We start from the raw sequence: 134344 nt of genomic DNA, 5'->3' as shown, positions 1-134344 counted from the left end.
CATACTTGATGGGTTTTTGTACCAACCCTTTATTAATGACTTAGGGACATTTATAGTTACAGATCACTTACTAACGTTTGCTGTTGGCTCATTAAAATGTCATGATGACCCTTTATTAATGACTTTAGAGAGAGAGATTTTTCACAACCTCAAAACCAAAAATGTGTTCTTATTAATGGCTTTTAACTCAGTTTAACTAAAGTATGGTAAATTATTTATCATTACTAATAAAGCCATAAGTTACAACTTTAACCCTTTCATGCATGAATTATGACAGCCTCAGTCAGGACTTTGACGAAGTGTTTTTATTTCTCTTTAGGCATGAAAAAAAAATTTTAACTTAATTTTTTTCAAATGTTCATTTCACACAAAGTTCTTCACATGCATGGACAGCATGCGTTTGAGTTTTCAACTGAAGAAATATGTATTTAACACACCAATGAATAAAATGGAAATTTTAACAATTGTATTACTCCTTAATTGTTACTTGATGTTACCAAAATTTTATTTACCTGCAAGGGTCTCCTACTATAGAAGGATTGGCAAGGTATTCCTGAGCTGCTCAGCGTTTCTGGCCTTCCGTTGGCCATCTTGGTTTTGAGACATTTGTGTTGCGCTTACAATGGCTGGCCAGTGGGTGGCAGTGTATGGGATGACGCACTAGCGTCCACTGTGGTGGTTGATGTGCAACTACACCATTAAAACCCATGCATATACAAGAAAACAGCTTTTGAATAGCTGTCCACTGTAGTGACCACTATGCGTGAAAGCGTTAAAAGCCTTCATAATGTTGTGTTGCAGTGGTAACAATGGTTTGTTGCCATATATCAAATTAAACGTATTAAATATTAAAATAACAATAAAGGATAAGGGTTCTGGTCCATACTTGTAATCTACAGCCCACGTTAGTTGTTGCTGCCAAAACGACTTTTAATGATTCTGTCAGCAAAACTGTAGTCTCGCGATCTCTCGCGATGATTCCCGCACTTTACTGCTAAACCACTAATGGACGCTGAAGCTGCTTGAGTTCGGCAGGTGGTGGACGTGGACCGCAACAAGCAGAAACAAGGTCAGCAAACTGTTTCTAACCAGTTTAGATACATTTTAGGATTCAAGTCCATGAACTTCAAGTATTATTAAGTATCCGCCCACCTCGTGCTGCAGAGTTTACCGCACGAGTTTTACTTCGCTCTTTGTAGATTAACGACTACCATGTTGCAGCTAATACTGATGTTTTGCAAAGCAAGCAAGTAACGTTAGCTAGGAAGGGAAGAAATAAACTCAACTCTCAATAGACAGACCCTAGTTTTAATATGGATCGGGTCTGTCACTGTGCAGTCCAAAGGTCCCTCTCCTGCCCGCACCGTCCCATTAACCTGGTCAATGAGTTGTCAGAGCCTCTTACAGTAAACACACTCTCCTGTCTGATCTGTAACCATGATGCACACACCTGCCAAAACGTCACCACGTCTGATATTTGTGTCATTTATACATAAATTAATAATATGTGTCCTTTCAGATTGCTGGAAATCCTGAACCTGAATCATGTCAGAGTTGAGAGGGAAGGTCCAGACCGTCCTGGGTCTGGTGGATCCGGACCAACTGGGCCGCACCATGACCCACGAGCACCTGACCATGAGCTTTGAGTGCTGCTACTTTCCCCCTCCTCCAGGTGACGAGGCGGTGGCGGAAAACCCGTTCCAGATGCAGCACATGCACTGGCTGAGACAAAACCCCTACAGCTGCCACGAGAACCTGCTGCTGCTGCAGGAGACCGCCGCCGTGCGGGACGAGCTGCTGGCCTACAGGAAGGCCGGCGGGGGCACGATAGTGGAGAACACCACCACGGGCATCGACCGTGACCTGCCCACCCTCAGGCAGCTGGCCAAGGACACCGGGGTCCACGTCGTCGCAGGAGCAGGGTACTATGTGGACTGCACCCACACTGAGGCCACCAAGAGAATGAGTGTGGAGAAGGTGTGGCCCAGTCTGAGAGCCAGTTTGGCCAAAATCTGGCACACACACTTCTGACAGAAAGTTTTAAGCAATTGTGGAAACTTGATCATTATGCGTGTGTCACTTTGCCACTGGTTCTGTAGCCTATGTCTCAGTCTTAAGACAGGCAGAACGTCCTGCACCAATTTGTTGTTGACAATGTGATATATCACCCACTCTCTCAGCACGTTCTGTGTTTATGTTCAAGGACTTCCTCTGTATCGTTTCATTGATTTGAATGGGTTTCTGGCTGGTCTTTGTGGTCCTTCAGCAGTGACGAACTGAGAATGTGCATGTTATCTTCATGGATATTTAGATATCGTCACTCAAACCTAACATGGTCAGTTCATGTGCATCAAGAGGGACAGAACTAAGAAATCAGAAAAGAGCTGTTTTAATGCTCTAATATGTCAATAACTAATTTTGAGTGAGAGTGATGTCGTCCTGCTGTTAACTAACTCCTCAGTCCTCCTCCCGCCAGCTCACGGACATCATCGTCAGCGAAGTGCTTCACGGCGCCGACGGCACGGACATCCGCTGCGGTGTGATCGGAGAGATCGGCACTGGCTGGCCCATCACAGAGAGCGAGACGAAGGTGCTGAGGGCCACGGCTCACGCTCAGGCCCAGCTCGGCTGCCCCGTCATCATCCACCCCGGTAGGAATCCCGCCGCTCCGGCTGAGGTCGTCCGGATTCTCCAGGAGGCCGGAGGTGACATCGGCAAAACTGTCATGTCACACCTTGACAGGTGAGAAGTCCCTGAAAGCAGTCAGTCAGGGGAAATAAAGTGATCACAGAGTTTTTTATGGCAGTGTAAACCTTTTAGATATCAACTTTTTATTGTTACAATACTTCCTTTCCACTACTTCCTGTCCCACATCCACTCCCTGACATTTGTTTTTCCCCTCGCTAAATACAAATACGTAATAAACGATTATTCCCTTATTTCACCATCCCCCACGTGAATATCTGTAGCTCTGTCTGTCCTGGAAGAACAACACTCCTCTTCCTGTTTGGTGTCATAAGATGATGGATCCTGATGGCACACAGTGTAGAGGCAGTTACAGCACTTACACTGTTGACTATACGCATAGTAATGTTTCACAGTTAATGTGTTAAAATATATTCATGTATTCTTCTAAAGTCACACTAGTAGCTAAAATGAGGCTGGTGATTCCTGAATCATAGATGAGTACCATTCAGCCCCATTCATTACATACAAGAGTAGCTCATCATTGATGATATTAAACCAAACCTCATTTATCAGTGTGTATTCAGATAATCAATAAATATGAAAAGTAGTACTTGTGTGAAAATCTAATTTTAAAATCTAATTTTGTAGTGCAAACACAACACTTTGTTTGTTTTTAGAAGCAGTGGGGTGCATAATCGGCTAATTTGCGCTTTCCAGTCATTTGTCTCTTCATTTTCTGAGCTGTGCTTGTTGCAAGGAAAACATGTTTACCGTGAACAGCAGCGATCAGTGTCCTCTTGCAGTAGGAAACATTGAATGGGCGTAAAATCTGTGTGTAAATCAGTTTAACCTGAGAAATCTGGTTATTTTTTTGTGAAAACTGAAAAGATTACCCTTATTTGTAGAGTGGTTTTATGTGGTTTTCATGAACTAGTGGTAATATTTATGCTATACCTTCAGTTTTAGAATGAAAAACAGTTCTTGACTGACAAACGTTTTCTTGGGAGCATATTTACTTGATCGCCTTCCTGTTCTCTTCCTGCAGGACTATCTTTGATGACGGTGAACTGCTGGAGTTTGCGAAGCTGGGCAGTTATCTGGAGTATGATCTGTTCGGAACAGAGATGCTGAACTACCCGTATAACCTGGAGGTGGACATGCCCAGTGACAGCCAGAGAGTGAAGGCGTGAGTAACACTGTTAAATGCGCTAAACTTGTCTTTTCAGTGCGTTTTTTTTTCCCCGTGATTAAACGTGTCAGGAGTGAACGCACGTGTGACCACGCTTGACATTTTAATTTGACCTCAGTGTTCAAATTTGAGATACATCTTTCTTTGAGAGAATCCCATTCATATTCATGCTCGTGGAGCGAGAGTCCACATCAGGTGTTTATCATTTGGAGCAAAATGCTGCTTTTTGTGTTGAGAAAAGAGCCTGTCCTCCTGCTTTTCCACAGAAACTGTGAGACACTAATCTCCCACTACAGCGGAGGGAGGAGTGTGTGTCAACAGGCAGAGTGACGAATGAGCGATGCTGCTCGCAGTATTCACATTCTGGTCAGATGTTTGTCCGCACATACGAAAGACGAGTTTAACAACACGTGAAGCCAAGATTGGCAGTTACAGTGCGTTCTGTAACTAAACATGTCAGTTGTGTTGTGTTCAAGGCGTTTCTTTGTTCACGCTCAGCTTGGCGTTCCTTGTGAAGGAGGGCTACGAGGACAAGATAGTGGTCGCGCACGACATCCACACCAAGAACCGCCTCACAAAGTACGGCGGCCACGGCTACTCTCACATCCTGAACAACATTGTGCCGAAGATGCTGATGAGGGGCATCTCGCAGCACCAGGTGGATAAGATCCTCATCGACAACCCGAAACGCTGGCTGACCTTCAAGTAAAGCTTTAAAAAGACCCAAAGGAAGGCGTCTTGACGTAGAGATTATTTTATCTTCAGATGATGAACACCCCACAATGAATACTCAGATCTTTGCAATAATCACAGTGTGCTTTTTGGAGCCTCAAACCAATGAGCTTGCAGTGTTTGTGCATGAATCAGTCTTTAATGTCAATGTTAAATTTTTCAGCATACAGTAGGAAAATGTTTTGTAACCTTGTCTTTCCAATGGAAAATAATTACAGGCTGTCGTTTCATCCAGCTCAAAGAGTTTTTGTAGAGGTCGTCATTAATCAAAACTCGATTTTATATTTGTGATTATACAGTATTCACTTTGAGCTAATTATATAAAGTGGATTTGCAGGATCACAGTGCCTCTCATTAGCAGTCTTGTTTTGGTCCCATTTATGTCACCAAAAAAATTTGCTTTTTCTTATCTGCAGAAGTGTGAATCTAAGACTAACGTCTTCTTTTCTCTGGAGGTGTGTTGTCTACAGTGGTGCTCACAAATATGGTGCTAATCAATTTTTTTCAATGTCAATGTCACAGATGTTTTCTTTGTATTTGTAAGTGACATTTCTGCAAACAGGTTTTTTACGGGATGAAAATAATGAGCTTGTTGGTAATCAGTATGCTGCTCTGCTCTCGACACAATGCGGCTTTGTTAGATGAGTTGTCCTGTTGCCCCTCAGTGGGTGTCTGGGTGTCTATGGGAGGCTGACTGGCTGGCAGGCCCAGATGAAGGACATGTTCTCCTCTCATCTGGGAACAGGTGGCCTCACAGGGTGACTTCACCACATGATCAATGGCATGATCGCCACAGTGCGCCGCGAACAACTATGTAGCCTAACTTTGATTAATCTTCTGAGAGGATTACAAAGTGAGCCCGAGGATTGAATTTTACATAATGTTTTGCACATTAGCCGACAGTCTTATTAGGAGGGGCTTAGCGACCAGCAGGCAGATCGATGTCCGTCGTCGAGCTCGAGGAAACATTTCCGTCAGTGTGACTGTCCAGTTTTGTGATGGTGACTAACCACCACACCACCCTGTTGCCCCAACCAGTTGTCATATTGAGACAAGAAAAATGAGTTACAGTGATCATTTGGTGACAGCGCTTCAATATGAACATCAGAATGGCCCTTTACAGACTTGTTTTCTCTTAAAAGTGTTTTTATGCTGCACAGAGTTGAAATGTCATTTTTTTTAATAATCATGCATCACTACGGCTTTTACATTTTTCACTCAAAATGCAACAACTATCAAATATTTCTGAAAAAATAAAGCACACATATGGACTAACAACATTGTGGACAGAGTGGTGATTATGTGAGTATAATTTTAGCAGCTATATTTGAGTGCTAAAGGTCAATACATTGAACTTTCAGTCTCTCGGTATGTGTTACCACAGCAGCTACAGTGTGTTTGACATATCAGCAAACTTAATTTGTAAAGCTAAACAGTTCATTCAGGGTGCAATAGCGACACTAATCAATGTGACAAGGGGACAATTCAGTGCTGTACACTTAAAATGTCATAATTATTATTCTGTAATTACACTGTAAGCTCTTCATTGCAAAGTGCAGTTCTTTTCTCTTTTTTTTCCGCATGACGTCGTCCTCCTCATCTTTTGGACTCTTTTGCAGTATGGAAATGTTGAGCTCTGTCTCTAATAATCCAACTGACTATTGAATTGAGCATGAGCAGTGAAGCAAGCTATATGCAGAGCAGATCTCTTCCACCCTCAGCTGATCTTTTCCGCGTTTCAGTCAGCGTACAGCATGAAGCCGGAGAAGGTGCTGTACTTGTTGTTGTTGCCTCCGTGCGCCTTCCCGCCGTCCAGCTTGATGTAGATCTCGTCCCCGGGCTCGAGGTGTAGGACAACACTGTTGCTGGCGTAGTCGTAGTTCTGGTCGGCGTCTTGGGCGATGGCACTGGCTCTCACCTGTAACGCAAATTTGACATTTCTGCTGATGAAACGTGTTTATTTTGAAATCAGAACCGCGGACAGCTCCATCAGCTGTACTGCGTGTTTTTCTGGGTAAAACCGTGCGTAAAACGTGTGCGTAAAAATGCAAAAAGTAAAACTTTGTTCATCAAATGACGTCTTCTCACTGTGTATTGTAAACAAAGACTAAAGAGTACAGCTCAAACAAATGAAAACATTGTTGCATAATATCATGAGGCGTCCTACCTGGTTGTTCTTACAGAGGTCAGCCCACATGCTGGTTCCGTCTCCGCCTCGCATCAGCACATGGTAAACAAAGAAGTAAATCCCCGGTATCGAGCAGGTGAATTTCCCTGAAGAGGGGTCATAGTGGTTGCCAAGATTTGTGACGACGTCGTCGAATTTCAACACTTCGTATCCCTCGTGCTGCTTCTTCAGTCCTGCATAAAACGCGATCTTTGGGACTGTGTTGTAAGTGGCAGCGCTGATGGCACCGGTGGGTCCATTTATTCCGGGTGGACCCGGTGGACCCGGTGCCCCTCTCTCTCCGGGCGGACCAGCAGGTCCAGGTGGCCCGGGCTCGCCACCCGGACCCCTCGGACCCATCCTCCCAACGCGCCCTGGCTCTCCTTGAGGACCTTGGATGAACGTCGGAAGCGACTGAACCAGGCGGTTGTCTTTGATCGGGTTGGTTGCCTTGGCCGTGGCCGTGGCCGCGGTCCCGTGAGAGTCGCACACCATTTGACAGGACCCGAGCATCTCGTAGCGGGCTGGAGTCCCGGCGGTGTTCACCATGACCGGGATCAGAACCACCAACACCAGCACCAGCGCGACACCACAAACACCAGTTGCGATCATCTGCGCTCTGCGGGTTCGCTGTGTTCTCCGGAGTGGATGGTCTTCCAGCCTGCTTGCGGGCGATATTTTTGCAGAGGGAAGAATTTCACGTGCTCTTGTATTACACTGCAACTTTTGGAGATAAAATAGTCCTTTAAATGTTGATGCGCAAAAGTAACCATCCACAACTTTTCACGCGCTGCAGTGTCCGTTCAACTGATGCATCTCCACTTTCTCACCGCATGAAAAAAACATCAAGGAAAGACTTTCTGAAAGGAAAAACTACACAATCTGCGTTATGTGGTGATGTAGCACAAAGTCCGCTGCACAAGTTTCTGCCCACCGCGGTGCCAGAGGAGAGAATGGGCTAGAAATGAACCGTTACCCGCTTCTGTGTGTGGAGAGTGAGGGGAGGGGTGGAGGTGATGGATGGGATAGACTCCATGCATTTCTTCAATCAAAAGAGAGAAAGTGAAAAACATACAAACACTGATGCAACTTTGAAGCTCTGAAACGTGACTGCTTTATTTTAAGCATTCGTTTGTATCATTTCAGCAGTGTTTTAACACAGCATGCATGCAAGCATTTTTCTATTGATTACTGTAACGTTACATCCCACAACACCTTATTAGAACGTATCCAAACAGCTCTAAAGGTCTTAAGCATAATTAGGCCCATTAAAGACAAAAAGCTATACTCCTTTGGCACCTGGTCACACCTCAGTGGCTCCCCTTGTCCAATTTATCATTTGGAGAAAATCTATAGAGCCACTGAAAGGAAGGAGGGAGTCACTAGGAGTTGGCAGTGAAGGATGACTTCACACAAATATACTGATGAAATGAGTGAATGTGGAGGGATTTTTAAGGAAAATGGGGTGAGATCACTTAATTAATTACCACTGGGAATTCACCATTCACCACGTAAGTTAAATAATCTAAATTGACTGGTTGTAATGTTGTGATATTAGCCTAAACCCGTGATTAAAATGCACAACTGAATACTTATTCATAAAATGATCCAAACAGTCCATGTTGATTTCTAAGATTTAAAACAAAATGTTGTGTCCAGGTAAAACTTCTGTAAGGTGTGAGTGATGAAGAGCTAAGTGTTGGTGAGGAGGGCAGATGATGATGTGCTCATGAATGCAGAGGCTGTCACTCGGTGTCGATGGCACCTCACTGCCAGGTGGAGAGATAGATGAACAGGAGGGGAAAACACAGATAGCCTTGTTTGTTTTGGGAGGAGGGAGGCTTTGATTGCAGCCCGAATGAGATTATATGAAAGTCACAAATGCAACAGTGTTTCTTGAATCATGATCTCCAAAAAGTGCCACACAGAACCGGTGACACTCTTAGAAAGATGTAGTCAAAAGGGATGTAACAATTAAGAAATAATGAGTTGTATTATTTTACAAATATTGAAGATCTTATTCTGTCAGAGAAGAAATTGTTAAAAAAGTAGGAACATTTATTTGCTTTAAGTAAAACACGCTCAAATCAAAGGTTTTATCTCTATGGATCTCATCTGGCTTCTCATACTCACCAAGTTTTGTTATAATTATTCTCCTCAGACTTTTTTTATAGATTTATCCTATTTCAAAAAGACAATATTGAGCACAAAAAAATACTGAGATAGGAGTATGCTGCAAAGGATTAAAGAATCAAGGCAAAACCAATGTACAAACAAAAAAAAGAAAAATAGAACGTATATGTTGTTGACACTTCAGACAGAGAGATTAAGATGTCTGCTCAAGAAGAACATTTGCAGTCAAGTTGCTAGAAGAGCTTCTCCACATAATCGATAAAGAGAGAAACGGAGTTTTATGATATTTTCAAGTGATACATCTAAAGACTTAAGTTTTAGTTTCTCATTTTGAAGACACATCATGGCCTCCTTAATCAGGACAAGCAGCCTTCCAAGCTAACAATGACAATTTTAATATTGAGGTCCAGAAATGATTTCCAGAGCATATGGCCTGTTGTTGCTGCTGACTGCTGAGTGAATGTGATTAATGACAGGATCCATCCTTGGCCTCAGGGACCTCAGGGGTAGTCAAGTCGAGGCCTGGTTCCCATGCAACTTTAGTATTTGTGATTGTTGGAGAATAGATGGGTTGAGTAATATCATGTAACCACGAGCTGTGACCTATAAAGCTGCTATAATCAATGATCAATGTGTAATGTGCAGGTTGTTGTTTGTAGTGATGAACCCAGTTCCCTCAGCCCTTCAAAGTGTTTTTAGGATCTTTTTTTCTCACCAGTGTCATATCCTGACACAGCAGGCAGCTGTTTTCAATGAAAAAGCAACAATAAATCCACTGTACTCTCCCTGCCCACCACTAAACTGCAGACAGACACAGTTAGTGACTAAGCTGATGAACACAAGGAAACATTTAGTAGCTAAGGAGCCAAGTTTTTCCCTCATGAGTTGGTGGAGACCAAAACAGAGCTAAAAGAAAAGTGAATATTGGACTTACATTCGTCTGGTGGCCAGAAACACGACTCCAAATGAATAATGATGATCCAAATCCGCTGGATGGATGACTGGTTGCTAACATGTTTGCCATACCAATTATAAGGTGATCATGCTGTATGTCAAGCTTGTTTCAGCTGCCACCAAATGGCCAAAAATTATTTCATGCAGGTTTAAAGTTTAAGTTTGAAGTAAATTTTTTTGAGTGTCGAGTGGAAAACATAGTTACCTTATGGAAGGTCAAGGTATTTAAATTTGGAGAAAATAACTTTTTTTTATCCCATTATAAAGATGCATGTAGTTTTATCCTGGGTGAAATTTGTCATGGGAGGCCACCAGAAAAAGATGTTTACACACTAGCGGCATGGCTGTATTGGATGAATTGCCATGAAATTTCATAAAGGCATTCGTGATCCCCTCACTTTTCCTCCGGTGTCGGCATGATGTTTGTGGGTTTGAGTCAAATCAATTGGACGGATTGCTATGAAATTCGGTGCACATGTTCCCCTCAGGATGAACTGCAATAACTTTATTGATCCCTTAACTTTTAACTAGCACCATCATCAGGTCAAATGTCAATACTACTTTCTGTTTGGTGCAAATTAGCAAAATGTTAGCATGCTAACATGCTAAAGGACGTTTTTCCTTGCCACTGTCGCCAAAGTGCTTGCTCATGGTGGGAACTGTTGGGTCTCTGTAATAAAATTATAAAGAGTCGGTCTAGACCTGTTCTATTTGTAAAGTGTCATGAGATGACTTTCTGTTGTGACTGAATTGAATTGGATTAAAGTAAGATGTTGAACATTATACCTGCTAAGCATCAGCATCAAGCATCAACCTCCAGGCCTGAAAAGTGAAGCCAATGCAGAAGTGCCTTAAACCTGCATTCTTTCTAGTGGCCAGCAGGTGGCGAATGCACTGGTTACAAAAAGAAGTCTGATTGTATAGAAGTCTATGAGAAAATGACCCTACTTCTCACTCGATTCATTACCACTAAACATTTTCCCGATGAGTTTATGGTCTCAATCTCTAGTTTCAAGTCTTCCGTTTTCTGTCAATCTGGAGGCATTTGGTTGTACTAAAAGACACTCTTAGGAATCAGCTGTTCTTTTTTCCACCAGCCGCCGTTTAAATTGTGCGTCAGTGATGCCGTTACTAACGATGCAGAGAAGATGATACCCGAGTCCGAAAGCGTTTTTTAAATTTTGCCGATGAGCTCACTGTATAGTCCTCTACATAGAACTCCCTAGATAGTGAGTCAGCAGTAGCGAATGAGTGAATGATTTTGGACACCGCCGCAGTCACTTCTGGCTCCGAAAAACCAAGATGCCGACAGCCAAAATGCTAAACTCGAGGCCTCAAAATGGTAGTCCACAAACCAATGGGTCAAGGTGGCAATGTCCACTTCTTTTATACAGTATATGATCAGCATGTTAGCATCACGGTTGTTTTAGCTCAAAGCATTGCTGTGCCTCAGCAGGTGTTGCTACAATTACAGTTTCAAGATAATACCCATGAATGTGAAATTAGCCCATAAGAACCCAGACCCATTTCCCCTTAAAGGAAAATTATGGGGAATACACCACAGACCAAGTGGACCACATTGAAGACATTTCTGATGGGTTTTTTTTATACTATCCCTTAATGTCAAAGATCTGCGATGGTACATATACGTTACGTTGGGCGTTTATGGTAAATTTACTTGTTTTATTGTTTTATATTAATTTGTTCAAGAAATATGGTCAAAAGAGGTTGACTGTATACAGGACACACATTAAAGTATTAGAATCGTTAAATGGGTTTTAACTTACCTTTAGTATCAAAATACAGGCTTTTTGAAATTAGTTGCTTCCTTCACTTGTGTTTACATGTTGAAAAGGTCCCGACCAGTCACAGTCACATGACTGTGACATGACCACCACACCAGGATGTTTCGTATATGTCGCTCAGGGACTTAATGAGTTGAGATCAAGCACAAAGCTGTATAAGGAAGATTCTGGGGCCTTTGAAGTGTGTGTTACACTGGTGTCACCATGGGTTCTTATGGGTTAAGGCTCATTCAGAGCACAGAACAGCTTTAAAGTGCGTCAAAAAAAACACAAGAATAGGGATTTTAATGGATGTTTTTTTTAGTGCAGTTCAAGTCAAATTGCAACAAATTATGAAATATTGTCTTGCAACAATGGATGCCAATTTAAAAATTTCGGAGTAAAATTCTAACAATTTCCTAAAGAAGAGAAAAAAAGTTTTTATTTTATCCATTCTGAGTTTTGGAGGGCACTGCATGTGAGCTAAAATACATTATCATTTCCAAAAGACCACACGTTTTCTGTGGGATGGGTGCAAAATGAGAAATAGAAAAGTATATAATAGAATAGTATATAAAGACACACATGCACACTCATACACACACACACACACAAACACAGTGGGACATACTGTGGCGGCTATGAGTCAGTGAGCACTTGTTAGTGGTCAGGCTCTTTCCCTCCAGTTGGCACGAGCCTCCAGTGACTCAGGGAGACTTGTGGACCGGGAGCCAGAGTGAACAGCAGTGTCAAAATACACCAAAAGCTGTGGGAAGAAGACACAACTTGTATTAGAAAGCATTTCACAGTATCACACCAACTGAATCAGAGTGCACATTTTTTATCTCTGTTATTTCTGACCTCAAGTCGTGTCTAACGTCGACTTTCATCACTCTTTCCCAGCACAAGATCTTAGTTACTCAGCTCACCTCCGCTTCTGTATTGAAAGATTCCTCCGGTCGTGGAGAGCTCTGACAGGTTGTTTTGAGTCTTGACTTTGGAGTTCATTTACAACCAGTCGGGCAGGAGTCCTGGGGGAGCCTGATGATTTTTGACATCCGGACAAGCAGATGTTCAGAGGACATGAATAAAACATACAGCCCATCTGACCGCAGACCGGAGGCTTTCCGAGTGTCTAATGAAATATGAGTCGTGATTTCAATTCACAAAAAAAAATCCCATTGTCAGATAACTGTGATGCTGCATGAAATATGTATGACATTTATGTAGCCTGACCTGGGTGGCTAAGCAGGGTTCAGTTGTGGTTATGACAATCAAAGCCCAGACAGGTTTGATTGTCTCAGAATTTACGTGGTGAATGGAAAGGAAACTGAATGGACGTCGTTACCAGCCAGGAATATAAACAGAAATATTATGTGACCATTGACACCCAAGTGTTTATCAACTGATAAAACACCATGTGTGCCAGGCAGCGATAAGATGTATGTCCCTCAGTACTTTTCACACCTTCTGCTCTTTCAGAATTTGAGTGTTTATTTTTCTTTTCCCACAGAAAAGGCAATGAAAAGGCTGGGCTGGGCTCAGCGGGGGGTGTGGGGGGGGATAACAGAATGCGTTACCACACCACCCACTCAAAGCTGGTCCTGTACTGTATTTAAGATGGAGAAGCAATCGCAATCATCCAGGGTGGGACTTTAGTTTCATACCGGAGAACAGTGCTTTTCATTCAAGTGAAAATCAAGGTGTGATTGGCGATTGTTTTGTTTGATTTCATTATTTGCTTCCAGTTGAGAAGCAAACAATTATTTTGAAACCTTTATTTTGATTTGTGTGTTAGTGTGCCGCTGTTCTTTTCATTCTTCATTGTGTGAGTGGAAGCGTTCTCACTGCACTCTGTTCTCGCACGGACGTATGAAGGAAAACACTTCTGATTCTGATTTGTAAATGAATAAAAGCAACGAGTACGCTCTCAAAAATACATATATAGTGAATTCTTTCCACATGAGGGAAAGTTAAGACAAGTAAAAATTCAAATACAACACAGATTATGCAGAGCTTCAAGTACATTTCAGGACACCTGTAAAGAAAAAATCATTAATCAGTAATAAAGGCTTTCAGAGTGGAAACACTTTTGGCTGTGGTTATTCTAGCGCCTCCTAGAGGGAAGTTTATGAATTTCATTAAAACAGGCCGTAAACAATTGCAATACTCCCCTGCTTTTTCATATTTTCATTTCAGATTGACATTAAATCTCTTTTTTCAAAGAGAATACATACAAACATAAACTGTGAAGTAAGAAAACTGTCTCCTACTACAAAAGAGTATAATATCTAGTTAAGATGCAGTCACACTTATCGCACAAATTGTAAAATGTCCTTCGACTCTATCAAGTAATGTCTGTCACCAAACTCATCTTTTTGAAACAAGTGACACAAAACTGACAACACCGTAAGAATGTTTCACTTGTTTTCCATGTACATCACCGTGTTTCAGGTATTTTTCTGAATATTGTGTCATTTTTCTCAAATCTAGTGCCGCAACCTGCCTATTTCTTTCATGTTACAAGTCATATTGCTATTAATTAGGCTTTTGTGGACAACTAATGTGTGACCTGGAGTTTCCTCAAGAGATGCAACCACTGCAGTTTGAGCCCTGCAACACACACCTGTCCCATAACATACTACAGTAAAATAAAAACATTTAAAATGCTCTTATTTCTCTTAGCTGTCCTTTTAGTTTTACAAGCTCACTGGGTTGAACAATGCTACTGATTGCTGTAGTTTACATATCAGTGTGTACAACCACAGCAGCGTTTCATGCTACTAATTCAATTAAAGTATCATGTTTTCCTCTCTGCGGCGTCCTCCTGTCCTCCAGCAGGAGCTCGAAGCCAAACACGTCATCACTCACATGCGGTCTGCGAATAATATGTTGAATCATGATCCTGTGAGAGGCTCAGTTACAATATAGAAAGTCATACACACACAGTTTGGAAGAAGTATGAGAAGAAAAAACTAAGATGGAGAACACATTATTAAAAAAATGTGATAAATGCATTGGATAACTTATGGTTTACATTGAGGACCTGTAACTGAGTACATTTACTAAAGTACTACATTTAAATACAATTTTGAGGTACTTTACCATTTAATGCTACTTTATACTTCTACTCCACTACATCTCAGAAGAAAATATTGTACTTTTTACTCCATTGCATTTAATTGACAGCCTTAGTGACTAGTTACTTTGCAGTTTAAGGTTTTATATACAACATATATGATCTTCTTAAAAAATATGATACGCTTTTATTTTATTGAACAACCAAATAGTAAATTCATTAGATAAAATCCACCTCGATCAACTAAAACATTGACTTCCTGCCTACGTTTTAAAGGGAATAATAAAAATATTGTTATAACACTCTGAAAGGGTCCATCTTAATGAGTAATTTTACCTTTAATACTTTATATTTTCCTCATAATACTTGTGTACTTTTTTAAAATTAAGATTTGATCACAGGACTCCTACCTAATAGAGTATATTGTACATTGTCGTGCCACTACTTTTACTTAAGTAAAGGATCTAAATACTTCTTCCACTGCTGGTTTAGGAGGCAATCTGAGAATCTGGCTGATTAATCATAATGTATTTAAAGGGTCAGTGCCACTGGTTATATTGCAAATTATAAAAATAGTTAAAATAGCCTCTTATATGGCTTTATACTTGTGAGAAAAAAGAAAATACTTGAGTAAAACAGTGTAGACGTGTGTGCAACTGTCTCAGGGGAAATGCTTGTCCCTGTATTCAAGGAGTGTTTTGATTGCTCACAATAAAACTTTATGTATTGCAACCTGGAATTCAGGATTACAATGAAGGATTATAACAAAACCAAATCCCCCATGCAACAAAAAAAATAAGTAGATTGATTTTCATCGAGATGTCAATCGATGCACCGTTTCGCTGATGGCATCAGAGGGTGGGGTGTCACATTTTCTGCCGATGAGATTGAGCGGCAGCGAGAGGCTTAGTGGCAAATACAATCGAGGAGTGTAAACATACCGAGGGCCGCAAGAGGCGGATCAATGCCTCCAGTCTGGGATTGATTAATTACCTCAAGAAAGAGACTGAGGTGTGAGGGCACCAGAGAAACATGATCAGAACAAGATTTATCACCCAATCTCTGTATCATCACTCCCTCCCTCTCACTGTTTTCTCTTAGTTTTTTTTATCTGCCCTTCTTCTGACTTGAGTGTGTCATGTGAAAGTGTGAATGACCTCTTAACATGTTGTAGAAGTTAGAAAAAGAAAAAGGACTAATAGTAACCTTAACCTACATTTCAGAAGGATAAAGTTTGCAAATATCAAATAAAAGACTTATGACCCCATTTAATTATTAATTTGTATACCAATATGGGTTATAATACCCATAGAGTTCAACAACATACCAGACAATAAGCCCGCTATTGAATCAACAACACATGATGATTTATTTTGTTAGTTGTGAGATCTTTTGAAAATACGACTCTTAAACTCCATGAATATGGGAATAAGCGTTACATAGTGCATTAAATAAGTTACATAATATTAATTTCAGATCTTAACTCAAGGTCCACTAAAACTTTCAACTGATTTGTTTGTTTTGGTAAAATTTCTGAGGTCAAGATGTGCAGCCTTCATAAAAACTAAATATATTATTATTTATGCATTGAATAAACTAAATATTTACATCAAGACTGCAACCTTTTTTGTGGTTTTGTTTTCAGAGGCACTTTAAAGGAATAGTTCAACATTTTGGGAAATCTGCTAAATTGCTTTCTCCTGGAGAGTAGACAAGAAGCTGAACACCACTCTCATATCTGTCTGAAGCTTGAAGGCATTTAGCTTAGCTTAGCACAAAGACTGGAAACAGGGGCAAACAGCTAGTCTGGGTCTCAGTCTGAAGGTAACAAAATTAGCATAGCAGCAAGCCTAAAGCTCACTAATTAATTACTGGTTTGTTTAATTCATACAAAACCAGAAATGTAGCGACGGTTATGAGCCAGACTATATCTGGGACTGGGATGATTTCTACGACTATTGGATGGGGCTGTGTTGGTTGTTTCTCCCTGTTTCCAGTCTTTATGCTAAGCTAAGCTAACTGGCTTCTGGTGGTATAGCCCTAAATTTAACAGACAGATGAGAACATTATCAACCTTTTCATCGAACGAAAGGTCAAAAAAGTGTATTTCCCAAAATGTCGATCAACTGCTTTTATATTCTGCAGGTTGGTGTTTCTCGACCACTTCTCTGGCTTCCATTTCCTCTTAACTCAACGTTGCCATTGTTGTAGTTTTTGATTTTAAGACTTTTGATTTCAATGTGATATGGAAAGATTAAATCTTGTATGGATATGAATCCGACGCACCTTCAGAAATAACTACAGCCAATCACATGACAGGGGAAGCAGAAATCTCTTTCCCTCCTCAGATCTGTAATTACACAGCAACTTAGTGTAAATCATTGTGTTCAACATGCTGATTGCAACAGAGTTTAGCTCAACCTTAGGTAGTAACCACACGTCATACCTTCAAGAAAACAATGCAGCTGCTGATTGGTGATGCACTTCCCACAATGCATCACTTCCTTTTCCACCACATTTTAGTTGCAGCATAATGATAACATGCAGGACAAACATAGAAACAGACCTGGATTATTTTGTATTTCTGCACACTTTTTATTTGTTGTTGCCAAATCGGTGAGGTTAGCCTCACTGAACAATAAGTGGTGAGTGCTTCCAGAAATGTAGGAAATCACAGACATATCTTACCTGACACTACTCCGTATGAATGACATGACAAACCCTCCAATTCATTCCAGCAAGAAATGAATAAAACAAAAAATGCAATCATGGAAAGATGATGGGAATTTGGGGTTTTTAGCAACCAAAGGGAGTTCCACATGGTGGGCATTTTATAAGCTGATTCAATTACTTGTAGACTCAGTTTGTTAAAATGTGATTACATTTTTAGGCTAATAAATTAGTAAAGTATTTCTCCATCTGTATGTTCCTGACATACCTTCATTAAAGGTGCTCCAGTCAAGATATTTACATTAACAATGAGTCACATGACTATGTCTAATGTGAAGGGGTCTCTTATAGTGAAGAACCCACAGAGAATTATCACCCGACTTCTGCAGCTTCCTTCAGCTGTACGGAGCATTTTAGCGTTCTGTTTTGGTTTTACTGCCCACAACTTTACTGGGTTGGTTCAATTTCCAGACAAGACAAGCAGCTGTTTTCAATAAAAACCTATAAAATCCAGCTCTACGCTATACCTGCCCAGCGTCAAAGGGCAGACAGACAAAGTTAGACTAGCCTGTGAACACAGTGGAGCCTTTAACAGCTAAAGAACCAGGGCCCGCATTCATAAAGCTTCCTAGTACAAAGAGTTGCTCCTTGTGACCATTTTCTAAGAAAATTCTTAGATTTATGACATTTTCTAAGAATTTCCCTTTACATTTAAGACTAGATAAAGGTAAAGATAAAAGTTATTCACAAAGCATCATTAGCCCTTCAGAGAGCTCCTATGTTTAGCCTATAAGTTTATACAATGTCAGTTTTTTGTGTGTAGTATCACTGCATGATAAGTATTTTTTTTGTTATCCTTTTTAATAATAAATTCCTGTTGAACAGTTTAAGTGAAAAGCATTAATTAAGAATTAAGATATCAAACTCCTTTAGTGAGCGTTATGTGACATTTTCTGTGGAGTCTGTGATGCTAAATTCCAGCCAAAGTTAAGACGTGGACCAGCTAAAAGACTCTTATGGTCATCACTGTCCACACATACAGAATAATGAACACAATATAATTGTCTTTTCACAAACGCTTCCGAGTCTCAATAAGCTGTTCTGATCAGTCAAATGAATCTCCTCATATAAGACTGTACACACAGTGAATATAGACTGGTCACTGTCTTAACCCGGACAGCCGCATGACAGCGCTGGCGTCTGATGCATGACTGTCTCTCTGTCGCCCTACATCCCCGCCCGAACTAATGATGACCTTTGATTCCCAAAAGATGTCAAGAGATGAGAGAAAAAACGCAAACGCACCCAATTAATTTAGGGTGAAGAGGACTGGAACGTGTGAGCACGTCATGCTGCCGGAGTGAATGGTGAGGAGCTCCAGGAAAGACAGAGCTCAGTATAATTAGGATTCAGGAGGCCCATTGTCAAAGATAATTAGAGCTGACAGCCACTGTGGAGTCGAGAGGAAGAGAGTGGAAAACACCGTCAAACTACATGCCTCACTTTAACACACAGTCTTTCAATCTCTATACCCTTCACACACGCACACACACACACACACACACATAACCTGCAGTACCATCCTTCATCCAGGCTTGCTCGGAAACTGCACACTTGGCAATAAAATAGATGACAGATTAATAGAGACGTACAGCCTTTTGAGCTCGAAATCAAGCCGAACAACATCATTATTAGAGGTGACAGTTTTCAGCAGTGTGCAGACAGCTGCCCGTCTCACAGACGTATGTGTGTGTGTGTGTGTGTGTGTGTGTGTGTGTGAGGTCTGAGGAGCAAACTCACTCTTTACTGCTGAAGTGGAAATTGTCCACATTTCATAGCTAATTTTGAGTTCAGCTTCTCCTGATGAGGACAAATCCTTAAGTTGGTTTAGCACACAGTCCTTAACTTCTATACCCTCCTGGTGCAAACAATAATGGCTTGCTTGTTAAATTTTTGTTTTTTGTTTTTATCTGTATCATGTGAAAGGTGTTGCTTTCTGTGACAAACCCACAGAGGATTATCACAAAGCAGTTTCCCGCAGCTCTACGGAGCTTTATAACTTGTTTTGGTTTTACAGCTTGCAGCTTTAATGTCTATCATCAACCTTGTTTTTCCAAAACAAAACAAACCCTTTAATAAACCCACTGTTTTCTACATGCACAGCACCAAACAGCAGACAAGGAACTAGCTGGTGAACATGGTGGAGCAGCTAAAGAGCCAGATACTTTCCTCAGGAGTTCCTCAGGACGTAAAAGAATGAATATTGGACTTACATCCATGAGGAGGCCTGAAACAAGACTCCAAACGAATACTAATGTTGCCCCAAGTTACAAAAAAGAAAGAAATGCAGCTCAAGTCGGTTGCCTTGAAGACATCGTGATTAGGCGGCCTGCGTTGACAGAACCTAAAATGGCCACAGTGTCAATTTCTTGACTTAACTTTTTATATTTTTATGAGCCATGCTAAAATGTGGTGTAACAGTAGCTCAAGTACACTATATGATATAAGAGTCATAATGTCAGTGACACAGCAAAATCAATAAAATTGCACATAAGCTACGGGTCATACCAGAACAAATATCTGTGTAATGACTTGAGCATTTGTTATTTTTACACAGTCTCACTTTAAATTTGACCCTCCTGTTCTCTTCAATGAGTAACATTTTGTGAGGGAAATATTCTCCTTTGTAATGAATACACTGATGGAAAATGACAAACCGCTGTATGTTTATGTTGCAGAATGAAAATGGAGGTTAGAAAGCAACAAAATATCTGTTTTAGACAGTTTGTTGCCTTATCCCTCGATTAATGAAAGCTGAAGATGTAAAGAAATAATGTCGGATGATGCATTTGTGATATTTTGTGACACCTTCCATGGCAAAAATGTGGTTTTAAGAAGAACCATAGTGCCATAACAGTCTTCCATAAATGTTCAGTCACAGGAAAATTACCTGTTTGTGTTACAATAAACTCTAAACACATGTGACAGCTCTTTCCAAAATAACGAGACATAATATACACCGTTACATTTATTTTGATTCTACAAAATCATCATGCAATTGAGACTTTTCTGCATATTCTCTCTGTCAAGTACTGCCTGCAGGAATGGAATATTTCAACCAGTTGTACACTCAAACTTTTAAGCAGCATCACTTTTCCTTTAGTTGTACCTTTTTGTTTAAGCTTGGCATTCACATAGACAATCTATCTCTCATATTCACAAATACACAGAACTACAGTACATACTGTACATCCTTCAAAGCTCAACGACAGGGTGAAACCACATTTTTTTGTACCAAACTGACACGTGTCTTAATTTCTTCATCTCCAGTTTTGTTTTGTTTTCTGACACAAAACAGTGCCTTGTTTACCGTCTGTGAATGTCCAAAGGAGATAGCGGTGGAGGCTGAAGTGCGTCATCATAGAGACCACCAGAGCCGCCGTAGGAAAGGCACTTATTAGTGACAGATGAATTCTGATTGGCTGAGTTCTTTTTGTCGTGGTTGGGGAGCTCCTCCCTTTGTGAACGGAGGATGGAGGTGTGGACATTTAAGAATACTGCTGTGTGAATTTCTGGTGGAACTCCTTGACTTTGTTCAGCAGGATCTTCAGCTTGTCTGTCGGTGGCAAGATGGTCATTCTGGGAGGGAGAAGGGGAAGACGAGACAGACAAAGATTAACTGGGAACTGAGTGATGTAACGGCAGCAGATGCCGTGGCTAAGAGTTAAAGATTAGTATGGATTTTGAAGAATCCCGTAATCATTATAGAAAGTAATTAAATAACTAGAGAGAGTGCAAAAGCTACATTAAGAAACGACAATCGTTCTCTTCCTTTAACATAGGAACAAGCTTACAATAAAGCTATTTTCAGACAGGTATTACGTAACACTGCTGGCTTCATCTATCTGTTAAAGTGAAGCCTTTTTGAAAATCAGACATGGGTGACTTTTACGTCGATGTTCCTTACAGCTTCATTCAGACACATCTGGAAATGTATTCATTAATTCATCCATACAGCTGGCATGAAAGAAAATTAAAAATATAGATAGAGACTCTTGGTCAGATTATTTTTGTGATGTCTTCTAATATCTTTGGACTGTTCAGACTTGGGCACGAGGACATTGTGATGCACATTTTGACTGTTTTCTGACGTTTTAAAGATCAAACAATGAATCAAAAAGTAATCGGTAGATGAATCAATAATGAAAATAAAAGCTAGTTGCAGCGCTTGAACAGAGACATGTTTTATAAAGTGTTCTTGTTCTGTACCTGAAGTGGTAGGTTCCATCCTTCTGGCCAAAGCCGCTTCCAGGTACGAGGCAGATCCCCGTCTCCTCCAGCATCTTCATGCAGTAGAACATGTCTGGCTGCTGATCGTTGTCCTAACAGAGAGGAGAAGAAACATTAGAGCACCATTCAAGGCTTAATATTCCAGTGGAATGAGACTATTTCAAGCAGCAGGTATTTGATCAGGAATTTAGCGACTCTTTGTTGGTTAAGTGCAGTTTTGCTGTGACTGTATGTTATATTTATAACAGAACACTGTGATTCAGTACTGCAGTCATACTAAAAGTAGTGTATATACTTTTTTTGCAGCATTCCCACTGAGCTGCTTTCTTCATTATATTTCTTCCACTACATTCTGTATTTGATTCATGGCTTAAATTTACTTTAATTTTTCAATTTCAATTTTCATTTAAAGCTGAATTGGACCAAATGAAAACATGCAGAAACAGCATCTCTTTGTAACCAACAGTCCACTCCTAACGTTCTAACATAAAAATGAGATAATTAATTCTACAGTGCAATATTTCTGGTAAAACTCCTCTAAACCTCTTCAAGTTACATTTCTACTGTGTTGTAACCAGTTATTTTAGCACAGGTGCCCTTCAGACTTGCACATGGCTTTGAGTAAGGACAAGACATTTTCTTCAGCAGTATAAAGATAACTGAAGGTTGGTGTAAATAAACAAAAACAGATGAGTACTACGTTGAGGTCAAATTAATCTGAAGTGCGTCTAATTTTCTCAGAATCAAACGCTTTTGTAAAACCTTTTTAAATATATATATATATATATATATATATATATATATATATATATATATATATATATATATATATATATATGTATATACACACGAATGTCTCAGCCTTAGAAGTAGCTGAGTATCGAGATCAAGAACAAGCTCAATGGACCGCACAGCAGCTCTATTCAAACTGCCAATGCTAATGCTTTGAAAAGAGCGTTGTTAAAGAAGCTCTGTCTTTCCGCATTGTTTTTAGAAAAAGCACAGCCAAAAACAAAGCAATACTACAACCGTGTGATCAACATGGTGAGCGGAGTCACTGGGATTGATGAGGCGTCAGCAGGTCAGCTTTACTCTGACTTTATCCTAATCAGATTCTCAGCTCATCCGCCCTCCCTAAAATTCCTAGTGAGCAGTCAACCTCGGGACAGAATTGAAACCACAAGCTATTGGAAATCATTTGTTCCCTTTAGCAAACAGGGCGGGGGATGCACAGTGTGCTGAACCTTGGTTAAATAGTTATTTAATCAGCACAGTGTAGAGTATGAGATGTTGGTCTTATGCACCGTTTCCTGCAAGTGTATTTAATGCCAGCTAGCGGAACATTATGTTGAGACCATGAAGAAAAATAAGTGAAATAATAATAAGTAGTAGAATAATGAGTGTTGAGTAAAACCTCTTATGTAACTGTATCTTCAATTTCATTCTTCTACTTTCTGATCAATGTGACGTCCTTGAAACAACAATGCGGTCAAACTTGAATTACTGAAACATTTATAAGAGTAAATTAAGGACTGACCGTGGCTTCTTTGACGGCCTTTTCAGGGATGGTTATGCAAGGGAAGGAGTACATAGCGCCCTGCACAGGATTGCAGCTGATGCCTTGCACAGTATTGAGAACCTGCTCTGTAAGCTTGGCCTTCTGTGCTAAGGCACTTAAGGTGGCTGTGCGCTCCTGGATGTGGGAGAGAGAGCGAGAGAGAGAGAATAGAAAATACAGAACGGAGTGAAAAGAAGGTTAACCAAAGAGAGATGTTACTAAACACCGGCAACAACATGTAGCAACCCCCTGTATTGTGAAGCTCATGGAGGTCTGGAAAAAATCTTTGAAAATCCTACAGCAGTGTTTAAAAATGACCAATTAGGGTTGTGTTTCAGCACCACTACGTCGTGCCCAGCCTTATTTTATTTGAAGCAAGTGAAATGATGGCCCACTGCGTCTCTGGGCTTTTCTAACAAAGTTTTCTGCTTGAATTTCTTGACTTCTTTGAGCTCCACGAGATACCAGATATTGTACAGTAAGTGTAAACACAGATCATATGAATGCAGTGAGGTAAACAACAAATCTTTTTGCACACAAGATTCCCCCCCGGGATCAATAGAGTATTTCTGATTCTGATTCATACCTATAAGAGGTCATGACTTTGAGGGGTTTTCATAAGTAACTTATGCTACTGTATAAAAATGTTCCAAAGCAGCTTCGTGCATGTTGTAACTCATGATACATTACTATTGTGGTACATTAACCATGGTAATGATTGTAGTAGGATTACTGTGACAAGGCAATCATCTACCATAATACATCAAGTTACTGAAAAAACATTTAAAATTAACCCCAGAAATGACTTATTTTTCATAAGACACATTTATAATGGGATATAACAGGATACAATGCATAGTAACTGTATTATGAAGTGATTTCAGTTTCACAGAGATTTGATATAAAACAGTGTGCAACAAAGTGCATACAGTGGAGGCCATTTTAACACAGCAACATGTACTGTCCGAAAGCAGTGGAGTTCCACAGTTTATGTGTCTAAATATCATATTATGTCAGATGTTTTCAGTGTTTTAAAACTAGTTTAAGAGAAAACTCAAAATAAAAATAAAGCAAAAAAAGTACAAGGTAAAATCCATAATAAATAGCAGTGTACTGATAGCATTTTGCAAAGAGAAAGTATAATGATACTAGTGTCAGTGTATTGATAGTGTAAACCAGGAGATTATCTTGCAATATATTGGTGTATTGCTTAATTTCTTCCTTCCCTACTGCATATAAATGAGGGTTGTGGGACATAGACTGTGTACCTTGATAAAGTTGTCATATGAGGGTTCCCCGGGCTGCGGAGGGTTGACCACCAGGTCCATTAGAGCCTGTCCAGGAACAGGAGGACAGAGGCGGACAGACACCAGCTTGGTCAGCTGGGCCTTCACCTCATCGTCCATGTTGATGATCTCCATGTAACCTCCGCGGAAGCCACACCTAACAGGGAGAGAAAACATGACCTTGTAGTACACGAACATTATGTAAGAAAGACAACAAAAACAGACAAAAAGACAGCAAGTCACAGCAAACACAAACAACTAGCTGTCAACATTCTTGGGCCTGACAGATTTATCCCAGCATGAAAGCAAATGACTTACTCTCCCATGTAACATTTGGAGGTGGAGTGGAAAGATGCCAGTTCCACTGTATTCGAGTACTCCGGCCCCATGTCAAACAGAACCTTCTTAAAAGAGTGGAACTGGCAACCATCAGCATACACATTATCCTGATACACCTGGAAGATGGAGACAGAAAGACAGATGTCTCAGGGTACAGAAAACAATACGGCAGGTAAGGTGTTAAAAGAGATGCAGAGACCATACCTCATCAGCCATGAGGAACAGACGTTCCTTTGCTGCAAATTGGATTACATCCTCAATGCACTGTCTGCTCTGAACCTGACCTGTGAGCGAGAAGGAGGCTCATTACGGAGAGAGGTTTGAAATGGTGATTGGGCAGGCAGTTTTGTTCACATGCTGCCATCTAGTGGCTCTTCTCTGAGCCGTGGATGAAATGTGTGGTTATAGAACTGATGCGGAAGAGACAAGATGATGTGTACACCTCATGCAGAAAGGATTTAATTAATAAGTAACTTAATACCTGGGCATTCTGGTTTCCTTCCTTTGTAGACCGTCTAAAAATGGCCCCAAAATAATTTATTAAAATTAAGGCCAATCCATCTGTGACTATAATTAAAAGATGCACCAGTAAAATAACTGCTAAATTGACAAAACAAAAATTTTGATTCAAGGTCCACTTTTTTTTTTCTGGGAGTTTCACATCTTTTGGTCTTCCTCAGTGGATGGAGTTTGCTCAGTTGCCATGGAGATAGCTCAGTTGTCATCATGTCAGGACAACTGACAACCATTCTTAGGCCCTGTGCTGACAATTGAGCTATCTCCATGACAACTGTGCAAACACCTTCCACTGAGGAAGGCCACAAGATGCAGTTGAAAGCCCGGATAAAGCTAGTAAGTGGACATTGAGTTAAGATTTTCTTTTTGTCAAACTACTGTTTACCTCGTCAAAAATTTCATGCTCAACTGCTAAATAATTTCAAGGGGAACAATATTAAAAATCATAACAACACAAACATAAACTGGACGAACAAAATGGAGTTCAGATTTACCAGCAGAAAAACATACAGTTCATACATTAAATACTGCAAATAGACCTGAAATCTAATTTGACACTTTCTCTTTCTTTGTCACGTAAAAATCAAAGTCCTTTTTCATGAGATTCCTGTATTCTTTTGTCAGTCCCTAAAAACGGACGCAACTTGTGCTGAACGGGATGATTTAATATGTGAAAATACAGACACTTTGACCAAAACAATGAAGGAAACGTTACCGGTGGGGTTTCCAGGGTTGATGATGCACAGGGCTCGTGGGTTGCAGTAGCGCCGGGCCTCATCCAGGGCACGCTGCAGCTCGCTGATGTCCATACTCCAGCACTTTTCCTCATTAAGGTAATAGTTTATCTGCACGGCACCCAGTTCGGCCAGCGCAGCAGAGTACAGGGGATATTGAGGTATGGAGATCATGACGCCTGTACGGGTCGCACCCTCACCACACACCAGCAGCTTCAGCATGGTCTACAAGTGCAGGATAGGCAGGTCAAGAAAGATATGTCAGCTAAACATATGTACCTACATACAAGTAATCACATTTTAGAACCATACACACACACACACACACACACACACACACGGCAGTCCCCTCAGTGGGAGAAAGAAAAAGAAAAACGTTACTGCTGCTATACAACATTTTGCAAGTTACTTGTCAGGACTGTCAGAATATTTGAAATGAAACACTGAAAAGCTTTTAAAAAGGGTCATGAGCCAAAATGTTTGGGCATCAGCACTTTTTCTAATTTCAGTTTTGACTTTTTTGATCTTGTTGATCTTGAATAGATGCTACTTTTTGTTCTCACCATTTATTTTCCTGCTAGTTGATCAGAGAACTCACTGATGACGGGTTCACTCCAAAATAAACTACTACTACTAAATTTGCCGCAAAATGATCAAAACATCAGGTAACGTTTAACTCATTACTACTGGAGGGCCAAATTTTATTTCTAATTTCTTTTGGGGGGGACAACAACATACACGATTACAAAGTGAGTTTAACAAATGAGAGGTGATTTGTACCACGATGCCGTCGCTGGCCCCCGTGGTGAGATAAATGTCGTCTGGGTCACAGGGCACGCCGCCATCCCTTCGCTCAATGTAGCGAGCCACATCCTGACGCACAGAGTCTATGCCCTGACTGGCACTGTAGGAGCCTGAGGGAGATTCATAGGGACACAATACAAGTTGACAACTTCAAAGCGTTATCACAACAAAGCACCACCAGAAACCATGCTTTAACACAGGAAGCGTATAAAAGAGACTGAAGGTGATAAACCAACACACTCATACACACCCATACTGTTCCCTCCACAGGACTGCAGAATGCGGCGTGCTCTACTTTTAGCATCCTCTGGGAATGTGCTGTCATTCAGCAGTTCAGGGTAGGAGCACAGTGCCAAGACCTTGAAACAAAGAGAGGTGTGAGGATAAAAGGTGGAAGGGACATTATGCAAAATCCTGCACGGATTACTGCATAAGACAGGGAAAAAGATGATTGACACCAACTTAGTTAAGGAGGAAGAAATCAGGTTTTTAAACATTGAGAAGTCAGAGGGAAGGTGCTATATTTAGATGAGGTCAGGGGAAGGGCTTAGGAGCAGACCTGTCGAAAGAAAGTGATTGGCTGCTGGCCCATAGCGTGCGCGTCACCAATGTTTGCCTTGATGACCTCCGCAAAGGGCTTCTTCATTCCCTGCGGAACATAAACACAACATACAGAAATTATTATATATCTGAAGAATGGAAAAGATTTAGAACAATGAGAGCATTTCTTCACATTGCACACAAGAAACAATGTCATTCTCTTTTCTGAAATTTACAGTGATTTCCCGTTAACAAAGTTGACTCGAACTGTCAAGAAGAACGGGGTTGGCTGAGAACCCCCACTGCACCTAAACGCCGTTGCCACAGCACACTACACACAGGCTTAAACACGTACGTAACTTTTCCATAAACATTTAGAGAGACCAGCAGCTGCTGAGTGCACAGCGGGTTCGGTGGTTTACTCAAAACCACTTCCAGAGATGGATTATATTGGCTGTGATTGCAGTGACTCTTCTGCACTGGAGTTTATAAAGAAATGGTAGAAATTAAAATATCCACCCAGTTTAATTAACTATTATAACTATTATGGCTATACTGTCCCTTCTGCATCGTGTTGCCTGTCCCAAATGTTAGCCTTTCTGGACAAATTTTTGGGTACAACAGACTCTCGCTACTCCAGGACTACATGCAGGCCTAAAGCAAAGTGCCTCCAAAGAGGCAGATTCACCATTAGATTTTGCTGGTGAGAAAATAGACCTTACAACTACATTATGAAACCTATACAGGCAAAAAACTCTACAGGTACATTACAGCCCATTTTAAATGTAAACAAAGAAGCCATTTCAAAATCAGATTTTTTGAGTAACAATATAAACCCCAGAAGTAATTTAACTCAGTTTCTTGAATATTCAGGAAAGCCATGTAAGGGGTCAACAATTCATTCTTTATGCAAACCTTTTTCTATTCCTCTCATATACACCTGCTGATGCTCACTGACATTATAAAGTGAAATACAATTCTTTACTGACAGAAATTGGGAAATGTTATGCAAGAGTACATCTATTCTACATGGAGACCTTGATTAGTAAGGAAGGTTACACTGCAGCAGTGTAGCATGAGAGAAACCATTTAGTAAAAATGATTTAGTGTATTTGAAACAACCTTATAGTGTGTGCAAATATGGGAACAAAGTTTCAACCTGTGCAAACTACCTTATCGCACGGATACTGTTAAACCTCTGACACACAAACACAGAGACATACATTACAAAAAGGCTTTTAACCTCCTTAGTGTGGACTGAGAAAGAACAGGATGTCTGACAGCAAAGCAGCAGTAGGCTTCTCGTCAAAAATAATGAGGAGAATATATTACCAAAATAAAGTATTAATTTACCGTCTTCCAGGTCAATAATATAAGGTTTCTGAAAGACAATCTCTTGAGCAGCTGAGACCACTGACAGAGCACAAACAGCAATGCAGGCAGACACGTGCACATACACACGCACGCATGCTGCTAACACCAGATGTTAGGAACAGCGTGACACTGTAGAAAGACCACAAGTGGAAGCTCACACTGACAACCTGCAGGAATCAAAACAGCCTGTTTGTTTGATTTGCTCAATCCAGTTCAGATTTTAGGAAGCTTGAGTCTCTGGCTCTCTCATTGGTCGCATATGAGAGGCGTCTCTCTGTCTGGACCAATAGCATTACATGGGGTGAATAACACCCCTAGGTCAAAAGCACCGCCCATTCATGATGAGGGTCTTTTAGAAACACACTGACCTCTGCTCCTGAGAACCGACTCGAAAGGCCGGTGCTTTTTGTCCTCCATCCCTGATAAACAGTCCAGCAAACAATGCTGAAGTTCCAACAGCAGGTGAAACTGTGCTCTTGATGCAAAGCTCAGGCAGCATTTCTTTTTACCTCCAAGGTTTTACAAAGAAAACGTTTTAGTAATGGCGTAAAACAATGAAAGCTCTTGTAAATAACGTTGTTACTTAAGCTGATAAAGTAAAGATAATAAACGAAGACAAGAAAGTTCACTTTGCGTAATTTGACTGTCATTTGTGGTTTGCATGTTGCTTTTCATTCTGGCAGAATATGTGGAAAAGAATTTCACAAAAACTAGCCCTGTGTGTCTATGCTCTGTCCCCATAGCGACTCTCTCAAAAGGTCCCCATTCACTATCAGCTAGCAGCTCATTAGGACAAACAAAGACCACAATGTAATAACGGCATGTGAAGCCTTTACTTGAACACTTGTTAACTGGTACAGTAAGTTGGCTCGAAGTCCGTCTTGTTTCTATTCCCTGTTCGGAAAATCTACGAGCAACTAACACAGCTTCAGTTTTAGGGAAAATAACAAGAACAACAAGTACTTCATTGTACTGTAAATGAAGAGCAAAGATCTCAGTTCCAAAAAAACAAGGTGTGTAGGAAACTGGAGTAGGGGATCACAGTGTGCATTCATGTGTTTGTGTATAATTCACAGACAAAAGCGAGAACACCACTGTGTTCCCAAAGTAATCAAACACCATCCAAACCGCAGTCTGTCCTAGATGGAAATGTGTTGAATAAAAACTTCATTATTAGTTGTAAGAGGAAGAGTTCTCTTATTTATATACTCCCATCCCTTGATATCTTGACAGGCTTTTACCAGCTGAATCCAACTGCAATTTCTTCTGCTTTTTGAACATCTGAATACCAATTTGATAACGCCTGATCACACTCTTGTACAGGCGAGAATAAAATAAATAACCTATGCTGATAAGCATTGGTCAGAGCAAACAGAAGATAAAATCTATGGTGCCAGTGAGCCATCTGGTTAAAAAGGTCACCACTGTCATTACAGTTCCCGCTGGCACACATTGCTGCACCTTTCACCTGTGCTAGAACCTGTTCGCATGCTCATCCCTTCCTGAGCAAAGCACTCAAGAGAGGACAGTTTTCACACCAGACTGCACTCGGTACACTAACAGCTGGTTGCCACATCACCATAAACTGTGCAAGAGGAAGAGATTGGACAGAGTTTTTCAAAAAAAGAGAAATGCACAAATGGTCTGTATCTATAATGTCAATAAGCTGGAAAGGACCAAAAATATCTTGGATGATAGAAAAAAACAAACAAAATCAATTTATACTATGGATTAAAGTAATGACTTAAAATGCTGGACACGAGCGCTGAAAGCCTAATTAAGATATTCCTACTGAGTGGACCATTCGCTCCAAAAATAACAGTGTATGTTTGTCTACAGCTGTTAAACTCAAAAAGGTCATTTTGGACTGTAGGAGGTAAAGTGAGGCAACAGATATGTACATCACTAGTGAGAGACAGATAAAAAACAGGTCAGGAAAACACTCTGGTTTAGACTATGGACTTTCACCACTCACTGAGGATCTCTCCATAACAAAGTGTGGTTTAAAAACAGATTAGATGAAGCAACAAAGAGAAATATCTGGATCATACCAGCCTAAACATTTTGTGACATGATAAATCTCCTCAGGAATTACTGACTAACTGATGGACTTTGATAAGAGGGTGTGTAGGCAGCACAGCAAACACACACAGAGTTTACTTCTGGGATAATGTTTAGATGGTAATAGTTAGAACATGACCTGGAGTGGAAATCTGCTGATCTGCAATTATGTCTAATGATTCATACTCAGCCAAAAAAACACAAAGCGTTCATCAGCAGCAAATAAGCATGCAGAGCCCCCTTTAAACTGGATCAAATCTACCATGTGTCATAGGGACTTTTTGAAACACCAATTAACATTTAAAGTTCAAAGAGATTCAACGGATAAACTGTTCATTATGGCAAGTCATGACTGACATGAACACCAATTTTCCAGTCTTCTGCTTCAAATACAGTAACAGTAAAATGGCTCTTTCAACCTGTTAGGTGGAGTACTACATCTCCTCTGATATAAAATATGTTGGTCTACAAAAGGTGCACAGCTTTTTTTGTCACAGTCTGACCAATAGAGGAACTATAAAGGGCTGATGAAATAAAAGACAGACAACACAAGATGCATTTCACACGCGCAAATGATGAATATGGTGCATGGAGGATGCAGGTGGTGTATGAACACTGATATCAGACGGCCTGTTGTACGAACCTCAGAGAGCTCCCTCTCCAGCTCCACAGCACGCTGCACGATGGGCCCCCGCACCGCGTATTCCACCTTCTTCACCGTGGGGTTCATGGTGTCGATGGTCAACACCTTGGCCCGGGACGACACTCCGTTCTCGGACATTTTCTCTTTGGGGAGCCCACGCCGCGTCGCACTCAGACTCGATAAAGCTCTGCCGGGAGAGGAGGAGGACAGAGGGGGAGAGGTCAGTGAGCGGACCCTGGGACCACCGCCGGCCCGCTGCGCTCCACTGCTACCGGCTAACAACTCGTTTCGCCCCCGGCTTAAAACCTGGACGTTTCTGAGCGACAGCAACTGCATCCGCGCGGCTGACATGTTACACGGCCTTTCTTTACAACAAGTTGGGTAACTTTTAAAGCCTCTGCGGTGCACAGTGAACTGCCGCTTCACTCGAGAGGAGTACACTGAAAAGTTGCGCAAGTGGAGCCACCTAGCTCCTAAAAAACGACTCCGACCTTTGGACCTGTCCGAGATTAAAGTACAAACGGGGCTTCGACAAAGTTGTGATAAAAATAAAACCACAGGGTGTTTCTCAAGGCCCTGGCTGCATCCACATACACTGACTAGGGCTTTTCACTCTGAAATGTTGGGGTCTGCTGCACACATGGCAACAGTCCGGCCAGCGCGCGTATCCCTCCCCTTTGTGTGGCTTCATGACCACCGTTATCCCACCCCTCTCCTTAGTTATCCTACGCACAGTGAGGCTGTCTGTCAATCAAGGTCGGTTCTCCGGTTACTGAGCCGAGACAGCTTTGGACGACTGACGTGGCTCAGAAAGATATAACCTGCGAACTGGGTGCAACTTCCAGCTTTAGTCCCGAGCTCACCGCACCAAGCCCCACTTTTTGTTCTGAGAGCTCCATGCGGTTTGGTTTGGGAGGAGACTTTGAATTCTACTTGGTGAACAAAATGCTTATGAATGCTCCTCCTATCTCGACTGGAGCCCACTTGACTTTCCTCTATCCGCTGAGGTGGTTTCATGCAAAATCCTCTGACTAAATCTGTATTAACTTGTGCAATAAGAGTAATATGGAAAATGCTATAATCACAATAGAAATCTACACATAGTGCCTTCAATGAAAAAAATCACTATTCCTGCAATATTTCTAATGGTATATAGTTCAGTGTTTTGTGTCTCTGTTGCTCAACAGTGTTTATAGTCCCAAGATGGTATAGTGTCAGACAGAAGGAACAAGGTCAGGTCAAATTTCCCATATCTCAGGTTAACCTGGGATGCTCCTGTATGGAAATGAAACAAATGTCTTGCTCTTGGACAGACACTCCTCCCTCACAGGAACTTAAGTACATAAAAGGAACATGCAAAGCAGAAGATCATGCACTGGGATGTTACTGATCCTCACTGTGACTTTCAGTAAAATTGAAGAGTTGGACTGCAATAAGTTTCCTGGAATTATCAGTGCAGTTATAAACACAAAGCACTGCAGTTACCATGCCACAAAGTTTTCATTTAACAGATTCATTCAACAATGGTGTGTGTGTATTTTGTCAATAGTCACTGCCACTATTATTATAGCGTTATGTGTAGCGGAATTTAATTAATTCACAGAAAGAAATGGTTGTTTTTTTGCATATGCAAATATGCAAGCTTTCATTGGTGGGCAGTTTAACTAGGACTTGCTTCTTTTTTGGCAAGTGGTTTATAGGTCGTTAAGTTTTGCAATGAAGCATTCAACCCAAATAGCGCAAACATTATTAGTGGAAGAAAAATGTGAATAAACCACTCAGTGATACAAAAACCCACAGACAGAAACCGACTATATTTAGGATCAAAACTAGCACAAACAAATAATAATTTCAACATGTCAAAACAGTTGGCACTTACTTATCCCAGAGTAACATTTTCACAATATTCTCTAATACATTTGAAATACAGCGCAATCCTAGTGGTAATGTTAGTGTACAGTACATCTAACCAGCTATCATTACTCTGACAGGGACAGCCTTGAAGCCAAGTTAGACACAATTATGCAACAGTGACTTATCTCTTGAACGCAAAACAAAGCTCAAAGCAGCTCACTTTAGCACGATGATTGTTCAGCATTAAATTCTTGAGCAGTAGTTTAGTAAAAATACCTGGTGAGACCATTAACAGTGATATCCTTTAATATTGTACATCTCTTAACAGTGGTCTGTTAATCGACGGACAGATAGAAGCTAACATGTAGTTGTATATGTTTGCAGTCATCAATAAAGATATAAGAACAATCAAACATATCAGCGACTAATTCACAATACAGGTGAATAGCTATTTGCCCTGTAAATCAATGTATTATGAAAGGTGCAGCAACATGTGCCAATTCTTTTGTTACAGAAAAAGAAGATGCTGTAAATTCTTTGATTAAAACCCAGTGGCTGCAACTATATCAGAGAGTGTCTGTGTGGCCACCGTACGCAGTGCAAAAGTGGGCACTGACAGTGGGACAAGCAGGAAGAGCTGGTGCTGTGGTGTTTGAAGTCCATAGCTTTTGCATTCTTCTGTAACTAGATAGCACTGCAGCGGCTGGTGGGATAATCCAAGGACAAAGTCTTCAGTGTTGCCTCTCTGAGCCCTCTCCTCTGGGGAGACACACAAAGTCTCCTCCTGGGTGAAGTAGTGTGTCGTGCTAAAGATGTAGAAGAGCTTCAGTAGCTCCCAGCAGCGGGCCTTGGCTGGCAATGGAGAGTCACCGAGTGGATGATTAATAGAGGTCCGCACACAGGAGACTGAGCGACGTGTTTCACGGTTGATGAGAAGAAGTGCCAGGACATCAGGGCGCAGGGATACAGATCCTGGTAAGCAGCGCTCTCCAACAGCCAGGCAGCCTCTCAGGGTCTCCACCAGGGGTGTCCAGAAACGACCCACCAGCCCACTCTCGGCTCTGTGCAGGGAAGGGGTTGGGCCGCACAGAACGCATACATCTGCCCCAGGGAGCAGCTGGAAGCGGAGCAGGCGGTGGGCCACGGTGGGACTGCCCTGAGGAAGGAAAACTGGGTAATCACAAGACGCTGATCCAGATGCTGAGAGGGACCTCATCAAAGCAGAGAGCAGCACGACTTCCTGCGGTGCTAGGCGCCACCACTTGTCCGTTGCTGCAGCTATCCGCCCATGGATGATGAGGCAGCAAAATTCACTATCTGCTGCCTGAGCAAAGCCATCCACGGCCTCCTGAAGAAGAGTGGGGTTTGGGGGCAGCAGTGAATCAGCGCAGTGTGTCAGGTTGCCCAGGATGCCCTCTTGCCTCTCCTCCAACAGCTGATCAATGAGGCTGAAGCAGGACCGCAAGTCCCTCTTCAGCCTCTCAACATTCCTGACATTGACCAGCTCATCCTGCCCCAACACCAGCACCATGCAGTTCCACACATTCTCCAGGAGGCGTTCTAAACGGACCTCCTCCTCTTTGCTGCTGCTACTGCATGCACCACCTTGTCCACCTCCACTCACAGTGATGAGCATGACACTGTCCTGGAAAACTCTCCACACCACCTTACCCCCGCCCTCAGTCTCACAGCAGGACAACACCACTCCCTGACCACCTCCGAACATGTGAACGCCATTCAGGGAGCCGATGACAGAGAAGGGCAGCTGTTTGGAGGCTCCTCTTGTGAAAAGAGGAACCCCACTGCTAGCTGTGAGGCAGAGGAGCTGTGTTGACCCATCCTGGAGCATCATCATGGGCTTTAGCTAGTTAGCTGCGGTTCACTCTCACATGCACAATCAACAGACTCGTTTGTCAGGTGCAGCTTATTATTGAACCAGCCAACTAACGGTCTTCCTTGGGCTGACTGTATACTGACAACCATTAAGTCAAACACCGACCTGCTAGCGTTAACGGTTATAACTCTGGTTCTAGCGTTACATCAGCGAGGGTGGGCACCTTGGGGGAGCCGTTAGCATCACGTAACGTTAGAGCATTCCCCTGCAGATGGCTGAACCGGGTACAGTCAACGACAAGACAAGAGATATCATGCAGCAAACCTATCTACCATGCCTGGAATAGACACACATATCCACGCGCTTTTGTTAGCTAACTGTATTTAACATGCTAGGTGAACAAAAGAAGTTACCGTCGTTTCCACAGTAACGATGCCCCATGATTCATTCTTCAAACTGGTGAGAGCGGTTTCATTCGGCTGGTCGAGCTGCAGTTAATATTTACGAGCCCTGTTGTAACCGCTGAAGGAGCGGGATAAGAACACCGACCTGGGTTCAGTCCCTGGACTTCACGGAAGCGTCGTTCACTTGGAGCCGTTAGTTCACTTCTCGCGAGAGCCGGACCTATCGCTTTCGGATGATGACACGCTCATTAGCGGATGGCGATACAGCTTTCTCAATATGATTACTTGATTTCTAATATTTTATCAATAATTGATGATTGTTGTAGGTCTGGTGCCTCATCTTAGTATTACAGATACATTACTATACCGCCTAAATCTATGATTGATATTGATCTAAATCTATGATTAATTAATGTTTTTGTTTTGATCATCACGATTAAGTAATCAAATACATTTACTCAACATAACTGTACTTTAGATTAGATTTTATGCTACTTTATAGTTCTACTCTATGGATCCTCACTTGTCTAACATTAAATAAATGACTATTCATCATGAATAAATAGAATATACACAGTAATAGAATTGATATAGTGTAGAAAAATAATTGGATTGATTTTTCACATCAGTTTTACTCAAAATGCTCTTTTTGAAGTCTGTTTTCAATTTTTCAATAACACCTTTATTCAGGTCAATTCAATTCATTCAGTCACTGTATCCCATAATTTCACTTTAGGTGATAATATTTTTACTTTTTAATTTAGAACGCAATGCTTGTAAAGGAGTGTATTTTACTCCTTCCACCACTGGTCATGATGAAACATTTATTTCACTGGCTTTCTAGCAGTGGAACATAAACTGATTAGACAGGTGGGCCCAAAAATTGTTTTTGCTGGTATGTTTTTTAACCCTCGTTTTTTCTTGGTTTTGTATTGAAATATAAAACTTGGAAATGCAACATCATCAGAGCTAACTGCTTCCTTTTTGTCTATTTCATGATCTAAACATCAGCTGCTTCTATTATTTGATCTAACAAATGCTGTCAAAAAAAAACAAACAGAAAATGCCACTCAATAAAACATTGGAGTAGTAAAGAATGTTTTTTTTATTCATTAAATACAAAAAAGTCCAGAACAGTGATGACTAAAATAGAACAATAGAAAAGGCACAATAATTCACTCGAAAATCATACTGTGCCATGAAAAATAAAACTGTCTCCTTTCTTCTACTGTGGCTGAAAATAGATGGTCATCTTCCTGACATGATTCCAATGTGTTCTACACTCAAGAGATCCCGTGGCAGTATAATGGCTTGGCATGAGGAGCAGTGTTGAGGTCAACTTTTCCCTGTAGCATCAAAATGAAGGCCTGCAGAACAAGAAAATATAACCAGAGACAGAGAAGAGAAGGATGATTTGATTCAAAAGAATTTAAGTGGGTTTGTTTTTGTGAAGAAATTTCATAGGTGTCAACTTTTATTAGAATGATGTGGGTAAAATAGGGTAAAAATAGTTGGAGTGTAGATTTTACTTTTTAAAATGTAACTATATTTGAACAAGAAAACTTACACTGTGATTTCTCAACAGTACAATAAGGGAGCAAATCTTAAAAGAACACGTGGACAGTGTGACAAAAACTGCCTTTGCCTTATTATTTCAAACTTGTGCTCAATTATTACATGTAAATGTAATAAGTCTGATTAATCTATCAATGGTAGTTTATGGCCACATTGTATTCTACTATAATCTGTATTCTACAGCTGGATATATTATATATACACACTATTACATATAAGTCATTGCAACATTATGAAGTACAACCAAACATATATTTTTGGCAAACTATAGCAACTGACACTTTTTCATTGCTAAATGAGCAGCTAACTGAAGCGTGTTTTTCATAATCAGGAGAAAATATTAAGAGTTTGGAACATACTAAGCATACTGGTAGATAGCAAACATTTAACATCCACCTTTCAAATTAAAAGGCTTTTGTTACAGGGAAAGAGTTTCATTTCACAGAAAAGACTACATTTTAAGAGACACTTTAATTTCAGTCTCTTGTCACACTGAAAATGCGTTAAAGAAATTCTAACCAGTACTTCAGCTACTTGCTTGTACTGTATGTACAGTATGTATGAGTGTGTCGACAGGGTGGCGGACTGACCAATGAATACAGTGGTTTCACAAGAAGGAGCAGACTTTCTGCGGCCTGAAAGGGTTGGTGCTGGAGGACACACCGGTGAGCAGAGGGTCCTGCAAGGCGTTTTGCATGCAAAACTGTTGAAGGTCTGCCGCTGCCTGGGAGACCTGGTGACAAAAGAACCACCACAATGTAAACCATGATATGAGTTTTTCTTCAACAGACAGGTTAAAAGGGGCACTCCCCTGAATTTATCCCATTTACTCATCACAATTAGTACTAAATAGCCAGTGAAAACAGTTGTATAATGTCTTCTGTGGTTCTGGAGGGAGCTTTACAAAGTTTTTTTTAAAATATATAACCGTGATGACATCATCAGAAAAGATGGTACTGAACTGCATTTTTGAAATTGTTGGATCCAGTATTTTTTAAGCTTGACCCATACTAGAAATGAAAAGTCAGGATATCTTGGCCTCTGCAACTTCAATCGAATTCTGATCTTCCCTTCTTTAAATCCTTCATTTACAGGAAACCTGAACCATGTGGGGAAATAATGTGCTGTATGTTTTGCTTGGTACTGAATTTCATTGCAGAAAATACTGCTGAACATTTCAATGCTGAAAACCAACCCATTAGGCGGACCCCCTGGATTCATATAGCCACCCACATTACTTATGTTTAAATCATGGTTCATTTCATATAACTAGTCAATTAGTTCTTTAAAGTTGTCATGTTAGTTTGCTTTGTATCTTTATTTTAGTAAAACTGTTCATTATCTGTATTGCTAACAAAGCATTTGACGCCATGTTGGTAGTTACACTTTTACCTTTGATAACTAGCTAACGTTATAAGTCAGGTTACAACCCGGGTCTGGTAGTCTTGAGTTAATGGATAGTTGCTAGCGGCCAGTAGCTAAAAGTATCGAAAATATTTCTTCTTCGTCGGGATGTTAAGTGTTTAATTTAATCAGACTTGTTGAAATACTTCCCCTTCGGTCCTAACAACGCCCTGTTATGCCTGTTGACTAGCGGCTAACTTCACCTAACGTTGCTAGCCTCTGGCACCAGCTAGCGTCGTTAGCGGAGCAGGGTAACGGTTGAGATTTCACCCCCTTCAGTTATTTGGCAGAAGAAATAAAAACCAAAAGCACATAAATTACCTTCACTCTGTTTATGCTCGCCTCGAAACGGAGCTGCTGCACGACTTTTTTCATGGCTACGAGATTAGAGGAACCCGACATTCTCGATGTGTTTTCTGTGAAAAATAAACGCTGAGCGGTGGGGTGGGACTCTGGGCTGGATGCTGAGACAAAAGCAAAGATGATGACATCCGGATTCCGGTTGTTCACACTTGTGACTGCAACTCCCATTTAAAACACACTAGTGGGCGCCAAATGAAAGACCTTAAAAACCTTAAATTAAAAAAATGTCTTTATTGTGCTGATACACCAGCAGAGCAAATCATTATCAATCTAATGTCAATATATACTTTAATTAAAATTATACATCTAGAATGTGTAAACATTAAAGTTCAAACTAAAACTTAAGTGTTAAATATAATTGACATGTAAAAAAAAAGAAAAAGAAAAAGAAGACATTTCTAACTCAAATATGTTCAAATCACTACTTGGGAGATACCCTTCCTTGAATATAGCTTAAAATATGATTTGTCAGTGTTGATTGTAGAGAAAAGAAATGAACAATGGCAGAATCATTAAAGTGCTTTCTTGTTTGATCGGCTTTGGTGAACGATCTGTGCATGTCCTTAGAAAAGCAACATAACAACAATGCTGCTGCAAAAAAAAAAACCTTTAGTGTTCATCGGTGGTGATGGAATTCAGCCATGAATTGATGCTTAAGTCCACTGCGAAATCACATAAACATAAAAAAGGCACGGGAAGTTCTTTAAGTGAGGCTGTTTTCATCTTCACCCAAAGAGAAGATACTCAAGTCCCCACATCGAACTCTGTTTTTTGACTTGAACCGAGCATCTCCATCGTCAATGGTGCTGGACTCTTGCCAGCATCCTCGATTTGAATGTCTGGAGGAACTGGAATGAAAAGAAAACAAAAAAAACTTTGAAAATGAATTTCACGTTAAAATGTAATATTATACACTGACTCGCAGCATTCATAGTAAAACAACACTGCACAAATTAAATCCCAGCACTGCAAACATGAAAAAGAAACACAAAATACAGAATAGTGTAATAAGTGACTGAATAATACCTGCTGTCTGGGATCAGGCGGAGTGTGCGGTAAAGTTCGGTTGTGGATGGCACAGTAGCACTTTGTGTAGGTTTAGGAGTGGAGAACGTAGCGTAGGTTGAGGATTTGGCGATCTGAGCGTTCGTGGAAGACATCCTCATCTCTGGCTCACTTCCTGAAGTGCAGGGGATGTTCAAATAAAAGTCAATGAAAAGGCTTTTTTGCAATGTCATTGGTATTTACATGCAGTATCAATAGAAAACTACCGTTATTATTCTGTATTGTGAAGGTTTTTCAGTATATCATAACTAGTGTTCTTTATTCACTAACAACCGATGAAATGCATTTAAGCACGTAGTCACACCTAAATCATAGTGATTGTGGCATACTCTGCTGCTCCCATTTGTTATACTTTTCTGATAAATTCTGTATTCGCTAAATCATGTCGTCTGTAATTTGTGCCACAAATCATGCTCACTATCTGTTTAACCATTTAGAGGTTGAGTCTCTTAACTGCACATGTATCTATTTTTTAAATTACACAGACTTACTGATTGATAAAGCACTTTGACCGTCAGACGAGGAACATCTCCTACGGTCTGTAAAGGGAGTCATGTTCAAAAACTGATTCTTGAGCCAAGAAGCACGATCCTCCTGAAAGGCCTTTTTCTGTGGAATACAAAAAGATTAAAAGCTATGCAATTACAACACCCACAGTATATATGTTGAATAAAATCGAGGTACTACATCAGAAGACTTGAGTACCTCTCGCCCCAGGCGAATAGCAGCTTCTGTGAAGTTCTTTCTCTCCCTCTCAAAGTTCCTCTTCTGTTCCTCAAAGAGCCTCCATTCCTCTTTGAGGCGCTCTTTCTCTTCCAGTGTGTAGCAGTCATTAAGAAGAGCTGCTGTCTCATCGTCAAATGATGTGTTGAGTTGTTGCTGCATAGAGAGAAACAGACACACATTTATCATTTTAGACCAGATTATCCTTTAGAATTTCCAAATGACATTAAGTAATGTACAACAGACCAGGGCTCCTTTATCTGAACTGCATTGTCATCCATTAATTTGCAATCATAATGTGAAGCCTCTAATATATACACTGTATATTGGTATAAAACTCTGGAAAGCAAATGTTTAACCTGCAGAAACTGACCTGGAGGAGCTGTTGCTGTGCATGAATGAACTCTTTGCACTGCTGCACTTCTCGCCTCATCCTCTCCATCTCGTCCTCGTGGGTCTCCCTTGGTATCACCTCTTTATTAGACTCCAGCTGATTCTGCACTAGCGAGGCTGGCAGACAAATACATCAGCAGTTGAATCTCAGTTTCCTTCCGGGCATACTGTGTGTCTGTGAACGCTCGAGGAAACAGCTACACCATTTTTAGAATCCAACTTTTTAAATAACCTCACATTAAGTTGTCTGTCAAAAGAATACATTTTATAGATAAAAACATTTAATCTATAAACCTGGCACCACAAGAACTTCAGTTACTTCTGCAGTATTTCTGGGTATGTGACTGTGCTGCATGTACCTTGGCTGTCTAACTTCTCCATGTGGTTCCTTAGTTTCCTCCACTGCTGGCGGATGCTGTTGGTGAGCTGCTCCCTGGCGTGCTCGCAGGATTGGTCCAGAGTTTCCCTGCTAGAGTCACCTGCCTTCTCCTCTCCATCCGAATCCACCTGAGCAATAAGAGCAGAAACAAGCAGGGTGACTTTTCAACATGCTCACAGGTAAGGTTTAAATGTAGTGATTTATCAAATTATTTATATGGGTTGTTGGTTGCCTATCCATCAGAAAACCAGCACCCTGGATGTCACTCATTAGTCCTTTGTCAGAGCTTAAAGAAGGACTACACACTAAAATTAGTTTTTTGTGATGGCACATGAGAGAAAAGAAAAAAAAAAGAAAAAAAAGACACAAATACCTGCTCCTGACTATCATCGGCAGTGGCTCCTCTGGCAGAGGGCTGGCATGGACTCAGGATGTGTATCATCTCCTTCTTCATCTGCTGGAGGACTTTCTTAAGCTCAGCGTTCTCCAGCATCAAGGACCTCTGACTCGCCTCGTAGTCACTAAGCAAGGACTTGTACATTTCACCCTCATGGCTGCAGAGAGCAATTTACAAATTAGTTATCTAATTGATGATTGCACAGTCTACAAATATGGTCAACAGGCGACAAGATTGGCTTTCATGATACCTGGCTGTCGCTTTCGCAGTCTTCCAGTGGCTCCTTTTCCCATCTGACCGCCCCAAGCAATTCAGTACATCAATAGCTATTTGGGAAAAATAGGAGGCCAAAATTTCATTAACTTGTTCTGAAACTTGTTCAAAAATACATTTTTGCAAAAGACTAGCATATTTACCTAGTTTCTTATCCTTTCTGTCGACCAGCAGCTGGCTGAGGCGTTCCTTGAGCTTTGCAGCTTCTCTCTCTTTTCTCTTGGCGTCATGGCTGTATTGGGAGGCACGGCTGGCAATGATACTCTGCAGCTTCTGAACCTGTCCAGCATGATCGACTCATGAGTTTGGCAGGTTCATGCATTCTGTATGTAGTTGCACATTTTGTAAAATCAAAAACATGAGTCATTAGAAGATAAAGTAAAACTATACCTCATCTTTTTCTGTCTTCAAGCAGCTCTGCAAAGTCTTAATTTTGAGTTGTAGCTGCCTCTCTGTCTCATGTAGACCCGATTTCTCCCTTATGGATAGTTCCAACTGATCCTGGAAGGAAATACACGTAATTCTTATTATGAGCATATTAGAGTAATTAGTTCAGGGTTAAAGCTACAAGAGTGGATTCCTGAGCAAAATCCCACCCTAAAACTGGTATGTGCTATCTGAGGATTTCATAAGATAGACAGTAAACACACCAACAATATCCACATGTGGGCCAGATATTTGCCATTTTCAATTTTTTGTGAAAACATTGAAACTGTTAAGCAAACTAAAGCGCCCCTTGCACAACTCCTTCCTCTACACTTATTATTGTGACAAATATCTCTTGACTTTTTCACTGGTAGATTTAGATAGAAGCGGTATGTTTAGCCTTGCAAGCACAGACAACTGCTGAGATAAGGGAATGTGACCATCATTGTGCTACTCAAAATGATAGACAGTAGTGAGACTTCTGAGCACAGCACTTTGTCCTTGTTTGGTTTCTGTAGTATAGTAGTCATTAATTTCCTTTTTGGAAGAATGGAAAGGGAGAACATTTACTGTATACAGAATAGTATGTTTCTTTTCTGCCCTCTAGTGGTCAGCAATCTATTACTGCACCTTACAGACAACCAGATTAGTCTCTGGATACTCAGAATAACTGTCATACGTGCCTTGAGTCTGGAATTGTTCATCTGCACGTGCTCCAAGGAGCTGGATTTCTTCAGCTGCTCTTTCTCAAGCTCCTCTAAAGTGCACATATTACGTCTGTGAATCTGGAGCAGCTCATACATGGCATTCAGAGCTGGCACTGTGTTCAGGCTGGCTCCCCCCAGTGAGCTGGCCTCGATACATGTGGAAGAGAGGCCCAATGAGGCAAGCTCCTGTGAAAGAAAAGAGGACATGTGTCACTGTTGTGGTGAATGCTCTCTACAGAAATTAAAAGAAGGTCAAGTACAAAGAATATATTGCAAAAATGAGCACCATCAAATTTGATGTGAAGACTGTAACTAGATCAATGTATTTTATCTTTATACAAACAACAACTGAACCAGGCCATGTCCGTACCTGATTGATGTATGAAATGCACTGAGGAACATTATCCTCGGTGCAAAAGGCACTTATTACACTGTAGGAGGCTTTGGACAGGGGCAAAGAGGAGTACATTGACACAAGGTTGTTCTGTCTCGAGGGGGACATTGTCACATGCGATATGCTGGAGATCTCATAGTTTCCTAAAAACAGAACAGAAAGGGGGAAATTATGGCAAATTGTAGGTACATTACATCTACTGTGCTTTCTCACACTGAGAGGCTTAAATTAGGTTGCTGCTCTAAAATGAGAACAAAAATGTGGGTCACCTCTAGCAGATCCCAAAAAAGCAAAGCTGATGAGCCTTTCTATTATTGAAATATTCTACCAAATACACCCCATTAGCAGAGACATTTACCCATAGACGTCCCTATTGGCACAGTGGTCCACCACTCTCCCATATCACCGAATCATCAGGACACGAGGATGTGAGGTCATGAGTTACCAACCCGGGAGGTGGATTAGCAGCCAGGCGGTGGATCAGAGGCTGCTGCTGGAACTGAGCCCTGCAATGGAGCATCAAGCAATGAGATAGAACTGCAATAGATAATCTGGGCTGCTGCTTCACCCACACAGGATTAACTGTCCGATGTCTGCCAGTGGGGGTTAGATTGGGGTTTAAAAAAGACCCTCCTATTGGCCGCTGGCAACTAAATCGCAGGGCAGTAAGATGATCTCAGCCTCAAGCCAAAAGATTTACACAGAAAAAAATGAGAAACCCATTACAAAAAGGGGCTAAATCTGAGAGTGTATTTTATTTATTTTTTTTACTTTTGTGCCTCCAGGACAATATTATGATCTAGACATGCTCTGAAGAAACAAGCTGAACCAGATATCTAACTACCCCTGCCACTCCCACAACTTTAACTGTGTAGTGAAATGTTCTAACTTGTGTTCAGTGGCTGTCAACCACCTTGTGGTGATTTAACAAAAAGGAAAACCCAAAGCCTGAGAGCACCATGTTGGTGAGGACAGAACTACCAGTCAGCAAAAGTGCCTGCTTTTCAGTCTCTGCCAACGTGCAACCCAGCAAACTCTCACAAAATGTTCTTATCTAACAAACCAGAAAACACACCCAACTTTTCTCAAAAGTTACACTGACTGAGAGGGATATGAAGTCAAGAGTGCTTCGGCTTAATTTAGTGGGGTTAACAGCTACCTTAACGTTACATAATATTAGTTAAAGATGCCTTCATATATTGACAGTTACTGTTAGCTTGACGTATAGTACGTTAACGTAACGTTACATGGTAACGGCTGCAAGGTTCGCTAACGTTAACGTTAGCTAGTTTGCTAAACCATTGTTGGTCAAAGACGTGTTTTTATTACAAGGTTATAGTGAAACAATCTACAAACTTTAGCGTTAAGTAGTTGGCTAGTACACTTCGGCTTGGTAACTTAGCCAAATATTCCTGATTTGTACGATGAATTTGATATTAGCTAAGACGTTAAATCGGAATTTACAAACGCACCATTCACTATAACTGCTATCGTTACTGTTTGCTAACCTGGTTAATAGCTGTATGCTAAGTTAAACGTACTCACGGGTGCGGTGTGAAATGGGTCAACTCAATCCGACAGTTGCCAAGTTCGGTGATGTTGGCAAAATTAACTAAATGCTCCTTCATCGAAAACACCAACAACCTTGGTGCCGAGCTCAGTCGTCACCTTGACGGCAGCAAAAACAAGCACAAACAGCCTCACCTACTTTTAATGTGAACGCAGTGAAGCAGAGATGTCCCGACAGTAGGTAGGTAGGTAGGCTCACACTGCTGCTATTGCTGCTGCAGCAGCTGGCTGTGTGTGTGTGTTTTTTAAGTCTTGTCCTCCGCTGGCTTCAAACCAAACATCATTGTTATTGGAGGCAGCGTTGCTAGGCAACCAGTATCTGAGCCGTGCATTGGATATAAACATATGCAGTGGACGATTATGCAAATGAGAAATGCTGTCAGGTGTCATGAAGCATTGCAATGGTACCCCTGTGGCTGCAAGAGGTAAGTGTCACCTATGGAGCTGCATGGAGCTTATCTCACTTATATAGTCTTTCCACTTTATTAGCATCATAAACGACTTTTATTGGTTGTTACTGGAGCAGGCTATGGTAAAAAATAAAAAAATGCCCCACATATACTTTGTAGAGACACTAAAGAATACATTTTATTTTATTTTTTCATAGTTGTCAGTGAAAATATTATGTTGACCTAAAGACAAATATAGTATATTAGAAATGAATATAGAATGTAATCAGAAAGTGAAAAAAATACACGGAAATAGTACAAAAATACACAAAGTGAAACCACCAAGACAATCCATATAGTTCAGTTACATACAGAAAATATGCACAGTACACCAAGAAACTACAAAGCGTGAAAAGCAACCAACTACAATGAACTTCACTATAATTGAGTAGCATTGAGCATAAGTTAAATCAGTAAAACTACTTCCACTTTTTAAGTTGTATACTCAAGTGCTTGTAAAAAGACATGCATGGCCTATAGAGTTATGAGGAAATTTCTCATTAGGTGATCTCTGAGAAAGTTGTTGGTGCATATTCATATTGAAATTATTAACATCAGGCTATTTTACTAACTGGTCCTCTGAGGAGAGAGACGTTTTTCATTTTACTTCAGTAGTGTTCAGCAAGTCAAGTAAAAAAACAAGTTAAAGCAATATTCTGGCATTCTCATGACATAATCAAATGCTCCACGCAGACAATCAGCACTTTTGGTGGCCTTATTCAGTCTCATGCCAACTCTTTGTCCATACTTGGCAGAAGTAAAAGCCACATCTTCTCGCTTCATCCAAAGCAGCAGCATGGAGAGAGGCAGCAGGAAGCTGGCTCCTCGTCAGTCTGGTATCTTCCAGACTCGGGCTGGTCCCTGCACTCTGCTATGAAGGCCTGAAGCTGGGACACTGGCACCTTGTCTTGCTGGTGATGCTGGAAAAGAACCATTGTATAGTATTAAGTGCAAGGATAAATACAAATAATAATCATTAATATGACCTGAAAAACATCTACTGTGCTCTCCGCTGCAGGATCAAAGAATGTTTCTCTGTATGTGGATGCAGGGGACTCAGACTGACCTTGATGGTCTCATAGGTGTCAGTAATGACAGCGATGAACAGGCTGAGCACCATGTAGATGAAGAGGGAGATGAAGGAGTAGAGGTAAACTCTGCTGAAAAGCCACACCATGTAGCTCTTGTCTCTCATCTTCAGGAAGGTGGCGTACATGTCGTCCCCGTTGATGAGAGAGAAGAGGCACTCTGTCACCTTGTCCAGCGTTCGGAACTGGAAAACAAATGTTTTAATATTTCACTGTCACCAGAACAGAGCGTCTCCATTGGGATTGATTGAGCCACAGTGACACTTGTGATAGATTATGATTATGATGTTCATACTTTGTCATGGTAAGGCCCAAGGACGATCCAACCACAGAAACAGTACCCGAAGTAGATCATGGCCGCACAGCAGCAGAATCGGATCACGTTTGGGAATGCCGCCCTCAGGGTTAAGATTAATATCTAGAAAGGAATAAAGGGTTTTCAGTTCTTCTGGATGTGCATAACAGGTTGGCTGATACATTATGCAAAAACAAAAAGCAGTGTCACAGAAGCTCTCACATTGTATTTCTTGAAGAAACCAAGGTAACGAATCACGCCGACCCACACCAGCATTGTCGCTGTTCCCAGCAAGATACTGCAGACATCATAGTTTGTCAGGTACTGCAAGAGGAGAGAAAGTACAAAGAGATAAACTATATATCAAAGTTCAAGTTCATTTTAGCTATAATCATAGCTTTCCAGCTTTCCCTTCACCCCCAGCCCAACATGTCTACAGTGAATAATCTAATTAAAAATGTAGCCAAGAAAACAAACCTTTGTTTGTATTCCAATTTTGAGCACTGACCCAGCGATGGTCAGTGTGTCGCTCACTATGATCAGGATGTACCAGCCATTCACAAACTCCATGCGGTCTGACCAAGTCACAATTTTATTATAGTAGGCATGGAAGAATATGTTGAATTCCTGCATGAGAGAAACTCAAGATGTTGTAAAACACATCAATTAAACAGATACACAACAAACCAGGATCCATTCCTGTACATGGGAGTTGGATTGCTCAATTTCCACATTAAATGGTAACAAATAGTTTTTTACTTATAATGGCCCTGACTCATCAATAATACTGAGGTTATGTGCCCCCCCTCAAAAAACATTTGATCAGACAAAAAAAAACAACAAAAATTGATGTTTCTTTAGCTATTCAGTTACATTAGCTATAATTTTTTCTGAATATAAATGTTTGAATGCTCTTTAAAAGCTTTTTCGACACTGAAAAACTAAATCCTTTACTTATTATTAATTAATTAATTTATTGTTGGCTTAAAAGTAGTCACATTTAAATACATTATTTAAAAATACTGGAATTTATACCCACCCAATGTGTATGTTTTTAACTGTATAATGTAAACTCCCCCCACACATTCGCAGAACACACACAGAGGACCTCAGTGTCCTGCATCTGATACTGGGTTACATATTGTGTGCTCATATCAAATCAGTCATTTATTACTGAATGAATGACCTATTGGCCAAACTGTAATGGTAGCTAAATGTGACCAAAACCCTGTATTTTCATCAGAGGTGATGGTAATAATCAGTTCACTCGTTCCTCACATAACTTACAAACTGGAGTTGGATTCCATTGATGACGGATCGCGTGCAGAGGATGAGAGAGGTGAAGCAGGCGAGGATGACCACAGAATCAAACGACAAGAGGAGATAATCGTTCTTATCAGCTGGAAAACAGAGCCGCAGATTTCAGGTCAGTTGTTGCATTAAGTGCTTGTTTTTTGTTTGTTTTTTTGGTTGCTGCTGCTGCTTCTACAAAGCTGAGACATACAGTGTTGCCCTCTTGTAATTGTCAGATGATGAGTTGGATGATACAGGTGTCAAGGGTTACAGAATAATGTAACTGTGCCCCCTGCTGGCCTTTAAACTAACAACCAGTGTATTTCACAATATATCAATGGTTTGGGTAAAACTTACAAGTTCCTTCCACATTCCAGTCTCTGCATTCATAAATTCTTACATCATTTTCAACATCAACCTTTATCTTTCCACTGTGTGCACAGTTGTCAAACGTGATCTGTATAAAAAGAAAACAAAGATTTAGTGAGTGGCAAGTTATTTATGAGCATGTTTTCATCTTTTAAAATATCCTAACAGCTCAGATGAGGGCGCGGAATTATTCAGACTTTGTCACCAACCATTATATGGAAGTCATAACAGTCTGGTAGCTCGTGGTGCCGCACAGTCTGCAGATTGATGGTTTTCAGGGTAAGGTAGATGTTCACTGATAGCAGCCTGGACACACAGACTTACATTAGGAGACAGTACTCTTATCGCCTGGCATGAAACCAGTATTTTCAGTTTAGTCACCTTTTGAAATCCAAAGAGAAGTTCACGTGTGACGCCAAACTGCTGTTGCTGAACGACTGCACAGGATATATATAAACACAATCTGTGAGGGGGAAATACAGTCCAAAAGCAGTTAGATCAGTTAGTCAGTCACTAGTTCAGCAGAGGAATTATTCAGCATTCATTCCTCCGTACAAGCTTCCTCTTTTCATGGAGTCACAAGGAAATCCACATTGCGTTTATTTTCCATTCATGCCATGAATCAGCTTCCATAAATACATCCTGCACAAAAACAGAAATTCTGTGCTTTTGTACCTTTATCAATATGTGGATCAATGTCAAAGGTCTCATTTCCAGGATTGATGCTGCTGTTTCTGTAAAACTCCTGACAGACAGACAGAGGAGTGTACTGTCCATCAACCATCTCATATGCAAGGTTACCTACTGTCAGGTTTGGGAGACTGATGTACTGAAAAACATGGAAAGAAGAATGAAACACATTTTGTTTTTGTACAAAAAAATGACAAATGTTTGCCATGAACTCCCTGAGTGATATCATCGTTGTCACTCAAAACTTCCAGTACCCTGTTGATTATGTAGTAGATGTGATCATACACATCTGCTTTCGTGTAGAGCGCATAGCTTCCCGGCCGGTGATCCTTGTATCCTTTGAGAAACAGATGTCTGAACGTCATCAGGTTCTCGTCTTTGAAGGTGACCATCATTTCGTTGCTCAGGCCGAAAGAGACTAACTGAAGCAGAGAAGGGAGAAAACATTCATTTGAGACAAAAAGACATCCAGACAACACTAACCAAATAATTCTGTACAATACCTGGACTGTGGTGATGGCAATTTTTAATATCTGTAACGTCAGTTTCCACGGCTTGCGACCCCTGGCTCTGTATTTCTCACAGGGGTTCATGAAGAAGTACTTGAGCCTCCGTCTGAAGTCCTCCACCACCTTCGACTCCAGAGTGTGAGGGCTCCATCTGCAGTGGCCGTTGGGCCTCCTCTCCTCCGACCTCACGGCCAACAGCGGCTCAGAGTCCTCCATTAAACTGAAGTGCAGAGCAGAGTTTCACTACTTTTGATGAGCCCGTTTTGGCAACATTTTTCTTCCTGTTTCTTTTGTTAGAGGTAAAACACACATCAGAAACGTGCTGAAGATAAACTACAGTAAGGGTTCAACCATTCCAATCATTCTGATGTTTATCAAACTGGTTCTCCTGCATGTGCTCCCTGCTGTCACTCTCTCAACTCTTACTCTAATGTAATGCTGGAGTGCATACTAATTGTGCTAAAATAAGATCTACAAACACAGAAAAAAGTGTTTTGCAGCATAATTTTTCCATTTTTAGCTCACCAAGGGCTTATTGTGGCAGACCCGCCCGCTGCAGCAAATGCAGACTTCAACTATGTTGCAAATTACTTAACATATCATACCATTTAATTTAAAATGTTTGAAGAAAAAACAGTTAAAGGCACTTGCATTGCAGATATATTACCTGAATATAGATTCTTTTAGTGTAATTATGTATTTTTCAATCTCTTTCTGGAATATATATATATCTATATATATATATATATAAGCTCCAAATTATGAGCAAAAAGTCAACATATATATTACAATAATAATAACAATAATAAATGAATTACCTGCTGTGCACCAGCGAGCCTCAGAGCGACTGGTCCAACACTCGGGGCTTCTCTGCTGTCTGTGAAGATCAGGCAGTGCAGTCACCACCAGCCTTCACCACAGTGACTGTCACTCCTCTGCGTCATTTTAAGCTTTTCCAGTTTTTCCAAAACAAAAATGAGAGCTCCCAGTTACAGAATCTCTGCACGCACAGAAACTGATACTGTTTGTAGGCGTCTGCAATCTGTCAAAAACGTCGCCTGAGTTTGACTTGATGAATGAACAGTGTGTTGTCTTATAAGAGCAATCGAGAGGTATCAAGCTATCTCAAAGGTTGTAGGATTTCTTCATGGTACCTTAATAACATGTCCTGAAAAGAAAATAAACTACACCATTTTATATCTAAAGCACCAAAGGAGAAAGGAAACATGAGTTGAATTCATACAGAAAACCTTTAGTATGCAACAGTTATTGTACATGACAGTGACTGAAGTAATAAGCATGGTTTGTATTCCACAATGTTTTGGGATTAAAGACTTGTGTAGTGCAGAAAATGTAAAGCAACTTCTTTGTTGATGCAATACTGCAGGACAAACTGGAAGTCGTCTTTCGGAGCTATGTCGCTCTGGTCAGAGGCATGAGATCAGACTTACACACAAACACACACACACACAGTTTATTCTCAAGTGTATTCCAGTGTATAAAAACTTCCTCACCGCACTTAAACTGCAGCTGCCGTGTTTTCACACTGTTACAGTTTATCAGGAAATTACAGCTTTGACAAAAGGAGTAGAAAAGGATGAGTCAGACTTTCTTAGCTTGTGACATGGGCATCAAATCTCAATACTTCTTTGGGTAAAGACAGAAATGTGTACAGAAAGCTGGCATCAAAATGTTTGCTCAAATCCTAATTCTTCTAAATTCATTTATTGATCAGACAGTTTCTGATTTAAATCATAATTTTGCCTCTTTAAACAGTATTTTATTTAAGTTCTTGTACACCTGCTTATATTTAAACATTTAACATTTGAGAAGTGTGGCTTCTTTTGTTTAATAAAAATATGTAGATTCATGAAACTAAGGTATTATTTTGGCCTCATTTCAAAGCAATTGGCACCAGTATAAAAAACTTCAACTGATTAAAGTAAAGTGGTAGTATAGCATGCTGCAGGGATGATGTATTTTTGTAGGCCAACCTGGAAGTTAGCCAGTGAGATTTTTCCATTGGATTTTGGATTATTGCAGAAAATAAGCTCTGTGGCAAACAAAAGTTTATGATACTTGGACGTTTTGTTCAGCAAGATAATATTTGCTAATGAAAACCACTTTTATGATTTTTGAAGCGTAAATGGAATCGCTAGAATTAAAAAGCTTGTTAAGCTATAAACTACACCACAGTCGCATTACTTCAACGTCACCACCACTAAGATTCCAACTTCCAAGATAATATAGATATATATAACTAGATAGATAGATAGATAGATAGATCGATAGATATAGAGTATAAACACAACAAGGCTGTAAAGGCGGATTAGTTTCCGTGTTCGGCATGAAGATGTTTAATGTCCACGACAACCTCGGTAGTCTCACTTAGTCACTTGTTAGTAACTGTCTTTTTTCACACCTTCACCACCAAAATTCACAAGTGGGGTATCTACTGACCTACTTTGTAGAACAAAATGTGAAAATCTTTTAAGCTTGTGTTAACCACAGACCCTATTTTATATTTCAGGCATCTAACAAAAAACCCATAAAGAAACTCTACCAACGTCGAGACGAGGGAATTGAAAGTTGAAAAATGCTAACTAACTTCTGGGTTTTAGGACTCATTCCTACAGCACTCCATATCCCATGTACCAAGTGCCTAATCAAAGGCAAGAGCAACACCAAAAAGAATGTGAAACAACAATGAGAGAGTGTTTGTGTATATTGAGTTGACTGCTGGTTTGTCCCTTTAACTGCATGAAAACTGTCTTATTGAGATGTGAAACTAAAAGATGCTCCTATGTGATGTTGGAGTGAGCGAGCGCGACCGCAGCGGCTGGAAGTTCGGGTCCCCTCCGCTGCTGGTGCACCCCGGCACTCCTGCATCTATGTTGGAGGGGGATTCGACCATCACCTCCTCCGGCAGCGGAGGAGCTCCCGGGTCTCCGGGCCTCGGGAGGCTGGAGGAGGTTGTGGAGGAAGCTATGGCGATGCTGGCGCCAGCCCCAGAGGGGCTCTGTAAGGAGGGCAGATTGAGGGAGCCTGCTATGTCTGAGGTGGAAGGGCTTCGTTCTCCGTCTGGGTGGAAGAGCAGGGTGGAGTTGCTTGAAAACATCGCGGGGAGGTCGCTGGTTGTGCTTGGAGTGCTGAGGCAGCTGTCAGATGGGGAACTTGAAGCCCCTGCTGTGGAGTGACAGACGAAAGTGTAAAGGAAAGTTGAATTAGAGCATCAAGAACATATAACACATTTGAAACACAGATTTCATTATGCCATGGCCTATTAACCTCTGAGAGACTCGATCTTCTCGTTTTTGGCCTTTTGCACCTCATCAGTTATTCTGGTGATGATGAAGTTTTGTGCGCGCAACTCCCTGATGGAGTCAACCAAGGCATCCAGGCCCCGGGGGTTCTCGGCCAGCATGTCCAACAACATGGCCGTCCTCTTGGTCTGCGTGGTCCTGCAGCTGATTTCCTCCGCGTCGTCCCGTGTCAGGATCCTGCAGGCGCGCAGGTAGTCGAGGTGGCGCTCGGCCCTGATCTTTTCGCAGAGGTAGTGCCGCAGTCTGGTCAGCACCTGGAAATCCACAGAAGCCATGTGTGGCAGAGGCAAAAGGGGAACAAAGTGAGCTGTCAAGGCCCTGAACAGGAGGGGTAAATATTTGCATAGGGGTCTGGGAAGGACTACAGCAGGTAATATTCACAAAAGTCTACAGCAGGTGGTCTGAAATCACTCTATAACCTGGTCTGGTTCTGTTCTACACAGCACATAGCAGTCTATCCCTCTTTCAGCTTCTGGTTTTGATAAGGTGGACTGAGCAAACCCTGCTTGTATTTACAGAAAAGTGCACTCAAACTCAAGTCTGTGTGTTCAACACTGTGTTATTGTCAAATCCTACATAGGACTGGGTGTTGATGTGGGCACAGAGAAGGTGTGGTGGGGTATTTCCTCCTTTCACAGGCCTTTAACACCAAACAAGGTACAAGTGAAGAGTCAGCACAGCGAGAAATTGTCTGTATTTTCCACCATACCTTATCACAATGATTATTTACTAGCTTTAGATTTATGGCTGAATGATCGTACTCACGTCTTTTTTAATCTCTGCCATTTCATCTTCAGTGAGATGAGGAACATCCATCCCTCTCACACGCAAAGCCAAAAATCCAGGTGTTCCGGGTAACGTACGACGACTACGATAAGTTAGTAAGATAGTAACACTGACATATACTACGTCAATAAACTAACTGTACGCGTTAACAGGTGTGACTCGTCATTATCTGTCGTTAAAAGGTGGCGTATCCACCGTCCATTCAAGCTTTCTGCCTCAAAAATCCCCGGACTTCCTGATTCTGTCGAGGTTTACGAGAAGAAGAGAAGTACAGGCAGCAGAGTCGTTGGTTTCACACCCACAGCTGATTTATGTAGTTCAATATATGTTTTTAAAAAAGTCAAGAGCGATAAAAAGTCTCTTACAACAGCAAACTAGGCTTCAGATGTCCAACTGTCCTCGTGTTGATAGTTTTCATGCGCTATTCAATGTTTCTGATACAGGTGAAGTGCTGTTCCGAGCGAGTCCACTGGGTGGCGCTGCTGGATCTCCTCACACACGCTGCACAGTCATTTGTTTCCATATATTTAGAGATATACAGTGGTGATTAAGTAGATCTACACTTAAATTCAATTTTGAGGTACTTACATGTACTGTACTGTAGTATTTCCATTTAATGCTACTTTATTCTACTCTACAACATTTATCTGCAGTGGTGGAAAGTAATTAAGTAGATTTACTCAAGTAATGTACTTTTGAGTTACTCTACTTGAGTATTTCCGTTTTATATTACTTTGTATTTCTACTATTTCAGAGGGAAATACTTTACTTTTTTCTCCACTACATTTATTTGATAAAATAGTTATTAGTTACTCTTACAGATTATTGATACAAAATATTATCAACAAATAAATTATGAGCTACACAGTAGTATATACTTATGTGCGAGTGTTTCAAGTATATTTCAAGTATACTTTTGTACTTTTACTGAAGTAACATTTTGAATGCAGGACTTTTTTTGTTTTTTATTTTTACACTGCGGTATTGATACTTTTACTTAAGAAAATATTCTTCCATCTCTGTTTATCTGACAGCTACAGAGATAAGGTGTTTACATACAAAACATATTATGATCTTATGAGATATGGTGCAGCATTAAAGATTAAATTACCCAATAGTATATAAAATACTTGTCATATGTATTTTAAATAAAATAGCTAAAATCAGCTCGACATCAGTGAAATGCTACTTACACATACAGAATGAAATAATCTAATCCTGTAGATGGTCGAGGTGGATCTGATCTTAACTACTTTATATAAACTGTTGGGCCATTTATTCAAGAACATTGTATCATACTTCATGAACTAATTATATGTTTTATGTGTTAGATGTCTTAATCTGCAAAGTAACTAGTAACTATAACTGGAACTACAACTACCTCAAACTTGTACTTGAGTGATTGACTGCTATTTAAAATGCACTGTGATTTGTCAGCTAACATTGAATCAGCTCAAATGTGGTTTTAAAGTCTATTTTATTGACGTATCAGATATCTCACATTATTGATTTGTGTTGTATACTTCTACATTCATCGATCTACAAGTAAAGTCGAAAGCTCGCGGCACAAGACGGTATTAGATATTAGAAAGATAGCAGAAGTTGTGCAATTAGTAGTAACTTTAAACTGTTGTAGGGGATCGGCAAAGCATCCTCTTCATTGCACAGTGAACCGCAGTGCATGAGAAGAACCAAAGTAACACTCCAGTAAACATGAAATAAATTGCAAAACGGCAAAACACATGCAGTCAATATTTTCACTTCCCTCTAATCGTGATATAAGTGTTTGAGGACGGGTGCTCCCTGAGGAGATTGTTGTCAGACTTGTTTTGTCATGTTCTGCAATATAATATGTACTGTGTGCCTGGAAAACACCATCCCCAAGCTGCAAGCTATGCTAACTGTAAATCAGGCCACGGCCTTCTATTCTGCTCGCTTGTAGCCTTTTCTGTGTAATGATAATGATTTGAAATGGAGGGGAAACACAGGCTCCAATAACTACGTGGCTGCTGTTGAATCTCAGCAATTTCTGGAGGTGATTTGCAGCAGAAAGATGCCCTTTAAATGTCAGGCGTTACAAGGTCAAACTGTATGTGGACACAAGAAAAACAATATTTGTTAAATGGCAACAAAGCCTCCACAGAAACAATATGTGCCCACATTTCTCCAGAAAAGCCTCACGATGACTCACGTCAAAACAGCAGAGAGCAGTAGCCTGGAAATAATGTCAAATCAGCTGTGATTCAGACGAACACAGTGTACTGACTCGCGAGTGGCCCCTACAATGAATGAGACACAAAGAAAGGGAAGGTCATTTATAGCAATGATGTAATGAACTGGATTTGCAATCATAACTGCGCAGCCCCTACAGACATTCCTGTCTCTCGTCCAGTGTGTGACCCGCTCTCACATAACAGCCAATACAAGCTTGTCTCAGGCCCATTGTGGTTTTACACTGAGTACCACTGGGGAGGTGTTTCTGCCTTTCCATTCTCTGGAGCCAATCTTTATGCCACACAGGATTTGAATCCCATATTTTGTCTGTTTTTCTTTCTTCCTTTTTACTTTTTATGTTACAGTATCACCACCTGTCTGCCCACCCACCTTTCCCATTCGACTGCCCTCCGCATCCCATTAAATGTCAAGGACATAGGGACATGTAATGAACTAAAACTATTTGAAATGTGATGTGAGTGATTTAATGTCAGTAGGATGTTGCTCAGTAGCTTAAGTATCAGTTAAGTAAAGAGGGTAACAAAAATAAAATCCTTGTCTCCCTGATTGCATAATCTCCAGGATGGGTTGCATAATAAAATAGGTAAATCCGGCTTTATGGATGACCACTTGGCAGCAAGATGAAACAAAATGCTCCAAATATGGACTTTTTTTTCATTCTGTAAAATGTTTAATTTTCATGGCTGTTAATAGTTTGATGTTTTGGGAAATACGCTTATGTATTTGCTTTCTTTCCAAGAGTTAGATAAGAAGATTACCACTCTCATGTCTCTGTGTTAAGTACGGAGCTTGAGTCAGGAGGCGATTAGTTAGCTTAGCATAAAGACTGGAGGCAGGAACAAACAGCTAGCCTGACTCTGTCCAAAGTTCAAAAATACCTCTACCAACACCTCTAAAGCTGACTAATTAACAAGTTGTATCTTTGTTTAATCCGTACACAAACAGAAATGTAGAAACAAGGTGGTTGTATGGGGAGTTAGCTTACATGGTGTAACTATTCAACAGCTGCCTTTTTCACAGTGGAATGGTTTGCAGACAGTTAAGAGGCAGGAGTCGATGGTACAGATACTTCTCTTGAACACTTAAACTCATTGTACCATTAGTGATTGAGCTAAAGTTAACTGACAGAAGCTCAGGGAGCTGTGGTGACTGACTAGCGCTAGCATGTTCCCTTCTGGCTAGCATGTTAGCAGTTAGCTCTCCAGCTACAGTAGAACCATCACCAAGCCTCCAGTACCACAAATATTGTAAAGATGTGTGGTTGAATTTTTCTCAGCCTTGTGTAACTAGGCCAGTTGTAATTTCTTTATGCTTTTCAGACCATGAGGCTGCCAGAGAGAGCCAGGCTAGCCGTGTTTCCCTGCTACCAGTCTTTATGCTAAGCTAAGCTAACAGCTTTCTGAACAGAGTTATTGTTCTTACGAGTTTCCGACCTGTAAGCATTCATGTCAACATCCAAGTTATAATTACGGCTGGAAAAAAATCTAAATGATATATCCAGATTTATTTACACAGTACAGAAGTGCCTGAAAACCAAACAAATAGGTTATGACTCAAATCAGCCAAAGATTCATTGTAGGAGGTGCAGGAGGTTTTTTTTGTTTAAAATCTATATTGGCAAACTTCTGCTTTGCAAAGTGCCCTTGAGCACGGCACAGTGCAGCCCACTCACCCTGACTGATTGACTTTAAAAAATAATTTTTAAAAGTTTTATATTTACATTAATATTAGAGGTTATGCAGTTTAAGATGCATTCACATGCTGCGGGAGTGGGACATGTGTAGTTTCAGGAACAGACAGGGCAGGCTGAGTGTAACATCGTGAAACAGGTCAGTTTAACATGCAATCCTTTCCAAGTTCTCCAGCTGCCTGTTATATATCCGATGTTCCACTTACCCAACATGGTTCTGCAAATTCTTTATATTACAGCTTTGGAGGGAAAAAGTTTCCACTCCAAACCACAGCAGTCAGCAATTTCCAGGCATCGGTGAACGCACCAGGCTCACGCTTGTTCGCTCTTCATCTGCCTGAGCTGGCACTGATTCAAACTGGCCCTTGTAACCTCAGTTAGATAAGAAGGAGACTGTGCCAGTCTGCCCCGCTCAGCCTCTTGTTCTCACAGGTTATAATGAAAGGAAAGGCACCCCCCCCCCCCCCCCGATAACTTCCATTGTTCTTTGATGTGGATAGACGAGGATGCTTTTTATCCTGGCAGCTATTTCAAAGAAACCTTCAATGTTCATCCTGAGTGGAATGTTGCTTCAGGCATTGCTCAAGTTTTCTTTCTTCTTTCTTCTTCTTCTTCTTTTTTTTTTTTTTGGTGTGTTTCTCATTCTGGACGCTCTCATTCAGGCCGAACAAAGGATTCCTTGGGTTCAAGCATTCCAGGAGGCTCTCATCCCCTTTTTCTTTTTGCAATATTGAAGTCAAACAAACTTGAATCCGTCCACACCCTTGCAAGTGACTGACGGGATTTTAACTGTGACTTTTAACACTTAAAGGTCAGAAAATACAAACACTGATCACAGACAACGTGCAACAGTCTAAACACCGCTTCATCCGAGATAGAAGTTCAGTTGGTCATAGAAATATGTAGCTTTTCTTCAATATTTATGTCAGAACTTGTGGTGCCCCGATGTTGAATCCCTTGTGGGGGCTGCTCTCACATGATGAAAATATTTCAGGTATCAGGTTTAAATGTGCCTCATTTTTTTTTTGTCCTTTACATAACCATGTTATTTCACCAGTCTTTCTTTCTTTGTTTTTTCTTTATTTAACCAGTTAAAGTCTCATTGAGATTAAGAGAGACCTGACCAAGAAGGTAAAGTGGCATGAAAACACTGTTACAACAATAAATACAATACAAACAAACTTTCACAAGCCACAAAAGAGCACACACGTGTCGTGAGGATGCACATAGAGGTATGAAGTTTTAAAAGTATCCTAATACATTTAAAGCAAGAGTAGAATTAATATTTATCAAAATAATGCATAATGTATTTAGCAGCAAACAATGTTGTTTCAGTTTCCAGCACAGACCAGGTAATAAAGCCATAACCCACTTCACCACTTTGTATTTATGTTTTATTACATAGAAATAACAATTTCAGGAACTTCTTTACTTCATGATAGAAGAGTTACTTGTGGTTCCACTTCATGATTATAGAACAGACATAAAAATGATAATTAGAGAGAGTCCTGAAAGAATGGAGGTTAGACTGGGTGGTTCTTGGCTCGCTGAGCGGGAGGAGAGGAGGGGGGGGGCTTCTTATGGGCTTATGGGAGGACGCGTGGAGAAGCATTCCTCTCATAGTTTCAGGACACCTCTTCAGCCTGCGCACACGTCAGATCTCGCAGTGTATAAAAGAAGATGGGGACTCCAAAAGACTCACTGCCAGATCTGGTTGTTTGATAAAGAGACAGGCTTTTTTAACTCAGGAAAGAAAGACTTCTGACTTCTGAAGATGTGGAAAGTCTTTGTCGTTTTAAGCCTCTGCGCTACACTGGTGAGGAAATTACCACTGTTCATTCATAAGCTGCTTGTGTAGCTGTTACAAGAGGATCATTTTTCGAAGCAAACCTTTTGATTAGAAATGTCTGATGTCGTGTTTTATCTCAGGTGTCGGCCTCATGCCCGAGGGACTGTCGGTGTCCCCCTGACAGCCCCAGATGTGCAGCAGGAGTCAGTCTCATGCTGGATGGATGTGGATGCTGTAAAGTTTGCGCACGGCAGCTCTTCGAAGACTGCAGCAAGACACAGCCATGTGACCACACCAAGGGACTGGAGTGCAACTTTGGAGGGGGATATGGCTCTGCTAAGGGCATTTGTCGAGGTACAGTGACTTCTGTTCTGTTCTCTGTTTGTCAGGACTTCACTCACTCTTCTCATTTCAAACCTCACTACTTTCTCTGTTCCCCTTAAATCAGCCAAATCAGACGGAAGAACGTGCGAGTACAACAACAGGATTTACCAGAACGGGGAAATCTTCCGTCCAAACTGCAAACACCAGTGCACTTGCATGGACGGCTCTGTCGGATGTGTCTCCCTCTGCCCGCATGAGCTCACTCTGCCCAAACTGGGCTGTGCCAAGCCCAGGCGGGTCAAGGTGCCGGGACGGTGCTGTGAGCAATTCATCTGCCCCGAGGAAGCAAAGACAGGGAGCTCTGTGGCAAAGAAACACAGAAAGAAGCACAGAAAAGACGAAGACGACCTTACCCACAGGAATGAGTTGGCTCCTGTGTGGAGAGGAGAGTCTTTACCTGGTGAGCAGTTTCACACAATGTCCTTTCATTGTTAAAGTGTCTAAGAAGGAGCCAAATATAAGGAAATGTATGTGAAATTACAAACGTCTGAAGCTGGTTTTCTTCTCTGTGCAGCTTTCAGGAGTCACCCAATGGGCCACATGTCGGTCAGAGCAGTCAAGTGTGGGTCTCAAACCACAGCTTGGTCACCATGCTCCAAATCCTGTGGCACTGGAGTGTCCACCAGGGTGACAAACAGCAACACCCAGTGTAAAGTGGTGAAAGAGACTCGGATCTGTGAGGTCCGCCCATGCAACCAAATGGCCGTTACCAGATTGCAGGTACAGTCCACACTTTTAATTCTTAAGAAAGATGAATTGGGATTATTTCATCACATAGCGGTCTGTTTTTTTTTAGCATTATTTATCTGATGAGATCTTACATTTTGTGAGCTCTCAGGCTGCGCTTAACACATGCTTTTTGATGTCTTCTCTCTAACAGAAAGGCCAGAAATGTAACCTCACAGAAAAGGCCAGACGTCCGGTTAAACTGTCCTACGCAGGCTGCCGTAGCCTGAAGAAGTTCCAGCCGAGGTACTGCGGGTCCTGCTCGAATGGGCGGTGCTGCAGGCCTCACCGAACCCAGACGCTACCTGTCCGCTTCCGATGCAAAAACGGAGACATCATCAGCAGGATGGTGATGATGATTGAGTCTTGCAAGTGTAACGTAAACTGCTCCGACAACATCAAGAAGACAGCTGCCCACTACAGACTTTATAATGATGTCCACAAACTGAAAGTGTAAAGGGGAAAAGAAGACCCTTGAAGTGTTGACTGGCTCTGAGGTTGCAGACATTTGCAGGATGAATTCCTTGAACTATATCGTTCATGATTTTGCTTCGTAACATTGGAGCCTTGTGGTTTTGCTTCTTTTTTGAAGCTGTTTTTTTCTTTTACATTGTGAAAATTGTTATTTTTCTAGTTAAACCAAAATGTGTTCTACTTAACATATTTAAGCCTCTCTTGACAAGACATGTCACATGACAAGATGGAAATGACGTAAAAAAAACTATGGCAGCTACTTGATCAGTCATTCCACACATGTCGCCGTGTTTCTGTTGATTTACTGTTCTTAGTTATTTTATTTATAAGGATTCATATTTCATACTTCACTCAATGTATTGTTAGATTTAATCATTGGATATTGTACAATAATATTGGTTTGACAGCCTGTTCTCTACACTCGCTTGCCTTTGTAAAATGTTGGAATATGACTGAAGGCTGGAAATATTCTGTACTGTATGTAAGTTGGCCAATTAACTGCTAAATTGTCGATTTTATGTTTTAATTTTTCACAAATAAACACATAAAATGATGCAGTTTTTTTTGCAATTATTTTTTGGGCCTGCAACAATCTTTCTCAGGGTGTCTGTTGTAACAGTTTTCAGTAGGAATGAGTGTAATGTAAACCTCACAGTGGCTTTCCTGCTGTTGGACAGATGCTGGGCACAAGCCGCAAAATTTAGTTTTCTGAAAATGTTATAAAGGTATACAGAGAATAGGCTAAGCTCTCCACAGAGATATTACACGCAGAGCAGAGGACAATCCCTCACGTACAATCCTGACTTTAGATGATCCTGATATTGAATGCAACACAGTGAGTGTTAGATAAATATAATTTCCCTCCTTTCCCTCCTGAAGTTTCTTTCAAAAGTAAGCATGATGAACAGCTCATTCTAATCTGAAGTAGACTTTGCATGAATGCAAATACTCAGGGGTTATTTTCATCAGTTAGCCTTCTGTATGTGATCTTCAGGAAAAATTTTCTCTGTTTGTTTTCAATAATTGGTCCAGCAGCACAGAGTTTGGAAAAAAGAAAAAGAAAAGACAAATGGGTCACCCAACTAATTTGAGTCTAATAAAGTCATAAGCTCAGGGTGTGTCCATCATGCTGCTGAATCATGACACCAACCAAATTGCCAGAAGTCAGATGTAAGCTTATTTCCCAGCAAACTGCAGAGAAAAGCAAATTCCCAAAGCACGATCAATAGAATTACGTAAAGGGGCAAGACCAAGAGAGCGAGAACAAGAGCGAAGGAAAAAGAGGGGTACTGACGCACGCAGAGATGAAATGGTTCCATCCCCTGACGGAGAGCACAATAGAGCTTTGTCTCTGAGAACTTGAGAGGCGCACTGCTCACTCGGGGGAATACTTCCACTGCAAGAACACATCCGAGCCTGGACGCAGGTCTGGACCCATGGTAGTTCATTACCATAGATACAGTATGGGACCACAAGCAACAACAGCAGAACAAGAAGATAGATCCAAACAGCTTTTAGGTAAATCACACTGCAGCAGATACCTGTGTGTAATATAAAACCTTCCATTACAAAAGCACGAGAGTTTAAAGTGGTTTGGAAACATCCCAGTGTTGCATGTATGGCAGTAATTATGTTTGCAACCCTAAAGGCACGAGCTTCGCAACTGACAGCTGAACAGTTGATTTTCAGCATCACTCATCTCAGTCCAGCTGAGGAGCAAGAAACATAAACACATTCAATATACATCACACACTCTATGATCACCAGAAAAACAAGGCACAAGATGGTTTTCAGCATCAGCAGGATTTATGTTGGAGCATATCTCATGTTGAAATGGAGCACCATGGAAAACGTGGCGGGGACATATGCACCCCACATGATGTTTGGTTTCCTAATTAGGTGTATGTACAGCTTCAAAATGCAATATAATGAAAAAAAAGAAAAAACAAGTTTGATCTGGAGCCAGCTGCACAAAGACACTTACACTTGCAATAGACATTGAACTTTGTATGTTGCATAGAACTCACACAGTAGTGACTGACGACCAAGCACACCATGCATTGTGGGTAACATGAGACAAACTGAAGCGAAATGATGGCTAACAAAACAGTTCCATCTAGTGGCACATTACTGTTCTCCAGCTGGAAACCCTTTTTATTTTTTGGATGAATCATTTGTCTATGAAATATCAGAAAATGGTGAAAAATGCAGATTCCAGTATCTTCAGGTTGCTTGTTTTATCTGACCAAACAGTCCAAAACCCAAAAGGTATTCAATTTGTCTGTTTTCTTAAGGCTCTCACAACAACCCAAAGACTTGACACATGTTTATGTTTATGCAAGAGTAATGGTACATGTCTTACTCAATAATCTAAGATAAGTCTATAGTTCAGACTAATCTTAAACTAAACTAAATTTATGCAACTGGCTCCTTGTCGTATGGAAATAAGACACAGTAGCACCAAGAGTTCACAGTCCAAAATTTGCATACACGTAAAGAAATCATGTAACGTCTCCTGGGACATGAGCTAAAAACAGGTATCAAAGCCTCTCACAACCAAACAGTCCCAGATTGTCAGCTAAATGTAGAAGTAGATATCCAAAGACAGCCCAAATCTATAAAAAAAAAAGCTTTTACGTCCTCTAAAAGGTGATATAAATTCTTGCCACCATTCTCATTTTTAAATAGATCTTATAAATATTGTAGTGCACAAAAAACAAATAAATAAATACGCATTTTTAAATGCAAACAGATAAATCCTTAATCATTTTAGAAAATATGATGATCCAAAACTTGATGTTTGCAGTCCCTCATCAAACATGGTCTTATAAGAGTTTTTGAGAAAATCGACGTAGTTCTGAATGCTCTGCTTGTGGCTCTCTGATTGGTCCAGACTGAGCTGCAGGTCCTTCATACGCACGTCAAACTGTTTCTCTGCCTGCAGATTAAGATGCAGACACACAACAATCAGGCATATAACAATCTGAGCCCGCTACGTGACATTCATTTGATTTAGGTGCTCAAGAAAAAGCACGACACTCACAGTGAGCTTGCTCTGGCGAAGAAGCCTCAGCTCATTATCCCTTCTGCTCTTTTCGGCTTCCAGCTCCAGGATTTTGGTCTGAAGGGCCTTTTCTCTGGAAACAGCCTGGTGTTTTACCTTGTTGACCTGAACAAGTGGAAAGAAATTTTAAATTATCTGACAAAGTGAAACACGTTGCTTCCTGTGTGCTAGATCTTTATCTGGAAACACCCATAGTATCAAAGACTGGGTGTATAGAACAGAAAGCACAGACAATATTAATGTTTTCAGGACATATAGGGCCATCATCAGTGACAGAACAGATATATGAAACATTTTCACTGTTGTTTACACTCTTCACAATCTAATAAAGCTAATAAAATAAATGTTGATTTGATTGTTGGGCTGCACCATTATTGGTTGACGATGCTAAAAAAGTAATAGATTTTAATTCAAGCTACCTGGTCAATTGATGACATACAATTACAGCAATCTACTAGACAGGAGCATAGCAACATATACAAAGAGAGAAAATGTATTAGGCCAAACACTTGATGCTTTGTCATCTTTGTTGATGACCGTCGAAGCCGTCTCTGAGCTGCACCTGTTGTTTGACGTCTGATAGAGCTGCCTCCAGCTGCCGGCTGAGGGCCTGGGACTCTGACGAGCGGTGATCAAGCTGCCGGTTACTGTAGCTGAGAGCTTCCTCCTGAGCTGCGAGCCTCCGTACCAGCTCCAGATTCTCCTGCTGCAGCGTGTCCATCTGCCTACAAACACACACACACACACACAGTAAACAATTTCTATTTTTGAATCTGTACAAAGGAGACACGAACATCTGACATCTAGAAACAGACACGAGAGAAAGTCTTACTTTTGAAGAGAATTCACTTTCTCTTGTAGTTGTAAATTGGCCTCATGACTGGACTCTTTTATCTCCACAGATGATCTCAGCAATTTTGCCTGACTCTCCATCTGTATGTGTAAAATGTAAAATCAGAATCACCTGTACTTGTTACAAGTAAATGGAGCACAAACAGGGTTTCACATCACATGCAAAACTGGATAAAATAACAGACCATTTAATGCTATTTACCAAAGCAAACACAAAATGGGCAGTTTTTAAGATACAAATTCATCATTGCTGTTAGAGACAGGTGGGTGATTGAAAAGGACTCACAGCACGAAACACTCACAAATGGGTACGTAGGTAAGGATGGTTGCAACCTAACTGATTCCACTGCAATCAGAGAATCTTTTATCACAAACATCAAATCCAACTCACAGCAGGACCAAAAAAAAAAAAAAACATGCGTCACTGACACGTGGGGTTGTACTACTGCCTGGTGGTCAGACGTAGGAAAATGACTGCATTTTCCATCGTCAGACTGCCACAGCTCACGTTGCACACCTTAACCTGCAGTTGCCTAATGGACTCTGACTTTTCTGAGCACTTCCTCTCCGAGCGTCGCAGGTTCTCCTGGCACTCGAAGAGACTCTGCTCAGCTGCACTCAGTAACTCGGGGTAAGACTTCAGTTCGTCCACACGCCCCTGCAGCTCCTGCCTCACCTGGGCTCCAGAGGATGGCAGAAGGAGTGGGGTGTTGGGAATAGACAAAACATTAGCCTAAAGACTCGTCACACCTCTCAGAGAGACGCTCGCAGTTGCGTGTAATCCTTTAAGCGTGCAGAAAATGCCAAGATTCATCTTTAGACTAAGCTACTGCCAGTTGAAGTATTTTGCTGCCCAGAAAGTCTGTAGGAAGTTTGGTTGTTAGCAAGTTATGCAGGTGAAAGCAAAAGAAACTGAAACTGGCCAATCAAGAGCACTGCAGAGCTGAGCATACTAGAAAAAGCACAACAGTACTGTTAGAATTTGTTATAAAATAACCAAAAAAAAGACCTAAAATATTAACATATTGTTAAATATACTTAGTATTCATTAAGATTTTTGCACATTAAAAGAGTTCAAAACGTTCATGAAATATAGGGACAACTTTATGTGGAGAGGCGGGAGGTTACCTTCTCAACTTCTGTATCTTTTCCATCTCGTGTCTTCTCTGTCTCCCTTAAAAGATTTGCATATTTTATCCTCAGATCATCTATCTCAGCTTCAAGCTCTGCAACCTAGAAAAACACAGAACAGTATAATCAAACCTGCTGTGTCCTTCCCGAAAACTGCAAACTAGTATTATTGCTGACTCATTCATTCAGCAATGTCAACAGACCACATTCAGTGTTACTATTGATGTGGTTAAAAGGCTAGTTAGAATGAGCTGATCACTAAAATCACTAAAACACTGTTTTGTAACTGCTTCGAGAAGAATTGCATAAAGGATCAAACAACAGTGAAAATTGAAAACCATGTTGGGAAACATGAATAATTTATGGCGTAAGAAGAAAAAGGATAAAAAGTTGCTTGTTTGCATATTGGAGGTCTGTTGACTCTTCTTTATTTATCAAATTCAAATGCAAAAATCTGCTGAGGGAACCGTAATCCTCCAGGTTGGAGCTTTGAAAATAGATAAAAATAAAAAAGGTAAAGAGTAAAATTAATGAGCAGATGTCAACCTGATAACGGCACTGTTCGGCTTGATGTTTCCTCTCCTCAGACACAACCTTCTCCTCTACCAGGGCGGACTCACAATCAGCCAGCTGCTGCTCCAACTGAGCAACAGATGCCTGCAATCACACGGACACCAAAATCATTTTAGTGATAGCAAGAAAAATCAGAGAGATGTTTTCACCCTTCTTGCATGAATAATTACAGACAACATATCTATGCAGCAAGTGTTTTTTTTAATACCTTTTACAGTAATGATTTTCACGTGCAAGCTGTTTGTACCTTTAGTGTTGCATTATTGACACTGAAGTCGCCATTTTCAGCCCGGAGTTTTTCAACACGTTGCACCGCAGTTTCATTGGCTGCAGTGAGCTCGTCCTTCTCCTTCTGCCGCCGCGCTGTCAAGTCTGCAATTTGACTTCATTGAAAATACACATCAAAAATGAATGAGTGAAAATTGGTGGTTTCCATGTATGTGTATTGATTTCCACTATTCAAAGGGTGGTGTGTGGAAGAGAGAAAAGACCAACTTTTTCAACAACTCTACATGAGCTACAAGTTTGTCATTCGCATCTGTCATCTGCTCCTTTTGCCGTCTCCTGGAGTCTCTGTCTAAACGGGCGTTGGCCAACTGAACATCCTGTATGCCAACCAAGAAAAGAAAGTAAAAGTAATATCCAGAACGATGTGACTGTGTATAGAAAAGACACTATTTTTAAAATAGAGAAAATAACAGCCATTTTGACTTTATACCTTTTCCTTCAATTGCGCGTAGCATTTCTCAATAGCGGCTTCAAATCTCTCAGCCCTCAGTTTCTGTGCTCGGGTGGCTTTCTTAAGAGATTCTTTGTCCTGTGCTGCCTTCTCAGTCAGAGAGGTCATGGAGCCTTTCAGATCATCGATCTCCATCTTTTGCTCGGTCAGGGTTCTCTCCAAAGTCTGGAAAAGACAGCATACACATAATGACATGCTGTAATATTACACATTTTCTTTAAAACATTAAAGTTTGTCTAGAGAGTGGTGGGCTGATAAAGGCGTTTCTACCCGTAGCTGTACAGTCAGGCGATTGTTTTCGCCTTCCTTGTTGCGCAGCTGCCCCTGCAGGTGAGCACGAGTCGCCTCCGCAGTCTTGGTCATGTGAACTGCACTCTTAATGTTTTCCTGTGAAGACCATTATAGACAGATGCTTTAAAATGCGCTCTGCATCCTTTGCACTTTTAAGAGTCTGCAAGAACATCTAAATGACAGCTTCTGCTGTGCTTACCTGCTCTTCTCTCCGCAGATCCATCAGTTCCTCAACTCTTCTTTCCGTCTCACTCAAATCTCTTTTTAAATGCTTTAGGAGAAAAACAGCAGCAATCAGTACATGATCTGTGACTGGAATCTGCATAATTTTACACTTCTCATGTAATAAAAGTGCATTCAGTCTCATACAGTAGATGCCAGTCACATCTTTCAGTTAACCCATTAACTAAAATGTGGCTATGCTGGGTGACACTGCCTTGACATTAATTTGACCAGCTGTTACCAATTGAACCATTCAAACCAGTATACAGTACGTACGATTAACCCAGATCAACCCCTTTCACAGACTAAATCTTCAGCCAGGTTGCCACAAATAAAGCACACAGCTTAATATGCTCACACTTAAATTAAGTTCTTTCCTTCGAGTCATTGCATGAACGTAATGAAACACTCACCTCATTTTCAGTCTCAGCGCATGTGACCTTCTTCAATAAGATGTCAATTTGGTGGTCGGCATGCATTCGATCACCCTGTATGGAAAGACATGAGTTATTTAAAACAAATGAAAAACACATTTCTGATCTAGTCCCAAAACAAACTATCCTGAGCAATATTCAAGGTTGAAGTATTGTAACAAACCTCTGAATCTTGGAGCTGTTTCAGTTTCTGTCGAACAGACTTATTTATTCTTCTAAAATCCTCCAACTTCTCCAGCAAAAGCCCTCTCTGCCTTGTAATTCTGCGTTTATCAATTCCAGACTGTCTTGAGTCCTTAATAGCAAGAGAAAAAGCGGTTAGAATAACTGGTCGTGAATGTCAAAATGATGTTTATAGTAGGTTAATTGTTTTGGTCTCCAACATGTGTTTGAACCCAACATGATGTATGCAAACAAACATACAGCAAATTCATCTTCCATGGCATCTTTAAAAGACACAAGTTGTATGGCAGCAGAGTTGGCAGCTCCTTCTGCATCCATCAGTATTTTCAGGAAAGGGCTTTTTCCATCTGCATGACTAAACGAAAAACAGGAAGAAAATGCTTTAAATCAGTCAGGCTGTGGCCGGTGGTGAGTGGACGTTTACCCCCCACAGGTCAGGCTGTATGTTCACATGTTCATGCATCATAGGACCTCACCAATTGATGTCAGCCTCTGGGGTTCTTGTGTGGAGACTGCTGCGTCCTCTGCTCCTTCTCCCCAGCTCATGAGAGCTAGCTAGATCACCACAGCTCAGAGTGACATCCTCCCTGGTAGAGCTGAAACCAAGAGGGGGACTTTGGAGCTCATCCTCTGGAGACATACCTCTTACTACTAACAAAACAACATACGGCAGGAAGTTAGTTCACACTAACATGACTTTTAAAATTAGCTTAGGTACATTGCATAGCCTAGCTTGCACATTATTATGCAGGACAGGTTGTCAAGCAAGCTAACTAAGCTTACTCCATAGCAACTGTCGACAGTACAAGGTTAAGTGACTGCTACGCTTTACGTTACACTAAAGACAGCAAGCATTTTGTTAATTCTACCAAGCAAACTGACATCTACATTATGGCTATTCGAATTAAAACACAGTAATCCCTTACAAAACAATGCCACTGAAACTGTAAATATTACTTACGCTTTCGCCTTGTGTCGGTTGTGAACAACGTTACTCCAAACTGAAGAGCCCCCTCTTCAAAGGTCGAACCGGATTGGTTAGCTCTCATGTAACGTCATGACATCAATTTGTGTTCTCACTGCTGATTTGTTCCGCAAGGGCAAAGAGGGCGGGACTAAGTTTGATTAAAGTTGCGAACAGCCAATGAACAAAAGAAAGCAAAGCGACTGGTTGAAACCATAGAAACGGAAAGGAAGTTTATTGCCACGGTATCTCAAACATCGGGTAACAACAAGTTACGAAGATTATTAACATTTTGTACATTTCATTGCGTGAAACTCAAAACCCAGCATAGCATTGATGAGATATATACTCAGACTGAGTGTTATTTAACTTGTTTTGGTGGCGTAGTTTAGCATAGCCAGAGCTTCTTCAGTCTAAGTTAGCTAGCTAGCTAATGCTCGGCTTCTGTTGACTGGAAATGTTCAAAGCCAAAATACTCTTAATTGGTCCCAACGAGGTACGTAAATGTTTCGTCCACTGCAGCGTAGCCTATTTTACTGCCTGATGTCGATCGGTTAACTTAATTACCAAGATAATACATTGTGAACAGCCTGTGTAAGGTTTTCAAAGGTGACTAACTTTATATGTGCGTTTGTTTATGTTAACCGAGAAGCGTGCAGTGGTGGAATGTAACTAGGTTTAGCATAGTCATCTACAGTACAAATGTATGGTAGTTAATGCTACTTGTACATTATATTACAAGTATTTCCATGTTATGCTTTATACTTTTACTCAACTACATTTCAGAGGTAAATATTGTCATTCCACCGCATTTATATGACAGCTATAGTTAACAGGTGGATATTTCGACCTGTCACAGCAAGGGAAAGCACAGGTGTAATTGATAACATGAATGATGACTCCATACTACTTCAGTGTCCCAGTAAGTCATGCCAGCATAATTCCACAGCCCTGCATCTGAAATATATGAACAGAATGCATCCATTCATTGATATTAGTAACACTTTTACTGCTATGACAAGTCAAATGTCTGCTGTGAAAAGGTTCTATTAGCAGTAAAATTAACTTACATTATGAGTTTATTCATGTACTAATAAACGTCATCCTTCTCATATTGTAAGTGATATGTCTATTCTAAAAGAATCTGTCTGTTTTTCAGAGTGGGAAAACGGTTCTAGCTAATTTTCTCTCGGACACAACAGAAAATGTAGGAGGTGAATACAGACCCACTCAAGGAGTAAGGTACAAACCCTGTGTCAACTTTCCTGCTTTCCACATGGTACAGACAGTTTACCCAAACTCATTAAAAACCAGAGAAGATGGAAATCACATTTAACAGAATGTTTGGAGTCTCATTTTAATTTTGGTGTAAAATCACTTACCTCCATGATTAGATGATTGAAGCAAAATGAAAGCTTTTTTGCCTTGAGGGGTATCAGAAAAACTAGCAGCTCTTTTCTACTGTTTCAAGGATACTGGAATTTGAGTCACAACCTAAAGGCAGTGGTGACAACATAGCATGTGAAGTTGAACTTTGGGACTGTTCAGGAGAGTTTAAGTAAGTTAAACACATTTTCAATGAACAAAGGCATAGATATTACCCTGTCCCATCATGACATTCAAGAAAACTACTTCCCATAATTAGTTTCCTTTTTAGTACATAATACCCAGAGGCAGATATACAATAAAGTCTCTTCATACAGATTTGAATCATGCTGGCCTGCACTGATGAAGGACTCCAGCGGTGTGGTGATCATTTTTAATCCAGATGTTCCAAGTCACCTCAAGGAAATAGAGACGTGGCACTCGATGTTCATCTCCTCTCAAGGTCTGCAGGACAACCAGTGTCTACTCATAGCTCACCACAAGCCCGGCAGCGGAGTAGAAGACGGACGGCTGCCTTTAGGTATTTCCACTGCAGGCCTCCCAAAGCTGTTGTATGACTTATTATTGCTATTTCTGGGGCTAACGTGTTCATTCTTTTTGATGCAGCCTCACATCTGAGCAGACTGCCGCTTATTCACTCCAACCTGGAGGAGGAACCAGAGGAATTGAGGCGAGATTTCCGCAGATACTTGGAAAATGTTGTAAATACAATGTCGGAAAGTCGTGAGCGAGAGGAGATGTCTATCATTACATAGCACCAAACTGTATAAAATATTCAGCTCAATGAAGAAAAAAATGGTTGGCATCTGCAATCCCTGTTTAAGTGACCTTCATGAACACTTCCCATTTTTAAGTTATTAATTATACATCTTCGCTGTCATTCAGCTGTGCATAAAATCTTCCAAAACTATATTACTTTTCTACAGTTTAAAATTTTTGTTCTGTCTTTTTTTTTGTGAATAAAATATGACCCAACCCACTGTGGAAATGAATACTCAAGACACTAAATATACTTCTGACTATAGACATCTGTTTATTTGACAATTCAGTGCATGTTGTTGAGAATGTGACAATTAGAAGTGCAAAAGGAGAAAGAAAAGTACAATATTTAGACATCGTATCCAATAATGCCTCCTTTGCCAATGCACTCTCCAATGTAGAACCACATCAGCACCTCAGTGGTCACGAGTCCATTCCTCAAGGCATCCTACAAAAAAATATTTCATTCAAGAAAATTGCTCTAAAGACAGTTTGTAGAATTAGAGAACGAGATTTGACCTGAAGATATTCATTTCATAATCATATCAAACAGAGAAAAGCAGTACATCGAGTCAGTGAAGAAGCGGAGACCAACAAGTGATAGGTGACTGAAATGATTCTGGGCCTTAATGTTTCCTAACAGACCATTAATAAATAAAAAAATATATTCACGTATTGTTGAATTTTTCACACAGTGTACACACACATCAATGAAAGCCACGTAATTCTCTAACTTGTGAAGGACTCACCCTTACGGTGATTTGTCCCAGACGTCCTGACTGGAAGGTCTTGACGATGCCCGATGCGGCCCCAATGGCTTTGGGGATCTCAGCAGGGGACGGTGGGACGAGCTCCACCCGGGCATAGTGCCAGAAGGTCGCTAGTCGGGGTTTGGAGTAAGTGACAGCGGCTGCAGGTGATACAAACACAAACGTCTTTAACAATAGCACTAACTAAGAAGCAGCAACGTCAAAAGCCACTGAAACATTTCGCCTTTCTCTGACGGCTATCTCTTTCTAAAGAATACCTTTCGCAGTGGTTGATACGTGTACCGTCACCTGTGCTTACTGTACCAGAGGTCACACTGAAATCGTGCAGCTGCTAACAAGCTGGAACAACGTGACCAAGCTAGTGCTATACGTTTTAACGTTACTCCACTACCTCAACTTAGAACTGGTAAAAAAAGAACAAAGGCGAGTAAACTTACCACCGACTAACGTGGGTACCTTTGTAACAAGTTTCTGAATTGCCTGAGCCATGGTAAAGAGTGCCCAGGACACCAGAAGAAGAGGATAGAAGAAGAAAAGTGCCGTCAGAAGGTTTCCGGGTCGTTGATTTCAAAATAGAAGGGCTTAAGAGCTTGTTAAGAGAAAAAATGCGAGGAATATGTTGTAATTTCAAAATAAAAGCATAAAAGGATGTAAAAATAAATCAAATCTGTGTCATATATGAGGCACATAATTGATTTCGGCCAAGACGAACTGGACAACCATGTCTATTATTTCATAAAGCATAATTATTAAAGGAACAAAGCAAAGCACGTTTATATGTATAGCACCTTCACACACAATTTAAAGTGCTTTATATAATATATTATAAATATATTTTTAAAAATCAAAATAAAGGGGGAAAAGGGTGTTGATAGTTTCCCTGGAAATGAATTAAATGTGCCACATGTAAAGATGTTTGTTTGCACTGTTTCCCGTTAACCATCGTTTCAGAGGAAACCGGTATACAATCTGCATTTAAATTGCAGCACATTTAAGGGTTTTCAGAAGAACAGATTTGTTAAGTACACACACTAACATGCTTCTATGCTGTATTGTTTTTTAAAACACGATTGCCCTGAGGATGACATCCAATGTTGTGAAGATCCAAAAATGGACCAACAAAATGGGTTATTATGGAATCTGCATTTGTGTGTATGTCTTTTGTGTGAAAGTGAGAGAAAGAAAGCAGCAAAAGTGTGTAACTTTTGTATGTGTGCATGTGTGTGCGTGTACTTTGTGTGTATCACATGGATGACTAACACATTACTCTCTCTCCTCTGACTCACCCTGCAGCCCACATAAAACAAAAAAACTGGAAACAATGTACAAACAAGAATGCAGCTTAGACCTGCATTTCCCAGGCAAACACCCACGTAATGGTGCCATGTGTTTGATTCATGATTAGTTAGTGCAAGATATCCTTTATGTGTGAGAAGACACTGTATGGAATGCTTCCTTGTCTAACAAGAATATCTCAAAATTGGACATAAACAGCTTGCGGTTAGTTGTGAGTGTTAGGAAGGAGTTTTTCAAAGTTCTATGATAACTTCCAAAGATGTTCTCACCCCATGTTCCAAATCCATGCAGAGCACGAGGCAGGATGGAGAGCAGCTTGCCTGCTCTAGTCGACGTTTAGTGTAAAGGATGAATCACTAGAGGGTGCTCTCTAATAGGTTACAATACCAAATAGAGATAGAGAGATAAAGAACAGGGAACTGTCTTTGCTTAGAACTCCAGCAATACACGGATCGATGTTGTGTTCTGCAAGAGCAATAGTTGATCAGTAGTTGTACAATATTCCCTCACTCCTGTGGGATCATTGTGTGTTAATGTAAAGCACACTTAGTTTAAATGTAATGAAATGTGCTATATAAATTAAATTGCCTTGTCTGCCTCATCATCTCCTAAGGCCAATAGACCTTTGGTGGTTTCCCCATTACAAATGTTGCAAAGACAAACACAGTTAGAAACCACAGAACTTTATTTTGAGTTTTCAAAAATACCAAATATGTCAGCCTGAATTACAGGAAAATGTCATCAAAAGAAAAAAGGCCCCCATTTCAAGTAGCAATGGAAACTTCACCTTGGATTTCATTCAGTAAATGAGACAACCGTTCAAAGTATTTTGTGCACAGAAGCAGAAGCAAAATACAAACAGAGATGTGACAAACAATATCAGTGATTTACTGCATTTTTAGTACAAATCATGATAATGAAGGTACAACCAGCAGGTAGTTAGCTTAGCTTAGCATAAAGACTTGTAGCACAGGAAACAGCTAGCCTGGCCCCAGCATTGGAAGTCACAGAAATAGTCCAACACATAAACCCAAGTAAAATTTTGTTAACTTTGGCCAGGCCAGCCAGACCAATGAATATCTAGTTGCTGGCTTTTAGCTGACACATTTAACCAGAGTAACTTCCTGAAAAGTGATTCATGGGAATGAGCTTAATTTCTTTAATGACATAAAAAGATAAGAAACCAAGTTTTTACTTTTACCAAAAGCGTAAAAGTCAGAGACTTTGCGCCCTTCAGATATCCTTGAGACCCTACAGCACAATGTTCAATAGTGATGTGTTAGTTCCACACAGTGAAACAGAAGGACTGTGTGAGTCATAGAAACAGACCGAGACAGATAGAAATATACATAGACAGACAGGAAAGGAGACTCCAGTGACTGAGTAAATCTTGCCTTTCATGGTCTAAAACGGCAAGAACATGCAGATGAGATTAAAACAAATGACATCACTCACCTCAGCCTTGGCAATCAACACAAACACACACATTTGGAGCAGACCAGTAATCAGTCTTAGCCCTCTGGGGTATGAAGATGGATAAGGACAACATCCAGTTCTATGTATGGATCTGTGGGGAAGTGTCAAGTAGATTGCCAGGATTGAGGTGATGAAGTCATTTGTTTTAATCTCACATGTAACTACTTCAGAATATGAGACACCAAACAGACTATTTCATTAAATTCCTCTAATTATCATCTTTATTCTAATGAGTCTTTTTCTTCTCTCTCGTTTTCTTTCTGGCCCTGGTCAGTTTTAGTATCTCATATATTCAGCCTGTTTGAAGATAATCCATCAGAAACAGGCTGCAGTTCACAATTTGTATTAAAATTGATCTCATGCACACTCTAATTAGATTTCGCTTCCCCGCTTGCAGATTTTATCTGGTTTTACAGCTAGAGAAGAGGATTATTGTGTCCATTTGCATATTATATATTACATATATGCATATCACAGAAGTGACTAGGCAGTTCATCAATGCAGAAGTGGACATATTTCACTCTACATCACACAAGTGGACACATATACATTAGAAATGTGGTTGAATGTGTCTCTGACTGGCTACACAAGTGGCCTGATGATCACATCCCAAAGCAGGGGTGCGTTCACACCTGCAAGTTAATTTGTGATCTGATCACCCAGCACACATTTTGTGTGAACAGGGTCCCTTCTTTTTGTGTCCCTAATAGCAGATTCACATGTGTGTCAATGTACTGCTACATGTAAAAAGTGAAGCCTTGTGTCAGTCTGGTTTCCACTTGAAGCCTTGAAGCTGCTTTAATCAACATTTTTAATGTATTTTATATTACAAAGGATCAAGTGACTATATGTAATGCCAAAGGGGTGACGGACCCACAGAGAATCATCCCCCAGCTCTACAGTTCACTCAGCATCTTTCAGCTTATTGTTTTAGTTCTACTATCCACAACTTTACTGTTTTGCTTCACTCTCACTTCTCTCACCAGTGTCATTTCCAGCCACAGCAGGCAGCTATTTAACAAAAAGCCTCTAAAATCTGACTGTACACTACCAGCACCAAACAACAGACACAGTTATGGTGACTAGCTTGTGAACACGGTGAAGCATTTAGCAGCTAAAGAGCCAGATATTCAGACCAAAGCAGAGCTCAAAGGAGAGTGAATATTTGGCCAGATTATCATTTCAATATAGTGTTGGATCCTTCTCACCGACACTCATGAATATATTTGAGATACTGCACATGAACTCCTCCACTTAAAGCAGCTACTCCTCTTCTCACCTGAAAACCATCATCTTCGAGAGAGAGAGAGAACAATGTTTTCCGACTTGGAGGTAATGATTTCATCCTGAACGTTTCCCACTGAGCTGCAAACTGCTTCAGCACACATTGGTGATACTGCGTGATGGTGCCAGAGGCACTGCACCATCCGCAAACAGCAGATAATGTCAGCCAGACACTCTCCAAACCCAAACGAAACCCAAATCAAACTTGTCAATAAGTATCATAAAGAGAACAGGGAATATAATTTATTCTTATTGGAGTCTAAGCAGCCAGTTCTGGCAGGAATCCTAGCACCTCATTCTCTGTGGATGGTTGAGTGTGTTAGCAGCAGTAATGTGACCATTATGTCTGACCACAGAGGTAATAAGAGTTATAAACCTCACCGCGTAGGTCTTGATTTACAGATTGATCTTCACTCTGACTCTCAATTATAGCCAGAGGCGGCAGGTGAGACAAGCTGCTGAAATGAAGCCTCTCCACAGGGTGACTGGCCTCATTCTCTCTTAAGTGCTTCATAGTGAAGAGATCCAGGAGGCGTTAGGATTGTTGGTAAGAATATTACATGGTGAACTACTGTAGCTGGCAACCTAACCGCTGACGTGCTAGCCAGTCGGGACTATGCTAGCACTAGTCAGTCACGTTCTCCAAGACAGCTGGCAACCTAGCTAGCTTTGTCGCTAACAGGACAATTGCCAATAAAGAATGTTGTTGTTGTTGTTGTTGTTCCATTACGGTTAAATGGAGTAAAGTTGCAGACAACTCACGACACACGACAAACTCTACTCACTGCTACAGTCCATACCTTTTGGAAAATAAGACAGCCTCCGTTTTTCAAACACATTTTGAAGATGAGAAATATATCAGACTGTTGAGAAAGTTTGCCCACGAAACTACTGAAACATCCTTGAAGCCTTTTCTCTCCTAAAAGCGAAACATGAAATACTTCCATTACAGACTACACGTGTGTAGCTTGTGTGTATTCAAGTGCAGCTAATTCCTAATGTTTATTAGTCATGTGCATAGAGTACTCTCTCTCCTGCCAGACTCATGGATGCGGTCATATATATTTTCTGTGGCAGTTAGCATTTTTCTGTCCTTTTGAGCCGCTCACCATGATACTCTGCGGCTGTATGTCTTGGCTGCTTGGCAGATAATTAGTTCCCTGGCAGGTAAAGATGTCAGGAGAAACTTTAGACACTTTTCTCTGTGACAGCAAAACACAGAAGAGTAGAAGAAATGCACTAGCCTGGCAACATTAAAGCTACAAACAATAAACAAGTTGCTGTTGAACTGGTAACTTAAAAATTCTGCTGCACCTGCTTCAATCTTGCTGCTGCCAATGTTGTTGTTTGTACAGCATTTAATGATAATAACAATGTGGCTTCAGGATGTCTTTGGATAGTAATAATTGAGTTTGTCCTGCACTACTTGCCTTGGGTCATGTCAGCTGCGGGCCACAAACACTTTTGAAGCCTCAAACATGCATTTGCAGCTTCAGATGCAAGTGTTCCTGTCCTGCTGTCTGACTTTGTTTCAGACAATGGCGTCTCTTTCTTTTGGTGGTCCCTGCTTCACTGCTTAAGTAAGTGTTTCCTGTTTGTGCTAACGCGCACATCGTGAACTGATATCGTGGCTCAGTTCAGTCAGTGTTTGCGTGCTTGGTATTACCAGTAACTCACTGGGTTGCTGATCCTGCTGTCTGTTTCTGTTTCTGTTTTACGGCTCTCCCGCTGATCTGCTTATGGGTGATGTCATGGCGTCTGCCGGCTAATTTATGCTCGTATGCTGCTGTCAACAACCTGCATGTTGGCATGTGCATTAGTACTAATTGTGAAATACTTTCTTGTATAGTCAGTTTGCTCATTTTTCTTTTGATGCATGCAATATGATGTTTTCACGCTGTTGATGTAGATACGAATTCATATGTTAAGTATTTTGGTCCTATAATGGTTTTGCCTCTTGGTGGTTGCAGGTGTTTTGAGAAGAGGGTCCTATTGGCTCAGTATACACCTGGTCTCTTGTTGAAGGCACTAACCCATTCACATGATTATTTCCCTTGTTATAATAAGGAAAATCAACAAGGCTTTTGTTATTCTCTGTCACTTGCTGCTACAGTTGCTGCTGGTATTTATATATAACCTTCACCCAAGCACCCACCTGTAGGCTGAGTCCCCTGAGGTAAAACATTTTTTATCATCACTCCTCAGTTTCTGCTGTGCCAAGCTTGGTGTTTGCCCACCATCAGAGGATGATGAAGTCAGAGTCTAAAGCAATTGTGTGCACACTTTCCTAACGAAAGTGAACTTTGACTCTAAGATATCAGCATGACAACTAATCAAGCACCCAGCTAACAGAGCTAAGAAGACAAAGCATCTCACATACAGAACCACTCAGGTCAGAGAGCACAGCCATAATCTTCCTCTGACTTTTATGAAGCGTACTTTGCTCACTGGAACCAATTAAAGCGCATTAAATTGCCTCAGACTGTGTTTTGTTTATCTCATCTCTCATCCCGGCTGACTAAGAGAACACTCAAAAAAGGATTTCGAAATGCCAGAAATGCCCATATCTTACCTTATGCTGATTTATTCAAAATCAGCTGTTTAAAACTTTTTCAGTTTCACATTAAATACTGAGTTTGGACCCCTCTGTCATAGGTGACTGACTATATGGGTGGAGATGCCAATCTAAACCCAAAGATTGCTTCATTAGACATTCAAATGTTAAAATAATAGCCTCAATCTCATCAGGTTTGTCCTAATCTGTATTTATTAAATCTAAAAACAGTCACAGCATGTTTCATATTTGACAGTTTTGGCCCAGTTTAATTATATATTAGAGATGGTTTCTGAAATTAACCAAGTGTCATGTGTGGAAATGTGTGTCTACTCTAATTATTGAAAGTTGAGATGCCGGGTTTGGCTTTGAGGCTGTCACAAACAAGCTTGACACACACTTTTTAAATGATTTATTTTCATATTGAACACAGATTGCACTCAGTGCACATATTTAGACACACACACAGCTGTTGCTGTGGTTTCTCTCCGATATGGAAGATGAGCTGTTGTCACGCAAACTGGCTTCTCCTAACGTGTAACGTTACAGTTGTGTTGTTACTGTCTTACTAGCAAGAAAAACTCATACTGATGATGCATTAATTTTGTGATTTTATAAGGTCAGAGTGAAAATGGAGCCTATTGTATGCGGCTGGCATGCTGTTTGAGCTTGTGGGAGGGGGTATACTTTATGTACCTGTGAAAAACTGAGAGTTATGTAAGAGTGGAGTTTGTGTGGATGCGGGTGTGTATGCAAATGTGTGTGTGTGTGTGTGTGTGTGTGTGTGTGTGTGTGTGTGTATTAATGTGGAGATTTTCTTTCATATCTCCTTCTTTTGCGGGTAAGATGTAACAACAAAATAAACAGAAAATCACAGCTTTTAAACATCATATTTCTTTAATGTCACTTTTATTGTGCTTTCTCCTCCAAATGTTCACAGTTAAAATCACAAAACTCACAGTTACTTATGCACACATTTATTTCACCCAACAGTATATTTGGTGAATGAAATAAACTACAGTACGTGGTTTACTGAAGGAGGTGCAGTCTCTAGCATCAAGTGCTGTGCTGTCCAAAGAAGCTCTTACATAATGATTAGTGATGTTATAAATAATAAACAGGGCTCAGTTGGTATTCAGGTTGGAACAAATGCTTCAGGGTTATTTATAGAAACCTTGAAGTGGTGCTTGATTGTTTTATTAGAAAAGCAATTTATTATTAGGTGTGTAGATGGCAGAGACAAATCCAGCCAAAAATACCCTGAATATTAAAGACAGAAGCACCTTTTGAGCTAGATTAGATGTGGTCTTAATAGAAGTTAAATATACCACCAACCACTGAATATTCAATCAAGTGTTTTTCCAAATTGAATTTAGACTGAAGTTAGTATTTTTTTTTACCTTTACATGTTCAGAGGCAAACAGTTATAAGAAATGATTGGAGGCTAAATGAAACTCTCAGTCTCCAAAAAAGTCTGACATTGAACTGGGTATGTTTGCAATTACTGTCATCGGCAGCAATTTCTCATTAAACAGCAGCAGCAGCAGCAGCAGCACATTTCTTACTCAAGATTTCCTTTTTCTGTGTCCAACTGCTACCAGGGGTGAAAATAAATACTCATATGTGTTCAGCAGGATAATAATACTGATAGATCAACGCCACGTGCCTCATGTGTATTTATAGTTATAGTTGACACAAATATTACTCATAAATACATAACACTTATGAAGATAAGTTTTTATTATTTTTTTATTATATCGAGTGTTTAGGGCATTTGCCAAAAACTACCCATATAAAGCATCAGTAACTAGTGTATAAACCGTTAATGAAAGCTTAAAAACAAAATAACAGTTGTAATCTTAATCACGTCTTCATAAGTTTCATATAAGGAGTTGCGTGTAATTGTTGACAAATACATTAATAAACTCTTACAATGTCCTTATATTTTCTCACAATTACATTATAATGTGTCATAGTTTGTAATAAAAAGTAACAGATTTTCTGGTTAACACGTACAGCAGACAAATTGGGACTGAAATTGAAAACTCAATTGCACATCATCTAGTATTCAGCTCATTCCAAAGATACAGAAAAATGCTAAAAAATGTCTCAGTGTTTTCTGCGTTTGGTTTGACAGCCTTGTCCGTGTCCTCAGCCATATTAAGCCAATGAACTGTTGTGTTTCACTCGTGGTTTAACAAGCCCACCTTCCCCTCACCACTTCCCTGTGGGAGAATACCCATCACCATCTTCATCAACAAGAATTATTTAGATCCTTTACTTAACTAAAAGTACCAGTACTGCAAAAAATCCTGCATTCAAAATCGTACAGAAGTATTATCAGCAAAATGTGCTTAAAGTATCAAAAGTAAAATTACTCGTTCTGCAGAAAAAATGCCTCTTTGAGTGTATTATTGTATATACATGGTTAGATTGCATTAATAATTAATACTTGTTGGATTATTAATGAGGTTGGGAAAAAAGACAAAACAAAGTTCTGCAACACACATTTTTATTTTTTGGACATTGCACTAATTTCTCTTTATATTTATATATCTTTATAATCTCTTTATATTACATGATTTTACCTCTTTGGTCCTTGAACACTTCTTTAAATGAAACCATCTGAGAGGTTTAGAGGGGAAATCTGAAACGTGACCACAACTGTACACTGTGACAAGCCAAAATGGTTGGGAACCACTGGTTTAATCTTTAACAATGTATTGCATTTTACAAACGCATCAAATGTCATTTTATATAAAATCAAGTAACCAGTAACTGCAGATGTCAGATAAATGTAGTGAAATAAGAATTACAATATTTCCTTCTGAAATGTACTGGAGTTGAAGGATAAAGGAGCATTAAATACTCAAGTAACTGGAGTAAATGCACTTAGTTACTTTCCATCACTGGTTTTAAGTAAACAAACAGTTGCAATGTTTAAGGACTTCAAACTGTTATTGAAAAGCACCGCATGACTTAAATGACACCCAGAGGAGTCCTCCTGGAGTACGATGTGCAGTACGATGTAGAGAGTACAACTGGAAAAACTCTGTTCCTGTGATCTTTTAGAAATACCAAACCAACAGAAGCAGATTTCCTCCATCATGAGCTTTACAGTGAGAGGTGTAAATTCAAAGAGGATGTGTGGCTACGTGAGTTCTGTGGATGATACTCGGAGAATGACCTTGAGGGGGCTTTGTGGAGAAAATTGTAATGGCCTCTTAGAGCACTAAAGAAATAGTGACCTTCAGTAGGAGATAACACTTATAAACACATTTATAGCATTGTGGCAAACACAAAGTGTGTCATTTGACTGTTGAATGCACTGGGTGATCATCTCCGTCGCTGTAGAGGGCCTAACTCCGGTTCCTGCTGAACTGAGCCAGTGCTTTAACATGAAACTGTTATCAGCTCAGTAGGCACAGGAGGTTGAGCCCAGGCACCTGCACCACTTCACTTTCACCACAAGGGGAAGCAAACAACGGGTACACTGCCACAGGATGTCCGGACAATAAGGACAGACAATGCTGATCTGTGTCATACTCTTTCTTACCTAAACAGAAGATACTCCTTAAATGTATTTCACTCGTCTTTGATTGTTCAGTTACAGTTTCTAGTACAGCTAATACAAAACTTGTATAAGGGGACCTGTAAAATTCTATTGAAAGAGTCAATTCACCCAATTATGAAAAGATAGAAATGTCCCGTTACTCTTATTACTCTTGTTATGTTTATTTATATAGCACATTTCATCCCCAAAAGGAAACCCAAAGTGCTTTACAGGGTACACAGGCAAAAGCATAACAAACAAATGATAAAAACAAAAAGCAAGCAAGCAAACAATAGCACATAAACACAAAAACAATAAAACAGGCAGAAGCATGCAGAGTAAAAACAATAAAACAAACAATCAAAAAGCATAGTGAGATTACAACAATATGCAGTCAAAACGTACATAACAATAAGGACATAAAATCAATGCAGAAATAAAGTATAGGAAAGAAAAGAAAATATTGAAATACATAAAATGCATACAATTAAATAATTAAAAGCTGACTAAACATGTATGTTTTAAGATTTAAAATTCCATGTAAATGTAGCACATTACAGTCTGGCAGCTTCAGGAAACATTTAAAAATCCTTAAATCTCAAGATTCACACAAAGAACAATATTAGCATCAACACGTGAGCAAGCACCATTTACAAAAGTCTCTTTTTTCCCTACATACATGGGTAACTGCATGTTTACTTGTAGGACGCACATATACACATAGAAACACACACAATCAGTGATCTGCTTTCATGACCACCCAGACAGTAAATGAGCTCAGGAATCACAATTACATCGCTACTTGTTGTCCCGATGGGACATTTCCTGTGTTTCCTTCCTGTATGAGTAAGCCCTCCCTTCCCTCCTCCTGCCTCCTGCTCTCTCCTCGTACCATCTCTCTTTTTTCGGGATCCTTGTCTTAGAAGGGATGGTCAGAGAGAAAAGAATCCCTGAATGCCTTTGAGCCTATTGTGCTATCCAACATACCAGAGATAGGATTTTATATAAAAAAAAGGGAAACATTGTGAATCTCTGCTGTCAGTTACACAACCAATGTGTCTATTATACATCAGGTGTATAAATAGCTAAAGATGAACCACAAAACAATAAAAATATGTTCTATGTTCATCTCCTTGAAGTCTACAAGTCTGTGTAGTCTGTTGTAGAAGCACATAATTGCATGAAAACCTTTGATTCCATGTTGACTTCTTACAGCTGTTATAACAGTGGGCGTTAAAAGCTGGAAAAGGCTTGAGAGGAGCGGAACTTAGCCACTGTGAACACAGGCTTTTACTGATCTGTTCACGGAGCGAGCTAAGTCCTGCCCCTCTATCAAACTCATAAAAGGCATCCGGAGGGAACCGCCTCCACTTTGTCCACACATTTTCTAATGCGGACTCTGAGCAAGAATAGACATGAAAACTACTCCAGGTAATAGCTTAACATTTAGGAAATTTGCTTTCTTGCTGAGAGTTAGACGAGAAGATTGATACCACACTTCTCTGCGTCTGCGTGGTGAGTGTGAAGCTACCATGAGCGACCGGTTAGCTTACTTTAGAAGCTTAGCTTAGCACGACTGGAAGCAGGTAAACAGCTAGCTTGGCTCTGTTTAAATCTCACAAAATCCACCGAGGAGCACCTCTAAAGCTCACTAATTGTTTTACATTTTATATACAAAAAGAAAGGTGTAAAAACTTGGAGTCCTGTCGTCACCGTGAAGCTAGGCAACCAGCAAAGACTTTGAAGTTATAATGCACCTGGCCAAGAAGTAATACCAAAATGTAGTAGTTTTTACGCTTCAGTTTTTGTTTATTACAAACAATAAACAACAAACAATATATAACATGTTCATTTGAGATTTAGAGTTGCTAGTAGGTGAATTGTTTTACCTTTGGACAGAGCTAGGCTAGCTGTTTCCCCTTGTTTCCAGCCTTTATGCTAAGCTAAGCTAACAGCTTCCTGGCTTTTTGCTGCATCATAACAGAGTTTTTGACTTGTAAGCATTCATGTCAACATCCAAGTTGTAAAAAATATGCCTCAAATCAGCCAAAGATTGTTCAGTATAATACAATTCTACCCCCAAAATGTTAAAAGTTAAGCTAACCGGTTAACTATCTTCCCATCTAACTCTCGATAAGAAAGCGTACAAGTGTATTTCCCAAAATGTAAAACTATTCCTTTAAAACATAAGCCTGAATTTATGTTGCAAGGGATGCGTCAAAAATTTAGAAAAAGGATTTAGAGCGGTGACTTCTGCTAATGTGGGCGTTTGCCGAGCAGTCGTCAGGTGCTGCAGGCTGGTGTGGGTTTCAGCTGTAGCTGGTTGGAAATCCCTGGCAATGTGATTTATATTACATCACAACCAAATCACTCTGCCAGGAATCCCTCCAGCTAAACCAACCATTCAGTATCCTGTTTAGGAAGACGGGGGGGGGGGTGCAGTGAGAGAATGACAAGTAGAAATACCGAAAATGACTTGAAAAAAGCTACATGTTGTGGTGACAGAAGGCTGCAGGTGAGGACGCAGAGAGAAAGAGCGCAGACTGCAGGTGTCTATCTGAGCACACATCAGCGTGGCAGAGGACATTTACTCCCTCATCACTATGTAATTATGGGAAATACACACACTCCCTCACACACACTTTTAAATGTTAACACATGCACACGTCACGCATGCTTGTAAGGAGAGTTGGCTGAGTTTTCTGTCATTGACGCACCTGGACAAACAGAACTGTGTTTGAAATCTATATATATGCAGGTGTGGTGGTAAGTGTTGGTGAGATTGTGTGCGAGTGAGTGAGTGATTGATCAAGCTCATGCATACAGCTGTTTTGGAGCTGTGCAGCAACTGTGTTGGTTACAGGTTTGGTTGTCAGGGAGTTAAGCCTCACATTTTTTATAGTCTAACACAAGGCAAGCATGCAAACTTATATTGAAGCAGCTGGAGTGGTTTTACCCCAAATGACCAAAATGCCTTACAACACATTTTTAAAACTCACTCAAAATGTTTGGGAATGTGAATTTCTGCCCAGTTTGAGGTATACAGTATATAAGTATCAAACTATATGGACTTACAAAAAAGCAACAAGTCCTCCAAGGTTATGGAAAGAGCGTGGTCATGGCAAAAAACAAAACAAAACATATGCTCACTGTTAGGAGACGGGGAAACTATTAAAAATAACAACTGTGTTGACCCATCCATCCACCCCAACCTCCTCTTTACATTTTTTTTTTAAGTCCTTGTCAGATAATTATACACATATTGTAGGTTGTTTTATGCATTTCTCTAGTCATTAAAAAGTATATTTGTATTTTGAAACTTACTCTTACTATTGCCAACTTCTCTCTATGATGACTTTTTTCAGTGGTCCCCGACATTTTTGGCTTGTGAGTCCTTTAAAACGAAGCAATGTCTCGTAGCAGGTTTTATATTTGAATAACTTTTAGAAGTAATGAAACATAGTTAAATGTTAAATGAAGTTAAATTAAACATAATTTGAAGTAGCATCCTGTTAATCTTCTAACAACCCCTCAGCTTTGTCTTGTGGCTCCATTGACCTATTAGACGCTCAGCAGTTTGTCTGTATAAGAGTACATCTTTTCATAACTCTGTCTTTGAGTTCTTTCTTAGCTACATGTTGTGATTGTTCCGATTCACTGATGGATTTTATGTATCTGAGGAGCTTTAGGAAGTGATTTAATATAATCAACTATCACTATATAACCTAGTGATTAATAATATTCATAAATTATATATAAAAGTGTGAGTTTCTTCATCTAATTACTTCAAATCAGTCTTTGAAAGCTTCAGTGTCAAGATTATTTTTATTTATCACAATATATTACTTAGTATATGCTATGAGTAGACTATTTTCAGCTTGTAGCCACATTTAAAAGTCGAGATCGTCCCTCTATTTTCATACAGTTAAGAATAAAGCAACATGTGGTGTTCCTGCATTTGTCACCACAAGCTTCCTGTCACGAAGCACTTGAGTGAGCTGGTAAAGACTGGAGGAAAAAATGAAGAGAGGGAAATACCGTAGAAGAGCTCGTGGAGTTAAGCAGCAACGATCAAGCAGTTCTTTGTCCTTTTGAACAGGTTTTGAAACTGATTGTCTTCATTGCTTGATTATTCTTGGTTCTGAGTAGAATGACAACCATAGCCTTCTTTTTCCAGGTATGAAAGGACACGAGGAGGTGGAGGAAATGTGATTTGACTACTGGGAAACATCGTTGGCCTGCTGACTCATTTTGCATCCCAGAAACAGGAGTAAAGGGGAGTACGTGACCGGGCCTTTGCAAATATTTATCTCAACACAGTGTTTGACAGAACAGAAAATATGAGTGACCAATCCAGAGTAAACAGCAGCCTTCCTCTCCCTCTGACACTGATATTATTAAATGTTTCTGCTGCTGCCGGCCATAACTTTCTGAGTTGCTAATGCAGATTAATTCAATCACTGAGAGTTTTATCTTTCTGGAGAGCGAGGTGGGTGGTACTGTAGGTGTTTGGGTAGTGATCTATTTGGGTCTGCTGAAGGCTTGGCTCACACACAGACAGACAGACACACACACACTCACACACACACTAATCATCTTGAAACAACCTTTAGAACCAGTGCATCAAATAAAACGTTTTTCCCATGGTAAACTGGTAAATAATGGCAACCAGGTGGTCCAACACTCCTGAAATGAATAATAAAAACTTCACATTATTTTTATAATTATGTGTCTTGAACCGCTGATGCTTTGGAAGTTGTTGTTATTTATGTGCGATGTATCCACAACGCTCCTGGTTTCATCTGCAGTCAAACTATGCACCAAACGTCTTTCAGGAAACCAAGAAATCAGAGAGAACAACATCTATCAAGCCTTAAAGGTGCTATAATCAATATTTATATATTAACAAATAATCAAATGATGACATGTATGTGAAACTGGTCTGCAGTGCTCAGCTCTACAGAACGTTTCAGCATGTTTCAGCTCATTGTTTTGGTTTTTAAGGCCACTCTCACAGCGTTGTTTCCAGGCAGAGCAGGCAGCTATTTACAGCAAAAAAGGACTAGAAACCCACCGTACACTAAGTTAGCAACTAGCTGATGAACATACTGGAGCCAGACATTTCCCTCAGGAGTTGGTGGAGACCAAAACAGAACTAAAAAGAGAGTGAATATTGGACTTACATTCTCCAGGACTCTAAATGAATGCTATTGTTCTGTATCCTGGATGTGTATATAGAAAACTGTTTGCTAACTCAATCACCACATCAACTTAAAAGGTTGTCATAATATGTCAACATTGTTTGGTTAACACAGGTTAAATTGCTTTACTTTGTTGGAAACAAGTGATTTGCGTCTAGTTATCCATGTCTGTCTCTTTTGGTTTCAGTGCTGCAGAAGTTCTCTACTCTATCTTAAGCGTCCTAGCTGTCTGTCACGTTTATCTGGATTCACAGCTGGCTTACTGTAATTGCCCCTTGCTAGTCTCTTTCTAGGCTTGACTTTGACAGCCAGTAACGGTAACTTAATAGCTTGGTGCTGTCTGCCTGTCTCCACCTATGTTTCCATCTCTCTCGCACACTCTCTCCATCTGTTAACCGCCAACCTAGAGTGGTGTTTTTGGATAGTGATGTGCACTAATGCAGCACCACTGTACTGCATTATAGGCTGGCAAGAGTGTCAAACCTGCATATAGGGGCTTGTTGAGTCAGGATTTTTTGGACACCAACAAACCAAATGAGACACACCTAAAGTGAGACACATCAATTTAAAGCTAGAAAAAAAAAATCCAAATTACCCCTGATTTTAACCACAGAGGGTCAATCACATGTCTCCCAAAAAACATGCTCACATGATGAAATAAAGTCTTATATTTCAACCAGTATAAAAGTTGAAGCTGCCTCTCGGCTATGGCTGTTTGACAGCTAAATGAGCAACAATTGGTCTGGCTGAGCTCCAGACCGCCTGAGCTTCTCAATAACAGCAGGAAGTACGTACATGACTAATGCCCTCCACTCACACACTTTTCTTTTTTCTGTTGTGTCTCATTTTCGTTCCTCCATTTTTCATGCTACAAGTAAAACTGAAGGGGCATTGTCCATCCCAACACATGACAAGATATAGAAGATGTAATACTCGACTAATGAGCCTAAAGGTTCTTACAATATATTTCAACTCACCTCATGACAGATTTGTCAAATTGTTAAGCGTGCTCCTGACTTTTGTTTAATCAAGAGAGAAAACCGCTCAGTTAATGAATCGCCCATCAGCCTTCTTATGACAGTTACAAGCATTATCTAGACAAGATAGATATGTAGAAAAGGAGCTTCTCCAAAGCTGCCAGCAGCCTCTGCACCCGTGACGTTTCTCACAAGTGCCTCAAATATGTGGCGATTGCAACAGTGCCTGACGCTTGTCTGCTGCTGGCATGTTGTTAAGAAGGACAGTTATAAAGTTAGCAGATAATTGCTTTCTCTCGCCATCCTGTTATCAGGTAGAAAGGTATGTTTGAAACACAGAGTGCTGCAACAGCTTTGAGGCACCCAAAACATCAGCAGCTGCCACCTCAACCAGGGAATGCATTAACACGACACTCAACGCCTCATGTATGGGAGCCCTCACCGACTGCTGCTCCTCCTCAGCTTACCTTTCCACTCTCTGGAGAGCTACCAGCCAGGGCCCTTCTCTTGTGATTACCCCGTGATTTTAACAGCCTCAGCTGTGCTGTATTTTGGCTAGACACTTTTTTTTGGGACCAGGCCAAGGGCACACATGATTGGTCAGGGTCTGTCTGGGGCTTGCACATGGTTGGTTTATCCTAGTTTGACCTGCGGCGTTCGGTAACCTGCACTAAAAAAACTGCAGCTACTGGATGCTTGGATCAATTTTGCCACTTTGCTCATAATGTTCAAAGGTTTGGCTCAGGTCTTGGTAAGCCGATCTCTTGTTGTCAACATTTTAAGGCAGTGCATTTTCGCGAACCTATGGGAGGGTGTCCCGAGCCGATGTTAGAGTTGGCTTTGTGCCCTCGGCGTGAAGAGGGTACAGATTGACAGGCAGGAAGAGAAGGAGAGTGGGCAGTTCAGAGAGAGAGAGGCAGACACAGGAAGATGGAAGTCAGCACGAGGAGACATGACAGTGAGAACTTTAACAGGACTAAATAGAGGAGCTTCAGAGAAGAGAAGAGAGATGTAACTTCAGATAGCCTGTTGCTGCTTTTCAACAGCAGATTTCTAAATGATAAGTCAGCATACATTACTCAGAAGAACTATCAAGTGATATTTGCATATCCTGTGGTGGTTCCCAACCTTTTGGTCTGATGTACCCAAACAGCCGCGTCTGGGAAACTCAAGTACCCCTTCATTGATCCCACACGTCATGTTCCAACCATTACAGCTATTTCAACCATTTATCCAGCACTTTTAGCTAACATTTTGAACTATTTATCAATAACTTTAAGCTGTCTGCTTTAACCATTTATCCATTAGGTTTTGTTGTGGAACTGTTTCAACTTCTTATCCTTTACGTTTAGCTAACTGTTTATCCTTTACTTTTAGCCAACTGTTTTAACTGTGTATCCTTTACTTTTAGCTAACTGTTTCAACTGTGTATCCTTTACTTTTAGCTAACTGTTTCAACTGTGTATCCTTTACTTTTAGCCAACTGTTTCAACTGTGTATCCTTTACTTTTAGCTAACTGTTTTAACTGTGTATCCTTTACTTTTAGCTAACTGTTTCAACTGCTTATCCTTTAGTTGTAGCTAACTGCTTCAACTGTGTATCCTTTACTTTTAGCTAACTGTTTATCCTTTACTTTTAGCTAACTGTTTCAACTGTGTATCCTTTTACTTTTAGCTAACTGTTTCAACTGTGTATCCTTTACTTATAACTGTGTCAATTGCTTATCCTTTACTTTTAGCTAGCTGTTTTAACTGTATCCTTTACTTTTAGCTAACTGTTTCAACTGTGTATGCTTTACTTTTAGCTAACTAGTTTAACTGCATATCCTTTACTTTTAGCTACATCTAGTTGTCTATTTTAACCATTTATCCAATAGTTTTTGCTAACTATTGCTAACTATTTCAACTATGTATCCATTACTGCTAGCTAACTACTTTAACCATTCGTCAAATTTTTAGCTAGCTGTGTCAACTGATTTCCAATTACTTTTAGCTGTCTATGTTAACCGTCATTATTTTTAGCTGTTTATTAATTTTAGTTAACTAGCATTTATCCATTACGTTTAGCTAGCTAACCATTTTAAATATTTATCAACTACACTAGCTGTCTATTTTAGCCATTTATCCATTACTTTTAGATAATAGAAAATATACTGTCTATTCATTCCTTAGAGCTATCTATTTTAACTGTCTGTCCTTTACTTTTAGATTGCCATTTGAACTGTTAATACATTACTTTTAGCTAACTCTCCTCGCTTGCCAACTTGTTTTCATGCACTCTTAATTGCAACTCATGGTACTCAGGTGATATAGCTGCTTAATATGGTGATTTTTTATTGTTAAATCATAATTTCTATTTTATCAAATAAGCTGAGCTACTATACAATTTTTTACATACCCCCTGGCAAAGTAGTACTGATGGTTGGGAATCACTGCTGTAAGCTACAGCACATTGTGGCACATACATTACTTGTGGTTAAAGGCATGAAACAACAGGTAGTCCATTGCATAGTTTCAGTCATCGCAATGAAGATCATGAATAATACTATACGTACTGTTTCTCCCACAAGCTTGAAACTATTAATCATACTGTGATCATATCTGTGAAGTCTTTTCACAGTAGTGTATTTATATCCAACATGATTCTTTAACAAAACAATATTTTATACTGAGTATTGAGTACGGCTCAAAAATGTTCTTTGATCTTTTATGTTTTGAAGGAAAAAAATTTGTTTTTCTTCCCTGTGCTTATTATTAGTAATTTAAATCAAACGTTGAGAGACCATTACTTCATGATGTTTATACTCCAAATGCAACATAATGATCTCATAATTAAATACATGTTTAACAGCTCTGTTGGCACTCATTTGAAGATTTCCAGCCTCCAAACGTTCAATCATAATCATAACCTATACATATATATTTTTCCAGATAAAGTCTCAATTGTCAACACATGTGTAAAGCTAAATGAAAAAGCCTAAAAATAAGTCTAATTACACACCATAGGATGGTTTACATTTGCCTGTGAAATAAATCAACAAAAATAATTTGGTTGAGGTTTGGCCACCACAGCCAAATCACTTCTGCAGAGACTCCTTGCCCACTAAATCTCTTACAGACCCACGTCCCAGCAAATTTTGAGGCAAAGCAACCCTTAAGGAGCCCTTAACTTTATTTACATCTCAACGTGGTACCGGGGGAACATAAGCCTTTGCAGCTTTTAAAAGGGCCCTCTGTGGACTCATAGTCTTGGATCAGGCCTGGACTGCAAGACCAAATTAATGCTTTGGGTGCTTGGAACCAAACAGACCCTCTAACTATGAAGCCCTATACACCAGCAGAAGGCAATGTCCAAAAATACTAAACAACAGGGCTGTTTTCATACCTCCTATATATACTATATAGAGTGCAACTATATTCCATTATCAATTAATGTAAGTAGTATACAAATAATGAGTTTAATTAATAGAATACAGTCCACAAATAATGGTGAAAATAGTTGAGATAGCTCAATGTGACACCGTCAAATTGCTTGTTTTGTCTGAACACTCGTTCACAAGCGCAAAATATTCAATAATCAATAATATAAAATATGTAAATAAATAAAGAAGCAGCAAATTCTCATGTTTGAGAGGCTTAAACAATAACACGATTAGATAAATCATTAACGATTTTTCTGTCGATCACCTTAAGGATTCATTGTTTTGCGGTAATGATAATACTTAAAAAGAACCAAAGTCAGAAGTTTCAGTGTGTCAGTTTTGTCAAAAATTGTTTTTTGTTGTTTTGTTTTTTCACCTAGTCCTAATAAAGAAATTTATATTATTTATATATTTTTATATATAAAGAAGGATGTCACATGCTTGATTTAGTGTGACATGGGGCGTTTAAAAGTATTTTGGCATATTATATGTATACAATTACATCATACTATACAGTTGTATGCAGAATTGTTTCCATGAACTGGAGCTGAAATATTGTTTGACGTCTTTAGTGGCTGGGTGTTTGCTGTAAGTGAGTGCAGAGTCAGTCCAGTCAGAAGATGAAATGATTTCTTCTTTTTCGTGTTTGTTGTTAAATGCACTGACCTTAAGAAACTGTCAGAAAACCCACAAACATATACAGTATATGAGTGCCACACACACACACACACACACACACACACACACACACACACACACAGACACACACACAGTACAGGCCCAAACACTGCCAAAGACAGAATTAATTCTTCAGAAGGTGATGACCGTGCAATCCCCTTTGACAAAACCTCAAGATGAGACCAACATTGAGCCAAGCAGCAGCAGCAATCATAGTTTCCCACACATAAATGAAGGTATAGGGAGTTTATGGGGCTCGGAAAAATGCAATAAAAAGCCTTTCTGTGAATGCAGCCATCTGTGGACTTTAAAAGAACTTCCTGTAAACAAGACTGAGGAGAACAAATCCTCTCACACTCTTCCAACACTCCACTGCCGCCTAGAATTAGCCTTTCATCTTTGTTTTTCTCCATTTTTTACCCCTGCTTTGCTTTGCTTTTAGCCTTGGATCTTTGACTTTCAGCTTTCTTTCTCTTAGCTCGCCTTAGAGCAACTTGCTGATGTAGATTTTCCCCTTAAACCCAGGATGCTATTTTTACTTTTTATTATTGCAATATTGAAAATGAGGGAAACTATTATTGCCAGTTTTTTGGTGATTGAACTGCTTTTATATTATATTTAACAGGATGTGACAGACTTGATATAAATCCAAAATATTGAACAGGGAGTGACATTTATTTAAATACCACACTAAATCTGGATTTGTTCCTTATTTTCATCTAGAAAATCTACAACAGCTTTTTAATTAAATATCACACAAATTCTGACATTTTTTTCGAGTTTGTGTTTATAAACATTCATATTCCATAAAGCAGTCTCTTGACATATTTGATTTGCGAGCGTTTTTCCTGGTTTCCATTGTGCACATTAGATATCAGGCTCAATAAAATTCAATCAGCAAGGCCTGGACACTGTCTCAGTACACCTCCACTGATGTGTCGTGTCTTATTAGATCCAAAGCTGATGTAAAGCAGTTTTACAGAGCAGCATGTAGCAGACAAATTGCATGAAATCCATTTTCATAGTAATTTTTTTTTAAATTCTATTTGTCATGGATAAAAATGCTATTAAAAACAAAAAAGTTGTGGAAACAGCAGTAAACTTTGTTTAGAAATTGTAGTTTATTCAACATTCAGTTGTGATTACTACGCTGTCCACTGTATCACCGCCGGAATAAAAACTGTAAAAAGGACATTTCATGCTTTTAAAAATGTATATATGTGTGTTACATATGAAACACATCAAAATCATTGTCAAAATTAAAGAAAGCTGCAGACTCTTTCAATGCACATCACATTACAACGTATTTTCATGTCAACAGCAATTAGTCACGGTGACGTGCTACTGCTCCTACCAGTCCTTTGTTCGGTGCTTCAGTTTGTTAGAGAAGTTAACAAAGTCTGGCCTGTTTCAACACACTCACCAATGAAATATAGGCTTAGGCAGGTGTGTTTTCTCAGTCAGAGTTTGGTGTGTTTTGCTCCGTTTTTCTGGTCTGTATCAGTTTGAAATATACTGCTCATTGAAGAAACCCAGATAGACTAGTAAAGCCAAGTGGGCAGCAGTGAATTGGGGGAGATCTTTGTGCGTGTATATGTGTGTGTAATCGCTAAGTGATGTCAGGTGGAAAAGGCTGGCTACTTCCTCCGTCAGTGCCAACATTCAACGTATGGAGAGAGGAAGGAAGACAGAGTGAGAAAGAAAACGAGAGAAAGTGAGAGAAGAGAAGCCACATGGTCTGAGTTTCCTATTCAGTTTGTCACCTTCAGAATTAACCGAATCACCTCAGAACAAACATGTAGCTCCATTTAAAAGTTACAGTTAAACAAGATCAACTCCCGAGTGACACCGAACACAGCAGATTCTTTGGGACAATGAGTCGTTTAGCTGAGGATGGCCAAAGAAATGATGAATGGAGAAGCCAATTACACTCCCATCAGCACAGACGATGGAAACTGCAGAAGGTGCGGAGACAGGGGCGAGTTTGAATGCAAATTACACCAAAAGTTATTTAGCAGCCTTAAAATGAAGAGAACAATCCGCCACGTACACCACGGAGAGGATTAATATTTACTGATTAAAATAGGCCACGCTCATATGCTTTCTTGCATTTACTGCTGGTATCTGAGTTCATATCAGTACACAAACCACAGATTAACCAAGCAGTCTGATGACAAATTAAGTTTAGAAGTGGGAAACAGTAATATTTATTATATTTTCAATATTTGTGACCACTGACTTTGTTTGCTTTGTTTGTTAAAGCTTCCATTTCAATCATGTAGTGCAAAATCAAGTTCTGATCACTAACAGAGGGTCACACACACGTATTTCCTGATGAAATTAGCAACCAATGAACAAAATAAGAAAATAAATTAACAAATCTGCAGACATATCAAGCAATAAATCACCTCTGAATTAATTTATTTTGAATAAAATATTTATAATTGTGCCTTAAATTCGCAAGAAAATATCTAATGAGAGTATTGCAGTCCTGTAGTTACACTGTGTAAACTTTCTGAAACTACACCACTAAATAAAGTATATATAAAGATGACTTTAAAACCAGCACAACTCTCCAAAACACATCATGAATCACGGTACTCCCTCAACTCTTTCATTTTCACCTTTACAGCAGCCACCACATGCAAACTTCACTCACCTCTGAAACTTTACTGAAGCAGAAATTGCTCTCAAACTCACACACGTCTTTGAGCAGAGGCAGTTAAAGGAAAAGAAAAGCCTGATGTCTCTACATGCTCAATCTGAAGAGATCCAAAAAGTCACAGAGTGCAGCACAAAGACAACACAGGTCACAGCGTTCGTACATGTTGCCTGCAAGCTCAAGTCCAAGCTCAAACTGTGCTCCAAGCGTTGCTTCGCTCCACCTCCTCAAACTCCTCTTTAAGTTCAAGGGTGTGGACTGAGTCAAAGCTATGACTATAGACTCCACATCATTCACACAAGTTTGCCTCCTGAAAACCACACCCAGTAAGAGCGAGAGAGAGAGAGAGAGAGAGAGAGAGACAGACACAGACAGACAGAGAGAGAGAGCAGAAAGGGAAACACTGAAGTTTTCCTTAAATAACAAGAGAGGAGGAGTGAGGAAACTTCTGGTTTCAGGGTCATCCAGTGCCTTGAAATAACCAGGCAGTAGGGCTCTGCTGTGAAGAGAAAATTATGACGCAGAGCAGCGGTCATTTCAGGATGTTTATGTTATTTGGCAGAAGCTCTGTACTTTTTAAGATGGCGGTAGGCGTACGGTGGGCCCTGACGTTAAACATCGGATTACGGAGATAAAAGGGATCAGTTTGTGAGTGCGTTTGTATGTGTTCGTGCCTCCACACGCTCCTCTGTGTCTGCACATCCGGCTGCATAGCGCGTACATTTGCGAACATGTGCATACGTTCATGTGTGTTTGAGTAGGCACGGCTGCGGCCTGTAGTTTGGGGCAGCCTGCGCCTCTGCACTGATGGCTAACAGCTGCCATCTCTTTCCTGTCTGAGTGGGTATACAATCCATGCTATAATGCAGTAATCATACAGTATGCCTACATCTGTTTGGCGTTAACCAAACACGTGTGATCTCAGAGCAATTCCTCTGCCCCTGCCGTTTATTTGATCTCACTTTATTATAACATAACATAAGGCCCTTTGGTGGCCGCTTTCATCCAAAGGGGTTTTACAATGCTTTGAGTGCAAAGTATGGCTTGGTGGGAATGAAACTCCTATTCCTGGCAGTGTTAGTGCCACGTTCTACCTTTTAAAAAGATTTTAGATCTCAGGTTTCACACAAGTATGGATTAAAGTCGTCAAAACTCACATGAAACATTACGTTTCCTGGAAAACTTGGTTGAGTCCATGTGTTTGAAGCAAACAATGCTGTCTAAGAGGACTAAACATTTTTCCCTTAAAGTATAAAGTTGGCGATGTTCAATATTTTTCTTATTGTCAACAAATCCCACCAAAAATCAACGCTGTGTCAGTCTCTCGATACTTTCTGACATCCTTTCGTGTCTGTGGCCTCATGCCTATTTGTTGCTACTGAGGACGTACATCTTCAAAAATGGGTATTTAATATATAATTTCACTTTTTTAAAAACTATTTTTAACAAGCATCACTCAAACAGGACTAAACAGAGTATCCCCAATGGGCAGGCCAGCGCCTTGCATGGCAGCCCCCTTGCCATCAGTGTGTGTGTTTAAGGTGTGTAAGGTGGAAGAGCATTATGTAAGTGCATTCTAAATGCCATTTAACATTTATTTGTTGGGGACTATTGTCAGCAGCAGATTAATACATATTTGGTGCTCTAGTGAGTATTTACGGCAGCAGGACGGTGTATGTGGGATTGACTCAAGATAAACTGACCATGTTCATCATAATGATGGAACATGTCACTTTGGTGTGTGGTTTGGTGTCACCCAGGAACCTGGACTCCTGCATCTTTGCTAGTTTTACAATAATGAGCACAGTGGAAATAAGTCTTGGCTTTTATGGTGCTATCCTTGTAGTTGTGTGTAATTTGATGTCCTCCTACTAGTACAATGATGAAAAACTAAACTAAACTAAACTAAACTGAAAGTCTCAGTAAAACTCAACATTGAATAAAGCAGAAATATTTCAAAAATCTTCAGTACTTAAAAAATGTAAACTAAGAGTTTTTTCTGACCAAACAAGGAAGACTGAAGACTGATGACTGTAGCCAAGGTGTGAAAACAAACAACTCCTTTCCTCAACCGCTTAATATTTCCTTTCCAGGGAGTTTCTCTGGCTTATGTTAACAACACAATTATGGCAAAGTTCATACTTTGCAGCATTTCAGGAGTAATCATTCACAAAAATGGCTATCGAAACCAGAGGTGGTGTTTGGAAGGTAGCCAAGCCGGGGCGATGTTTGTCCATTAGTTTCTATTTATGGCCAAATATTATGTTGCCAGGGAACAGCCAGCTCTATTGAAGATATCAAATTAGCATTAACAGCTCAGCAAGTGGCAGCAACGTATATGCCAAATCTCATCATTTCCCTCTTACGAAGCTCATGACGCATTGAGAGACACAAAGAAATGTTCCAGGCGAAGATGCAAAAGCTGCCGCTGGTAGCTTAGCTGGCCAGTGAGCGCAAAGCCACACAAACTCCAGTAAATGGTGTTTATTTGTCTGGCCGGCGTAATTTACTGTGACTAAATGGATGCTGAAATATTGACAAAGCCTTTCCAAGGAGCCATATAAAGTGCTATCTCACAAAGGAGGGCTCTAGAAACAAACTATAAAAAGTCCTATTTGGCCTGGCAGGTTGCCCAGATAGCAAGTGAAAACAAAGGCAGCCTACGCACACACTATCAGTGACAAGAGAGAGACAGCCAGACAGGCAATCCCACCAGGAACACTTTCACCTGAGCTGCAGACAAAACCGAGGGCTGCGAGAAAGTGTGAGTGTGAGAACAAGATATTTATTACCTTTTATGTTTCCATTTAACATTTCTTTGCAGATTTGCACAGTTGCACATCTTTGCATTACAGAACTGATGTTTTCAAGGAAGTTTTGAGAATGAACAGTATATACTTGTGTGTGTGTGTGTGTGTGTGTGTGTGTGTGTGTGTGTTCCTGTTTCCCTGTGTGTGTATGAATGAGTCATCCCAGAGTGACCCCACCCTACGTGGGCGGTTGATTTGGCGGGCCGGGAGTATTTGGCCTCTGTCAGTCTGCATGTCCCAGACAGAACTCCTCACATAACTGGCCTCTTTGTTCCAAATGTCACTCCTCTCAAAGGAAGCGAAGGGATCCCATCGCGCTCTTTCCTCGTGTCTTCCTCTGTCACTCTGCGCCGCCATGACTGAGCCTGAGCCATGGCTGCCTGTCACTGGAGGCTAATGCACATGTTGTAAAACTTGAACTAATAGCGTCATTTTTTTTTTCTGTTTCTTTTCAAATAAAGCGGCCTTAGGCTTGTCTTGGGAGCTCATTAATCTTCACAGAAATGCAATTTTGAAATGAAATGCATTGTCTGTGTTTGCCTGAGAACACATGTGGCTCAGGTTTACAGAAAGCAGAATAGTGAGGAGTGAGAGCACTGGAGGTCCTCTTTCTTCTCATCTTGTTGATGTTTCGTCCTGTAAGAGTATCCCTCTCATTCTGCATTACTTCCTGGTGCACATGACCAACTGAAATTGTGCTTTTGTGGCAACGTTTGAAGTTGTTTTGCAACAAATTTTCTCCTGGTTGCATAAAGTGCGGTGCTCCAGTTGAGGAGAAGCAGATCCTTTACTAGAACACTTGTGGTGTCAAATGGGTTTAAAACCATTTTCATGTTGTTTGATACTAGATTAAAGCATTACATAACCAACTTCAGTATTTAGCATAATATTGCTAGTGCTGTAGCGGTCATTTAAAATGGGCTCCTCAACCTTTCTTGACAATGTTCTTGTAGACTGGCTGACACGAGAGGGGTGGAGGGTGTGTTCATGACAGATATTAAGGTGGGGCTATAAGTAGGTTAAACATTTGAATGCTATTACACACGTCAGGCCTTTCATTTCCCCTACCTCCTCTGAAAAACTCTCAGACGACCATTGTTTTTTATTCATGTTTGCTAACTAGTCGCAACAGTAAAGCTGGATTTATTTTCATTGCAAGGAGTTAACGAGAGTCCCGCCATAGATACCTATGACATAAGTTTTGATTTATAGTTGAGTGTCAACCTTCAATGATCAGTATGATGCTGTAATTATATTCTCCACAGGGACTGTGTTTACATACTTTCATTTACTTAGGTAACTTCTAACATTACTCCACTTTACTGAATAGGAAAATACTGCTGTGCAATCGCTGTGGTTACGTGCATTTATTCAGAGCAGCAATTGTGATGAGCAGGATGTCTGCAGTGTAGCCTACAGGATAGCTTCAGGGCCTAGTCATTGGTATGGCATAACGCTGAGGTATAAATAGTGACATAGCGCCCTCAGAATAAGAAGCTAAGTGGGTGATAATGGACTGATGATCAGCGTACTGATGATCTTCTTGACTTCAAAATTGGTTTGCTGTTCATTTAGACATGACAGCAAGTGATGAGGAAAAATACAGCACAGACTGAACCAAATCATAACATTTCCTTGCGACAAATGTTCTGTGACCTGGTACGCAGATTTAAAAGGCGTTAGTGCCTCCAAACTCCATCAAAGGTCAATACTAGCTGCTAACTGCTAGTGTGGTTTATTCTGTTATTATCAGTCAAAAAAAGACTGTCCTCCAAAAAAGATCGACAGCATCAGTCATTTCAGCAAGTGCCCCAAAACTACATGTGGAAGGACACATGGATATATGTAAGTCAGGTAATGTTGTTGTAGAGTGACAAAGTCAATGTATGGAGGGGTGGATGGATGATGGATGGGTCAACAAAACATCAGACTTTAAAATGGGAGACTGCTGTTCGTTTGACCACGATCGTCCCCTAAACTAAACCGTGTGTTTATTATTGTAACCATGGCGGCGACGCTGCCCTAACCTTAATAAAGTAGTAATTTTAACCCAAACCATGCACAATGTTTTTCTGACCTTAACTAAGAGCTTATTTGAATCCAAACCATGATCTTTTGCTAAACCTAAACAAGTTGTTTTGTTTTCCACACTGATTTGTAACAGTCTTGAAAGGCACAGACAAATGTTGTCGTCCTGCCAATAGGGACGTCAGATCAAGCGTATAGTTTAACTTCGAGGACGTGGGGGTCAAAAAAATACTCAACTGTATGTACACACTGTACTGCTAATGACTTGCTACCTGGGACTTGCAAAACTTGCTTACGTGTCCCCGCAATTTCAAAATTAGCCGATATTTTTCTACCATCACTCAAATATCAGGTTGAAGTTCAGATTTTTCAGCGAATCACTCATAAAATCAAGATTCTGTTTTGTAGTCAGGCTATTAGACACTCACTTGGATCTCTTTCAAGTGATTTCGTCTAAATGGACACACACTGTAGCAACTTCAGGCAGGTGCCTCTTCACACTGACTCTTAAAACAACAGCAGCACTTCTTAAAGCTTAATTTACAGCACTGAAGTGTCCTGTTAATTCTCAGGTCACCACTTCATACAGTATGACTAAAAGCCTCCTAGAAAAAGGGTTGCTCTCCTGAGCACAAGGCTGGGTACCAAGGTACCAAGAGCACAAGAAGGAATTATTGCTGTGCACTCTTGACTGACTCCTGTGCACACCCCTGTAAATAGGAAGCCTATTATGTGGTTTATTTGTACTTGTATTTCAAGATGGAGCTGATTGAGCTATGACTATCAGCGCTGATTCGATTCTTGGAAAGGTCAAGGCGAAGAGTTGGCACAGAGACATTCATGAAGCACATGATAATTGAAACAGGCTGCAGAACAGGTGTGGCCATCATTATTTGAATAATAATTTAATGAAAATAATGAAAACTATTTAGTTCACAAAGTTAAAATCAAAAACACTGAAATAATGTTACACAAAAAAAGAAAGAAGCAGTTCAAATAAGTTATGATTTAATGAAACATTAAATGAAAGCACACAGTTCCACTTAGATGAAGTGATTACGTTGTAGTATTTTATGTTGCACAACATAAGACTGAATCTTCATTACAAAGTAGGTGCTGAGAATTATGTGGACTACATTTATACGGACCACATCGACCACATGACGGAAAAATCAGCGAGTTCATCTTCAGTCTTTCAAAGAAACAAAAATAGCCCAAGGAAATAATGACTAGTATGAAGACACTGGTAGGGAGTTTTATGAAACATTTGACACATGCTACAAATTCCATGAATCATTAGAAAAATGTCTAAGTTTAAAGCAATTCAGTAAAACTACTGAAAGTTGATGAGTAATGTTTGAGAAGTGAGAGTATGAAGTAAGAAAGTAAGAAAAATATTTAGAAAAAAAACAAAAAAACAAAATTCAGACAAATCTGCTTTGAAAATATATTTCTCTTCCATGTTGCTCTAAACAGCTTTTGTTGTTTTGGTGGATTTTGTGTTTTCTGATGTATTGAGTTACATATTCTGTCTGTCAAGGAGTGCCCCATTATTACTTGTGCTCATGTCCTATCATGCCTTTTAATTAAGATTTAACAATGAATACAGCAAAGCATGTCAGCATCAGGTCATAAATCGGTGTACTGTTACACTGACAAGTGAGCGAGGCAGGTGTTAACCCCTGATCACCCGTAAAAACCTTGACTTCAAATCAGAGAATCTAACATTGTGAGTATTCGTGAAACTGTATTAGATATTGTTCCATGCATGGATGAAGCTGCATGAGAATTTACTGTATTCAGTCATGTTATTGTCAATAAACATGCCTTGTTATTCGTCAGTTCGCACTCTGCATGTAGTTTGCAGGATAAATGTTTTGCAGATTAAGTGTAATCACGTTTTTTGGGCTTCTTATTGCTCAGCAGTTAGCTATCGTGGCAGCTGCAGTTATGCTACATAGGGGCCCTGTGTTTTGAAATCCTCCTGCTTCAGCTCAGCACCATCTGCTTCTGGCAAAGAAACAGTTTTCAATGTGTCAATTCATCAAATAAACTCGGCGCAGTAAAAACATGAAGAGAGAAACATATCACACGCACAACAAGCTGCTGTGGGAGCAGTGTGGCTCCAGGTCACTCTGTTCCCAGTTATGAATCTGTGCTGCTCATGCTCTGACGTCCTCTTCTTTGAAGTTTCATCTGAGCAGAGAGGGTAAAGACCAGAGTCGCTGGCTAGCAGGGAGATCAAGTAAGTGAGCAGCCATGTGGGCCTCTTAATTTCTCTTTAATGCCTACCATTAGGTTTCAGTCCTGAGTAGTCTGCCAGCAGCTATCCTGCAGCAAACACCATTTAAATGAAATGTTTAGCTACCAGCTCCAAATGTAAGACATTTAAAAAATATATGTTTGCTGTTTTCTCCTACTTGTCATCCCTGTGTCCATCTGTGCAGCACTCAATACTAATTGACAAGTTTTCTTTTTGTCTGGCTTTACAGCCCTACACTATGTCAATACCTCCACAGCCGTTACGGATACTAAAACAATATGTATATGAGAAATCCTCAAAGGACTCCATAAACAACACTGCTGGAAGCCTAGAAAAGTCAATAAATCATCCAGACCAGGCCTGCATTGAGATTCATAGCATACTGATATTCTGGCTGCACGCTCACAAAAAAGAATGGGGCTATTTTGTTTTATCTGTGTTCTGGTGCCAGGGCTTTCCCAGTATTTAATGGCACGTGAATTGGCAAAGGCACAAAGGTCAAATGTAAAATGTATGACTTAAAGGCAATCTGGCAATATGGAAGCACTTAAACAGAGGCAGTGTGCTCCATTAGTCCTATGCTGTGTGTGCAGCCGCGGAGTGGAGACAGCAGCATCTCACTTATCAGATTTTAGGGAGGTAAATTGTTTTTGTCACCTGAATTGGATTACATCTAAAAGAAAAATAAAACATGTCAAAATATTCAACATCATGGCAGTGGAGTGAACGAATGTAAACAGTCTGGAGAAAATTATTCATGTTAACCAGTAGACCACGAAACAAGGGTTAAGTTTCATGTGTTTTTCTCCATGTGTAATCGTCTGGACAACTTTTACTTGCTGTAAATACATGAGTCTTCTGATTATTGAGAAAACACATTTTGCCGAATCTCTGTGCTTACCATTAGAGAACAAATTTACTGAATCAGAATCAGACTTTATTCACAAAGTACATGTGTACAAGGACTTTGTTTTGGTGTCAGAACAGCAAAGCAAAGGAATAAGATTAGATAGCTGAAGAAGATAATAAAAAAGTATAGTAAAACAATTGTAAATACTTAAAAAATATTATACGATAAAATAAAAATGTAAAAAAATAGACGAGCATTATATACAACTACATGTACAGAGGAAGTAAGGTTCTGTGTGATGGACCATTTGTATGTAGTGTGCAAAGATACCTGTAATGTTATCAGAGAAGTCAACTGCTATTAGCGGTTTAGATAAAAACACAGTGCAAATATTCATAGAGTGCAACTGTATTTGAATACAATATGCATAATGTGCAAAGTGAAAGGAACGAAGGGGATCAAGAAACTGATGGGTGACACATTGTCAGTTTGAGTGCAAGTGGAAGATAAGAATGGGGGCGGCGACTGAGAGAGGGGTCTTTGTTTATGAGGGTTATGGCCTAAGGAAAGAAGCTGTGGAGGTGGCGTAAGGTCTGTGCTGAAGAGGGGAAGCGCTGAAAGAGCGAGTTGCCAGGGTGAGTAGGTTAGGTTCTGTCAAGATTTTCTGTGCTTTTTTTGGTCCTAGATGAGTACAGTTCTGTCTGAGGGGTGAGCCGACATCCAACGATTTTCTCTGCACACACACATACACAATGCGCTGTAGTCTCCGAATGTGATAACGCAGAGCCAAACCAGACGGAGACTGAGGAGGTGATAATGGATTCAACTGTGGATGTGTAAAATTGGACCACTAGCGCTTTCTTCAGCTTGAACTTCTTGCTGTCTGAGGAAATACAGGCGCTGCTGCCCCTTCTTAGTTATGGTCTTTGGATATTTGTGTTCCACTTAAGATCCCATTGTATGTTGGTTCCCAGGAATTTGTGGGACTCTGTTCACAACAGTTCCATGTTCCAGTTTCTACAGTTTTATGTGTGTTTAGCTCCAGGCTATTGGCTCCACACCATGACCCCAACTGTTTGACTTCCTCTCGGTGCATGTACTCATCTCCATTTGAGATAAGGCCAAACATAGTGGTGTTGTCCACAAACTTAAGAAGTTTGACATACTCAAAACAATCACTGTACAGCAGTAAGGAGAGAACACAGTCCTGTGGGGTAATGGTGCTGAGGTATAGTGGTTCTGAGATGTGGTCTCCGACTTTAATAAACTGTTTCCTCTTGGAAAGGACGCTATGACTCCACTGGCAGACAGGAGTGGAGACATTGAGGTATGCAATGTAGTGAAGGACTAGGATTATGGCATCATCCGCAGATCTATTTGCTCCCTATGTGAACTGCAGAAAGGTCTTGGAGAGAGTCAGTAATGGTTTTGAGATGTCAGAGTGACTGGCCTGTAGTCATTCAGGCTTGTCATTTTCTGTTTTTTGGGGCGACAGATGTTTTGAAGCAGGCTGGCATGATGCACTGATTCAAGGACAGATTGAAGAAGTCTGCCAAAACAGGCAAGAGCTGTTCGGCACAGTGCTTGAGTGTGGCTGATGAAATCCCAGTTCAGCAGGCTTTCTAGCCCTTTGTTTCTTGTCAACGGCTATGACTCAGGGCAGGCAGAGAACTGAACGGCAGAGACGGCTGACTGAAGATCTGCTTGGGCGTCAGCAGATGCGGCCAACTGGAGATCTGGAAGATGCAGCCGAGGCTCTGTAGCACTGGACAGCAGAGAGGCAGAGGAGCTGAGGTGCAGGCTGAAGGCTATCAGGACCGAGGCTATCGCACTGGGATGCAAAGGAGGCTGGAGAGCAACTTCACCAGCCAAGGCTTGGAAGACACTTGCTGGAGGGCCAGTGACAGAGGTGCAACCTTCTGCTCAATACTTTTTGCATTTTGGCAGTAGATTAGAAGGCACTGAACGGTTTGAGTCACCTCAGTGAGTTGCACCACAGTCCGAACAGACCAACAAATCCAAGAGGGCATGGCAGCTGAGCAGTTCAGGAACAGGAAACAGGTCAAAACACAGGAACAGGTTTGGGTACTGATGGCTGGGAAGCAAAGGCATAAGCAACATTGACAATATGGCCAGGACTGCGTGGCAATGGGTTGCTTATATACTGCAGGACTGATGAGGAAAAGTGGAAACAGGTGAGCAGTTGGATTTGGGAGTCAGATGATTGGGACAGGTGGAAAAGCCTGATGGCATCTAGAGGACAGGTAGAGAATCGCAATGAAGGGACCTGGGGAAGTGGAAATGTGGCTGGAGGGAGGAACAGAGAGGCAGAATGTACTTATATTTCGGTAGTTCAGTGATTAGGTTGGAGTGATTAAAATCATTCAATATGATAACTGCAGAGTCTGAGTGTATCCGTTCGATCAACATCTTTGTGGTGTATTCATGATGTCTGAGTATTTGCGGTGACATTAATGCAGTTGTGGGCTTAAAAATGGATGATTCCGAGTTGTGCATAAATAGTAAGCAGACTCCAGAACAATAAAAATGTTGTATGTCATCGTCTTCCAAAAGGACAAATATATGCATTTTCTTTTCTTATCATGTATTATCTCTTTGTTCAAAGACAAAACAGATTGGAGTGGATCACAAATAGGGCAGTAGGTGCTCCTGTTGAAACCTTCAAATGTAAGAAGATGAGTTCACCATAAATGAATTACAGCCAGCAGGAATTAATAGAATCAAACATAATAAAGCAAAGTATATGCCATGCACACTACTTTTCATGTTCTTTTGTGGGAATTTTTGAGTGCACTATGTAATAATAATAAATATGTGTATAATTTTGGACCATCCTTTTACATAATTTTTTTTATGTATGTTTCTCCTTCAGGCTGTCTACTACTGTATGTGGTTTTGTGCATCATAGTAATTAGTACACTTTTGTATAAGTATATCTCTGAGTTTGTGTATGTGTGACATGTATGATCCATTTCAGCCCCAAACTATTCAACTGGAGATGTTCTCATGCTAGAGTACTTTTTCTACGTGCACAGGAATTTAAATCAAAGCCAAGTGACTCAATCAGACGAGTTTAAACAATATGCTGATGACTCTCTGCTATGAACCGGCTCTAATTGACCTCGGACACGCCCGACGCCGACTGTGACTGATCCCTTTCACTGTGTGCTGCAGAAAAAGAGAAGAATGTGGTGGAAAATGTAAACACCATGAGTCACATCAGGGTTGATGTTAAACTAAAAAGTCTTATGTTGAACAAGCAGCAGCACTACGGGTCAGCGACTCACAAATTGGAACCATTTACCCTTGACTTTTGTTTATAATACCCTCATTGTAACTCTTCTTACTCGATGAGGGATGAATATCAGGTTACAGATGTCCAGGTGACTAATTCTCTTAAAGATACAAGTTGTTAAACCCAACTAGAGCACATGAGGTCTGAATTATGGCACTTTTACTGGCTACGTCACTTGTCACTGTGAATCTGAGAAAAGGCCATCCAGCAGTGTGGTCTGGACACCATCTACATGCATTACCCTATATAAGTTTATAAAGACATGCTTTCTGTGTTTGTCTTCACAACATACACATTTTGAATCAAAACGAACCACCCTGCTGTTTTCTCTTAACATCTTAAGGCTACATCTTCTAATTACTTCTTCCACCCTTGGTAAACAGTGTGATTATGTGTCAGCCATAGAAAGATGGATATGTAATTGCCTCTTCAAGTACCATGATGGATAACTTCCCTGTTCTGATTAATAACAAATGACGTATCCCTCTGAAGGCACATGCATATTTTGGATAATCCTCCCCTCCTTGTCCATGTTCTCCAGATGTACAGAATAGGCTTTGATTTTTAATACAGCCAGCTGAGACGTGAGGCATCGTTCACAGCTAATGCATTTGGGAGACGGCTTTGCCAGATCCGTCTTTTTAGCGGGTTGTAGTGCTCACTGGAGAGCCCTCATTGAAGAGACTTGATTTCATCAGAGCATCTTTTTATACCCTCTCTTTAATTTGATACACCCTGTTCATCCTCGAGGGGAAAGGTTTTTTTATTTTACATTTTCTGGATTTTCTGGCAGAATCAGCCAGCTTGTGCAGCGTCCCAGACACATGGATGGATGTGTAACGAGTTGATTCTGCATTGTGTTGGTTGGTAATGAATATGCCGTGACACAGGCATTTTTTTGGAATCGGACATGGATAAATAACAAAGTAGAACATCATGTAGTGTAAATAAAACTGCCTGCTCGTCTCTCACAGGAGAATAGTAGAAATTCAGTGTTCACTGTGGTATACTATTCAACATGGAATATAAACTCATATACAACAAAACATACTGGACAAGGACAGAGAGTGAAGTAGAACCTCTGTGTAAATAAACTGCTCCTACACAAATTAAATAAATAAAACGCAAAAAACAAGTGTCAGTTAAGTCTAGTTTAAGCCTGCAGAGTTTAGCTGTTAAAGTCCAATTGAAACCACATTTAGTCATCCCTTTTTGGGGGGTTACGCAATAAACTTTGAGATGGGATAGAATTAAGAAATGACACCCACCTCTCCCACAGGAGAATAGTACAAAAAGGGAGCGGGGAAGGCAGAAAAAAGAATTGTTCCTCTTATTTTTCATATATTTTGTTCTGCCAACCACTCCCCCTTACTGACATATCTACCTCCTCCACATGTACTGCACGGACTCACTCACACCCATCCATGTAACCACACAGGACAGTCTGCTCTGCTTCTCCAACCCATGTCAATACAACATCTCTTGTCACTCCAGTTTCAACCGACAGAATACTTGTATGTACTATACCAAAGTCCTTGTATGCTCATTCTGACATGTCAGCTTTGTTTAATGTTCTGTCTTGTTCACCTACATGTCATGTTTCACTAATAAAAAAAAATACCACAGTGTACACATGCAAAGTTGGGGGCATTCGTGACGGATAGATGGTGGATGAAAATATATTTTTTAATTTAATTAAAACAGAAGGAGTGTGAGAAAGAAAAGAAGGAACTGATGCTTCAGTTTTTGCATTAAACTGGGAAACATTTTGTAAAACCCTGGGAAAGCTGCACCTCATAAAGTTGAGTTCTTTGAATCAACTATATAAGCAGATGGTGAAAGTTCCACTGTTTGGTGGATCTTGGTTTTTAAATGATTTACTGGCAGCACACCACAATATATTAAGATATTTCTGATGGAAACCGACGCCTGCGCCAGTTCTTAAATTGTACTAATCTAAAACATGGTTAGTAAAATCTGTTTTAGCTGAAACATTTTCATCCTTGCCAAAACTCTGGAAAAAACATCATAAAAACCAAGACAAAATTATAGGTTGCAGAGTAAACAATTAAAACCCATGATAGGTCTTACTGTACCCGACTGCTGCTGTGAGCGTGTGTTTGATTTTGTCGGCCTTGTTTTGGTTTTTAAGGTGAATTTCTGAGAACACATTGCCAGGACTTTGACGTAAAATCGCCACTGGAAAATCACTTGAGTCGCACCTGAATCCTTTGTGTATGACTGCTGGGAATACACACACACACACACACACACACACACACACACAGAGGTCCGTCGTGTGAGCCATGTGCTTGTGGATATCTGTTGGCATCTGGCTCTTATTTCCTTTCTCCATGTCACAGGCGCAAAGGCTTTAAGCATGAGTCACAGCCCTCAGACCTCCCGGGCATCCAGGCTCGCCTCTAAAGACACAATGCATTATCACTGAAAATGTCACGACCATTTTGCTGAATTACAGTAACACAGAGTCAGATGCAACTTTTAAAAAAATAATCTTTTAACACCACCGGGGGCTCGATTAACAATGCCAGATGTTAACAATTAACTAGATTTAACATATTCAGCTTTCATATAATGTCTTGTCATGTTGGCTTCTGTTCTACAGCTTTACTTTTTACAATTACAGAACTTTTTCCTCTCAATGTTGAACAGTTTGGGAGAGAAAAAATCACCCATGACTTATTTCCCTCTACAGTAGGTCACGTCTGTGGATTTGTTTCTGCCAAACAGCCGTGATGAGCATGCTGTTTTTTATTTCGTGGCTGATGGGATCCACTCTGATTGCTCAAGATGTCGGTGCACACATGCACGAGATGACAGACATACACACTGTACTCAAAAAAGAAAATAAAAGCCACAGACACATCAAAAACTGTACCACTTAAAGCATGCATGACATGTCAGACTGGACTGAGTTTAATGTCCGCGGGGACAAATAGATCTGAGAACTTTAAAAAGAAGGGCGTATGATATGCTAGCAACATGCCAGTATGATTTCTTCTTTAAATTTAAAATGATCTCCCTGTGTGCACTTATTCTGTATTGTATTACAAACTGAATCCCCCACAAATATTGTTTTGATGCAAATGCTGACGTGAACATGTAAGCCTGTTTTGTCCTGTGTTTTGGACTCTCTGTGACTAGCAGTGGAAGTGTGGGAACAACACCAGAGGCCATGCTTTGTTCTCTCTCTGCTGCGGCCTCGTCAAGTCTAGTCTGTAGGGGCCATTTTGAGGAAGGTGGCCATAACAATGATGCACTGACTCACCAGTGAGTTGCACAGGCGGCTTGGCGATTTCCACAATACATTCAAATCTGCGTCACGATACTTGAAAACGCGGCTGTGGATTATACAATGAGCTGACTGAGGCACTGCGCCAGCTACACGGCAGATATCACAGAAAGGCTGCAGAGGCTCAGGCGCTGGCAGGCATGCAGGATGTTTCAGTCCCCTACATTGTGCTGCTGCTGATTCTGGTTCGGCCCCTGCTCTTATCTCATCCAGGACTGCATGTGGAGGAAATACAGTAGGCCTCCGCTTCCAGACCTGATAGCTGCTCATTAAAACTATTTATATGGCCTTAAGTTTTCTAACATGTTGTGTCTGCCTCACAAAGGAACACAGGTCATTGGTGGAAGAAGTATTCTTACATACATTAAAGAAGTACTTCTTTCAAATTTTGACTTTAAGGATAAGGCTGGCAATGTTTTATATTTTTCTTATTGTCCTCATGAACAGTCCAAAACCAACAATGAATTGATTCTTCCAACTAGTTTTGTCTGTGTAGGGAAAGCCTGATATAATTTAGTCCTTTGAAACATAGAGCTCCATTGTTGTCCAAAAAACTATTAAAAACAGTCCCACTGTTGCACTAGGTGACACGATGCATCATTACAAGTTAGTCTGAGTCAAACATTTTAGAAAAAATGAAACTACGTACTTGTGAGCTGTTTATTTAAGATTTATGTTTTCAAAGAAGTGATTTTCTGGGCCGGTGCTTCTAAAGGAAACATTGTTCAGCATGCTATATTTTCATTATTCAGTGTGTTGTTTTAATCAATATTGTTTCACACAACTGCATATGTTATAGCCAAACCCCTCCAGGCCAACAGATGTGGGCCTACCAGCCTCTTTTCATTTTTAATTTTCTAAATTAAATGTCATGCCTTGTGCCAAAGAATGTGGATTACCTTCACATAAAACATATTCAGTAAAACATGAATACACTCACACATAAAACATGTGTACATATTATATATATCATACCCTCTTGATCCTCATCTACATATATAAATATGTATTCATACAATATTAAAGGTATTATGAAAGCAAGAAAATGAAATGGTCAATATAGTCATCCTGAAATGGGAGCAAGAAGGGTTTATTTCTAATGTTTTGTAGCTTTTTACAGCTGAACTCATAATATAACTGAAGTCTTGTAAAACTCCTTTACATCACAGTCAGGGTCGTACATTTTTTCCCACAGTGGGGGTCAGATCCACCCAGCACTAACCTGCCTCCGTCTGCTTCTGGTCTGCTCTGGTACAACTGTACTGTTGTCCAGCTGGTCCCGACTGTCAGCAGGACCTCGGCTGATGGTGGCCAGATGGTGAGGCTCACACACACACACACATACATAAACACGCAGTGAGATGCGTGAGTAGCACATCCTCCGCTGGAGAGCGAAGCACTTGTAGCTACCTCAGTCGACCCCACGACATGCTGCTTTTATTTCAAAGGCAGAGGAAGAGCTCAGAGGGAGAAACATGAACTGTGGAGTGAGGTCACTGAAATACTGTGTAATATCACTAAAATACTGTTACACATTACAGACAAGTCATAACAACGCCAGCACACTTATGAACAAGTCATTATATGTTTTACTTGCTCTCAATGCAATAATATTACAAAGTTTCAAAGAGTTTTGGCCTCCTTTTGTGGTTTGCTTGATTAATTACACATTGCTTTCTATTAATTATTATATTTTATTCAATATTTCATTTAAATGTTTACATTTAAGATAAATATATATATAATATGAAAACCAACAAAGTAATGCAATTCTTTCAGCTGTCAGTGCGACTTTTTCATTTTTATAATTTCACTGAGCTGCATCCAAGCCTGTCTAGATACTTTCTCTTTCTTATTATTAAATTCATTAAACATTTTACATATGCTTTCACATGTCTGGATAATGTATCTGTGGAGGCTACACCAGTAAAGTAAAAGCATACAGTATACAGTGGAAATGTGTCACTTGAATCTTGAAAAATGTAGTTGTTTTTTTTTTCATGTTAACACACAGTTTCATCAATTATATTGTATAGCAAAGTTCAATAACTTACATGAATTGAAAGCTGAATGCGTGTGGAATAAAGAGATATAGCACTTGATGATATGCAATATGTTTTACAGTAAGAAGTACAACAGCAAGCCTTACCCTAAAGTTTTTAAACAGACGTTTGATTCAGCACTAACATCTGTTTTATTGTTTTATCTGTAACCCCAACAGGCCCTTGAGTCATGTTTGTCTAAACTCTGCTATTATCACCTCATGTTAACATTCATTACTCACATTAATGAAAGGTTTGGACAGGCCCTTTTCTATGCAATGTTTGACCAGCTGAACTGTACAGCTTGTTCCCCAACAACAGCCGAACTTCAGAGAGGAACCACGGGGCCAGAAATGAGTAAAAAAAAATAGCTCAAATCATTTGTGGTGAGCTGTTATTTTATTTGAATCACAAGAAAGAAACGTCTCACAGCAGGTCTGCCATGCTGTGTGCATGCCACATGAAATGATGGCTGATAGATTTGCTAAAAGAAAGTGAACTCAATCAAATAAGAATAACAGTCCAGTCAGTGAATACAAGTCCAGTTTTCTTTGCTTGAAGTCATCTTGCCTTTGTTTTCTTCCCTCCTGTTGGACTGGTGTTTATCTCAGAAACAGAAGTATTTTTCTTTTTCTTTTTTTCTACCATTGGACTCTCACCAGTGGAGAGTATTCTGTTCTGGATGGTTGTGCCTCTGGTGAAGTGGACTGGCAGACAGCCAGGTGTTCAAGTACAACCATCTGGGGATGCTTGAACATTGGTAGTCAAAAACATCTCAACTACTATGTGCTTCTTTCTTGCTTTAAATGATTTCACTGTGATACCTGTAAAGTGTCGTTCTTAACTTGTTTTTTTCTTCTTCTTACAAATAAATAGGGTGAAAATGTGCAATCAGTTTCAGACTGTTATGTGTTGAGATCTGGAGAGTAACAATACAGAAAAAAAAAGTTTTTTGTCGCTGTGATGCTGGCTTGGATTCAGTTACTGCTTTTGTTGTGAGATTGTTGTTGGTATTGGTCGTGTTTTAGGTGAATATCAGATTCATCTTTTGAAAAATATTGTATAAATAAAGGAACAGTTATCTAATTGTGTTTTGTGCTGACACAGTAAAAACACTGGGGTTTAGTGGTAATTATGTAGATTGAAATCTAATATGAAGTCATGATAATTAGCCAGAATGTTCTTTGTTGCCCTTATTTTTTTTTTTTTTAATGTGAACAAAGGCCATGAAAATACCAAAACCAACAATGCTTTCTGTCTCTTAAAACTTTCTGGCTTCCCTACCTGCTCTGAGGCACTCAGACCAAAATCAATTCTTGTTTTTCCATTTTTTTTAATAGCTAAGTGATTTCCTGAAACAGCTGGGCACTGTAGGTTTTAGCAAACATTACTCAAACAGGAATAAATAGTGTATTTGTTGGGGACTATTTTCAGCTGCGGATTAATACACATTTGCACACTAGTGAGTGTTTACAGCAGCAGAACAGTGTTTGGGGGATTGACTCAAAATAAACTACAATGCCCAGGTTCATCATAATGAAGAAACGTGTCAGTCTCAGTGCAGCAGTGTGGCTCACTGATGTGTTTTTAATAGTTTTGGGACAACAATGGAAGAGGAATAAGCTGTATCAGGCTATATAATAAGCCATATCTTTGGCGACACAGCCAATATTATTGAGACCAATTCATTGTCAGTTTTCATGGAATTCGTTGACAATAAGTAAAAAAGACAAACAGAATTACACAGCCCCTTTGAGTTTAAAATAAGGTTTACTTGTAATATAATGTTTTGTATTCAGCTCAAGTTTGGAGAGAAGTAGTAAAATAAACAAAACTGTCCTTGTGAATAAATAATGTGAATGAAAGTAGTGTTTCATATTGTTCACTAGTTTTCATCCAAGACTGTTTTACTATCCTCTCCGGACACACCCTGGATGCCTTCCCAAAACCTTCCCCCGAATAAAAATGAAATGAATCTTTTTTTTCTTCCTTCTCTGGAGAATGTACTATAAAAGGCTTTACGGTAGGGACCACCATCCATGCTCGTCATCCTGACAGTCTCTGTTTGTTATTCCAGGCAACTGCACCGCCTGATAGGCCTCCAGCGCCCGCAAGCAGTCTCATTCAAACTACGTCTCTCAGATTCCCCGCCACAAACTGTTCCCTGTGACTTAATCTGTCCGCTTTCTGTCCTTTACCCCCCCCCCCCCCCCCCCCCCTTTCAGCTCATTTATCCGTGAGTCATCGCTGTGGTTTGGACTGGGGATCAAGAGCAGTGCAGATGGATGAATACGTCTCCAAACAGAAATGGAGTTAAACCCGAGGGTTAAGGGAAGCCTGGATGCAAAGCGCTACAAAATTTCTTGACTTAATTATGTGCCAAAGTTGCCGTCCAGCCATTTCTTTAGTTGGTGGTGAAGGAGAAAGTGAAAAACCAGGATTTTTTAATGTGAGAGGGACGGCCCATCTGGAGTTACATCCATCAGCCATGTGCATCCACCCTTAAAGAAGAGGTTAAGATGTGAGGCTCAGCATTGAAGGGGCAAATTGAATGATGTATTTCAGCTCAGTGTTGAGAGGAGTTTCATTTCAAAGTAACATTCGAAGAAGATATCGAGCCGGACCACAGTGGGGGGAAAAAGCACGCAATCCTTATCTCATGCATTACACTAAACAATAAGTCTGGTTCATAACAACTTCGGTCTTTTTTGTGTACTTCGACCATCATTCATTGGTAACATTTACTGTAACTCTATGATAGTCATTACTGGGATCTGGAAATGTTGCAAAAAAAAAAAAAAAGTAAGAAGAGGAAAGAAACACCAGTAGTCAGACTATTACATGAGTTAAACAAACCTCCAGATTAGCCAAACTTTAAAATATCCTGTTTTTGTGTAAAAATCCTTTTTTCTGTACAATGAGGGATCAGAACCAATATTCCAGGTGCATTTACATTCAATTTTCCAAATAAATCTACATCTGGCTAAACCGTCGGCTCGTTTGTAACCTCTCTGAGCATCTGACCACTTGTCTCTCTTGCCCTGTTTGACTTCATGCTGCCGTGTTTCCAGATCTCAGCAATTACTCATTACTCTCAGCACAAACACTTCTTAAGTTAAATGCTATTGTTATCTCCCAATGTTATTTGTTTCTATTATGCTATTTCTTTATTAAGTATTAAGTAACAGACCTCACTTATACTTGTAAATATAAATATACTCTTTGTACAATTAGTAATATTTCAATATCCAAGGACAATCCGGCACCCTACTGTGCAGCATATAGCATTATCTAGTTACTCAGCATGCTCAGTGTAGTAGTGTTTATATTCAGTACATATTAGAGTTAAATATTATGGTCCTACTTTTAGGCTTTCTTCTAAGCTGTTTTTATTTCATTGTTTTTGTTATTTCATATCATGTGGCTTTTTTACTGCATTGTACTTTGTTTCTTACCTTCCTTCCTCTTTTTTTTGTCTTTTATGTGATTTGGCTGCTGTAACACTGCAGTTTTCCATTGCGATTAATACATTGGTATTTAATTGTAGCCAAAACTGTGAGACCCAAGTTGTAGTAACCCAAGGTTTCTTTTTACATATACATAGATCCAGTGTAGTTTTAGTGGCTTTGATTATCAATCAGAACAAGCAGCATGATGTTGCAGTTAGATGACAACACCAGTTGTAAACAAACCTCCAATTTTACCATTATTACTTGGAAGAGAAAATAAAGGCAAATGTGAAAATTATTACCAAAACTGTAGGCTGTAAAAATCTATTAGACTTTGACCTACTGTGTGCAGTTTTCCTGCATAGTGGGTGATTATAACAGACACGTCAGATGCCTTCACTCTCAGATTCACATAATATGCTAAACTTAGCAACAATTTTTATTATTCCTGAATGATCTGGCCATTAACCTTTTGGCAATGGGCAACAGCGAGCCAGCAACACCTGCAACCAATCTCACCGCGTGAAGCTTCTTTAAAATGGCAGCTTGGCAGTGTGTCGAGGAAAGCTTCTTTGCATTCATTCAGTATATATTAGAAAAATACAGCAAACATGCTTAAAGGTATTTGTATCACATTGTCAAGTGTTTGGGAGGTCTGCTGATCCTGATGCCAGTGCACTGTGGGGTTTTGGCAGCCACATTTATGGGCCTTGTGCTTCACGTCTTGTTGAGCTAAGGAGTAGAGGGCAAATATAAAAGTCGAGTTTACAAGTCACAAGTAGCAAAAGGCTTCTCATTATACATTTAAGCATCATATGAAGCTTTGTTTGCTTCTTACTTGTTGTGATCTCTTACGCCACCTTGGGTGACATCAGCAAATTAGCTGTCAGAGAGATTAGTCTCAATATCTGCTGCTCCCACCGACTTACATCTGCCTGGACAGACTTTCATTCATTTCACACTAATAAGGTTTCCCCTCCTGGAGATGTCCATTTATTCTTTCTGTAATTGGGTGTAGTTTTCATGGTCATCCATTCAATTCCGCCTAATTGGGTGTATTTTTCATGAACAGACCTGACAAACTGGGCGAATCAAGTAACCACCCACCTCATAGTCCCACGTTAAAATATTTCATCTTTATCCGAAGCTCGTGAAGCTGCTGGGGGTTAACGTAAACCAGATCGCACTTAATCTCTGCTCTAGTCAGCCCTCATTATAAGGCAACAAGGAGAGATGCAGCAGACCCAAGCCCCAGATTGCAGCCCGTCGTCTACATATACTTGATGTGGGAACATTGGTACTGACAAGGACATATATTGTTACTGCTGAAATTGCTATGTTGCACAGACTACCTTTGTTTTGGTGTTGGTTTTCTTCAGAAAACAAAAAAAGCTTTAAGAAAAGCGACCAGTTATAACCTGTACATGAATATTTACCCTCTGTAATTCATTTTTATGACCAACCTTTGTGATTTATCCAAAAAACAACCAAAAACATGAATCTATATGGTACTAAATTGTGATATCCAGCTGTATGTTGCTGCTTGGCTGTTAAAATGCAAATTCTTCATCTGTGAATCCCCTTTCCTTGTGAGTTCATTACACTATACATGCTTGACATATTTATACATTCATTTGCAATCTACTAATTATTTTAGATTGTGGCCGTTGATGTGAGTTATAGCTCATTAGCTTGTATGACAGAGAGGAAAAAGGAAAAATTTGCTTTCACTTCTTGTTTTTATTAGCTTCTTGTTTTTTATTAGCCATCCTGTGGGGAAATTATTGGTAATGTCTGATGAATCACTCGTTATTACCCGAAGTTGAAAAACATTTGTCACCTTTGCTTTCTGACTTATTGAATATTTTAACTTCAGATAGGAACTCTTATTCATACACATTACAAGCCATTTTGGGAAATACACTTATTGGCTTTCTTACCGAGAGTCATATGAGAAGATCGATACCACGCTCACATCGTGTTTAGTAGCTATGAAGCTACAGCATGTAGCCTGTTAGCTTAGTTTAGCATAGAGACTGGAAACAAGGGCAAACAGCTAGTATTGCTCTGTAGCATTGTTTTTATACTTTGTTTTTGTACATATGAAACAAACTAGATATAACATGTTAATTAAAGACATTTGTATGTGCTAGTAGGTGGATTTTGTCACCTTTGGACAGGCTACCTGTTTCCCACAGTTTCTAGTCTTTATGCTAACGTAAACTAAAGGTCTCCAGTTAGCTTATCTTAGCTGCTTCATATTTACCATACTGACATGAGAGTCGTATCAATCTTCTCATCTAACTCTCAAGAAATCAATTAAGCGTATTTCTCAAAATGTCAAATGAAAGTAGAACTACTAAAGGGGGTTATTTTTAGCCTTGTTTTAATGAGGCACCAATCAAAATGCAGTTAAATTATATGCTTCACCACATATGTAAAAAAGTGCAAGAGACCTGGAAACATACCTGCCAATTTTATAACCCCAACTTTCATTTTGTTCAGCAGGGCTGTCAGTGAAAGTGAACAAGAGACAAATTAATTGCTTTTTTTTTTACTGCCAGTGTTGCATTAGAAGTGCCTATTTAAATTGTCCACACCCTTGATACCCTCTTTCAGTTTCTCTCCCTCTGTGGAAAAAGAGAGAAGTGTGCCATCCGGTTACTGGAAGAGCCAGCCGACCATGTGGAAAGTCTGCTTCAGAGTGGCATTCTTTCAAAAACCCGGGCATTTACACTCATTCTGTAGCATGTGTGTGTGTGTTTCTGTGGATGTTTGGAGGGAAACCTTTCTTTCTTGAGTCACTGTTTTGACTCTGCTCAGAGGCCTGCAGTCCAGCCCTGCAGCACGTTTGAAAAACATTGTGTCATAAATCGGTCCAATATGGATTTTAAACTAAACAGGATTTTAAGACTCCATCATGAAGGCTGTAAGGAAAGTAGAGTAGTTATACATGAGCTAAACCATGTTGTAGACAAACAGTGTTAACATAAATTTTGTAATTTGTAAACTGCATAAAGCTAATTAAAGCTGTAAAGTGTGTAAAGCCTCTGGACTCCTGCTAATGGATGTCACATTAAAATAACATTATAATAATCCACCGAACTTGAGGCTGTTGTTTTTACTGGCAAGAAACTAAAGTCTGGAGGGGAAAACATAAAGTCAAAAAAGGATAAAGTTTGATAAAGTGTATTGAATCCAGGGTGTTCTTCATTTCACTGACTGGAAGAAGGGAAACACTGAACCAAATGTGGATTGTTGATTTATTAATTCTTTAACTTTCTGGAGGGTGTGCATTTGCAAGTTTCTTTTAAAGAAAGACAGTATTTTCTGATGAAGAGCACAAATGTTTAAAGATTTTTCCAAAACAGAATCTAAAGACAAAACATCAACGTATTATTTGCCAATTTAAGGAATCAGAATGAAAGAACTCCTGCACACTGTTTCACCTACTGCTGGTATATTTATTTACAACATTTGGGTGTACACAACCTTTATCAGGTAGATAAGCAACACAAGGTGTCTGTAATATATACATGTACGCCGAGATGATCTAATCAAATGACCACAAAAATGAGGTAAATTGGTAAATGAAACACCTTGAGGAAACACACACCTTGTACTTAGGAAAGACTATAAAATGTCACACAGATTTGCAAAAGACAGATGAGGGAATAGGTGCCAATATTCATTCATATTCATCATTACTACAACACTAAAGCAACATGCATGCAGTATAAGAACACTAAACTATCCTAAGGTCAAACAATTAGAAAAAAATACATTAAGTTCAATAAGAACAGTCACTATCATAATTTATTGAAGACATATATATTTTTACATCCAAAAAAACCCCCCACACTCTTGAAGGAATAATAAGAAAAGTATATAGTAATTATACATAAAAATAATATGCAAGACTGATTTAATGACTAATGATTTTGAATAACTGCAGAATGCACAAACTGGAGTTGGTATTATTAGAAATAGAAAAAGATACTGAGTCAGCCATAAACCCTGAATATCAAACCAAAGACAAAAGGTTTATAACATCTCAAGAGTTCACCCTTCAGTCCCTTGGAAGACAAGGTCTGTAGAGTAAATATCCAATAGAAGCCATCTAAAAAGTACCATCATTTTTATTTGCTTTAAAATGGCACAATGGTTATTTTGAATCAGAATTTTTCAGTTCTTGATTGACATTTATATCGATGTTACAGTATTTTGACTGGTTAAGGGAATACAGGTATTTCTTCAAATAGTGTTGAGAGAGTAATGCACTCTAATAACTAACAAAACATATTGATATCTGCCAATATTTGCATTTTTTTAAAAATAGTTTGTCATATTCATGCCCCCATATATTCACATTCCCCTGCTCATAATTTACAGGTAAATTTGACAGATGAAAATTAAATCTCAAACAGGAAAAAGATGCTACGTTGAACCACCATCGGCTTTGAAAAGAGTCAAGAAGAAGAAGCCTTTGGTGCTGAGAGGCTCTTGAAGTGAGTGGTATAAGATTAAAATCAAAACATATTTTCTCTCAGATATGTATATGTTTATGTGTAATTATCATTTGAAAAGAAATGATGTTGTGAGTGAACTCCACAGAGGAAAATCTGTTTTGCTTGTGTGATGAGTCAATTGTTTTCAGGTCGAATACCGTCAGGCTTGCATTCGACTTTATGAGATGTTTTTGATATTCTGAGCAATGTCTTTCCTTTTTGTAATGCCATCACTGACATTCAGTAAAAATCAACGAGCCTTTCACAGTCAATGTGACTCTCAACACGCTGAAACCTGAAAGTCTGTTGATTCTCGAGACTCCTTCGGTCTACAATGGAGCTGCGACAAGAGTTCCTGCAGTGAATAACCACAGACCCCTGGAGATCCTATTCATATTGATCACGAACGGTGTCGAGGTGTTCGTATTGAGATGTTAATCTATGGAGATGAAAGCTCCAAGAAGCCTATACTGCAGCGAAATATGTGAGCATGATAAATGTGAAAGGCATTTCTATCTCTGTGTTGTTATGTTAAACCACTGGTCATGAATAAAGTCCATATGAACCCTTTTATCACACTTGAGCAGGTGTGTATCATCCATTTAGCTTAAATGCTTTAAGCCCTGCGTGTGATATATGGTGAGTGGACTACACTTTACATAAAGTGACGCTCCACCTAAACTCTGTCTCTTGAATGGGAAACATTTACCCCCTGTACGCTTGAAAAGTGGCTATAAAAAGCAGAATTATGTGAAAAGTAGAATGAAATACAGTGTCAAGCTTTTGTGGCAGAAAAAAAAATATACCTACAAAAACTTCTGCAGCATATTCAGTCATTGTTTCTCGCTCCCCTGAAAGAAGTGTTTTTGGCCATATTTTTGTGTATAGACCACAATAAAGAAGAAACAGTGTAGCAGTGGATTGTGCTGCAAGAGAAGAGAAGTTTCTATGGACCTTCTTTCATCATTGCAATCCGTATACAAAAAGAATTCAAGCTAGCAGAAGCAGTTTCTCATAAAGTAGCAAACCGCAAATGGTTCACAGCAAGGGTTAATGTTTGTTACTCAAAATGTCCGTCTCAAGAGGGAGAACTGCCTATCTTTTCAGCAGCTATCAGGCGGTTAGCTTACATTAGCATAAAGACTGGAAACAGCTAGCCTATCTTCGTCTGAAGGTAACAAAAAACGCCTACCAGCATCTCTAAAGCTATTCAAGAAAGCGAGTAAATATGTAAAACTATTCCTTCAAGTGATTGTGAAATACGTTTAACAAATAATTGTTGCTGTTATAGACTGCAGATTAAATATTTTCACTTGTAAATATGTAAAAAGTTAAGCCTATAACCAGTGTACTTCACCTTTTAGCACATTAACTCAGTTTCGAGTTACTTCTCTGCAGTGGATCTCGCACATTTGCACACAAAAGCAAAAATACACAGACATAAGAACAACTTGACATTGGGTTTTCAGCACTTCATTGTAACAGCCGGTGCAAATGTGGACAAATGGTCTCTTTAAATACTCTATGCTCTTCATATCGCTACATTCCCACTTCACAACGTGCAACATGATTGTGACAGTGTCAGAAAGTTATAGTTTATAAGTTTATATCTCCCACCTCTTTCATATTCACCCTTTCTCCCTCCCAAACCCCACCTGAAATTACATTATAAATAATAGTAATAATGATAATGATAATAAATATACAGACTATAAAAAATAAATAGACGATAAAAAGCTAAATAGAAAAAAAATAACAATAATAATTATTATTAAATAGATAAATAACAACATCATATGACCACAAACATTTTTAAATCTATCGTATATACACAAAGTTCAAGCTGGTATCAAACTTGTATCTCATATGTCAAATTCACAAGTGCCACGGTATTGTGTGCTTCTTTGAACCACATGGAGGTGGAGCATGGGTCATCATTCTTCCATGTCATGAAATACATTTTAATGAATCCTGCCTTAAGTTAGGCATATCACCTATGATATTCTTGGTTGTGTCTCTAATAAATCCCCAGTAGTGGTCTAGTTTCACGCAGTCCCAGGACACATATGAGGGTCCCTGTCTCTGTTTTACCCCTAAGACATATTTTAGAGATACTCGAACGGAGTCTCTCTGATGTAAAGTAGTGACAGTTTTTGGCAGCTGTTTGAGCCTCTTTATATATTGTTTCTCATTCACAGTCTGTAAAACAGATGTTCAAATCATTTTCGCACTTAGCATTGACTGTTAGACTTCCATTAGCTGTAAAAATCCAGCATTCAATTACAAACGAAAGATAAAAAGCCTCTGGTGTGTCCTATATCTTTTAGGATATGTTCAATTAGAGGAGGTTCTAATGGAGTCGGGCGTAATGAACAAATATAGTGTGTAACCTGTAAGTACTCAAAGAAATGAATTGGGGGGAGATTAAACATTCAAAAGAACTAGTGTCTCAGATACCCAAACTATACCATATTTTCCCTGAAGAACAGCAGGGATAGAGGGATTATAATGAAACGGGGTTTGTTTATGTATCACTGTTGTACTGTGGAGGTGCACCCGTATATCTATCCCAATTATAGAACTCTAATTTATGAGAGGATAATCTGTACCTGTTTTTATACCTTTTAATCATCTGCATGACGGTGCACTCTAATCTGCTCCCAAGCAGGAAAGTTGTCAAAATAATGAATTAATTGATTAATTAAGTTCCGGGGCTTTACCTCCCTGGTAGTGTCTGACACCTCTTGTGAAGTTACATTAAATTCAAAACTCTTCTTGGTTACTTCAGAAAGTGGAGGCATGTCTAAACCATGTAAGAACAGTTTGTTTCATCCTCTGATTAAAAAAGTATCTATGTATCAACCCAGCCAGTGCATTCTCAACCTCCCTTGTTGTGATCAACCGGTCGAGGATTGACTGTGTCAAAAATCTTCTTTTTCAAGACTTTTATTTTTGGATTGATACTGTGTCTTTTTCAATGAGGAATAACTGATAGTGATTCCCCTAACGTTTGCCATCAGAGCTTAAATTAGGGGAATGTAAGCTCTTTATTTATTTCAAGAAATTAGTCGATTTGATCATCAGTTGATTTTACATACTTTTAGTCATTAAATAAATGATCCTCCACCTTTAGCATCTTGCTTAGCAATGCGGAGCACAAGGGGTGCGTGATCTGAGTAACTTATTATGGACATGAGTAGTAGGAATATTCAAAGCTCGATTTGTGTCTCTCTTGAGATTTCTTTTTTCAGCTATTATATATTTGTATATATATATAATATATTACAATCTTGAATCATGTAAATGATTTTAAAATGCTGTGTAGGCTGTTTGTGGGTGTTTGCATGCTTAACAATGAGCTAAATTAATTGGCATTGCACACCATGCATGTGCTCCTGCCAGGTATAAACATGGCCTTGTACTTGAATTTGTCTGTGTGTGTGTGTGTGTGTGTGTGTGTGTGTGTGAGACAGAGAGAGATAGGGAACTGGTTGAGCGGCTGGTGGGTGTGTGTAGGGGTGTGACCCCGGTGACTCAGCCACCAGCAATGTTCTTCTTCAAGGTGAATGAGTCACAACCTCCCTCCATGGGGAGATTTCTCTTTCCAACGGATATTTTCTTCCCTGACGAATTCTGCCTCGCCTTTAGTACAAAAACTGAACCCAGACCGTTTCAAAAGACACGTACCAGAGTTAAAAATATCTGTGGCATGTGAATTTATTCAGGAAATTATGATTTCTATCTGTGAAAGGTAGAAATTAAATGTTTTAGCTGGGTATTTATACAGCAAGAGACAGCTGCAAATTATCCCTGAGGGTGGATTCATTTGCATTGATGCATAACTACAAGGTCATAACAGTTCATGCAAAACTAATAGGCAGCTTTGATAAGCTGCAGTCACCTGTCTTCATTTTCAGCTATACGTTATGCTTTTTTCCCTCTTAAACGGTGATGATCATATAAATCCATTAGCATGAACTACGCTTTACTTTCTTAACTAAGAAAAGGGAGTAGACCCACTTTAGGTTCGTTTACCATCCTCTGCATTCCTGCTCGGCTTACTGAAAGAAATATCAGAACCACTGACTCACATTGTTTTTCTTTTGAGGGAAATTAACACTTTGGCTCGCCCCACTTTTCTCCATTTCTTCTGTCTCTCCCTCCCCTCCCCTCCTGTTTCAGCCTCTCCTCCTCCATCTCTTTTCCTTCCCATCGCATCTCCTCTCCTGTCTTTCACCTCTTCGTCTCTCTTGCTTTCATCAGCATTGTCCTGCTGCCACGCTAACTCAACACAGGTTATTCCAACACAGCTCTTGCTATATTTTTCGGTGATATGAGCGTGATCATCATGGTTGAAGATTCTTATATGATCTAAATAAAATCTTCCCTGAAGGGGAGAAATGAGAGTATTGAAATAGGTCTTCCTTTGAGCCAAAACTACAATCTCATTTTTTGCCAAGCTGAGGCAACAATGACATTTTGCTGTTATACCGTGACACACGATTTGATATCCGGAGTGCGTACAGAATGCTCTATTTGCATTTGTTTGCGACCGAACCTCCATTTAGAGCAGGATGTATGTTTCAACACGTCGAGCCGCTGTTGCTGCGGCGGCTAAATGAGCCACTTGTTGAGAGTACCACAATGCTGCTCTGAGAAACACAGGAAGAGAGCAAACAAAGAACAGCATGGAGCAGACCTGGTTTTTCTGGGGGCGTCATTTGGCAAGAGGTCACACAGGAGGTTAGTGTGATCGATGGGCTGATGGCTTCCCTTTGTCTCTAATGGGGTGAAGGAAGGAGGAGATGGAGAGAGAAGAAGAAGAAGAAGAGATGCAGCAGCGGGCTGTTTTGTCAACTCACTTTGAAAGGCGATCCGATATTTGAATTCTCCTCGAGTTTTGCTTGAGTAAATATAAACTATACTGATACAGCAGCTGTTGTGCACATTAATCCATTTTTCTAAAGAGCACAAAATTGTTTTTGGACGTATTTGTGAGCTGGTATTACACGCCATCAATTTCCATGGTTCGCTACTGGCTGGTGCACATCATGGCCCTGTATAGCCTGCAACACATTGATACAATTTCCCCCCTTTTCTAACAAACACGCATAGCGTTTTTAAGCCGTCCATTTACAACACTAAATATCTGGAAGGACACATTGTGATGTTAAGTTCGTACTCCACTCGGAAACAAGGCTAACCTGCAAGCTAATTCCCACGTTACTTTTCGTTCATGTTATTTCAGCAGTCATCACCACCTCCTGCACACTCAGTGTTGTGTTCATCCTGCATTATAAAAAGGAGGGGGGTCTAGCTGGCATTAGCCGTCTCTCTTTCATGGGTCCAGTTGAGGTGATTGCAAATGACCAGACTGTCAAAACTCAGCACTCATACTTTGCTCTGGGATTCGAATCACAACACAGTTAACTGGCGTATGGACTCACAGAGTAACATATCGAGTGCTCATAATCAAGCAGGGGTCTCGACAACGGCTAACAGCGTCAGGCCCCATGCTGGTTAAATGTCTGTGTGGCCGTTGGAACTGAAGTGATATTTCAAACTATTTTTAGTGCCTATCTCCAAAGATATTGGACCAAAGTGCCAATACAGACAACGTCAGGCTGAACCAAACATTCATGCCATCTGGAGAACATTAATGTGTGGGGCGCTGTCACTGCAGAAAAATAAATATATACATTTCTACACTTGTAAGGAGGTTAATCCTCATCCAGCATTTGCAGGAATTAAATCATGAAAGAAAAATATGTCAAGGAATTTCAGGAAAGCACAAAAGCAAGAGGGAGTGAGGAGACGAGAGTATTAAAGGGGCAGACAGAGATAAATTAAGGCAAGTTATGAGGAAAACACCGTCTGCCTTCCAGCCGTTGCGCATATTGAACCATCTCTTCTAATTCCCTTGTCATTTGGTTTGCATGTGGCTGCTAGCTGCACAAGAGTTTTCAGGCAATTAATGTTAGCTATTCTCTGGCAACTGAGATGACTATGATTAAAGTTCTTTTAAGAGGGTTTTTGACTGCGCTTCATACACCTTTTCGGCATCTGAAATAATGGCAGCTACAGCTACTTAAACAGATAATGACAGCACTTGTGGTTCTGACTGAACAGGCCTGTGGCGGGCTAATAACATGGGAATGAGATGAAAAGGCTTTTGGTCTAAATGCTCAGGAATTTTGTCAAAAGTGAGGTGTAATTGTGTGATGTGGGTTTTCTTTGCTATTAGTACGTACGACTCCTAATTCCATTGGTGAGGAACAAAAACTTTTTAGAAGCTCTCAAATCATGGAAAATTTATTTGGTAGGTCATTTTTAGTTTGCATGCTGTACATTATTTGATTCGACTCCTTTTAATAGATTTAGATTTTTTCAATTCATTTCCTTCAGCCTGCATTTCGCCCCTGTTTTTTTGTGCTTTGGAAAAGTACAATATTTCATAGTGATAAGGTTATGTCATCACGCTGGCCTTTTGTTTATGTTTTGGCAGGCCCTTCAGAACAATAAAGATGGAGTGTTTATAAGCTGACTGGCTGTTAACACTCACACACATACTTCACTGGGCAGCGCTCTGTTGAAGTCGCTTGAACGTGAAGCTTTTTTTTATGTCGTTTAAACTCCGTTTTCTTATAGTCCAGTAAATATTTTGTACTTTCAAACATCCTCCTGTGTCAGCTTTTGTCAATTAAAATGATTTGTGCCTGGTCTTCAGAATATTTTTATTTGACTGCATCCCGCTGCAAGATTTGTTGATTCATACAACAATAGACTCTGATATTACAGTAAATGTCTAAGGTTGAAGATATTGTATAATGTATATCAGTTAATGAAAGTGGTTATTTATTTTGAATGGAAAAATCGTCAAATAGGAAAAGCCATTCCAGGGCACTGACTGTGGCGTGACGCCTGAGTGACTGTACGTGAACTGCAGAGTAAAAACACACGCCAAACTTGTTCCAATCATGTTAATGTGTGGGTTGCTGTCTGGTTGGAGTTTGTTATTTTCTTCAGGTCAGAACATGGCAGAGGCTGTTTAAAGGGCGAGTTCACCCAAAGTCATCTCACCTCAAGCGCACTTATCTGTCCATGCAGACAGATTCTGTTCAACTCACTGAGATATCCACTGCTGGGCCTGCCGCCAGGAATGCAATTTTGTTTGTGGCGCAAAACACAAAATGAAAAATGGCGATAAAAAAAACCCATCAGTGTGTTTTTAAGAAAAAAATTCCTAGTTATATGTAATTGTTTACAATTGCATTGTGTTGGCATGATCATGTGGGTGAACTGACTCTAACTGCTCCGTTATGATCTCTTTGGAGAGTGCGTGTGACTCTATGTTCTGTATTTGTGCTCAAGATCTGAGATCCTTGGCTTGAAAAAGAAAATATGTTATCACTACGGTCTCTCTCTGAACACTGGCAACTGCACGAAAACACCATCTGTCATAAAATGTCTTGGCTGAGCATAAAATCAATACTCATCTCTGAAAAGTGAAACTATCTACGACCTCTGGGCTACAGTGTACAAATCAAACAACTGTGGTGTCACTATGTAGAGTTCAAACTTCATGACACGCTTTGATAGCAACAGGAGTAAAACTGAATGTCACCCTGAAGATATTGAACAGCCTCATTTCCTGGCAAGCGCCTACACACGCTGCATTTTGAGACGATTAAGGATCCGAGTTAATGTCATTTTTAACTTTGTCAAAATGTCCAGTTAGCAGACAGGATCCATCTGCTATCTACATACTGATTTAGCAAAACAACCTAATTACATTTTTTAAAAAGTAGAAGAAGCTCTTCAGAATGTTTCTGTGATAGTAATCATCATCCAAAATTTTGTTTTTCATATTTTGCACATTGTATAAATTGATTGTTTTTGAGCTGAAAAAAACCATTGTTCATACAGTATATTTTTATACAGAAATTATACAGATTTCCCAATAATCATCTATCAAGGGCATCATCTACAATCATCTATAATGATCTGTAATAATGCCACAATTATTTTCACTAATTTACCCACTTTAAACAAAGAAAAACAACTTTGCTTTACATTTTAAATAAAAACTCAACTTAATAAGTAAAAATCACATAACACAATTTACAGCCGCTGATCAAATCGCAAAAAAAGAAAAATGCCTCAGACACTTGATACTCAACCCCGTCCCTCCCTTAAGCCTCTTTGCTTACAAAATAAAAGAAGAAAAAAGTCTTTAGATGTGTCTCCTCAGTGTCAATTTTACCTGAAAGTCGACACCGATATCTGGCAGCACTGGGAGAACAGCGTGTTCGGTACATTGTGTGATGAAAAATAAAACGGTGTGTCAAGTTGATGACAAGAAAACAAATGAGGCAATTATCAAAAGAGCACCCTGATGGAAAAATGTGACACAATTAAACACCCCTGCAACTTAACAAATTAGCAAATGTGGCCAACAGAGGCAAACAGGGGAGCAATTATTGAAGCACACTGTTGCACAGGCATGTAGGCGCTGTTTGTACGCTGCAGTAAAAGTGACAGGAAGTTCAGGTGCCTGGGATACGATCCAAGAAAGTCATGACACCTGAGCTGTGTCATTTTATTTCTCATCACTCTGTCAGCTGTGCACATTTAAACTCTTAGATGACGATATGTTGTGTTGGAGGAAAAGGTAGATGTGTCAAGAGGCGGTCGAGTGATAAATTCCACCATCTCTACTAAAGGCGCACTCCTGCTGCTGCCTGATAATCAAATTATCAATCTTGTCTGCTCTCTGCTACTAGAAATACTGAAGGTGACTGGACTGGCCACTCTGTGTGCATTTATTGTCGAAGATAAATCATACAATCTTGGGTGAAGCCGGGAGGTGTGTAATACTTGGGCTTTATCAGGTTTCCACGAAGGTGCAATCACACACACACACACACACACGTCTGATCTGCGCCCAGATAGGCGTGTTTGTACTAGACAGAGTGGCTGCATTTTAAGTGTCTCTCTTGGCACCATTACTAATAATACCTGCTCCGGTCCAGGTGGCTTGGCATGCTCTTCTTCACACACACACACGAACATGTGTACGCAAACATATATGCAGACAGTGAACACACATGTTCTCAGCGCTGCATGACAGTTTGATAGCAGCAAGGAGGAGTGGAGGTGGAGGTTACCTGACTCACTCAAGGGCGCCCAGACGGGATGTCTTGCCTGAGTGTTAATTTGTTGTAACTGACAGAGAGTTATTTTCTCACATCAGTGTGCTTTACGCCCCTAGCTGTTCTCTATGTGTGTGTGCATGTATGTATGTGAACATACTGTATCTCGAAAGTATGAAATGAATGCAAGTCACGGCCCTGGGAATCTTTCCAGTCTCCACCTTCGGTCCCGCCTGACGTGAATGCAACGTAAGTCACGTCACTGTTTTTCGTACATCGCAGCCAAACAAAACACAGCGGGTACCTCCCTTTAATTACTTATGAGAAGTGGCGAATCACTCATGAGCAGCAAGACAAGTTCACAACCGGCGAGAGACGGGCTGGCAGCGTTGTGGGCAGGTTTGACGCTCCAACATTGGCCCACATACAAAACATAAGATCCAGGGACAAGAGTACAGAGACAAGTGGGGGAAAATGTTTTTTTTTTTAAATTATTATTTGTTGAATTAATTAATAACAATGGGAATAAAAAGTGTAAGAAAGTTTTTCAGATTTTTCTTTGGATTCATTATTCATTGTCATTTTTGTATATATATGTACATTATAAGAAAATTAAAACAGCTTGCACTGCTCAAACCCGTCCTTACCACTGACAGAACTAATGTTAGCTTTCTAATACATGACATGTTCAAAGAGTAAACTAAGTAATGGAATATGTCCACGTTTGATGAAATGCTGTGTAATAATGATGTAAATTGTAAAGATTTGAAATAATACAATATACTTCAAACTGCCAATGTTAGACTAAATGGCAAAATGAATAATCAGATATTTCCCGCTCATCCTAAACTGCATGAATACAACTAACTCTGAGAAACATATTTTGTCCGTGTATGCATGTATAAATAAAACAAAGTAATTCCCATATTTGCGAATAAAACTGTTTATTTTGGAAGTTATGATCCAGCTTGTGATGATACAGTGACCCCCTGTTTACACTGTTGATTGCTTTTGAACAGACTACTACACCAATGTTTCCTGGCAACCAATTGCACATTACCAAAGTCTTTACTGGCCAAAGACTTCAATGGTGCAACCCGATTCAGTAAATCACTCATTTACTACAACTTTCAAAAGACTTTACACATAAACTTAGTAATGGATTTAAACATTTGAGGATCCTATAGGCAAAAGCAAGCACTGGAGGCCCTGAATCCAAATCCTCCATTTCCCTTCATGATTACTCACGATAACCCGTAGACCTCGTATGGAGCAGTTTTCATTGGAACTACTGAAGAAATAGTCCCTATGAGAAGTGTTGACAGTGAGGTCGGAGGATTATTCACTGGTTCTGGTAAGAAATGTTGCTGTTCAGTGTGATTTTTTTCAATTCAGTGAGCACCACAGACAACTCAATTATTTATTGTATAGGTTGAAGGCCAAACTGTCAGAGATGGATACCTCGAAACCTGAGCAAACGAAGCCAAAAGTATCCGCATGCCTGGCCTCCACAGATATGACGAGAGGTAAGAACGAAAATATGTTTTTTCTTGGAATTTGGTTTGGCTGATCCCTTCCTTTTCTTTCTATTAACAATAATGCCTGCACATACTGTCTTATTCAGTTATATTTGTCTTTTTAATTATTTTTTGTGACATTGCTGGAGTCCACACTGCTGCGGGCTGCACTTAATGAACGTTACAGTATAATAAAATGTCTTCATTACACAGTAATGTTTAATAACGTCTACAGTCCATTACATGTCCTGCGCTGCCCCTTTGGACCAAATGTAACATCCTTTATTCCAGTATGCACAGTATGGCATTAGTTTTTAGTATTACCAACATTATTTTCTCTGCATTTATTGTATTTTGTGTATTAAGTGGCTGTGCTGCTGTAAAGATTTTATTTCATTTAACTCTAGCAATGAAAGCTCTAGCAGAGAAAAACATTACGGAGACGTACTTTTCCGTGAGTAATTAGTAATTATCAGCCTGCACACACACACACACACACACACACACACACACTAAGAATAACACTGAGGAGAAATATGCAGCTCTAAAGTTTCAGTTCGCCATTTAATTGCTTGCACCCAGTCTACCATTTAATTGCCTATACAGCAGAGAGTCGATGGTCTGTATAGTTTCCATAATCAAACTGACATTACCCCTTTTACATGCAGTTGTGCACCACTTGATGTTACCTCACCTTGTTGAGTGTGTTTATATGTGTGTGTGTGTGTGTGTGTGTGTGTGTGTGTGTGTCTGTGCTATAGTGGAGCAGCAGAGGCAGCAGGGGGGGATACAATATTCATTTTCAGCTCAAATAAACCTGGGAAATGAATCCAGCTCTCTCACACCTCCCCTCTGCACTACTTAATTTATACGTCATCCACACACACACACACACACACATATGCAAACACACACATACTATGCTGTGTTTATGTGCTCGTTGCTCCATTTATTTTTAGACCAGAGGCAGGATATTGGGTTTCATTAAATGTCCCAGACCCCTTTCTTTTCCCCTTTTCCCTCCTACTCCAACTCTCTCTCTCTCTCTCTCTCTCACACACACACACACACACACACACACACGCACACACACACACACACACTGAGTCCCAGGGGCAAGGTGGTGGTGGAGTTGGTGTGGTTTCCTGCTTGTGTTGTGACGTGAGGCAGTTCTGCTCGCTGGTAGAAAGGCCTCTTTGTGTCTGACCGTCTCTGCCTTTCCCCTCTTTCCACTGCCGACAATTATTTTCCCCTCCAACCCTCAGCTGACAATTAAGCAGCCGTCGTCATTCTTCATTGTGCTCTTTGAGAAAGAAAGAAGGAAGAAAGGCAGAAAAAAAGAGCAACAACTGCAGGTTTGGATTTCAGCAGCTGCACCTTTCATTTTCACTACTTTAAGTGAGACGTTGTCTCACAGGCCTCAAACAGTTTGGGCTTCTTTTCATCAGCTTTATTTGCTGTATTTTACCAGGCCAGGCCACCCAGAATTATATGACTGTCATTTTAATTTTTGTTATTTTACATTTATCGCAAGGCCATCAAGGCGAAGACCACAAGGCAATTTCCATCTCCGCACGACAAGGAAAACATTTAGCATCTAACGCCCAGATTTGAATTACCAGCCAGTTTATACAACATGGTACGATCCTCTGAGCCGAGAAATCTGTCAGTTGAGTCCAGTTGCTCCATTACACATCACTAGCCTTGTCCCATGGGGCCCCCCCAAATCATCTGGTGTGGTTTTTGGGGCCGGAGCAGAAGCAGCGATGTCAACAGTCATACTGGTGTTTCTTTTGCAGTTTGAGCAAAGACTATGTTTCTGTCTTCACAAACATGCACAACAGTTTTCTTCCACAGAGCATGCACCAGTGCCAAGAAAAACTACCACAGATCATTAGTCCTCTCTGCCAAACACATTATGTTTTTTCCAGTTTTTCTCACAGTGATTTGCAGCAGAAGTTTTTCCTCCCCAAGTGATTCTGGCTCTCTGTCTCCCTCTTCAGGAACAACAGCTCGTCGGCTCTCAGGAGATCATGCCACTGATATTCGTCATGCGTTTCTCGGTCAGTGCTACCTCTGACTGCTTCTACCTTGAATATATTAGGTAGTCTTTTTGTTCTGATACACAACTGCATTCCTATCATGCGCTGCAGAGCTGAGGGTGGAGAAACTCCCCAGTATCCCATTAAAGTCTGTTCTTTTAAATGAGCTCAACCATAGCGCTGCCACACTCATCCTGTTGGCAGGGATGGGACTAAAGATCAGTGAGTCCTGTAACACATGCAGCTCTCCAGAATCCCACTGTGAGAAAGGCTTTAACTTGATGCAGCTCATGAATTTGAGTGATTGCTATTGATTTTGACTTTACTCCATAACAAGTAGTGACTTGTCTTTCAGCAACACATTTGGCTTCACGAAGACAGAAAAGACAACAGCAGACTGAAGTGTAATGTTGCTAGCTGTGGTTGGTCCCTGGCTGGAGTCACTGTGATCTGTTGGCATTTCAAGTTGTGTTTTTCAACCAATGTAGTACAAGCTTTTACAGAATTTCAAGAAAATCTGCAAAAGAAAATTAAATTCAATGTGTGTTTCTATCCATTAATATTAAGCAAATATTAGGAGTTGGCGCAAGAGAGAGAAGGCGCAAAGAGATGATTTCCACTCAGGTTATTTTATGCACAATATCAAATTGAGCATAAAAACAGTTGGATGGAAACAAACTCTCAGGCACACTGTCATAACAAACAGTGAAAACGCTGTGTCGTAAATTGAGCGATGTCTTGAAGTATTTTTGAGATAAAAAGCCGCGAGGGGAAAACCGTTCCTGGACAAGTCAAGAGATCAAATTGCTTTTGGCTGTAATTTCAGATAATGCTTTGCACTTTACACCAAGGACACTGAGGAAAATACTCTTCTTCACAGGAAAATTGATTTTTCATTCTTCAGGAGGTCTTATACTATGTTGTCCAGACAGCAAGGAGGGTTTGAACTTGATTGATCATCTGTGTCTCCCTCAGTGATGAATTACCTCTGTTGACCAGTTCACAAAATTAGCCCTGTAAACTCATTTGGCGTACATACAACTCTATTTACCAGCAGGTACTGGCAGGAAAATAATGGCTGTGTCAGAGTGACATTAAAATTATTTTTTATACTCTATTACACTTCCAGTCAAGTGGTGAGACTTTAAACAGAATGGTAAATAGCAGCCCACGCACCTCTCC

The 134344-nt window shown here is 40.1% G+C and overlaps 12 protein-coding genes across 14 annotated transcripts; 3 read left to right on the top strand and 9 right to left on the bottom strand.

The window, feature by feature from the left end:
• The first annotated feature begins 1006 nt into the window (after nt 1-1006).
• Nucleotides 1007-4682, top strand: pter (phosphotriesterase related). Its single transcript, XM_070919535.1, has 5 exons — nt 1007-1069; nt 1520-1977; nt 2477-2742; nt 3734-3874; nt 4376-4682. Exons 2-5 carry the CDS (start codon nt 1546-1548, stop codon nt 4584-4586), a joined length of 1050 nt encoding a protein of 349 aa, XP_070775636.1. The 5' UTR covers nt 1007-1069; nt 1520-1545; the 3' UTR covers nt 4587-4682.
• A 1665-nt stretch (nt 4683-6347) lies between these two features.
• c1ql3b (complement component 1, q subcomponent-like 3b) lies at nt 6348-7388 on the bottom strand. Its single transcript, XM_070918603.1, has 2 exons — nt 6777-7388; nt 6348-6527 (listed from the first exon to the last, which is right to left on the bottom strand). Exons 1-2 carry the CDS (start codon nt 7386-7388, stop codon nt 6348-6350), a joined length of 792 nt encoding a protein of 263 aa, XP_070774704.1.
• Nucleotides 7389-20420: 13032 nt separating this feature from the next.
• On the bottom strand, nt 20421-31892 carry gpt (glutamic--pyruvic transaminase). Its single transcript, XM_070918558.1, has 11 exons — nt 31542-31892; nt 27483-27572; nt 27174-27282; nt 26900-27033; nt 26101-26344; nt 25074-25153; nt 24849-24985; nt 24513-24687; nt 23224-23379; nt 21666-21778; nt 20421-21035 (listed from the first exon to the last, which is right to left on the bottom strand). The coding sequence occupies exons 1-11, from the start codon at nt 31890-31892 to the stop codon at nt 20945-20947; spliced, it is 1680 nt and encodes a 559-aa protein (XP_070774659.1). The 3' UTR covers nt 20421-20944.
• Nucleotides 31893-33357: 1465 nt separating this feature from the next.
• fuz (fuzzy planar cell polarity protein) lies at nt 33358-35250 on the bottom strand. Its single transcript, XM_070919639.1, has one exon. The coding sequence runs from the start codon at nt 35248-35250 to the stop codon at nt 33937-33939; it is 1314 nt and encodes a 437-aa protein (XP_070775740.1). The 3' UTR covers nt 33358-33936.
• Nucleotides 35251-36714: 1464 nt separating this feature from the next.
• On the bottom strand, nt 36715-39072 carry LOC139296302 (guanine nucleotide-binding protein G(I)/G(S)/G(O) subunit gamma-5-like). Its single transcript, XM_070918665.1, has 3 exons — nt 38934-39072; nt 37799-37941; nt 36715-37000 (listed from the first exon to the last, which is right to left on the bottom strand). The coding sequence occupies exons 1-2, from the start codon at nt 39012-39014 to the stop codon at nt 37816-37818; spliced, it is 207 nt and encodes a 68-aa protein (XP_070774766.1). The 5' UTR covers nt 39015-39072; the 3' UTR covers nt 36715-37000; nt 37799-37815.
• A 276-nt stretch (nt 39073-39348) lies between these two features.
• On the bottom strand, nt 39349-45360 carry ssx2ipa (synovial sarcoma, X breakpoint 2 interacting protein a). Its single transcript, XM_070919265.1, has 14 exons — nt 45278-45360; nt 44091-44238; nt 43709-43875; nt 43315-43524; nt 42596-42706; nt 42349-42484; nt 42183-42258; nt 41909-42089; nt 41516-41663; nt 41137-41273; nt 40746-40919; nt 40532-40649; nt 40002-40155; nt 39349-39823 (listed from the first exon to the last, which is right to left on the bottom strand). Exons 2-14 carry the CDS (start codon nt 44131-44133, stop codon nt 39679-39681), a joined length of 1800 nt encoding a protein of 599 aa, XP_070775366.1. The 5' UTR covers nt 44134-44238; nt 45278-45360; the 3' UTR covers nt 39349-39678.
• A 474-nt stretch (nt 45361-45834) lies between these two features.
• Nucleotides 45835-50920, bottom strand: mcoln3a (mucolipin TRP cation channel 3a). Its single transcript, XM_070918341.1, has 13 exons — nt 50813-50920; nt 49989-50214; nt 49740-49907; nt 49471-49624; nt 49177-49258; nt 49005-49101; nt 48784-48883; nt 48421-48533; nt 47611-47760; nt 47356-47457; nt 47134-47256; nt 46817-47023; nt 45835-46670 (listed from the first exon to the last, which is right to left on the bottom strand). The coding sequence occupies exons 2-13, from the start codon at nt 50208-50210 to the stop codon at nt 46530-46532; spliced, it is 1659 nt and encodes a 552-aa protein (XP_070774442.1). The 5' UTR covers nt 50211-50214; nt 50813-50920; the 3' UTR covers nt 45835-46529.
• A 305-nt stretch (nt 50921-51225) lies between these two features.
• Nucleotides 51226-54425, bottom strand: bcl10 (BCL10 immune signaling adaptor). 2 transcript variants are annotated; one of them, XM_070918268.1, is made up of 3 exons: nt 54083-54425; nt 53283-53571; nt 51226-53180 (listed from the first exon to the last, which is right to left on the bottom strand). In XM_070918268.1, exons 1-3 carry the CDS (start codon nt 54131-54133, stop codon nt 52783-52785), a joined length of 738 nt encoding a protein of 245 aa, XP_070774369.1. In that variant the 5' UTR covers nt 54134-54425; the 3' UTR covers nt 51226-52782. The 2 variants fall into 2 exon arrangements, with proteins under 2 accessions (XP_070774369.1, XP_070774370.1); XM_070918269.1 differs by having other exon boundaries at nt 51226-53177.
• A 5191-nt stretch (nt 54426-59616) lies between these two features.
• Nucleotides 59617-61384, top strand: LOC139296016 (CCN family member 1-like). The gene is made up of 5 exons (XM_070918266.1): nt 59617-59732; nt 59954-60171; nt 60266-60601; nt 60716-60921; nt 61082-61384. The coding sequence occupies exons 1-5, from the start codon at nt 59617-59619 to the stop codon at nt 61382-61384; spliced, it is 1179 nt and encodes a 392-aa protein (XP_070774367.1).
• A 1801-nt stretch (nt 61385-63185) lies between these two features.
• Nucleotides 63186-69857, bottom strand: LOC139296493 (outer dense fiber protein 2-like). Its single transcript, XM_070918903.1, has 17 exons — nt 69852-69857; nt 69367-69541; nt 69131-69245; nt 68871-69002; nt 68687-68761; nt 68251-68322; nt 68031-68147; nt 67740-67925; nt 67517-67626; nt 67269-67404; nt 66995-67105; nt 66446-66550; nt 65835-65993; nt 65298-65398; nt 65028-65190; nt 64445-64570; nt 63186-64339 (listed from the first exon to the last, which is right to left on the bottom strand). Exons 2-17 carry the CDS (start codon nt 69528-69530, stop codon nt 64166-64168), a joined length of 2046 nt encoding a protein of 681 aa, XP_070775004.1. The 5' UTR covers nt 69531-69541; nt 69852-69857; the 3' UTR covers nt 63186-64165.
• A 454-nt stretch (nt 69858-70311) lies between these two features.
• On the top strand, nt 70312-72089 carry ift22 (intraflagellar transport 22 homolog (Chlamydomonas)). 2 transcript variants are annotated; one of them, XM_070918904.1, is made up of 5 exons: nt 70312-70350; nt 71014-71096; nt 71326-71412; nt 71558-71760; nt 71847-72089. In XM_070918904.1, the coding sequence occupies exons 1-5, from the start codon at nt 70312-70314 to the stop codon at nt 71993-71995; spliced, it is 561 nt and encodes a 186-aa protein (XP_070775005.1). In that variant the 3' UTR covers nt 71996-72089. The 2 variants fall into 2 exon arrangements, with proteins under 2 accessions (XP_070775005.1, XP_070775006.1); XM_070918905.1 differs by lacking the exon at nt 71326-71412.
• A 159-nt stretch (nt 72090-72248) lies between these two features.
• Nucleotides 72249-73326, bottom strand: LOC139296782 (ATP synthase subunit g, mitochondrial-like). Its single transcript, XM_070919294.1, has 3 exons — nt 73207-73326; nt 72749-72909; nt 72249-72447 (listed from the first exon to the last, which is right to left on the bottom strand). The coding sequence occupies exons 1-3, from the start codon at nt 73256-73258 to the stop codon at nt 72349-72351; spliced, it is 312 nt and encodes a 103-aa protein (XP_070775395.1). The 5' UTR covers nt 73259-73326; the 3' UTR covers nt 72249-72348.
• Between the last annotated feature and the right edge of the window lie 61018 nt (nt 73327-134344).

The sequence above is a fragment of the Enoplosus armatus genome, chromosome 14 (assembly GCF_043641665.1).
Source record: "Enoplosus armatus isolate fEnoArm2 chromosome 14, fEnoArm2.hap1, whole genome shotgun sequence".
NCBI classification, from domain to species: domain Eukaryota; kingdom Metazoa; phylum Chordata; class Actinopteri; order Centrarchiformes; family Enoplosidae; genus Enoplosus; species Enoplosus armatus.
This window is presented reverse-complemented; position numbering and strand designations above follow the sequence as displayed.

Excerpts from the sequence above, each read along its gene's own strand:
- LOC139296493 (XM_070918903.1), bottom strand. The coding sequence starts at position 69,530 with ATGTCTCCAGAGGATGAGCTCCAAAGTCCCCCTCTTGGTTTCAGCTCT. Across the intron at positions 68,323-68,686 it reads GCGCTGAGACTGAAAATGAG|CATTTAAAAAGAGATTTGAG; the intron begins GTGAGTGTTTCA and ends TTTCTCCTAAAG. Across the intron at positions 67,926-68,030 it reads GCCTGACTGTACAGCTACGG|ACTTTGGAGAGAACCCTGAC; the intron begins GTAGAAACGCCT and ends TGTCTTTTCCAG.
- gpt (XM_070918558.1), bottom strand. The coding sequence starts at position 31,892 with ATGTCAGCCGCGCGGATGCAGTTGCTGTCGCTCAGAAACGTCCAGGTT. Across the intron at positions 27,283-27,482 it reads CAATCACTTTCTTTCGACAG|GTCTTGGCACTGTGCTCCTA; the intron begins GTCTGCTCCTAA and ends CTTTGTTTCAAG. Across the intron at positions 21,779-23,223 it reads AGGCCGTCAAAGAAGCCACG|GACAACGATCAGCAGCCAGA; the intron begins GTCAGTCCTTAA and ends CCTCTCTGTTAG.
- c1ql3b (XM_070918603.1), bottom strand. The coding sequence starts at position 7,388 with ATGATCGCAACTGGTGTTTGTGGTGTCGCGCTGGTGCTGGTGTTGGTG. Across the intron at positions 6,528-6,776 it reads ACCTCTGTAAGAACAACCAG|GTGAGAGCCAGTGCCATCGC; the intron begins GTAGGACGCCTC and ends TTTGCGTTACAG.
- ssx2ipa (XM_070919265.1), bottom strand. The coding sequence starts at position 44,133 with ATGGGAGAGTGGTGGACCACTGTGCCAATAGGGACGTCTATGG. Across the intron at positions 43,876-44,090 it reads GCCAATAGGGACGTCTATGG|GAAACTATGAGATCTCCAGC; the intron begins GTAAATGTCTCT and ends TTCTGTTTTTAG. Across the intron at positions 42,259-42,348 it reads CAGAAAGGATAAGAAACTAG|CTATTGATGTACTGAATTGC; the intron begins GTAAATATGCTA and ends TTTCCCAAATAG.
- pter (XM_070919535.1), top strand. The coding sequence starts at position 1,546 with ATGTCAGAGTTGAGAGGGAAGGTCCAGACCGTCCTGGGTCTGGTGGAT. Across the intron at positions 1,978-2,476 it reads AGAGAATGAGTGTGGAGAAG|CTCACGGACATCATCGTCAG; the intron begins GTGTGGCCCAGT and ends TCCTCCCGCCAG. Across the intron at positions 3,875-4,375 it reads GACAGCCAGAGAGTGAAGGC|CTTGGCGTTCCTTGTGAAGG; the intron begins GTGAGTAACACT and ends GTTCACGCTCAG.
- bcl10 (XM_070918268.1), bottom strand. The coding sequence starts at position 54,133 with ATGGATGTTCCTCATCTCACTGAAGATGAAATGGCAGAGATTAAAAAA. Across the intron at positions 53,572-54,082 it reads TGGCAGAGATTAAAAAAGAC|GTGCTGACCAGACTGCGGCA; the intron begins GTGAGTACGATC and ends GTGGATTTCCAG. Across the intron at positions 53,181-53,282 it reads GAAGATCGAGTCTCTCAGAG|CAGGGGCTTCAAGTTCCCCA; the intron begins GTTAATAGGCCA and ends GTCACTCCACAG.
- mcoln3a (XM_070918341.1), bottom strand. The coding sequence starts at position 50,210 with ATGGAGGACTCTGAGCCGCTGTTGGCCGTGAGGTCGGAGGAGAGGAGG. Across the intron at positions 48,534-48,783 it reads CTGGAATGTGGAAGGAACTT|CTGATAAGAACGATTATCTC; the intron begins GTAAGTTTTACC and ends TCTGTTTTCCAG. Across the intron at positions 47,024-47,133 it reads TTGGGCCTTACCATGACAAA|TTCCGAACGCTGGACAAGGT; the intron begins GTATGAACATCA and ends TTTGTTTTCCAG.
- LOC139296016 (XM_070918266.1), top strand. The coding sequence starts at position 59,617 with ATGGGAGGACGCGTGGAGAAGCATTCCTCTCATAGTTTCAGGACACCT. Across the intron at positions 59,733-59,953 it reads GGACTCCAAAAGACTCACTG|TCAGGTGTCGGCCTCATGCC; the intron begins CCAGATCTGGTT and ends TCGTGTTTTATC. Across the intron at positions 60,172-60,265 it reads TGCTAAGGGCATTTGTCGAG|CCAAATCAGACGGAAGAACG; the intron begins GTACAGTGACTT and ends CCCTTAAATCAG.
- ift22 (XM_070918904.1), top strand. The coding sequence starts at position 70,312 with ATGTTCAAAGCCAAAATACTCTTAATTGGTCCCAACGAG. Across the intron at positions 70,351-71,013 it reads TCTTAATTGGTCCCAACGAG|AGTGGGAAAACGGTTCTAGC; the intron begins GTACGTAAATGT and ends TCTGTTTTTCAG. Across the intron at positions 71,761-71,846 it reads AGACGGACGGCTGCCTTTAG|CCTCACATCTGAGCAGACTG; the intron begins GTATTTCCACTG and ends TTTTTGATGCAG.
- LOC139296302 (XM_070918665.1), bottom strand. The coding sequence starts at position 39,014 with ATGTCGGGTTCCTCTAATCTCGTAGCCATGAAAAAAGTCGTGCAGCAG. Across the intron at positions 37,942-38,933 it reads CGAGCATAAACAGAGTGAAG|GTCTCCCAGGCAGCGGCAGA; the intron begins GTAATTTATGTG and ends TTTTGTCACCAG.
- LOC139296782 (XM_070919294.1), bottom strand. The coding sequence starts at position 73,258 with ATGGCTCAGGCAATTCAGAAACTTGTTACAAAGGTACCCACGTTAGTC. Across the intron at positions 72,910-73,206 it reads GGTACCCACGTTAGTCGGTG|CCGCTGTCACTTACTCCAAA; the intron begins GTAAGTTTACTC and ends TATCACCTGCAG. Across the intron at positions 72,448-72,748 it reads TGGGACAAATCACCGTAAGG|GATGCCTTGAGGAATGGACT; the intron begins GTGAGTCCTTCA and ends ATTTTTTTGTAG.
- fuz (XM_070919639.1), bottom strand. The coding sequence starts at position 35,250 with ATGATGATGCTCCAGGATGGGTCAACACAGCTCCTCTGCCTCACAGCT.